Source organism: Adiantum capillus-veneris, chromosome 23 (assembly GCF_014529385.1).
Source record: "Adiantum capillus-veneris isolate H3 chromosome 23, ASM1452938v2, whole genome shotgun sequence".
Lineage (NCBI taxonomy): Eukaryota > Viridiplantae > Streptophyta > Polypodiopsida > Polypodiales > Pteridaceae > Adiantum > Adiantum capillus-veneris.
The window spans coordinates 70797293-70941471 of NC_140953.1; the positions used below are offsets into that span (position 1 = coordinate 70797293).

Below are 144179 nucleotides of genomic sequence, written 5' to 3' on the forward strand. Positions count from 1 at the left end.
TAATATTCTTTGTGGTCTAAGCGTCTTAGCTATTCTAGGCACTGCTGAAGCTGGAAGAGTCGAGCATATTTACGTTGTGTCGCTCATGTTCGTATTGGTGAGCAAAAGAGTCGAAGTCTAAGTACTTAAGTCTGGTGACGTGAAGGAGAAGGTCCAAAAGACACTCACGTACTGAGCACAGTGAGATACGAGTGGAGAAACTTCTACATCGACAACCCTTCTTGGAAAGGTGGAAGCTATTGAGACATCTTTTGATGTCACATGTGTTACATTTATTCCTCGAAACACCCATCATCTCCTTCTTTCACATTGCATGCTTTTGTTGACAAATTTTTCATATGCATATAGTGTCCCATAATTGGCACTTGCATCAGGCACTCTTTCCGTGTTTCACCCAAGCACTCACCTTTCATGAACATGTACTTCACGTTCAAGTGCTCAACTCCAATAAGAGCGTATACCAAAGGCATTTTTTTTCCCATCGGGTTTTTTTCCTTTGGTCATCCAGGTTTTAGACCCTAATCTAAAGACACCTATCACCATCCTCTTGTACATATTCCTTATACATCAACAATAAAAAAATGCTACTCAAATCAATTGACAAATGAATTGGAGCACCAATTTCAGATCATAGCATACTTCTCCTCAATGGCGAGTCGAAGAATGGCCTACAATGACAAAGCTGCAGACAACACTAACAACATGATTGCACAGGAACAAAGGAGTCTCCAATGAAGAAGAGCAGACATAAAAGTAATCAGAGGATCTCAAAAGATGAATGGTTATGATGATCGATGTCCGCTCTAATGGATCATAGTTCTTGTTGTGGTTCGACAAAGTTACAAGCAGTGCAACAGATGAAGCCAAAACGACAGCAAAGACCACATCGCCATCGAAAATCGGGTCATGTCGGGGATGATATGAACGCGGAAGGGGGGAGTGCTGACCGCTGGGTCAACAACACAACATAACTCAAGTTTCGTACCAAAGTCTTATCTTTTGCGAGTTATGAAATGCTGCGGATTATGGCTATAAACCTCATTTGTAATGAGTAGTTATTCTAGTTTCAGAAGCCGGGGTGCAATGGCACTTCCAGATTGTAAATACAAAGCCATTTGACCCTTTCAACCCCATTTTTGGTTAAACCTAAGGTAGCCTTAGTATATAAGGTACCTAGGCCATTTTGTAAAGGAGACTTTTAATCATAATCAAAACTTAGCGTTGTCGTCTACTGTGTGTGAGAGAGAAAGAGAGTGAGCGTGAGCTTTATCCTCTCGCTACGCCCGGCTCGCTCAACACATTGGAGATCTGATTGCACCATTGTTGTAGGCTCGAGGAGAGCTACGCGACAACGCCAAGCATTCCATGCGAGACGAAGTGCACACGTCGACGCATCTAGGAGCTATTTGTGGCCGTAAGTGTATCAAACGATGTCTGTTTTCTGCATGCTAGTAGTCTATAGAATCGTGGCGACATAAGCTACGCATAGGTACTCATAAATTTCAGTTTCGGGCACTTTCAAAATTCTGCTCTGTCATCCTACGCGTTTTCCGCAGATGGGTTTAGAGTGAGGGTTTTGAGTGTAGAAGCTTAGGGACAGGTGTATCCTAGTGAGAGGATGGTGTTCCTTAAGTTTCGTACGAATCTGGCATGATGAGTTACCTTCCATATGTGTGTATGTGGCTAGGTGGTGTAGTTGAGGGCAGTGAGGTTCTTGATTGTGGTTTAGTTGGCCTTCCAGAGTGTTGTATATGTAGGATGGTCTCAGCCTGACAAGCTAAAGAGATTTCCTCCGTGTGCCTATCGTGTCATCTGTGTCCTCGATTGACATTATGTTGATCTAGGTAGTGTTTGCATGCACTTCATGGGTGTGTGAGTCTCTCCTCCAATAGTAACATTGACGGAGTGAAGAACTCTCAACTCTCAATCCATCGCTGCCTTCCACTGCTCATCTACCTCTTGTGTAATCTTTTCTTTCAGTGCATCTTTTTCAGCCTTTGAGAGCTGGACCGTGGGCACTGTGTCTTCTTTTGTAATAGTTACCTGAAAATCTTCCTCTCCACTCAGCTCTACTGTGTACTGTGTCTCCATTTCAGCAAATGATACTGAGGGTATTTCTATTTGAGGCTGCTCCAAAGTGCCTGCCTCTTCTTGTATTTCCTACCTTCCCTCTCTCAGTAGCTGGTTGACTCTTTTGAGTTCAGCTATCTCCTTCAGCAGTTCATCTTCTCTTTGGACCCGCATCAAGGCCAGGTCTCTGCGCTGAGATTGCTCTAACTTCAGCTCCAGCTCGAGGTCTTTATTTTTCTTTTCTGGTTCCTTGTAGACCTTGTCTATGCCTTTGATCAAGGTGATGGCTGGATTTTCTCGTATTTGCCGTAAGAATATCGCTTGATCATTGATTTTTTGTTCTAAGTACTGTAGAGAAGCATTAGCTACATCTAACTGTACCTAGATTTTTTGAGCTAATAGGGTGGTAGTGAGAAGTTCATTTGTAACTTCCGTCAGAGCTGATCATCCTTGGCTTTGCATGTATCTGACAGTTTGGTAAGCACCTCACCCAGATCCTCCATTTCTTTTTGTTGCTTATCTCTAGCGAGCTGATGTTGTTCAGCTTCTGCTCTCAGCTCCTGCACTTGCCTTTGAAGATCGGTGATGACATTAAGTCTGTCGTCTAACTCCCCTTGGAGTGGGTCGATCACCATCTCTAACTCTTTGGCCCTTGTGCTACGACCAAGTGCTGCTGAAAGAAGTCTTTCAGTCATCTCCTGCATTTGCTTAGCATATTCTTTAACCTACAAGATGACTTCGTCATTCGATTGTTGCCAATCTTCATGTCGTGCCAACTGTGTTGATGTTTCCACAACTTCTTGTGTGTCTTTTGGTTGTGTCAGGACAGCTGGTTACTGATGTTCTTGTAGATGTGGTTGTTCTTTTTCCGTGGAGGTAGAGGGTGGTTCCTCTGCCTTTTTCTCCTTTGGCTACTCAAACTGTGTGGTGTCCTCTTTGGTTGCAGGACTTGCTGCCTTTTCGATCTCTCGCTCTTTCTCTGTTTGATTCTCTTGATTAGAGACATGTGCTTGTTGTGCTGTTTTCACTGCTTCTTGCTGTTCAGATTCTTGTGTAGGTTCAAATGCCTTTTGATGTTTAGGCTCTTGTGTACTTTCAATTGCTTTCTCCTATTCAGCTTCTGCTTCTTTCGTTGCCTCATTTATTGTGTCTTTAATTGCCGGTGATGGTGGTGGGCTCGGCATTGGTTGATCTTGGTGTTCAGAGACATGAGAAGAGATGCGGGTAGACACATCACCTTGGGTATGTTGTGCTTCTCCTTGTGCAGTGGTTTCCTCTGTTCTCTTTTGTTCTTCTTCCGCCTCTTTCGCTTTTCTCGCCGCTTCTTCGGTTTCTTTTAGCTTTAAAGCTTCCGCTTCTTGGTACATCTTTTCCAAGGATTCCGTTGGATCTTCAAATTGCTTCCTGGTATGATGCTTTGTTCTAGGCCCTTTAAGCTCAATAGGCACCCATTTTTCCGGGTCCTTTCCTTGTGCTTGTCGACTGCGTTGGTATGCATGTTTCTCTCTTTCAAATCAGGCTTTCTCTCTTCTTGGTGTGCTGCCACCTTTGGACTACTATTGTACACCCAGATATGAATTCCATGTGCGTTTTGACCCCCGTTTTAGAGTTAGAGTGTGTTCGCATGCAAAAACACTACGGTTTGGGATTCTGTAGATCTGCATATAGGTGGTGCAGAAAGATTTGGTTTGGTTGCAGTGTGCATAGATACTATTTAGTACAGTGAAACAAGTGTATGTACGTAGATAGTGGTTACAGGTGGTAACCGACTATTTTAGCAGTCTGCTTGAAGACTGTGTAAAGGGTTGAAAACATGTCGTCCAACAATGATGGGCTTAACCACGTTGTCAGTGAGAAGCTGGACAAGAAAAAATTCCATGCCTGGAAGTTCAGAATGACCAATTTCCTTATGGGAAAAGGTTATTGGGACTACATTGATGGAGAGCATGAGATAGCATCACTACTACTAGAGGAAGGTGCGAGTGTTTCACAAGTTAAGATATTTAAAGATTGAAACCAGGGAGATCAAAAGGTCATGTACTCGCTTTTTGTTAGGGTACATGATAGTATGATTGGGCATATATAGGATTCTCAATCTCCTAAGGAGGCTTGGGACACTTCGTTGTCATTGGATGTGACCAACACAAAGGCAAGGAAGTTGCAGTTGAAGACTGATCTAAATATTGTTCAGGAGAAAAGCTTGTCCATCAATGACTATTTGTTGAAAATAAAGAACATATGTGAGTCACTTGCATCGATTGGTGTTACAATCGATGATGATGATAAAGTAGAAGTTTGTCTGCGAGGTTTGGGTCATGAGTACAAACAGTTTAAATTGGAATCCATCTTCAAGAGCACATTCCTTCATTTGCATATTTGGTGTCCTTATTGATTATGGAAGAGAAGGAACTTGAGGAACATTCCTCTACGCAGGGTGGAAATAGTTTTGAATAGGTCCTTTTCAACAACAGAGGAAGAGGAAGAGGACGTGGTACAGGTCGACGTGGACGAGGCCAAGGAAGAGGTAACCACCAAGCACAACAACAGAACAACAATCATGGTCAAAACACAGGTGGTGGTCGAGGCAAATGTTGAGGCAGGGGGAGTCCAAGAGCTTGTGGAAATACGTGGCGCAATAATGCATGTCAGCACAAAAATGTAGTATGTTGTGGCTGTGAAATACATGGTCACTTTGAACATGACTGTCCACACAGAAGGCAACAAAACAATTATGCAACCACTAGCAATAATGTGGCGCAATAATGCAGGTCAACACAAAAATGTAGTATGTTGGGGCTGTGAAATACATGGTCACTTTGAACATGACTGTCCACACAGAAGGCAGCAAAACAATTATGCAACCACTAGCAGGAATGCAGATGAACCCGAGAGGCTATTTGTGGTGTAGCATATGCTGAATACTATGTTTGCAAATGTGGCAAAATCCAGTGATTAGGTCTCCCCAATCTCAGAAAAATAAAAATTCTTTCAAAACATATTAAGTGCATAAGTGAAGGGTGAGTTTAGGAAATGAAAAGACACATGAAGGTGGAAAGTCAAAAGACAAATGAAGATGGAAAGTCAAAAGACCTTTTGTGTCCATATAAATAGGTGTTTCTATGCTCTTTCATTTTTTAAAGCATTTTTTTCTGAGTTCTCTTTATCGTTTCTCTCTCTCTCTCTCTCTCTCTCTCTCTCTCTCTCTCTCTCTCTCTCTCTCTCTCAATGTTGTATTCATCTTTCTTAGGTAATATTGTTGAAAATCTATGTACTTTGTCATTGTCTGTCGTTACGTGCTATAGATTAACGCATCGTTTTTCTTGTTTTTGAGTGGAATGTTTGAATATAGAGCACCTTTTAATTTTTTTGAAGCCATTACAAATATTATGTAGAAACTGGGGATGATACTACACATCCTATTATGCATATAGGAAATGTGCCATTGTCTATGATGACAGATGGTAAAGTGAAGTACCTGGCTGAGGTACTACATGTACCCAACACTACAAAGAACCGAGATTTTGTTGGGAAAATGGTTGAACGGGGTTTACAGGTCAGGTTTAACTCCGATGGTCTCTTTTTCAAAGATCATAAGAAGGATGGAAGGTTGGTTACACAAGGAAAGGAAGTGGGAAAAATGTTTACTTTGGATGTAAATGTGTCGTAAGTGAATGCTGCCATGTTTGCACGAGGTACAAATGTTGTTCCAGATAAAGAGATTTGGCACAAACATATTGGTCATGTGAATTTGCAGCGTCTAAAAATAATGCAAACTAAAGAGATGGTTATAGATTTACCTACGTTTTGAGTTTTTGAAATGCAAAAAGTATGTGAATCTTGTCAATTTGGAAAGCAAGCAAAATAATCCTTTCCTCATGATAAGCATGGAAGCAGGAATGCATTGGATTTAGTGCATACAGATGTATGGGGTCCGACAAAGACTGCATCTATGGGTGGATGTAGATAATATGTGCGTTTCATTGACGACCATACAAGGAAGGTATGTGTCTACTTTATGAAGCAGAAAAGTGATGTGTTTATGCATTTTCAAAATTTGAAAGTTATGGTTGAAAAAAAGACTAGGAAACATGTAAAGTGCTTGAGGTCTAATGGAGGGGGAGAATACTTCTTCAATGAATTCAATGGTTTTCTGAAGAATCTTGGAATTCAGAGGCAAATTTCATGCAGGTATACTCCACAACAAAATGGTGTTGCTGAGCGAAAGAACATGTTCATAGTCAAAGTCCTCATTGGAGTGCTCTGTGTGTGCACGCGGACGGATGTGCACGTTGCGTGGAGGGCACCAATTTTGTGGAGTGGGCTTTTAGCCCAACGAAAGCTTTTGGAAGGGAGAAATATACATACATAGAAACTACATGCTATCTTATAAATACTTAAGTTATGTGAAGTTTACCTATATATATATATACATATATATACACACACACACACACACACACACACACACACACACACACACACATATATATATGAATATGACTACTTAAATCTATACAAATAAAGCTATTTACATCAATTCATTTATATCTATATTTATTACATTTATTACTATTTGAATGTATAGGTCAAATAATATTTTCAAATATTTGTTTATATCCATAATTATTCATTTATTGTCAATTTAATATTTAGAATTTAGTCAAAGGAATAAAAATAAAGAAATAATTATGCTAAATAGCAACTTTGTGCATGTTGTAGAGGAGTATAGCTGCCATGTTCATCCTTCCCCATCTTTGGTGCACCCTCCTTCTACTTTACTCACTTTCCCAGTAAATCTCCATACTAGTGAGCCTGACAAGGTTTGACATTAAAAAATGAGTTGTATCCAACTAAATGGGGATTGTGGCTCTCGATGTAGTACGTCTTTCTGGACTAGTGCTTGCACCTACCATAGTCTCTGAATGTTCTGTTGTGGTTGTTGAGGGACCACTACATATGTCTAACCATTTGCTTGTGAGGTTTAAATCCATGTGAATTAACCCTTGGGTGACCTCCACTCCTTGTATCTGCCCTATTAGTTTGGTAGTATTGTGGTTGATTTCCTTCGATCTCATCAACAACCCAAACGATTGATTATGGCAAGAGACAATTCACGCGAGTGCAACCACTGAAAATCAATCCTAGCCCACACATGAGGCCGAGTTGAGAGCACACATCGGGTCTCAGCAAGCTACACGCTAACAATCTAAGCCAAAAGACAAAGAGTTTCATGCAGGGAGACTCCCATTGAACTTAAACACATTGACATTGCTAACCATTTTGTTAGGAGGCAAGTTGAAGCCAAGAAGATTATACTAGTCTATAAGCCATACAAAGACAATGCTACAGTGTCACAACACTTTCAGTCTGCATAGAGTTTGAGAATGGAGTTTCTTGAATAGGTGAGTTCTTGTTTATGGGGGGTGTTGGTAATAAAAAAAAGTACTTGCATTATTATTGCTAGAAATTTTAAACTTTCTATAAATATAGAAAAGTAATGAACCAACCAAATGAAACCTTGCAACCTCTCCTATCAAAAGACACGAACCCCTTGTGATAAATGTTTGTGTCATACCTTCATAATACAAAATACACGCCTATAGTTTGTGCATACCTGATTCTTACCATTGCTTTTTTTTACTTGATGATAAGTGATGTTAACTTTAACTGTTCTTTATGAGGTTAGTCATCAAAAAATAGTCCTTTTTTGTTATTTTTCATCATTTTTATTGATAATGAGACTTAAAAATAGAGAAATCCAACCAAAAACAATAAAGCTATGTTTTTCAATGGATTTTCACTTTACTTTTTTAGAGCATTTTGTTATTTTCTTTGATTTTTTCAATAAACAGGTCAAAAATTAATAATAAATAGCAAGGAAGCTCAAATGGAAAAACGGAAGACACGATGGTGATCAGAAAGACAAGGTGGACAAGCATAAAAATTTTCAATGAGATTAGAAGATGGAAGTGGGAAGCCTAAATTAGGCGGCCAGACCTACTTTTGCAAAATTCTTGCAGAATGAGCTACAGGAATCCTATCAAGGAAATTTTTGAGTTTAACATAGCTTTCATGGCCTAGTAGGACTAACGAGGGAATCTGGGGGGTTCGAGAATTTCGGGTATAGATATCCAAGGTAGTCTAAAACCACCTCATTTCCACTTGTGGCCTTTGGAGAGAGAGCTTTTCGACCTCTTTCGCGCATCTTTTCCGGAGTCTACGATTGCCCGTTTTCAGCGCCGTCTCACACGAAACATGAGGGGTAAGCTCTTTAATCGTCAATGATCCATTTTGTACGGCCGGTAGCTAGTCTAAACCCCTAGAAAAAACCCTAAAAACCGAGCAGTGCACGAAGACCTACGACCAAAAACTGACCATAGCGGCCTGCCAGCTCGACCAAATCAGATGGGATTTGAATTGTGGCATGCCCTAACATAATAGAACCTTTCTATATCATCAGTTGACCATTCGGCAGGGGTCGAGGGGGTTCCCAGTAGAAAAGCTAGGTTTTTGGCAGATGCCAGAATTTGGATTTGACTCCACAGACAACTTGCCTATGAGGTTCATATACAATGTATATCATTGGTTTAGTGAAATCAATCAAGTAAAGCCCTCGAAAACAGAAAACGGTTCAAAGGATACAAAGCGTCGAATTCGACATACGGGGTCAAACTGACTCTTGATGAACCAGAATTGAATGAGTTGCTTCACGACTATGTTGCGGACAAGTCCAAAGCCTCAAAATTGACTGACCAACTCAATAGGCAGTATAGTGACAGAAATCAGATATTTCAGAGTCAACAAAGCACAAAGTGATGCCGGCAAGACCAAACTTGACCAAATTCAATTTAGGACTTGTTTTAGGTGTATAGAATGTGTTTAGGTTAAAATTTTTAAGTTTTGCAGAAAAATTGTGATTGCTGTAAATAATCGCAATTATTTACTTTTGCACTATTTTTTCTTGCAAATTGTATCATCACCTCACTTATCATGTGTACACACCTATTACATGCCAGAAAACAAGTATGAACAAAAATGAGCACCTATAACTTGGAAAATTGCTAGAAAATGCAAAGAAGCCTTTGCAAGCCAGTTTTTGGGTTATGGATCACATTCTTGATTCAAATCACCTCATATCTCATACACAGAGTCTATACAATGCCTAGAACCAATTTGTACAAAAGAATGTTGATTTTGGTAGTAATGTTAATAATCGCGATTATTCACTTTTTAGCCAAAATGGGGGAATTTTGATATATTTCCATCATACATCCAAAGTACATGATGTGTTAAGTCCACTAGCCAAGTTTGAACCAATTTTAAGCTCAAAATCTCAAATTTCTATTATATCTACTGTTTCAGAGACCTAAAATCTGGTACCATTTTCACCCTATGCATCCAAATGAGCCCATATTTCACTCAGAGTATGTATTTGGCATATATTTCAAGCTTGTGATGCCAAGTTTGTAAAATGTTGAAAAAAATACTCAACTGTAAATAATTGCAATTATTTACTTTGGTTGCAAAATTTTGTTCCTTGCATGTTTTTATGCATCTATGCTTGTTCAAAAATTGATTTGAAGCAAATTGGACCAAAATTGTCAGCATTTCAAACTAAAGGACATTTCAGAGAAAAATCTGTCAAATCTGCTAACTTTGACACTCCATTCACTGCACAGGAGCCCATGCAAGCAAAAAAGAGGGCCAAGAAGAAGCTCAACCAGAAAGAAAAGTTGCAGGAAAAGATCGGCCAAGAGATCCTACAAATCTGATGAAGAATTGGCTGAAAGCTCGCCAAAAAGGCATAGCATTGAAATCTCACATAATGAAGAAAAGAGAGCACGAAGGGAGGAAATGAAGAGAAAATCTGTAACTACATATAACCGTGAGACCCACAATGTCCAAAAGAAATCACTTCAATTGGATATCGTTGACGATGGTTCCCGGGAATATCGAAGCCGCTTTCTAGACTACTCTTGCTTATTGCTCCAAGCTCCTCAAACATAACCAGGCTCTAATACCATGTCAAGAGATAGAGAAGGAGAGATATTGAGCTCTTGTAGGTGCACACACACACACACACAAAGATGGAGGCAAAAGACTGTACTTCTCCTTCTTCACAAACGCAAGATAAGAGGTCTACAAAACATAAGGGAAAATACTACATAAAAGGGGAACTAGTACAATGGTCAAGTATGAATCACTAGTGAGTGAGGTGAGTAGATAAGTGTGCCATCACTCCAGTAGGTAGACCAACTCCATGTAGTCCAACTGTAGTATCACTAACGAAGATATGTGTATCCACCAAGGCGTGGCAATGATGATGACTCTCGATGGTAGTCATCCAGGAGTCGTACATATTGAGCTTGGCATCTCAACACTAGATAGGTGTTGCCTCTTGCACCAAGCATAGAGACTTCCATCATTGGTGAAGATAGTGTAGATTCCACCCAAAGTATGTTGGATCATTTCCCCCTTAAGTTAAAAATTGCAAAGTCTAGGAGGAAGATTGCTATCCAAAAGGGAAGAAGAAAAGTTTGGTTACTAGAGAGAATCTCTTCATCAAGGACCCACTCTTCTGGTCCCTTACTTTGGCATTAAATATGTGCTTGACCCTCAAGCCTGGCCCACATTCTCGTAGAGCATCTAAACAATAATAAAAAGAGTAGGGCCTATGATGAAGACATCATAAAAACAAAAGATTTAAATAAGAAGTAGAAGAGCTCTCAAAAAAGAAGCAAGAAGGCAACGTTTTAGAGGAGAATCACAAGAGTGCTAGGATAAAGAGGTTACATACAACACACAATTGTCTTGATTGTATCCAAGTTCCTCCAAAAACCAATGAAGCCACAAAATTTCTTTGCTAGCCTCTATAAGAGCTACATATTCTTTTTTTTGTGGTAGATAGCGAGATCACTTTCTATAGATTTGAAGCCGAACTTCCTACTATGCCTCCAATGGTGAATACATAACCTATAGTGCTTCTACAAGTATCTTTGTCACCTACCATATCTGCATTAGCATATCCTTGCAAACAAATTTCAGTGCCTCCAAAACATAAAGCATTTGTGGTTTTTCCAATTAGAGACCTAAGTATTCATATCCTGCCAATATTCTTTAGATGGATTCTCCATGAACCTACTCACAACCCCCACTCTATGTGAAATATCTGGTCTTATCCAAACCCTATCCAAGCCATAGTATACATTAGAAAACCTACTTTTGTAGCATATGGAAATTTAGACATATAGACTATCTCCTCTTGTGTATTTGGACACATATCTTTGTTTAGGTTTAAGTAACTAGCCAAAGGTTTAGAAATTGGTTTTGCCTTTTGCGTCACAAACATTTTTAGTACCTTCTTGATGTAATCCTCTTGAGATAGTGTTAATGTCTTTTGATGATTGATTTTTGGTTTTTTGGTGAATGATTTTTCTCATGCATAGTGGCTTCTCCTCATAACCAGGGCCTTACAAATGTGCTTTTATAAAATAAGAATTACAAGGGTAAATTAGGCTCCATACTTAACAAGGAATTTTCAAGTCCAAGATATAAGAAAGACTAGGCTACTGGCTAAGGCACTCACCCTCAAGCCTAAGATTTCCAACCAAGATCACTCCTTTAGAGTGTTTAAGGTCAAAATAACAAGAGATTCAATAACAATATTCAAGCACTAGAATGTCATCCAAGGCTAGAATGGTATGGCCACTACCATGCTATTCAAATCACACGCCAATTGGAAGGCTGCCCACAAGTGGCCAAGGATGCGAGAGCATAACTGCTTAGCAATGTGAAGAGAATTGTGTTTCTCAAGAAGGGGAAGCCTTGGAAAGGCCCATATTTGATGGTAAATGTTGGGCTACCTTGAAGGCAATGTGCAATGAATATTCCCCTAGGTGGGATGGATTGACAATAGAATTTCTCATAGAGTTTGGGAGGATCTCAAAATCATATTAACTCAAATGGTGAACAAGGCCCCTCTCTCTTAGAAAATTGGTGGCCTATCTCAATGATGATAGTAGCTTACAAGATTATTTCCAAGGTTATAGCACTTAGACTAGCTCCAATCCTAGAAAAAATGGTCACCCCCTATCAATATGGTTTCATAAAAGGAATCAATTTATGACAACAATGCTTGGCATCGAGTATGCAAACTTCACCAATCAGGAATGCATCCTCCTCTAGATCCACCTAGACAAGGCATATGATAGAATCTCATGGTTGTTCATCGAAGTTGTCATGAAGGCATTGGGTTTTGGACCCAAAATGTGTGCAATAGTTCAAACTCTTGGGGAGGGGAGATTTTCAAAACTCCTCTTCAACTATAGGGTGGTGGGATTGTTTGAAGTGAAGAGATCAATCAAGCAAGGTTTTCCACGTCCCATCTACTCTAGATGCTATTGCCTAAAATCTACTTGTGACATCACTCACAAAATGTGTTGCAAAAGGGGAGATTCAAGGACTCTCACTTCTAGGGAGCAAACAATTGCTAGAAAAATATCTTGTTGACAATTTTCTACTGTTTATAAGAGCCAACTCCTAGATGCTAAGAAGAAACGATCATCCAACTGTTTTGACAACTATGTTATGCTCTAAAGTAAAACATAGAAAACTCAAGATTGATGTCACTCACTAAAAAACGACATGTTTGACCCCATTGAATGGTCAGGGGATATTATCACTAGAGGAAACATATTCAGACACCTTGAGGTTCCACTAGGGGTGGACATTTTAGACAAAGATTTGATTGGGTGCTAATAAAAAATAATAGTAAGATGAGAAGGTGGTAATAAACTCCTCCCCTTCAACAAAATAGTGAATGTGATCAACTCTTTCACTCCTTACATATCCTTTGCCTTGCCTATTTTGAAAATGACCAAATGCAATTGAAGAGAAATATTGAAACCCATCAAACGGCTCTTGTGGAAAAACAACGCAAAAGACATGACTCCATGGCAATGGAAGAAGTAGGTGGCCTTGGGATCCTAGACCTAGCAACACACGTAAAAGGCATGAGCGCAAAGTTGGTAGTCTCATTAATAAATCAAAGGCAATTTTGAGCAATCATGGCTTGGGATATGATGGATAAAGTAGAGTTTTATTCACAAGGATGCCCATGGAAGGAGGTTGAAGTGCATGAAAAATTTCTTGCTCCAAGCTTGTGTTTATTGAAACTAGGGGGTTGCACTTTGAAAGTGAAAAAAAGCGGTATCATCATTGGAGTGGAGGGAAACTTTCGGATACATGAAGTGCTCCATCTTACATTGGTCCCCTTGGATCTCCAAGCTACAAGAAGGCTCCTTGAACACCTTTTGGAGGGAGGTTTCCAGAAAGGTGAATAACAAAGGAATGTTCAAGCTAACACATTTCTGTGATGACAATAAATCCTACTAGAAGGATGTGGATTAGTTGGTGGTGCAACATGAGAATATATTGATTAGTAGATTCTTCAAAGTTCTATGCAATAGCCCAATGCCTATTGCTAGGACTGAGCTCAATCGAAAAGCTTGACATTGGCCCAAAGACAAAAAAAAAACCTATAAAGCCAATTGGTTCACTTTGTGGAGGGTGAATTGTTCAGAAGAGAAGAGGTTGAAGTGTACAAAAAACATTGGGAAGCAAAATGGTGAATCTGAATGTAATGGAAATGGCCTATGAACTTAGAGAATAGCGGAATTAAGAGAATTAGAGTGAGCAACTTTGAGAGCATAGATGGTGAACTTAATTGGTAGTAGCAACTTAATCATAACACTTAACTAACTAGGCATGAGCAATACTTTTGCGAGAGAGAGAGAGAGAGAGAGAGAGAGAGAGAGAGTTTAGAGAAGTTGACAACAATTGAGGACCGGATTTATGTGGAGCCGGTCCCCCCTCCAAAAGGCATTTGTATTATAGATTCTCTCATTAAGAGAGACTTGGTACAATACAATCTTTGTGTTCCTTGAGACCTCTTTGGCAGTATGAAGGTGGAAGCTTCATAAACCAAGATTTTGCATAATATCAATAATCAATCTTAGCTTGTAAACAATCAAGAACTTGTGAACATCATTAGTCTTTGTGTTCCCTATCATTTGAGTGCATGAAGATGTATATTTTTATGCATCAACTTGTGCCTAAAGCAACAATTAATCTACCTTGCAATACAATTAATCTACTTGCATTAAGTAACTAATCTACTTGCAATAAACCATTAGCCTTCTTGCAATAAGAATAACATGCACTTTGTAGAAAGCATTAACTATCCCAAGCCTCAGTCCCAAGACCTCAAACACCTTTGAAGGTGGAGAGAGCTAGCAGGGAATGAGGGTAGGGAAGAGGAAGAAGAAGTATTCCATAGGAGAAAGACATAATTCCTCACTTATCATCACTCTTCTTGCTTAGCATACATAATAGCATAGTAATGAAGATGGAGAAGATGAAAAGCTTAAGCATTGAAGCATAGCTCTTGGTTGGATTTGCATTCCATAGCCAAGAGTGTTGGTGTAGGCTCTCAACTTCTCAAGGAGCTTGGAGAAGGAGATGGAGCTCTTGCACCTTGCCTAGCACACAATGAGAGTGTTTGTGAGTGTGTGTGGGTGAGTATACCCCCTAAGCATTGCCTTTGCCTTTGTATGCCATTCTTTGACTTGCCTTCGTTGTTCTTGAAGATAAGAGATGATCTTGACAAGCATGATTGAGACCTGCAACTTGTTGTTGTAATTCTTTGACGAATGATTTGGGTAGAAATTTTCTGATTGATGATGTTCAAGGAATATATACAAGAAGATAGTAATGAGTGTATCTAGATTAGGGTCTAAAACCTGGATGACCAAAGGAAAAAAAACCCAGTGGGAAAAAAGTGCCTTTGGTATACGCTCTTATTGGAGTTGAGTAGTTGGACTCGAAGTACTTGTTCATGCAAGGTGAGTGCTTGGGAGAAACAAAAGAAGAGTGTCTAATGCAAGTGTCCATTATGGGACATTCTATATGCATATGAGAAATTTGTCAAAAAAAGTATGCAGTGCAAAAGATGGAGTTGATGGGTTCTTCAAGGAAAAAATGTAGCACATGTCACATCAAAGGACGTTGCAATAGCTTCCACATTTCCAAGAAGAGTTTTTGGTGTAGAAGCTTCTCCACTCATACTTTATTGTGCTCAATGTGTGAGTGTATTTTGGACATCCTTCTTCACTTCACTAGACTTAAAATACATAGACTTCAACTCTTATGCTCACCTATACGAGCATGAGCAACACAACATAAATATGCTCAACTCTTCTAGCTTAAGGAGTACCTAGAATAACTAAGACACTTAGACCACATAGAATATTATGTGAATCTTTAAGACTAACGTCTCACTCATTTAGTGGCTTGGCTGTCCGATTCTGACTTTTATGCCATGTATTTTTAATGGCGACTTGGATGTACCTGTTCAAGTCCAAAAACCCAATTCCATTGGTTCTTGAGATTGAGGCCTCTTTTGTTGTTTTGGTCTTTAGATGGTAGCATTTTTTCCACTGCTCCTCTTGATTCACTTGTCGTAAGTTGATAATACTGCTTTGTGAAATAGGTCCTACAATTATAGTAGGGACTGATTTAGCCTTCACTTTATCTCTCATGAGAAGCGGTTGTAGCTATTTGTGGGTCCTCTGTGATTGAGTTTCCAATAACAATTTTGGAACCCAACTAGTCGTTTGTCTCTTCATGGTCATTGTTTGCATTTGCTCCTTTTGCTCAATGACTTGATGGGCACTAGGTTTTTGTATCCATATCTGGCTATTACCATTGTAAAAGCCTTGATTTTGTAGTTGAAGACGAGGTATCCATCTAGAGGTTGTAGCACCCTTAGTTGTGAATTGTGTCTATTGGCTCTTAATTGTGGATAGTTCTTTTGGGTGGAGCCTTGTGTTGCATGACTGATCTTCATTGTTCTAGGTTGAGTTGCTATTTTTGGTTACCATATTTGAGAGTTATGTGCATAAAATCCTTGCACTTTGAGTAGCTTGACCGGAATCATTTTTTGCTTCACTTGTCTTTGTTAGGTAGCTTGGTTGAAGTCCGACTTTGGTACCAAACTTGTTGCATTGCTTGTTTCTTTGAAGGTCTTGTATTTTTCCTTTTGCTATTGTTCTTTCTCCTGGTTGAGGTGTTTATCTTCCTTTGATAGCTCGGTTTTCTCCTTCTAGAACATTTGGCTTGAGGTGAGTAGGTCCATGCTATTACCATAGGCCTTTTGCCACAAACATTAGTGTTTCCTTGAAAGTAGCCTTCAACACTGATTGAATCATTGGATGCTACCTATCCTATTACCTTTGGCTATTGAGGTTGAACTTGTGATTCATGTATCCAAACTAGATCTTTGATTTTGATGTGCTCTTTGGACACTAACACATGGTTGATTCTCTTCATCTTCTGGAGGCTTTGTTGTGATGGAAACTTTGGTTGATGAACTTTTGGCTTTGGTTTCTACTGCATTGTCGATGGTTTGGATTTTGATGTAGAGTCTGCATTGGAAGTTTGAAGACTCGTTGAAGACATGTTGACTTGCAAGGTTGATCCACTTCAGCATTTGCTGTAGCCTTACATTTCTCCGCAATGGTTGGTCGTTGTTGTTCTTCATGGATTCAAGATGCTTCTGGGGATTTTGATGTTGTTGTCGAAGCTTTTTTTTTTTTGTCGAAGGAATATGTTCATCGAGATTTTTGTCACGATCAGACTCTCTTTGATGTGATGGAAGTCGATTATGTAGAAATTGTCTTTGAACTCCACAGTACTTAACTTGAGTACAACTTTTGTCACTTCAAAGCTAGGAATTTCTTTTTTGAACTTGTGTACACTATCTCCTCTAGCTCGGTGATTGGCGGCTTTCCCATCATTATCCACGTTCCATAAGACATTAGATTCTTTGTCACATCTAGATCTATCACAACTCGACATGTGATTTTAAGTCCAGTTTCTCCGCATACACTGAATTTGATCATTGTAAGAGACAATGGATCTTTTGCCATATTTGTATTCTTCTCGTGATCTTGAGTTTGTTGTGAATCTGATATGGAACTTGGTTCTTCGACTACTTTCGGCTTCTTTGAAGCACTTTTGTCAATTTTTCATGTATGTCAATGATGACATACTCTTGTGGTTTCTTTATTCCTTTGTCTATGCTTTTGCATCATGATTCATGACACAGTTGTTTGTCTCACCTATTCTACTTTCATACTCACAAGTTTTTTTTTCCTTCCTTCAACATCTTTATCATAAAACAGGGAGTTATGTCATAGCCATAGAAATTATTTTGTTTATGCACACATCTAGAGTAGCCAGTATCTATTCCCAACCAAAAGGTCCAAACAACTCCACAAAAAATGGCTCTTGCATGTAGCTCTTATCTTCTACCAATCTCTCTAGGATGCAATCCTCTTTCATCAAGCTTCCACTTTCAGATGCTCCACACATCCAAATATGTGCTTCGTTGTGCAATCGTGCAGGTATTTCCTTGTCATCGACCGTAGTTGAGTCAAAATCTTCCACAAGAGTGCAATACACATCTCTATAGCTATGATCCTTGATGTTGAACCTCATGGTAACACCCTTATACCGCAGTTAGATATGGTCATAGCCCCAATCTTGCACCATTTGAAGTTGTCTCATGAATGGGCGCCCAAAATGGCATCAAAGTTTTTTCTCTTTTCAAAATCCACTATCATCTTTTCCAAATTTCTTTTATAGCAATGGCCACTCCAGCCTGGCTATCAAGTATAGTAAGCATTTTCATTCCTTTATGTTCTAGCGGCAAGGTGGTGTTCCCTTATTCTCCTTCACACTAATCTCCCACCTTGTTTATAGGTATTCGTTTCACTTTTGGTTTCTCTGGTGGAGTTTTACCCATGTTTTCATCTAAGGGGATATCTCCAAGAGAGATTTTCAATCCCATCTTCTCTACATGTTTTCCCACTTCTCCCCATAGATGTGGTTTGATTTCTCAAAAACTCTAAGAGAGAAAGTGTACATTTTATAGGAGAAGACATCAATTCATGCAAGCTTTTGGTATCCATCATTTTTGGTGTGGATTTCCACTGAGAAGATATCACTCTAACCTCATATAAAAGATGGAAAAGTCTATGAGAGTGTGGTTTTCTCTCTTTAGATACTCTTGACATAGCATCTCCGTATAGAGATTGTATACTCCCAAGGTAGAACTCATGATCCATGTTGAATTTAGTGATAGGTGTTGATTGTAAAGTAGCACTACCATCTTTGTGGTTTTTGATTGTTTCCCACAAGGAGTGTGGCCATGGCTCGTCCACTTCAGGAATTGGTTGTATCTTTTGAGACTTGGCCTCATCCGTTGTGTCACAAACACCCTCATATCCAATGAATTTTCATTCCCTTGTTTTATTTTAGTGTGCTTTTGTCCTCTTTTTTAGGTACAGGCACTATTTATTCAAGGATGTTCAATATTTTTGGCTCCATTAGAGCTTGGGTTGTCTCTATGATCCATGTTCACATTTTCAACCATTTTGTCTCGTCTTCTTGATGTGGATATGTCAATCGTCTTTGTTCCAATGTTTGTCTGTTTTTCAGTCTTGCCTCATAGGCTTGCATCATAATATCCAAATGCTCATTAACTTTTTCTACTAAGACTGAACCACCCGATAAAGTTTTTGACACTCACACTCCCTCCAATTTTTCTTTGTTTTCTTGTTCGCACTTGAGTTGCTCCCTTGTTTGTTGCAGCTTGATTTCTAGGGTGGTTTTCTCTTTTAGACTTTTTGATTTTATTTTGTCTCATTTTGATTTCCAAGATTTTCTTCCTGTCCTTATTGGTATGCTTTCAATTTTCATTTGAATAGGGAATATGGGTTCCTCGATAGGTTTGCTTTTGGTAGCTTCTTAATCTTGAGCTCGAGTCATCACATTTATAGGAACTATGGGTTCTACCTCGGATCTACTTGAAAACGACATCACTCCTATAACGTTCATTGTTGCTCCCTTGTTGTTTGGGTGTTTTGAACAATTAGGAATGAGATGAGTAACAACACACTCTAAAAAATATCCAAATATCTCTACGTTCTTTGCCTGATGAGGACAATTTCTTGGCCAATGGTTGCCTCCATACTCATAGCATGGTCCTATTGTTGCGTAGCTGGTGGTGTAGCCAATGGATGTTTGTACTTGGTAAGAATGGTTGAGGTGTGCAAGGAGTCAGGACAAAGCGACTAACTTGTACAAAACATACAAGCTTGGTGAGAATCTGACAAAGTGTCAAACTGTAATTTATCGCAATGGATTGTTGGCTAAGTTGGTGGCATGTACGGTACCCTCACTTGAGGAAACACTTTGTTGGGGTAAACATTACCAAGCCATATTTTGGCTAAAGATCAGTATAGGTAGCATATATTGTCACTAAAAGAAACCTTGTTGTAGAAAGTAGATGATTGTCATTCATTCCTACAATGAACTTAGCATAAACGAAGCATAGGAGTTGGTTAGCAAGCAAGGGAAACAAAGAAATGTTGAGCCTGTATGATGCTTACGTGTCTGATCCATCAAACTCTTTGCTCCAAAGCATAAAAATTCTTGTTGTGGAGGACACATATCATGGGGCTAGACCATCTGCCAAAAAGTTGGCTCGTCGGGAAGAACAAGGACAAGCACCCACACTAGCCACTATTGCAAGAGAGATTGAGAATAAAATTGGAGGTACACCTCTCTTTCAATAACCATCAATTGAAGGAGATAATATTACAATATCTAGGAAGACGAAATAGATAGGCCATATCAACTATGAGGAAGAAAATGATTCGCATTGACCAGAGTTTATGACACAAAACATTTCACATAGTCAAGGAGGTGTCCAAGCAGATGGCAGGGTGGCCAATCAAGAAGGCGATGAACAAGAGGGTGTACTAGTGGTTGAGGAGAGGATATTGTCATCCACAAGACAATGTGGGCAACTTTTCGTATACCAACAGACAATAGAGTTCAATGCCAAGGGTGGTTAGGTTTTAGAGCTAGAAAATGCAAACAAAACATAAAAAACACCGATACAAACATTGTTGTACCATCCTTTTATGGTATCAAAACTTGGAAAAGTGGGACAAGTATTGCTCATGCTAAACGTTCAAAGGCCAAACCTACTTTCTAAGACCTTTCCGACGATATGTTGGTTGATAGGGTTTTGACAAAGTGTTTATATACTTCACCGGGTAGCCCACTTTGGACAAGAGAGGCAAAGTCAAACCTCCTTATAGGGTCCCTTTGAAAGTCCAAATTTTCCCTAATGGAGATGTGTTCCAAGTGATATAAGAAAAAGAAGGGAAGAGAGAGAGAGAGAGAAAGAGAGAGAGAGAGAGAGAGAGAGAGAGTTCAAATTTTCAACCAAAACTAATTATTGTATTGTTTCAGGCTCTCTTAAAATCAAATAATAACAAAATAAGCTTCCCCCTAAGAGCTCTCTCCAGTAGACTCTCAAGGAACATTTTCACAAAAGACTATTTTAAGGAAAGCCCTAAAAAATCTCTCTCTAAAGATCACTTTGTTCCCATCCAAGGAAGGTCATATTCAGAGTCTCAAAGAAATTGCATAGCAGTAACCATTTCTATAGTTTTCCTTAGGAACGCTTCAATGAGACTTATGGTCCTATCATTAAGTATAACCCACACCAGTTTCATCATCACCTTTGATGAGTATGAAAAGCCTAAGTGTGTTTGGGATTTTAACCAAGCATCTCCACTTCAGATAGCTCCTAACAACTATTTCTATGGAGAAGACCTCAATGAGAGACATGATGTTAGTTGCTAAGCTAACACATGTCATTAGAAGTGGAACCACATGCAACCAAAATAAGATTCACAACTATAATTATTATTTGTTACGATTGTACATGAGCTCTATTGATTACATCGGGGTTGATGACTTCCAGCTTGTAACTTATTTACCCAAGGCATTTAGTTTTCCAGTTTTATGAGATGTATTGGTCAGAGAACTTGATTTGGACAATTGGCAAAGTATAAAGGCCAATTCTTGTAATTTGAACCTAAGTTTTAAGAGATAATGAATTGAGTGCATGATGTAATGTGTATTTCTATCTACCTAAAGTATGAGATCTTCTTTGCTTGTATCTCCCTCACGTGAAGCCTGTTTTCAAATTTGGGTTCTAGGCATTAACTTAAGTCACTTGTTGTCTTTTTGTGTTTTAAGAGTGTCTCTTTGTGTAGCTCATGCTATTTTAAGTCATAACTTGTGATTTAAGTATTTGTTTAAGATTTTGAGAGTAGTTGTGGATAGAGCTAGACATTACAAAGATATATGATGTATTTGCTGCCAAAATTGACTTGCTAAATTTAGGCCTATTGTCTACTTCTGGCAAGTGTTTGATGGATTTGAGACCCTAGGGATGTCTTAGATGGTCTTGTATATCATTGTGGCCAATTTTGTTGTAATTGGACACCATTGGCTATGTGAAATGCATGAGTTAGACTAGAAAATTTATACTAGCTTTCAATGATTTGGGTTCACTTGAGATCAAGATATGATTATAGCAGGTTGTGACTAGGTTTTTCAAGAGTCTTGATACCCTCTCATAGCCTCCATGCACTAGTTGGTTCAGCTATATCTCTTTGATTGACAATTATATATGAGGTTCTCACTACTACTACAATAAGATTAGCAAAGTTGGAGAATCCCATAACAAGACCCAATGGTGGATGTAAAACAGGGAGACTTTGTGCTTGTTCGACCTTCAGACTCAATTTATCCAATATGGCTTGGAGTTGCACAAAGTGACATAGACATGGAAAAGTGTTCAAATAGCTTTAAAAAAATTCTTATACAATATTGGGCCCCAGTTTGTTCTCGTCAAAATGTAGCCGATGTGGATGTTTTCTCAAATTGTTGGGAGAAATACTGGATGTGTAATCTGAAGGATCATAAACGATGGGAAGCAATAGAAAGTATTGTCTTCTCTTGGATGCCAAGCAGGGGCATTCCCAAAAAAGTCAAAATTTCTGCAAAGGTTGTGACAAGGGCCAAAGAAAGTCTGAAAGATTCTTTTGGGTAAAGGACAAGGCATGGGATTCCAACAAATGAAATTAAGGTGTTTTTGAACACCACCTAAAGAACATTTTTATCAACTCTCTTATACCAACAATTCTTACAATCATCTCTTTAACTAATATAAACCATTCAATAGCTTGCAATCAAAGGTATTTTTCAATAATCTTAGTCCACTTTATGTACGAATCTCAATTCCAAATTAACGAAAATCTTAGACTTATGGGATTTGTATTGATTTCAAATTTCCAAAATGTTTCAAAAGTCTCATACTCTCTAATAAGGTGTTTTTGGCACCATTGCTGGCGACAAGGACAACCTAAACTAGAGAAAGCCATGTACTTAAATTCATTATCCAAAACTTTCTCTAGGTCACTCTAGAGTAATCACTTTATTTTCTTTTTAGCACATAGTTAGTAATTGGTTTTGCTAACTCTGCTAAGGGATTTAAGAGTATTGGGCAATTGTTGGAAGCCTCTTTAGTGTCCTTAATTTAGGCTCAGAAAATGGGATATGCTTTTCAGCTTTTGGGTGAGTTGTTGGAAACCTCTTTAGTGTCCTTAGATTAGACTCAAGCCAATGGGATATGCTTTTCAACTTTTGGGTGAGTTCGGAAGGTATTTATTGATTCATAGGTTGATTTCTTTTCTTTTGTTTGGTTTTCACAAGTGTTTATATTTTCAGCTTTCCGAGGATTGGGGTAAGAAGGATACATCACCGAAGGTGTGAACAAACCCATAGATCCATTCACAATCAATCTTGTACATTTCAAAGAAACATTCAAAAATGTAGTTGTAAAGTATGTTTTGAATGTTTTCTTGAAAATTTGATGTTGGACAAAGTTGGCAAATCACTATTTGGATAACTAGAAACCATTAAAACTTTGAAACCTAAAAATTGCCACTATTATTCAATATTGCAATATTAAACAATAGTGCTAAAAATTGATTTTATCTTTGCACTTGACTTATGCATATTGTATACATGTTTCACACCAAATTTTGGTCAATTTGGACATCGGAACTAAGATCAACAAGGCCAACCACTCAAAAAATGCAAACAAAGAAAAAACTAGTGAAATCTGCTTGATATCAATTCCAAATTGACCATAGGAGACATCATTGGACTCACCAAGCATAGGACTATCACTCAATACGTTTGAGAAAAATTTGGAACAAGAGTCCAGTATCGCCATAGTGGTGTTTTGGGCCATAACTTGACCTTAACCAAGAAGTGATTGACCTTAGTTAAGGATGCTCTCACAGGAATGATTCAGGAGGTCAAAGTAGCATACTTTGTCTCTAGACTTAAAAGTTCATTGAAGATTCAATGTCAAAGTAGCGACTTAGATATTTTACGAACTTTCTTGATGCAAATAAGGCGATTGATCTTGAAATATCCACTAGTAGTAAAAGGAAAGTGTAGCCTTTCCCAAATCATCTTGACGAAGAGAGGGTCAATCTAGATCTTTAAGCTTCTAAAGATGAGCGAACATGATATGCATGAAGGCTGGGAGGGATCACCTTTATTTAATTTATCTTCATTTTGATAATCCAAATGAAGATGACCTATTCCAAATAGAAACTTCAAGAATTTCTTTCCTTGACCTAGTACATCAGAGCAAACTCTTATTAGAATTAGAGACTGCCCCAAAACCAAGGAAATTTTAGACCACAGAATCCAAGTTCAAGTTTTGTAGGAATGTACCACCCAATATTAATGGAAACAACAATAGGCCACCTAGTCAAGGAGGAAAGGTGAAGCTCAAGCTAATAGAGCTCAAAATGCTCAAGAAGGAGAAAATCAACTCAATGCTTATGTTCATGTGAAATTGAACTTAGAGAGAAAGTGAATTTTGTTGAGGTAAAAGCACTCCGTCTTTAGCCCGTCCGGACGTCCAGTGTTCGGCCGCCTGTCCACATGTGTGTGTACCCTTATTCTTCATATACATGAGAATAAGGAGCATCTCACTCTTACTTGCTAGAGGTTGCTCCACCCACACACACACGGTCTCTTGCTTCTTCCCCTTCCCCGCATGCACCGCACCACGCACGCACGCATCCGTGCACACACGCACTCACAAGTGGTATCATTGTTGGGGTAAAGGCGCTCCGTCTTTAGTATCGTGGATCTAGAGAGAGTGAGTGAAAGCTATGAGAGAGAGAAAGAGAGAGAGAGAGAGAGAGAGAGAGAGAGAGTGTGTGTGTGTGTGTGTGTGTGTGTGTGTGAGCGAGCGAGCGAGTGAGAGATAGAGATAGAAAGCGAGTGAGCGAGTCAGAAGTAGAGATTGAGTCCGCCTCTTTTGGCGCGCGCTCACGCACATAGGCAAGCACGTGCACGTACCGGCGAGAAAGCCCGAACATCACACGGAATTGGGCCGACTTCAGCGATTTTTCCCCCTCTTCTTGACTTCGGATTTCGGTGACCCGACGTTGATTTTGACATCGATTTTGGCATTTTTTTCTAAGCGTCTCGGCGTTCCTCCTCTACGGCCTCAAGCATTGACGGCTCGGCTCGGCACATCAATTTCCACACCGATTTGCGGCTATTCGACTAGCGCACTTCCGTCTGGCGCGAAAGGTGACATCAAGCGTTTTCTCGACTTCAATAGCACATACCGCCATACGACTCCAACGGCCCATTCCACAGCCGGTTTTTCCTTGAGCGCACATAACTTTAGACGACATTTTTGGTCGACGTGTTTATCGATCGATGAGGTAGTAGTTGCCAGTTTTTCAGTGGTTTTGGTCACAGATTGCAGTAACAGCTTTTGTGACACACTAGAGAGCAGTTTTTGCACAGTCTTGTGCAGTTTCATGCTATGAATGCATTTTACGAATACAATTTAAGCTAGCCATAGCTCGCAAGTAGCAGGTTCGCAGGTTTACATGTGTTTTTTGGACAGGTATATGTCCATAGAGCCACTGGTCAGCAGGATTGAGTTGTTTTGTCAGGGTTTTGGCAGTGCTATGTTTACCATTTGTGGACTTTGCTACTAAGGCACTAAGTGTCTATTTCCATGCGTATTTGGTACGATTTTTGAGTTTTTTGCTCAGTTTCCAGAGAAAACTCTGTCGGATTTTTCCCTGGATTTCTTGCCATGGTTTATGTGTATCCGCAGTTAGCTCTTTGATGGTTTAGTGGTCGAGATAGACTTCCAGTTTGACAGTGATCGAGTGTTTACTTTCACTTTTGACAGATTTTGATAGGTTTTGTTAGTTTGGAAACAATTTGATGTTCTTGTACCCACTCTCGCAGGAGTGAGGATTTGCATATGCTTGTGTGGCTATAGGCAGGTAGTTACAGGTTTCATAAGTTTTTTGCATACATTTGCAGGAAGTTTTTTGTGGGATGCGTTTTGAGCTAGCGTGCTCTCTACTTGCATATATGGTTATGCGCTTTACGCTAGGTTGAGCAGTTTGTTCCAGTTTATCCTTGCAGAGTTTGCAGATTGTGGAGTTGGTTTTATGCATAAGTGAGCGTCAGTTTTGATACGATTGATCATGGTTTTGAGCATTGTGTAGTGGTCGAGTTATCTCCCACTTTGTTGTCATTTGGCATGATATATGGGTGAGATTGTACTTGAGGTTTTGCTCAATTTACAGGGGAGATTCTGCCAGATTTCTCCCATGTTTTCTTGTCATAGTTTCTTTATCATTCACTTATGGTTACAGATATCTGTGACAGTGTACAGTCCACTACGGTGACTTTTGAGAGACAACGGTCTCGTTCTTGCCGATACTTGCGTTGTTGGCATTGCGGTGACACAGGGCACATTAGACGTTGTTGTTTTAGACGTATGCAGCAGCAACAGAGATGTATGTGTATTGCAGATACGGCTTTGACACAGGTTAGAGAGGCAGTTCTAGTGGCAGTCTATGCTAGTGATGGTGATGTCATGCTTTCCTCGAGTGTACCTCTTGCAGATTTATCTATGGTTAGCACACTTTCTCCACAGTGGTTACTAGATAGTGATGCTGATTTTCATGTCACACCATGTCGTGAGTGGTTTAGCACATTTTCTAGTGGGAGACTTGGTTGTGTGCACTTGGCCAATGGTTCGGCGTTTGACATTGTAGGTGCAGGAGACATTTGTTTGTCTTTGCCTAGTGGTGCGTTATACGCGCTACGACATGTGCGCTACATTCCCCAGTTGAGACAGAGATTGATCTCAGTGTGACAGTTAGCAAATTTTGGTTGTCAGATACTGGTTAGAGAGGAGTCTTTCCAGATGCCTTGCGATTCACTAGTGATTGTCAGAGGAGCTTGCATCGGTCTGGTATATCCTATGCATGTGTCTGAGGTTCGAGACGGCGTAGTCTCGGTTTTGTTGCTAGCATGCTTTGAGCAAGAGACGAGATGTGTCTCTTTCGCCAGTGATCTCCATCATGCTCAGGAGACAGAGCATTTAGCTGTGTAGATCGTGCCAATAGATTATGTAGAGACAAAGATAGTACTCTAGTGAGACACAGCAGGTGTTGTCAAACTTTGTACAGGCAGAGGTAGAGCAGGTCTCCTCCCTAGAGACACAGACAGAGCTGACAGATATGGAGTTTTTTATATGCTCATGCTACAGGCTAATGAGTTGGTACCAAAACGCACAGTTTTGCCTATGGGTCACAAGGACGTAGCTTTCCCAGTATTGGCAGTGATACGTCCATACGCGGTGAGTAGTCCTGATAATGCAGTGATTGCAGATAGCACAATGGAGGCGAGTACAGCCTGGTTTGTGTAGATTTTGTCAGCGTTCAGGTGTCTCATGTTCGACTTGTTAGTGTCGAGGACCAATCTAGCAGCTGCAGTGGGAGCATTTGCAACAGGGACAGTGAGTCGTACGATGACTGACACTAGCATGATGCTTCGTGGAGCTTTGCAGACCATACAGAGTAGTCTGCGGGATTTACATGCAAACTCTGGCATGGGTACGCACACTAGCCTACCATCAGAGCCGATAGTAGTCTGCGGGATTTACATGCAAACTCTAGCATGGGTACGCACACTAGCCTACCATCAGAGCCGATAGTAGTCTGCGGGATTTACATGAAAACTCTAGCATGGGTACGCACACTAGCCTACCATCAGAGCCTATACGACTGCGTGTAGATCGACAGAGTGAGCCAGTGGGACGTAGTTTGAGAGAGTCTCTCATATGTTTTTTTTGTACATAATAGTAGTTTAGCTAGTAGGTCTCACTTGTCGTCGCATCGCCTTTAAGTGGGAGATTGCTAGGATAAAGGCGCTCCGTCTTTAGCCCACCCGAACGTCCAGTGTCCGACCGCTTATCCACATGTGTACATACCCTTATTCTTCATATACATGAGAATAAGGAGCACCTCACTCTTACTTGCTAGAGGGTGCTCCACCCACACACACGGTCTCTTGCTTCTTCACCTTCCCCGCAAGCACCGCACCGCGCACGCACGCATGCACACTCACAAATTTAGTGGAATATGAAGGTAAATATTTTACTTTATTGATTAATTCTAAAAATACACATTATTTCATCTCTTTGAGATAAATTAGAATTCTCAATCTGCTTGAACATCATGTTACTATAGAGCTAGATATGGGTAAGAAATTTAAATCTTCTACTTCAGTTGGTGATTTGAGTTTTCACTTAGATGGTTAGAAAACCTCAACACATTAGAGTATTGTTTGGAGGGGTCTATGATAAAATTTTAGGGATGGATTAGCTTAAGACAAATGATATGCACTTGCATTGTAAACAAGCTTTATTGACTTTTGTATATAAACACAATTCTAGAGTCACTATTTTTGGTAAGCAATAGAAACCTAACTTCAGTTTGTATATTTTACCAAGTTACTAAAAGGGTATAGAAAGAATGCAATGATCTATGCTATGAAGCTTAATTCTAATGAAAAGAAATCAAGAACACCATAATGAGAGTGGCTTATTGAATTTGATGATGTTTTCTTTGAAGCACTGCCAAGGCATGAAGTTCCTCATACAACTGAGCTTATTCTAAGAGCTCAACTAGTTGCTCATAGACCATATATCTTGCCTATATTAGAGTCTTCTGAACTCAAAGAGCAGCTTACTCAATTACTTGACCAAGGTTACATTTGACCTAATGTTTCTCCATGGAGTTCTTATGTCCCTTTCAACCGAAAGAAAGACAATATTGCAAAATTTTTAAGCAATTTAACAAAGATACATTAAAATAACAGGTTTTTATATTCAATTTTTGAAAAAAAAAATTATAAAATAAGAGATCATTTTATTCATTTAAACATGTTAAAAGAGAGTTTTTTAAAATATCTCGCGAACGCACATTATATAGGGGGGTATTGAACGGCGGACCCCTCGAGAAATGAAAGCTATCATCTACAAGCGATTTCACTTTCATGAGAAAAATCAAACTACCTAAGCCCAAGTTATGTTCACTATGCCTGTCAACACAGTGTAGCAAACAATCCATAGAGCCAAAGCACTAAGTGGTCACTCAATGGTCTTCAAACAGCTTTTGTTTGGAGATTTGAATAGCTAGATGCAAGCAAGTGATATACAATTTCATTATTTTCCATAGAACACATAGTGACGTGGGTGCCACACATTGTTGAACTCTCACTTGACATAGAGCGCATATCATCACAAAAGTTCTTTGTATACAAAATAGTTGACACTTAGGAGCATTGGCTCAAATTCCTAAGGTGCTTGATACCCCCAATGGAAAACAAAACTGAAAACAAAATGCAAGAGACCTAGCTTGGTCTTTCTCTAACTTATTGAGTGTGTTTCCTTACTTATTTCTTTGCAACTCTTTTTCCCCTTCTCAACCTGTGTTTTTAAATTGATCAAAATGTTAAAAAGGTGGCAAAATGTAAATTGTCCGTGGATCAAAGTTTGATTCATGGATTGCGAATTTTCATGCACAATTTTTTTCCCAAATATTCAACAGCTTAACAGATTTATAGAAAAAAATATTGAATCCTTTTGGGAGGGCAGGTCTAGAAACCATGGAATAGAGCAATGCTCTTGCCCAAATTGTTGGGGTAAAGGAACGTAGTAGCCATACACACTCACTCACTCATTATCTCCTTTTCATATATACAATAAGGAACCTAATACACATATTCCTTCCACCAGTGTGGTTCCATCCACCAATTCACAAGAAGATTTAGAAATTTTCTCATGTAGGAAAACAAAGTCTTTTCCAGTGTTTTTCATACAATGAATAACATCATGAGCTTCTGTTCGAGAGGCATTGCATGCCTAGCTAGGTACGATTGGGGGTAGGGGACCACCGGGCCAGCGGTCCCCTGCCCCCAATCGTACCTAGCTAGGCATGCAATGCCTCTCGAACAGAAGCTCATGATGTTGAGGTAAGTCACAATGTGGGAATTTGTCCAAAACTTCTTGTGAATCTCTCTCTCTCTCTCTCTCTCTCTCTCTCTCTCTCTCTCAACCTTTGTGTGGAGCCGAGTGCCAAAGTGGGAGATGTGTGTGTGTGTGTGTGTGTGTGTGTGTCTCAAGTGCACACACTCAGCTTCTCTTTCTTTCACAAGCAAATTTAGAAATTTTCCCATGTAGGAAAACGGAGTCTTTTTCAATGTTTTTCATACAATGTATAACATCAAGAGCTTCTGCTCGAGAGGCACCGCATACCTAGCTAGGTACGATTGGGGGCAAGGGACCACCGGCCCCCCCACCGGCCAGCGGTCCCCTACCCCCAATCGTACCTAGCTAGGTATGCGGTGCCTCCCTCACAGAAGCTCATGATGTTCAGGTAAGTCATAATGTGGGAATTATTGTGAGAATTTGTCCAAAACTTCTTGTGATTTCTGGCATCTTGCAAATTTGTTCACAAAGGCATTGCCTCATGAGAATTTTGAAACTTTCCACAAAGCTTTGGGATTGCTTCACATGCACTTGGCTCTCGACATCGATGAGCTTGGATTTTGAATTTGATTTTGGTTTTGGATTTGACATCAGCCTATCAAAGAGCGGCATCACCTCCTCGTATGGCATTGACATTGATGACATCGGCATTGATGATTTGACATCCCTCTTTGGCGTTCGCCATCCCTCCTCAGTCTTGGACCGGAGCACGAGAGAGAGCGGTCTTGGGATCTCCTCCGGTACTCGACGAGCGTTTTCTTCCAAGAGGCGGCACCTTCATCTGGCAATGAAGGCACGACATTGTCTTTGGATTGACACGACTACAGTTTTGGCATCGAGCGGTTCCCAAACAACCCCTACTTAGAGCTGTAGATCTTGCCATTAGCATTATGCGTTGGATCATTGGCCGAAGATATTTTTTCTGGCTGATCCGTAGTTTTTCAACGATAACACTTTATATGGAGCATTTACGCAGTGTTTTTCTATGGGTTTGACAGATTTGACATAAGTTCGGCATGTTTATGGTCATGTATACACTTGTGGCTACTTGGTGAGACTTGGTCTTCGATTCTCATGCATGCGGCCTAGTTGGCTAGTTAGAGATACAGGTTTCTTGTTGGATATAAGTGAATGCCTTTTGTAATGCTTGTGGAGCCATTTTTGCGCATTTTGAGAGTCTTCACCATTTCTAAGACTTGGTCAAAAGGGCATCCAAAGAAAGACTACCATGGCAAAGGGACAAGAAGAAGTCTCAAGACAACAAAAGGTATAACAATGATGGAAATTCCACATCTAAGATTAAAGAGCTCAATATGGTAGAGTCTCTTAAGACTACAGGGTCCTAGATCCCTCAAATGTTCTAGTCTTTATAGCACATCTTAGTTCGGATGCTCTTGTTGTAGATGACGCTGGCTTTGATCAAAATTGGGTCATAGATTTTGGAGCCAGCTTGCATGTGATACCTCACATAGAGTGGTTCTCTACTTATGCATATACATGTGGCATAGTGAAGCTCGGTGATGCTTATGAGCTTGAGATATAAGGTGCTGGAGACACTAAGATGGTTCTGCATAATGGCATGGAGTTCATGATCAAGAATGCCAGACATGTCCCCAAGTTAGCAAAGAGTTTGATATCTGCTAGTCAACTTGATGATGGGTTACATGAAAACCTTTGGAAATATCTCATGGATTATCAAAAAAAGGGAAACCTTTTCATTCTTAGAGGTTAAAAGAATGGAGCACTCTATTCTATGTATGGGCAATTAGGCCATATGAGGCAAAAGGTAATGAGAACATTGGCACATTTTGGTTACTTGTGCTAAGTTTTTTCAACTTTTCTATGTCTAAACACTACATCTATGGCAAAGAGACTAGGAATCTTCATTGCCATTGAATAAGAAGAGTTTGTAGCCACTAGAACTTGTTCATAGCAACATTTGTTGTCCTATGTCCTAGCTATTTTGTGATTTTTATATACGATTTCACTAGGAAGGTTTGGGTTCATCCTCTGTATCATAAAAATCAAATCTACTCTATTTTTTAGAAATTCTTCGCATTTGTAGAGAACCAGTCTGGCCGGAAGTTAAAAAGATTGAGGACTAATAGTGGCGGGGAGTACGTCTCCAAGGAGTTTGAGAATTTTTGTAGTTAGAGAAGCATTAAGGGGAAGCTCACTGCTCCTTCCACACTAAGTAGAACAAAGCTATAGAAAGGATGAATCGAACAATTTAGGTGTGAGTCACAACTATGCTTTCTATGGTGAATTTGACTCAAGCGTTTTTGGCAGAGGCAATACTAACAGAAGTACCTATTATGAATAGGTCACCTAGTACACCATTGGATTACCAAATCTAGAGGACTTGTGGTCCAGAAAGAAGCCACATTATGATCATTTGTGTGTCTTTGGATGTGAAGCATATGCACATGTGCCAAAGAAGCTTTAGAAAAAGCTATACTAATCACCATGGCTATCACTAGTGGAGAAGAAGACACACAGACACAAATCATGTTCTGGAAGATGATTGCTGCCAGAGAGTCTTACTATACACCGAGCGAACTTTACCGAGCGAATGGTAAAACTAAGCAAAACCCAGGACAAAGAATGAACACTAGTTTTATTCAAGAATTGGGATGCTTTTGTTGAAACTAGGAGGGTCCATATCTCTCTCTCTCTCTCTCTCTCTCTCTCTCTCTCTCTCTCTCTCTCTCTCTCTCTCTCTCTCTCTCTCTCAATGCCATCGTTTATTGCTTCCTGACACGTTCTTGCACAACATTCATTGTGCTATTATTTGTGATAGGATAGGAAGGTGACGGCTAGAGTGTATGCAAAAAACTCCTACTCTACATATTTGAGTCATCAACAAAGGTAAGCACTAAAGTCAAGTAGAAGAACTCCATCATCTCTTCCCATGACACAGAGTATAACACTCTAGTTTACCAAACTGCAGTTCGAAGAGAGCCAATCCCACTGCACTCTAAGAAGGGCCGCAAGAAAAAATCCTGACTTCAGATCAGTGCTCGATGAGTAGGAGCCCTCACTCAACTAGGGCACCTCCTTGATGAGCAGGATCTATTTGCCAATCTCATTTCTTATTGCTTGTATAATCCTCATATTCACCGACCCTCCTGAATGATCTGTCATCTTGGGGTGAAAGCATAGAATGGTGTCTAAATACTTGGTGTCCATGGACACCAAGTATGATGCTATGGATGGCACCATAGCTGGGCTTTTAAGTCAATAATTTTTAAAAGAATATAGGTAAGATAACTGACTTCACGACTCCACTACTCAGATTGAAAGACATGGAGCGGTTAGCACGCGTGGACCTCTCCCTCTCTCTCCCTTTCTCTCTCTCTCTCTCTCTCTCTCTCTCTCTCTCTCTCTCTCTCTCTCTCCTACTCTCCTGTTTAGAATATGGATGATGGAGACTCCCTTCCTCTCACTTTGGTTCCAGCTCATACCTCCTCACAAGCAGCAATGGAGCTTCTTGAACTCAACAATGCAGCACAAATGGATTTCAGTTCACTATTACAATCAGGAAGTTTTGTACGACTTCATTCATTTCAAACTACTGCAGACTGTTCCAGGATGGTGGACGACGGATTTTATGATGAGGCACATGGAATAGACACCAATCATACGCAGGTGCACTCCAAGAGAAAGGCTTGTCTAAATGAGGATGAAATTATTGCAGTGAGGAAGTATGAAGCATAGGCTAAACGTGAGTACAGAAAGCGATGTCGTGCAAGAAAGCAAGTACAACCAAGCGTCAACATTGGAGCGGAAGATTGTCATAGGAAAGATTGTTATAGGGAGGACGTCGATGTACACACAATGGAAGACAAGAAGAAACATACTATTCAGAATATTGTTCAGCACATTGTGAGACAGTTGCATAGTTACGGGAAAGAAGATAAGAATGCAATTCTTCAAGGTGTTTTCAATGATGATAGAATCTTGCCATTCTGTGAAGATTTGTATCTTCCTGTAAATGGCCTTATTTCTGCACTCAAGGTCTCCTTACAGGAATTAAAGATTCCAAAATCAACTGACGAGATGTTTTCAAAAGGAAGCACATTCAGCATGCTGTTGAATGGATTACTGCATGATAATGGGAGCCAAGGTAGAGATGTTACTCTACATAAAGTGGCAAAGCTATTAAATGTTCATCCAAGGAATTTATATTCAGCTTTGGGTAGACTTGACAGCGATCCTATGTCAAGTACGCTGAGGTTCGACTTATGCAAAAGGAAGTCTGGAAATGTTGGGTCCTTATCGGAGGAATTGAAGCAGCCAATTATTACATTTTGGATAGAGCACAGTAGGGTGTCTCCAAACAACAAAGATATTTGTCGAAAATGATTGGGCAGAAAACATTATCTAGAGCATCCCATACACTTACTTGATGAATCTTAGGTAAACATGTCTCATTCTTACAATGAATAACTCTCAAGTAAAACATCTGACTCTTATGAATAGCTACCCATTGGGTGTTATGGAGTTGTCTATATCCTACTATATGTGATATGTATCCAAGTAATGTGTCAAGATAGTCCATTGTCTCTACCTACGCTATTATGTGTGCTATATTGCACAAGTGTAGCCCAATGTCCCTCTCTATGCTATAAGTGTACCATGTAAAAGGACTCTATTGTAGTAAGATAACACATGTGTGCTATACATTAAGTGTGTGTAAGAATAGCACAATAATCTTGTCTATGATATGATGTGTGGTATGTGAAAGAGCTATATTACATATTGAGAGCACTATGTGTGCCATATAGCGTTAGTGTGTGTAATAAGAGGCCAATGTCCCTATCTATGCTATTATGTCATAGTATTTCTATGGGTGCTATATAGCATAACTATGTGTAATAATAACCCGATGGTCCTGTCTATGCTATTACGTGTGCCATGTAGCAGGACTCTATCAGAGTATGACAACATCATGTCTGCTATATAGCAGACATGTGTGTATAATAGCACAATATACCTATCTATGGTATTATGTGTGCTATCAGATTTTATAATATTATGAGAGCACTATGTGTGCTACATAGCAGATGTTAGTGTAATAGTAGCAGGGTATCCATGTCTATGCTATTATGTGTGCTATGCAGAGTGTGATATGTGTAATAATAGCACAATATCCCTGTCTAAGCTCTTTTGTGTGTTATTTAGAAGAACTGTGTTATAATACGAGAGCACTATGTGTGCTATATAGCAGATGTGTGTGATGTGTGTGTAATAACAGCTAAAAATCCCTATCTATGCTATTATGTGTTATATAACAAAATTGAGCATGTAATGAAAGTTGAGTTATCTATCTATGCTATTATCTGTGCTATGTAGCATAGCTATATGTATTTATACCAATGCATCTGTAGCTATGCTATTATGTGTGATATATAGCAAAATGTAATTCTAATGCATTTTTTTTTCAAGCGAACAGAGTATTTCTTGAAGTTTAAAGATAGCCACCCACATGTGACAATTGGGCAAAGGTCCTTTGAGAAGCTGAAGCCTTGGTTCGTGCGAGAGTTGAAAGATCGAAATGCTTGCTGTTGTGTTTATCATATCAAACTGATGTATCTCAAAGATGCATTTAATGTTATGCGCTCATCTGCTTTTGGTTTTCATGGGAGGTCATGTATATGTAAATGCAATGTTTGCAAATCAGATGGGGTAAATGCAGAATGTCTTGCTATTGAGCACTTGTTTTTAGGGATCACAAAGTTGTGGGAATCATGCGTATGTATAAAGGTTGAGGGGGATATGTTCCATAAACACACCTGCTTGATGGGCCAATGCAAAAACTGTGGTGTGGAAAAGCTCAGCCTTTGTCCACGAGAACTTGCAGAGATGACAAAGACAGTTCCACTGCAAGTCTTCGAGGACATTAAAGTTCAAACTAAGCATGGTCTAAGTAAGAGAAAGATTTTGTCACTCAAACAGGTGGCTTTAAGTGAGCTGACAGGGAGGATAAAAGACGACATCAGAATCTTCACGAGCACAATTTAACTTACAAATGGCAGGCACATCAATACAGAGAATGTTTGAAGATGTTTCCTTCGGATACCATTATATCTGTAGTAGACTTTGCTGAAAATTACTCGTTCAAAAAGCAAAATGAAGTACAATCCATGCATTGGCATACAGATCAATGCACCATCCTTGTTCACATAACGTACATGCATGACAAACGAAGATGACAGTATTATCAAGCATATGCATTTCTACATCTGCGATGATAGGCAACATGATACGCTATTTGTCCAGCATTGTTTTCTTCTTTGTGATCAGTGGCTTAAAGACCAGGGGCTGAATTTCAAGAAGCACTGGGTGTGGTCAGATGGTGCAGCCTCGCAATTCAAGGCTGCAAGGCCATTTTACTTTGTTGCTAGATATTACCAACTAATAGGTACAGAGATGACATGGAATTTTTTTTGGCTCTAGCCATGGCAAGGGAGAGCATGATGGCGCTGGCGCTGTGATAAAGAGATCCCTTACACATGAACAACTCAAGAGTAATGGAGTTGTTCTTAGGCAAGTTGCAGACGTGGTTGCATTTTTTACGAGAACAATGTCCAATGCTGCATGTAGCTCTTATGCACAATCCACTAAAGCAGATCCTACTATAAACAGGAAATTTTGGCTAGTAAAAGAGACAGAAGTGGACACGTCTAATCTATGGGGTTGTGAGAGAGTACCAGGATCTCGATCACTCCATTGCATTTCAGGCTTTTGTCGTCATAATCCAGGCGGCTTTCTTGTTTTTGTGATGTTTGCATGAAGGGCCATTGGAGGACTTGTTCCAGCAAATCATATGCAGGCAAGTGGACACATAAGGCATTGAAACCACTCTCTGAGGTAGCAGAAGAGACTGAGGTACCAGAACATGAAGCTGCAATGTTTGAGGGATCCCAGGATATGCTGAGTGAGTATATCATTGAAGGTGATAACTTTGCAAAGTCAATGCAGATGTTGGCAATGCAGAAGGTGTAGAGTTCTTTCTTTTGAGATGTACAAAGAGAAAATGGATGACAGATTGCATCTTAAGAGATAAGTGGAAAAACAAATGTGATAAAAACACTTATGTTGTCACAGGGTGTTATTATCAACAGCAAGAGGGGGACCCAAATCACTACACTCTACTTGATGATAGGGGAGTTACTAACCTGTACTCTCACCTTGTTCGGGCAATCAAGTTTGACATGCCTTTAGTAGATGCTACCTCAAAGACATATTATTTATCTCCGGAACTACATGAAACCATTTACAATGCCATGCCCTATGAAGCAGCATGATACCTATTTAACAGGCTTATATTATGTTCTATATAGCCTTCACTATTCAATACCTCCTTACACATGTCCATTGTGCTATGTATCACATAGCACACAACCACACAGAGCACATAGCATAGAATCACACACATTTCAGATAATGAGGTTACTATTGTGAACATGTTGCACCTTGAAAAAAGTTAGCCAAGATATTTGTCAGAAACGATTGGGAAGAAAACATTATCAAGAGCATCCCATTCACTTCTTGATGAATCTCAGGTAAACATGTCTCATTCTTACAATCATCTCACTCTTATGAATAGCTACCCATTGGGTGTTATGGAGTTGTGTACATGCTACTATATGTGATATGTAGCCAAGTAATGTGTCAAGATATTCCATTGTCTCTACCTAGTCTATTATGTGTGCTATATTGTACAAGTGTGTGTAATAATAGCCCAATGTCCCTGTCTATGCTATAAAAGGACTCTATTGTAGTAAGATAGCAACATGTGTGCTATACAGTAAAAGTGTGTGTATCACATAGCACAATGTTCCTGTCTATGATATGATGTGTGGTATGTGAAAGAGCTATATTACATTTTGAGAGCACTATGTGTGCCATATAGCGTAAGTGTGTGTAATAAGAGGCCAATCTCCCTATCCATGCTATTATGTCATAGTATTTCTTGCAGTATGAGTGCTATATAGCATAACTATGTGTAATAATAGCCCGATGGTCCTGTCTATGCTATTATGTGTGCCATGTAGCAGGACTCTATCGGAGTATGACAACATCATATCAGCAAAATAAAATTACATCATATCACCAAAATAAAATTACATCATTCAATCATTAAGTTTAGAGAACTTTGAACAGGTCAGATTTTTGTATAGTAATCGCAAGTACATTCAATGTGCAAAATGCTGTATACATGATTCCATAACCACAATCAACCTTCCCTACATACTTCTCGTTGACTTTTATAGTGGCTGATGACACGAGCAGACACTATGTCCGAAGGATTTTCAAAGTGGTTCATCTTTGCATAAGCATTAGGGCTGGGTGAGACTGTCCACTTGACTAACCAAGGGAACAATGTGCTAACCAGGTAAATTGGGGACTGACAAATATCTGCTGGATCAAATGAAGCAGGACAGACCCAAGTCCTGGGAGGGTTGAGCAGACACTTGTAGAGTGTGTCATCCCACCACCAGTGTATTATCAGAGTTGAACTTAGGATGGTGCTTCCAAAAGTCTTTCAAACACTTGAAAAATATGGGCTTCGCGTTATCTCTACATGGAGGGATCCCAGGAACTTCATTTAGATCGAAGCTCGCCTCTCTACACCCCTCTTGACCGATAATATCGAGGAAATGCTGTTTGTTCAGCCTAGGAAAGCATGCACTCAAAGCAAGTGCTAGATTTTCCTGGGTCATGCACCTCCATAGTGCAACTTGTGCTCTTTGCAGTAGTGCATGCGAAAAGATTGATGCATTGAGCCTGACCACATATTCAAATTTCATCTTTCCTGTAGCATTTGGCCCAGTGACTACCTGATACCTTGATCTTGCCCAATCAGGAATACTACTTCTCGCTATTCCTTTGTGGAAGGAGACCTTATACCTCTTTATGAGAAGCCCATTCACATCCAGTATGATGCATAAATTGTCCCTTCTCTTCTTGTCCTCAAAAGACGCACGAGGCAGTGCAACAATCTGTACTGGCATTACCACAAGACACGGCCTCTCTTGCCTCTCATATTCATGTCCATTTTTTGCCTCTTTATCAGCATTCTTTGTACCTGCCTCATTTGTATCTGTATAGCAGCCTCTCGACCCATAGGGACCTTTGGACTTTTACCTTTGGTATTCCCAACAGTGGGATCTATACAAGACTCATTTGTATCATGTGCAACTGCCTCTTTCATGTCCACAACAGCCATGAAATGTTCTCCCAATGCCTCTCCCGATTGAGTTACTCTGTCAGTGGGCACCTCTGTGCCTTTCCCTGCCTCATTGTTTCCCTCTATACATGCCTCAGTTGTATTATGTGTATTTGCCTCTTTCATGTCCGTAGCAGCCACGAGAACTTCACCCATTGTCTCTCCCGATTGAACTGCTATGTCGTATGTCTCAGCTGTGTCGGCAGAAGCCGCGACATCACCGTTACCCACTGCTGAGACTATTCCAGGTACTCTCTTAGTGAAGTCCTCCTCACCCAAGCCTCCCATATCTTCAACAGCGGCATCTGTACCCTTTGCCTCCTCTGCATCAACAATATCATCAGCTGCATCACTTGGACAGACCACCTTGGCTTGGGCTGTGACATCACTTGCACCCACTGCCTCACGTGTTCCAGCTTCTCTCTCAATGAGGACCTCCTCACCCATGCCTCTGGTATCCTCAACAGTGGCATATGTACCCATAGGCACAACTGCATCAAGAAGGGCATCCATGACAGCATGAACAATACTTTCTGTTCCACCATCATTAACATTGCCATCAACAGCATCATCTGAGCTAGCATCAACTTCCATAGCATCCACAATGTCATTTGTGCAGGCATCAACTATCGTAGCATCAGCAATGGCATCTGTGCAGGCATCAATTGTGGTAGCATCATCAATGGCATTTGTGTCAGATTCAACAGTGGCATCTGTACCCATAGACACAACTGCATCAAGAAGGGCATCTATGACAGCATGAACAATACTTTCTGTTCCACCATCATTAACATTGCCATCAGCAGCAGCATTTGTGCTAGCATCAACTTCCATAGCATCCACAATGTCATTTGTGCAGGCATCAACTACCGTAGCATCAACAATGGCATCTGTGCAGGCATCAACTGTGGTAGCATCATCAATGGCATCTATGCCAGATTCAACAGTGGCATCTGTACCCATAGCCACAACTGCATCAAGAAGGGCATCTATGAGAGCATGAACAATACTTTCTGTTCCACCATCATTAACATTGCCATCAGCAGCAGAATCTGTGCGAGCATCAACTTCCATAGTATCCACAATGTAATTTGTGCAGGCCTCAACTAGCGTAGCATCAGCAATGGCATCTGTGCAGGCATCAACTACCATAGCATCATCAATGGCATCTGTGCCAGATTCAACTGTGGTGGGGGTGGGTAATGTACCCTTTTCAAGTTTAGCACGGTCAACATCTGTATGCACATCATCATGCACAACCTGCACATCAGCTGCATTAGGCACATTTGGAACAAATTCAGCAGTACTAGTAGGTGTGCAGGGATCAACTGTATCAAAAGACTCGTTTTTTTTTTCCTGTAACCCCCCTGGAAGCTGTAGCACCCCCTCTTGGATTCTTCACAGGATAAGACTGAGCCAGTGAACCTACAGACCCCTCAACTGTATCAAAAGACACTTTTTTTTGCATGTAAACCCCTGGAAGCTGTAGCACCCCTTCTTGGATTCTTCACAGGATAAGACTGAGCCACTGAACCTACAGACCCCTCATCTAGAAATCCTGAAGAGCGAGTGCGTCTCATGCAAGTTCCTCTTTTTTCAGCTTTTTGATTATCTACGACAAGAGAAAGTAGAAACATATTACTAAACATGTACAGAAAATAAATCAAATAATTTGCAACTATTCGATGCAAAGAATAAGAGACATGTCACTAACAAATTCCAACACTTGATTCATCAATGAGCATGGATACAATAGGGGTGCAATGGATTTCACATGCCTTTTAAAGACATCTTCTAATTGCATGAAGTTACAACAAAAACACTCATTGCTTTGCATTTGGTTTCTTTCTCTTCCTAAATGAATCAAGAGGTATATCCATTGTGGGACTTCCACCTAAGTTCTTGGGAGTCGATTTCTTGCGCTTTGGTGTTGGCTTCTTCCCCGCTGGAGGGGGTGTTGCTTTCACCGCATCTGCAACTGCCTCATTTGATGCTTCATCTCTAGTGTCCACACTTGGTGATGCTTTGGCACTCAACGGAGAACGCAACAGCCTTCTTGGAGTTAGTTGTTTCCTAGGTGATTTGACTGCAGAAGACTTTGCCATCAAGATGTCTTCAACTACTCTACGTACTGCATCCCCTACGGCAGACTCCGCTTCAAGGGCTAGCTGCATCCCTCGGGTAGACTCCGCTTCAAGGCCTGGCTGCATCCCTGGGGTAATCAGGCCATTCTTCCTTGTGGAATGCATCGTCTTGTTGGAGCAAGCATGCGATGATTGTTCTACAAAGCAAGCTATTTACAAAGTCTCACTTGGAGTATCCCAAACTACACACATAAATACTGATTTTGGTACCTACCAGTGGCCTGCGTAGAGACTCTCTCTGTTTTTGTCCTCAATGATTCTTGTATACAGGTCTCTGCTGCGATGTCTGTACTACCTGCAAAAAATTTCATTAAATGCAAGAGTTTAAACTACCAATGGAAAGTGGGCCTGCAATAGTAGTAGTAAATATTTGACACAGTGACTACCTGCACTTAATTCTTTCATCTCACTCTTCACCTTCAGACCAATCATATGCTTAGCTCTAGGGGGAACAGACATGTTGCAATCTGGTGCAACACAATAGCCATAGTCCCTACATACATGCGCGAAGCATAGCATATGGTACACATGGGTGCAAGGCAGGGAGAATACATCCAAGCTTCTGGCATCGAACGGGAATCCACATCCTACACAATGGTAGAACCCATTAAGTGACACCTCGCTAATGCTCTGCTTAAAATCCACAGGAGGAAAAGGCTTCATCAAACTAACTACCACGTTATGTGAAGTCCTCTCCATGGTAACACAAAATTTAAAGTACTCTGATTCCTGTGCTATGTTGGTCTCTACTTCTGCAAGCAGTGCCTATGAAACAAAGAAGACAACACATCTAATTTAAGTCTCAATAACCCAACAAAAGCAGATTGCTGAAAAGAATATGCAGTGTGAATCTTATCCCTTATTTGCAATACCGCATATAAGACAAGCACTTACTCTATATGCTATAAACACAAGCTTGATGTGGTATATGATATGCATTGTGCTATATACAGTCCAAGTATAATGTGTTATAAGTGCTACATAAAGTATGCACTGTAGATCATAGCAGAGAGACTTTTTAAAATACCAGATATAGCCCAAACATTTTCTCTATATGCTATATAGCACAAGCTTGTTGGGTATATGATATGCAGTGGGCTATATGAGACATAGCACATAGCATATAGCACAAATATTGTGCTATGTAGCACATATCACAATTAGAGATGTGCTATGTAGCACATAGCAAAAATAGAGATTGTGCTATATAGCACAATTCACTATTCCACACACTCCATGGCTATATTGTGAACATATAACACACAAAATGTGCTATTTAGCACATAGCACATATAAAGATTGTGCTATGTAGCACATATCAATATTTAACACACACTTCAGGGCTATACTGTGAGCATATAGCATGCAGGTATGCTATATAGCACATATTACACATGTCCATTGTGCTATGTATCACATAGCACATAACCACACAAAGCACATAGCATAGAATCACACACATTCCAAATAGATGAGGGTACTATTGTGAACATGTTGCACCTAGATTGAACTATAAAGCACATAGCACATAACCACACATAGCATATAACCACCCACTCCATGAAGATGATGGCTATGTTGTGACCATATAGCACATAGCACATAGCATAAAACCACCCACTCCATGAAGATGATGGCTATGTTGTGACCATATAGCACATATTTTGTGCTATATAGCACATAGCAAAAATAGAATATGCTCATACAGTACATAACCATACAATCCATAACACTCTAACCACATAACCACATAGAAGTGAACCACATACTCCAAAAAAAAGTGAAGCACATGTAGGAGGGTATGCACCTTTGCTTTAGCCACATTGGCTTCTAATTCAGCAACGTTCTCTCTAGTAGTACTCGAGAACTGTCCAATCAAATCAATCAGGCGTTGTCGAGCTACAGGGTCTTGCACGCAATCAATCTTCGTTTGCAAATTTATGGCCAAAGTGTTTGAGCTTTGAGCACCCTCAGCCCTATGCAATTCTCTGACTTGATCCTCTAGCTGCTTCTTTACACCCTCAAGTCTTGACTTGCAATCTTGCAATCTTCCCTCTGCAATATTCTTCATTTCTGCAAGTGCCCTGCTATCCTCCTCTGCCAATTGTACCAGGCATCCTCCTGTAGGCACGCTTGACAATGGTACAGACGTACCTTCTGTTTTCAATGATGATCTGGTAGAGGCAGCAGTGGTTTTGGAACCTCTCCCTCTACCACTCATCTGCTCTTCCCACCTCTTGATCTTGTTTTGCAAGTTGTGTCTTTCTTCTGAGGCTCTCATTGCCCTCTCTGCAAAGATAGCCCAAGAAATTTGATGTTTGCCAGATTCACTGCAGTTTTCAATGCAAAGGCCTTTGCAAATTGAGTCCCTACTTCATACATGAAGGGACCCTCCTGGTAGACATCCCAATGTCTCCACACAAGCTTTTGTAAGAACTCCGACTGAGCATGGTATGCCTTCACTTTCTTCTGGCTACCCTGAAGAGGCTTTGGGCATATAAAGACAGCTTTCCAGTCCTCCTCAGAGATGTCATTGTTTCCTGTCAAGCTACGCGGATCAACTCCCTCCAATGGCAATCCACGCTCCATATGAAATTCCTCGGCAAGACGACAAAACTTCGTATGCAGAGGTGGTTCAATGTTCCTAACTAGACTGATGCTTGCTTGAATCGGATGCTTTGAGGAAGGTGCCATGATGCAGTCTCAAGTGATATACCTGCACATCATCCAATGAACTCATGAGACGTGGTGTGCCCTCGCTTATCATCCTTGCTAAAAAGAAACAAGAACTTCATGGGCCTGCTCTTGTAAGCAGGGCATTCAAGGTGATGTGCTATGGGATTTTCCCCAAGATTGCATGCAGCTTGTGGACTAGCAAATTACCTCGGGAGTCTATGTCCTCTCATGCAGCCAGCAAAAGCAGCATTAGGTTTTGCTCGCCTCTAGTTGCAAATGAGCAAGGTGTGGCACTCATGCAGCTCCAAATGCAACTTAATGTAGCTAAATGATCCCAGGTGGGGCGCGCGTGCTCAAGCAGTATAGAGTGTACATGTTCAATGGGAGAGACATACCTCGAAGAGAAGAGGGCGGTTACTGCAATCGTCCTTGAAGCAGCCAAGCTTGCATAGTAGAAGCTCTAAGCACAGTAGACCTTGAGCACACGCGAGAGAGAGAGAGAGAGGTGGGGGGGGGGGGGGGGGGGGGGCACGGTGTTTGAAATTGCCAACTACTCATGAAACAAAGTGGGTGTGTGAAGGCTGAATTTTTCAGTATAACATTTTTTAGAATATAAATTTGGACGTCTGAAATATGGCACCAGTGACCACACCCCCAATGTCATGCTATGCTATTTAATTATATCACATATATAGCTTTCCATCTATTCATGCTTTCACCCCTTGAGTACTCACTCGTGTAAGCGTTACAAACAAGCCTATCTCGCAAAAAATACGGGTGATTTCCGACAGCAATCCAACTCTATCAGATGTGCCAATGAAGGCATGATGCAGGAAAAGGATGGAGGCAGGGTAGTATTGAGGCATGACAGACCAAGAGGGCAGGGTAGTATTGAGGCATGACAGACCAAGAGGGCATCGTAATGCAAAGCAGGACAAAGGCAAGGTAGTGTTGAGGTGGGACAGAGCAAGGGTGTGACGGGACAGAGCAGAGGGTGACAAGAGGGGCGTCACAATGCTGAGCAAGGCGAGTGTTGAAATGACACGAGGCAGGGCATCACACGAGAGGACGGATGTTGAAATGTGCAGCGCGAGGTAGGGTCAGGGCAAAGCGAGGTTGAGATAAGGCAGTAAGGGGGAGGGGCAGTGTGAGAGTCTGTGCAACAAGTTCATCTCTCTCTCTCTCTCTCTCTCTCTCTCTCTCTCTCTCTCTCTCTCTCTCTCTCTCTCTCTCTCTCTTTTATGAATCAAGATTTCAAATTAACCTTACGAGAATGTATTTTCCATCTTACATTCTTATGAAGGTCACTTTTTCTCATCACATGGTTTTTGCTTGATTGGACATTTTCCAACACCTCTGATTTTGAGAAGCCCTTCAAAAGTCTGTACTTCCGTGAGTCCAACCGAGTTTCAGAATCCAATATCCTTGTATCTAAAAATCCTCTTCGCATGTTTCTTCTGCATAGCTGGCACATTTACTCGGGCTGATGCCAAGCAATTTTGCATCTCCCATTCCTCACTTCCTCCTTATTCCACGCATCGTTCTGCAATTTTGACCTCGCATTCGTTCCAAGCAGTGAGCCAAGAATGTTCGTCCTAAAAAGCAAGCTCAAATGGTCCTTTGGAAGGGTCGTCCTCTTGGCTTGCAAGCAATGATACACGAAGGATGGGAATGGGAGGGTTGAAGCTCACAGTAGTGGCATCTCTCGAAAGCCTTCCTTGCTCATTGCTAGCCATGGAGAGATGCTCAGGGACACCGTGCAATCATCGCTAGCCATGGAGAGATGGTCAGGGACACCATGCAATCAAGGGCCTCTAGTCATGCCTCAGGCGCTTCAGTGAGCTGGCACTGTAAACGTTGCCATGGTGGTCGTCTTCGACTCCCAGACAGTCCCACTCCTCTCTCTCTCTCTCTCTCTCTCTCTCTCTCTCTCTCTCTCTCTCTCTCTCTCTCTCTCTCTCTCTCTCTCTCTCTCTCTCTCTCTCTCTCTCTCTCTCTCTCTCTTTTTGTGTGTGTGTGTGTGTGTGTGTGTGCGCGCGCGCGCGCGCAAGGTGCCACCACAAGGTGGAGAATATGCCAATGAGGGCCACCTGCAGAACGAGAGCAGCGCTCTCTCTATCACGCGCGTGCAGCAAGCCCCAATTTGATTATTTTCAAAAGGATGACGACAAAGCCGTTTTTTTAATACAAATAATCCCTACCTGGTGTGGTGCTGTAACCAATCCGCGCCAACTCAGAATGGTTCCAGCAACAGACCAAGGAGGGGTACGGAGTTGAAGTTGCACAAGCTGCCCGAGAGGGGTAGGGAGTTGAAGTGCAAGTTAAGGCTCTAGTAGGGAGTTGAAGTGGCTACAGCCAAGTGGCTACAGCCAAGCCGGTTGCTGGTTGGAGTTTTAACTATTTGGGGTCTATTGGGCACACAAGCTACGTTCTACTATCGAGGTGAAGGGCCGAAGCCTGAGGTCCACAAGGGCACGTGCCCGAGGAAGGGGAAGGGGCTCGAGCAGCTCGACTCTCGAGGGAAGTTGTCCTTGCGAGCTCATGCACGACAGTGGCATCCATTGGCAAGCGTAGGGTGTGCCAGCCTCCATGTCCACGCATCCTGCAAGGGTAATGATCTAGACGAGGAGGGACTAGGGGAAGATAGGTAGAGGTTTTTGTTGTATGTATTAAAGGTCTCACACTATGGGCACCATTGAGGCACAATTTGCTGCCGCAGTGAAGACCAAAGTAATATGTTTCATTAAAAAAAATCAGCCTATCCGCATGACCCTACCCCTCCCTGGTCTTCTGCTTCAACCATTCCGTGCCGGCGCGGACTGGTTGCAACAGAAGACCAGGGAGGGGTAGGGTCATGCGGGTAGGCTGATTTCTTTATTAAAAAAAAGTCAAGCAAATGAATGATGCTCTCTCTCTCTCTCTCTCTCTCTCTCTCTCTCTCTCTCTCTCTCTCTCTCTCTCTCTCTTCCCCCCCCCCTTCACGCAATACTCTGTGTATGGACTTCATGGCACCATCACCCTAACCTTCAGCAAGTGAACCATAGTGGCTTTCTAAAACAATACATTGCCTTGATGTGCATTAGCTAGTTGCCCACATACGCAAAGCCTTGCCCTTTCCCACACGGTATTTCACAACATACCCTCTCAAACACAACCTTGTCGATCTGCGGACTTGGACTCGAGGTTGAACTCGATATGCAAGACGGGCGAGGTGCATACCATACAGGACATGTAGGTGTAGAGTCTACACTAACACTGAAGGCAATTTTCTACATCAATGTTCGACTTCGTGCGATCATCTGTGAAAAGATTTGGAGAGCAAAGTAGGTGTCGACTAGATCATGTCAGCATTAGAAAAGGGGATTGGCAATAGCCACAGTATGTGTCCTTCAATGCAGTTGGCGACATTGCATTCCCAAATTGCACATAGCACTGATCTCTTCTAATCCCTGCGTTATCGTGGTGCCCATCATTCCTCACGACAAAAATAAGTTGTCAGGCTATCAAACCTCGAGCACAAGTTGGCCTGCAATACTTTTCCACCCTTCACAAGCGACGTAATATCCCAGGAGATTCTTGACAAAAGGCCACCCTGCAAGGATCAAAATTTTAAATTAATGCGTTAAACATGCATGGATATTGATTATTAGCAGTTAATTAGCACTACGTGGTAGGTGAACTCGAAGGAGACTCAAAGCCATGCCTTCTTTCAGATGACGACGTCCTCCTACTGAAGAGTGGTAGCTTATAGCTGCGCTGCAAATTAAAATTAACGTAGTTAATTTTCATGAGATCAAGGAGGAACGACACATAATATAAATATATTACATCAGGTAGAGAAAGTGACACCACACACAGATAATTCAACTGCATGCCTCTAATTGGTGAAACGATGGCAAGGCATTATGATGTTGAGGTATTGACGATGGATGACAGTATAGAGACACCTTGCAATGTGATGGCGAGAAATGCGAGGCCTTTTTTTTTCCATGACTGAAGGGACCGGGGCATTGGATTCAAGCCACAAACACTTGTGTGTAGAAGAAACAACTCTGCTCCTACCATGATTGCTCTTGTTTACGTGTTGCTGCAAAGATCCTAGCAGGATTTGGAAGCTTTAAATCGCCATTATGTGAGTTAGGTAGGCCTGGATATCCTAGGACCTTGGGTGTTTTCAGAAGTGAGAGCACTCACGATATAGGATCTTTTAAGGAATTGTTGCTTCATGAATTTACCTCTACAACCAGGAGGAAAATGCACCTGAGACTTGGGCCTTTCTTATGCAGAAGAAGTTGCATTAGGCTTTGGGTTAGATCGCTTATGTTTAATGATCATCACAATAGACTTGTTAGGCAAGACATTATCTTCACAAAAAGTGGTTATAGAAGCAAAATGATTAGATCAAGTACCCTTTTGGAGGTCCCTGCAAGGCACCTCTTCAAGCTTTATTGTATCCTTAAATCTGCAATTAGGAGGTCTCAAAGAATTACGAGGTACCTTAGAAGCGAATATTGCAAAGCTTCCCAGGAACTTAAGCGAGATTAGAACTTTTGGTAATTAGTAAATTGGAGCTTTCCACAACCCTTTTACTACCTCTTATCAAAATACCTTGCCGCTTCGCTTTTGTCTTGGACTCCTCTCCTAAAACATTGTCTAAGATCTCATGCATGTCAACAGCTACGTTCACAAATTCAAAAGACAACAAACAAATCTGTGAAAGCTAGACATGTTAACCTCTCAATCAATTTAACTTGCTTGTACAAGCACCTGCTAAAGTTCTCTAAAATGAACTCCGTTTCACTCAAATTTTCCATCATAACTATGACTCTATCAATTTCTCTCTCAAGCAGAGATACCAAGTTTTCTTCATAAGTATTACCTTCCAAAGGACCACTCTCAATGTGATGCAACCATTTTGAAAAGAGATGATAACCTTCTATGCTCCATTGTTGATTTTTTCCCTTTCATGGTCTTGTCCATCCAGACAAACCCCAATTTGCACTTGCAAGCTTCCATTAAAGAATGTCACTATCTGTAAATCTATTTGAGTAAAAGAAACTTTAGGAATCCGCTTTTGTCACGACTGAGTGAATCAACAACTAAACATCTACCTGTTTCACATGAGCCTCGTAGAATGGGCCCTTCTCTTATGTTCTTAGCATATCTTAACATGGATTAAGTGTTAGTCAAGTTTGGCAAAAAGTAGTAGACAAATCAAACCTCAAGAATCTCGTTGAGATGGTCATGAGGCAGTTGGGTATGCTTGAGTTCATCATGCATGCATTGGGCACATCACTTCATCGTTGCCACTACATACACCATCAATGTAGTTACAACTGGTGCATCCCCACAACTTGCTACACTCATTTCCTCCACCATTTTAGTGCCGATTGGACAAGGGGAAAGGGAGGGTAGCTCAAGGGTACTACAATGCAAAGCTCTGTGTGTGTGTGTGTGTGTGTGTGTGTGTGTGTGTGTGTGTGTGTGTGTGTGTGTGTGTGTGTGTGTGTGAGAGAGAGAGAGAGAGAGAGAGAGATTGTCCTTGCTTAATGTTTTAGGCACTTGTTTTTGCTTTCTTACAAAGGCAGAGTTGTTTCATGCTTTAGGAGGTTCTCGGATAGTATTGTAGGCTTACAAGGTTGTGTGTTGACTTTTTTGCAAAATCTATGTGCCAAAATTTTGGTTGTCTATATTTATGTTTTGAGTATGAAGAGATTGCTTGTGTCTCGAGTTTTCAATCTTCATAATGGTTCTAAAATCTCATTTTTTGCTTGAATTTATCTTCGCTCGGTTTTTTTTGCTCGGTGATTAGAAACCCCCCTGCCAGATAACATGTTACCATATACATGTGGTAGTGATGTGTGTGAACACACTTAGGACTGCCGGGACATTTTTTCCCTCGATAGGAGGTTTTTTCCTTGTGCATTGTATATACGCCCATCATTCTAGGGCTATCTATCTTTCCATTGCACACTAAGTAATATACTCTCTGTTGTGTGCCTTGAGCTTCCTTCGTCTTCTCCAAGCTATGTGTGTTTGCCTGCAACCCTAATTCCAACAACTGGTATCAGAGCAAGTTGCGTCCTCTCGGGCTTAGTCACCTGTAGCTCCAACATACGCCTGCTCACTTTCCTTGATTTTTGTGAGCTTTGGCGAGCGTTTGCAGGTCGACAAATATTCTAGGAATGCTCGAAGAGCTTAGTTTGCTCAAATTTCTAATTCAAGCTCATTTCGGCCTCTCTTTTCACTATAGGCATTTTTGCGCAGGCTATTTCGTCATTTTGTGCAAAAATTTTGTCAGTGTCGTTTTCTGCATAATAGGTCCCGTACAGTCTACTACGGTTTGTGCTATATAGTACGTGTTTTTTCCACTCTGTTTCTCCTCTTTTCGGGTAGTTCTCACATCAGGTGCAACATTCGCCATGGCTGACAACAACACATCTGTGTTCAAGATGTTTGTTGTTGAGCATAGGTTGGATGGGGATAATTACCCTATGTGGGCTTATATGATGCAACATGTTTTGTGTCAAATGGCGTTTGGAACATTGTGTAGGGCATTGATGTACGTCTTGGTTCTGAGGATACAAGCAATGTTGAGGATGTTGCAGGTCTTGCTGCAAGGATTGCTGTTGTTAAGAGTTATTTTGCCTACAACTAAACAAGCTTGGGATGTAAAAGATGTGTAGGCTCATTCATTGATTGCATTGTCTATGAAGCGCACTATTACTCCCCACATTCGTTCAACAAAATCTCAAATGTTGATGCAGAATAGGCTTTTAGTACAGAGTGTACCTGTAATCCTGCTGTCCATGATGCATGCATGTCAGTAGCTACAGATTCACACGTGTGGTATTTTGACAGTGGTGATACAAAGCACATTACCTCACGTTGTGATTTGTTCACCTCTCTTGAGTCTTTCTCTCATGGGAATTCAATTACTTGTGCCAATAATGCCTCCTATTCAGTTCAGGGAGTTGGAAAGATTGTGCATACTGCTGCAAATGGCAGTTCTTTCACACTTTTTGATGCACTTTATGTTCCTGGGATCAAGAAGAATCTTTTTTCAGTATCCATACTTTCTAGACTTGGTATTGTAGTCAAGTTTGTGGATGACAGATGTACAGTACATGATCTCAGTTTCGGTGATGAAATTGTTGCATCTAACATTTTATGTCGTGGGCTGTATAATCTAACTTTGTATGACAAGTGTGGGCAAAATTTTACAAACACAGTTGTGGATTCTAAGGCTATTTTAGATGCAAAACTTTGGCATACACGTTTTTGGACATCTGAATTTTGCCAGTTTGCTGCATTTGCAAAAATCTGACATGGTTGCTTCTTTGCCGCCTCTTGAAGCACCTGTCAAATATGTTTGTGAACGTTGTATTTTGGGTAAGATGCAGCGTTCAAAGTTTCCAAAGGATGGTTCAGTTAGGGCCACATGCAGGTTGCAACTTATGCATAGTGATGTTTGTGGGCCTATGCAAACTCCGTCCTTGGGCAATTACCTGTACTTTGTGACTTTCATTGATGATTACTCCAAACATGCATGGGTATATCCGCTTAAAGCTAAGACCGAAGTGTTTATGTGCTTCAAACAATTTCTGGCTATGGCTGAAAATGTCTCGAAATGTACTATGGACATCCTTCGTTCCGATCGAGGGGGGGAGTATACGTCTCGTGAATTTAATGCATTTCTGGCTAGTCGTGGGATAAAACACCAATGTAAAGTGCCCTATACGCCTCAGCAAAATGGTGTTGCTAAGAGGAAAAACAAGTCACTTACAAAAATGGCACGATGTATGGTCAAGAGTCAAGCTTTACCGCATTCGTTTTGGCTTGAGGCCATCATGTGTGCCACTTATGTACTAAACACGTGTCCTACAAAAGCTTTGCAATCTATGACTCCATATGAAGCATGGCATGATAGAAAGCCTTCTATTGAGCACATGCGTGTTTTTGGTTGTTTGGCATATGCTTTGGTGCCACAAACTCAGAGCAGGAAATTGGATGATAAAGTTGTCAAATGTATTTTTGTTGGTTATAGTGCTGAAAGCAAAGGTTACAGGTTGTATCATCCGCAAACAAAGCGTATCTTGGTCTCACAGGATGTTGTGTTTGTGGAAGATTTTGTTCAGCCCTTGTTATCATGTACTAGAGACAGTAATGTAAGCTCACTTTATTGCCTCTTTTCAGTGGTGGAAGTTCAAATGTAAATTCCAATAAGGCAAATATACAGTTTATGGGGGTTTCTGAAAATGTTACAGATCAGCCTAATACTGATGCAGATGTACATGATGTACTTGATGAGGAAAGGGGCTGAGAATGAGCAGGCTAGATGTATACCAAAATGGCTGGTGCATACTTTGTGTGACAGTAAATTGGATGCACCTTTGTCTGGCCGTACTTGTTCAGGTTCTCGCCATGCATCTTACGCATCAGATTGTTATGCTTTGGCTGTGTCTAGCTTGCATGATGTTGAGGTACCTCTATCTTTGATGAAGCACAAAATTCAAAAAATTGGATGACTGTCATGCAATCAAAATATGATGCACTTCTAGAAAATGACACATGGACTTTATGTGATTTGCCTCCTGGCAAAATGGCCATTGGTACTAAGTGGGTTTACAAGTTGGAACGCAAGCCAGATGGTGAGATTGATCGCTATAAGGCTTGACTTGTTGCAAAAGGTTATGCACAACAAAAAGGCATAGATTATGAAAAGACTTTTGCTCCCACTTGTCGTATGACTACTATGAATTTTCTATGTGCATTGGCAGATCATTTTGGTTGGGATTTACATCAGTCAGACATTGTTACTGCTTTCTTGAATGGTGACATATTTGAGGAAGTTTATGTAACATAGCCTCGCGGTTTTGTCAAGAAAGGACAAGAGGATAAAGTGTGCAGATGTAAGAAAGATTTGTATGGGTTGAAGCAATCTCCTCGTGCTTGGTATGAGAAAGCTGACACTCATTTGGTCAAACGAGGCTTTCGTAACAGTTCAACAGAAAGCATATTGTATGTAAAGCGTGAGGGTGATCCTTGTCAACCAATATAGCGTGCAGCCGAAAGGATGGACCAATCAACTGACCTCGGGGACGATGATATTTATGAAACCCCGCCTAAATTGAAAACGACATTTAGGTGGAGGTTTCGTGAGAGCGCACTATTGCCAGGTTCAATGACAGCAGAGAAGTTGTCTAGAGTCAACGATGACTTAATGTATGAGAAGGTATAGGTGATGATCAAGGTGGAGCTGAGCCTTTTGAGGGGTGACACTGAAAAAGAGATGTATGCAAATGCGGAGACTTACAAAAAAGCTATGTATGCAGATATGAGGAAAGAGTTGGACAAAGAGATGCTTAGTAAGCGTAACGAGATTTACACGTCATTGAAGGCCAAAATGCAGACGATTGTGAAGGCAGAAGTGAATGTAATGGAATGTGTGATGCAAAAAAGATTAGAGGATGCAAAAATAAGGGAGACCTCGCAGTTTGCAAAAATACCCTTGCAAAGGAGGGAGAAAATCAACCCTCAATGATAAAGGAGCTCGAAAGCATTAAGGAGCAAGTGAAAATTGTACGGGAAGAGGAAGAGTAGAAGGCGTGAACAACCTCTTCATGGGCGGAGCACCTATTCAAAACATAGGAGAAGGTTGATAAAGCTCAAAAGTGGATCGAAGACGCAAAGAAAGGAAAAGATAAGATGCCTGAAGCCACAACGACATCCACTATCATCAATATGACAATTGAGGAGGAGCAAAAGAGAAAGACTAGAACCCTTCATGTGCGTGTCACTGATCTCAAAGACACAGAAGAAGTGGTGCAAGAGCTCTTGAAGCGCATAGGTATTTAGTTCGCAAAGGGAAGTGATGAGAAATGAAGGCCCAAGGAAAAAGCACTCATTACACATTTCCCTAAGGAAGGAATTCCTAAAAAAGAGACCAGCACTCTAAGAAAACTAGGATATTTTTGGGTGATGACCTCACTCTAGCACAGGTAGCACACATGCAAGAGCTGATGCCACAGATCAAGGCGGCGAGGGTGAAAGGGAAAATTGCTTTCTACTGGGGAGGGAGAGTGGTGGTGTTGGAAAAGCGCAGCGCATGACGATGCGAGACCTATGGGACCAACCTTAAAATGGCAACATGGAATTGTAATGGATCAATGAAGCTAGATATAGGTGCATTTGAGGACAGCTTTAATGGAAGAGACATTATTTTTACTCGGAAACGCATTAGACTCCTGGCGGCACATTACCTAGAGTGACAGGATACCATTGGGAGACTACTTGTAGGCAGGATGTGAGATCACCGCATAGAGGACGGGAGTGATGAGGTGTGGCAGTCCTATTCATGGAGGAGCTTCAATCCCTCATTCGTATTGTTCGAAGAGATGAACAGGCCATATATATGTGGGTCAGAGTGAGAGCGGAGACAAGGAGGCTACTCTACATTGCAATATGCTATTTTGCCCCTGCACCTCTCATTATGCATCGCCCAAGGGGCAGTCACCCTACATGATATTGGATAAGGACATCTGGGAGTTCTCTAACGCTGGAGCTGTCATTCTTTTGGACTTTAATGCCAGGACGGGCCAGTCTCAGACAGCTTTCTACGATACTTCAGAGGAGATGTTGAGATGTCAGTGAAATGGGATTGGCCAGGTGTTCTGTTACAAGACGGGTACCACGTCCCAATAGAAAAGAACAGATTGAACAGACTTTTAGCACTTCAATAACAACTCAACTGAGAGAGAGAGAGAGAGAGAGAGAGAGAGAGACGACACGCGACACGGAGTGGCGAAATTCAACCCCAGAGCATATTGGCTGGCATCTATAAGTTGACTCCCATTCTTCAGGGCTTTGACACGTCAGCAGTTTGTGACATCTCCCCTTCTTGAAAGAGAGTAATCGTCCGCGATTACAGCATATCTGCAAAACAACTCAAGTTAGCTTTAAAATTTCTGAGGGTCATTTCGAGGGACAATCAATCTGCTCTTTTTGTTAAGGAGTTAGCTTCTCCTTTCGGCTCTTTTGATCAAGGAGTTGGCTTCTCCTCTTGGCTCTTTTGGTCAGGGAGTTGGCTTCTCCTTTCGTCTAGATCGAAAGTCTTGATATTCCAGCATAGTAAAATTAGCCATCACACCCAAACCGAACTGATCTTCCACGGGTGTCTTGATGCACTAAAATTACATACCCAGGCAATCTCATCCAATTAAGAATAATAAGTGGTTGGCACATCACAATGCAACACAAATGCTCACATATGCATGTTACAAGACATAGCAACATAAAGCCGCCGATGAACACTCCTCCCGCATAACCTAACAAGGTCCCCGGCTGGGAGATATTCAACGACTCCCTCATCACTCCTCCCGCATAACCTAAAAAGGTCCGGGCCGGGAGATATAGAGGCCTTTTACAAGTGAACGCCCCCCAAACCGCAACCTGCGTCGTTTGGAGGTGCTGAGAGTAACCACTACTCAGACTTCTTAATACTCCTCCTGCATAACCATCCAGGTCCGGGCCGGGAGTCACAACAACAATTATTTTACAAGCATACAACCAAACGCTCCCCAGGCATCGGCCTGCGTCGATCGGGGGTTTTTTAGCATACAACGGAACGCTCCCCAGGCATCGGCCTGCATCGTTCCAAGGTTCAAACAATACCAAAACAGTATTTCTCACTTCTCCACCAGGAGTAAAATCAGCAATCATTGAAACCAATATTAAAACCAGAGTCAAACAATTCAAATCGGCACCAGGACAAGTTCAAAACAGATATCATCCATTTCAAACAAATTTTGAAACAATATTTTCTAGCTGTAAAGAAAAACAAGTAGAGAGTTCATTCGAGGTTTTGTTCGGACAACCGAACTTTGAGGACGACTAGCTTGTCCTTCTACATCACGGTGATGGTTCGGTTCCAAACCTGGAGAGTCGCATCATTCTTGTCGTGCCAAGGCATGCCCAAGAGAACGTCGCAATTGCCCAACTTCATGATGTGGAAATCAACTTTTCCATGATAATCTTGAATAGTGACAGGAAGAGCACCAATGAGCAGTACCACTTTCTGAGTTTGCCCCGTGGCTAGCTCAGCTTCGATTTCTTCACCCTCTGCATCATAATCAAAGAGCATCTGCTTTAAGGATTTTGGATGGATGAAGTTCTTTGTAGCCATAATCACAGGGAATGCCCTTTTTCGGGCTTCCCGTCCCCACTTGCCGTCCCGTCCTCTTTTTTACACTAAAAATCCATTTGAGCCTCGTCCCCCGCCCCCGCTCCCCGTCTCGGAATGCGTCCCTTGTGACTATGTCTGTAGCTCCGGGGTCAAAGAAAATAAGAGCTTTGAAGCCATTGACTTTGCCATATGCTCGACACAATTTATTTGTACTCTCAAGGCGTATGCCATAAATATCAGAAACTAGTCCAATAGCGGGTCTAGCTCTCTTAGCAGGAGGTAGCGATGGGGTTCTGTCGACCGTTGGTGCTGGCGTCAACTCCTCCGGTCTATCAGTGCGTTTGGGACAACTAGAATGATTATGCCCTGTTTGAAAGCATCGGCCTTCTTGTAGTAAGGTGTCTCGTTGTTGAGGCATCAAACGAGGCCTTTGCGGTTGATTTTCACGAGACTCTCGAGAATTTGTTCATTGTTGCCGAGAGTTGTGGTTAGTGGCCAGAGATTCTTCTGTGGTAAACTCTAGCTTTCCCTTCATCAGTTTGTAGTCGTCCGCGGCATGGTCCATAAGTTCTTGCATGGTAGAGACTTGCTTGGATAGACAATATTCCTGCAATGGTGATGGTAGTCCAATGGTGTATCGCTCGCATTGGGCCTCCAAGGAAACAGATCTAAAGAAGGACACCGGAAGGTACACGTCGAGAAACCTTTGGTTATATTCGTCCATGGTTTCGGTGGCAAGCATTTTCAAGTTGCCCCACTCTGCCAAAATTCGTACTTCAAACATAGAAGTCATGTAACTACGTGCAAAAACTGTCTTGAAAGCTTCCCAGGTCCTTGGAGCATGTGGTTGTGTCGCAATTGAACTCCACCATTGCATAGCATTATCTTTAAGAAATCCCGCTACTTGAGAAATCTTGGATTCTTCTGTATAGTTCCCCAAAGCATGGATGTTGTCGAATTGCTGTAGAAACTGCAATGCTTTCTTGCGATCTCACTCCGAAAAAAGTGAAAAATTTGATTGTCGTGCCACCATCCGCCATCTTTCAAATCTTCGGGTTGGTTAGGCACATATCCCGGGTATGGATAATAAGGGTATCCATATGGGCTCCAACCATTGTGGCCTGGTGGCGGTGGTGGTGGTGGACGTGGGGACAATGGCGGTGGCAAAGCAGTTGCACTCGATCAGGGTCAGATGAATGCACCATATTCCTGAAAACTCCCCCGATCGGAAAAGACGGCTGAAAAGGTTGCCAGTTGGAAGCTCTCGTACTTTCTGATGCCAGAGGAGGAGGTACCACTTGGGGCATTGGAGGGAGTAACATGTAGTTCAAAAATTGTTGAAAACTTTGCAGCATCGAAAGATTTTGTTATGGATGCCGCGAAAGAATGTCGTGGAGTTCATTGAACAGAAACTGCAAATATTCTGTTGAATCCATGTCTTGGGTTCTGTATGGCTTATGCCCTGTGAGACAGAGCGATGAAGACGGGAGCGCGCCCGATGCGCAATGAAGTAAGGGTGAGAGTGGCTAATAAGTGCAGGGTCAGAGATCGAAAATACCTCAAATAAATTCCAATAGCTCTGTCTACTCTTTTGTAGGACCGGTATGCTTTCAGAAAAGCACACGCCTGATGCTCTGATACCACTATCACAAGACGAGTACCACGTGCCAATAGAAAAGAACAGATTGAACAGACTTTTAGCACTTCAATAACAACTCAACTGAGAGTGAGAGAGAGAGAGAGAGAGAGAGAGAGAGACGACACGCGACACGGAGTGGAGGAATTCCACCCCAAAGAGTATTGGCTCCAAACCTTGGCGCCCCTTTCGGTATTTCTTTGTATTGCATCAACACAGTACAAGTCGAAACTCCACGCTCTGCACCTTCTCCAGGAAGCATGCCAGAGAATGAGCCCTTAGCACATATTTAAAGGCCCTTGGCCTATGAAAAGCAGTTCACATCATAAAAAGCCTTCAAACTCAAAAGCTTTTGGTCCAAAAGCAATGCCAAAAAGCTGCCAGCGTAAATCACAGAATTCCGTACAACTGCCAACGCAAAAGCAAAAATCCGTACGGCCTGCCATGTCAACACTGTCAGCGTGATTTCAGGAACTGCCACGTCATCAGCTGCGGGCCCTGCTTTATTTTAGTCCTTTATGTCACTTGGGGCCCCATCAGACGGGGTCCCCATAAGTTGGTAGAACTTCTTCTTCTGTTACTTGTTCTTCTTAGGGTTTAGGCGCCTCGGCCGGCATCTATAAGTTGGCTCCATTCTTCAGGGCTTTGACACGTCAGCAGTTTGTGACATGTTCGCACTTCGCAGGATAAAGAGCACACTAGATATGGGGGACATCTGACAAATTTGGGGACTGCACATGGACTGGCCATCTTGAATGGCCTCCAAAACTTCCAGCGTTAAGTGGGTTCACTTGTTTTCCTCATAGACATGGGGCTAGCACAGTGGATTATGTTTTGGATCAGCCCAGTTTCATACCCTCTATACAGGACTTTACAGTCGGGCCAGGCTTATTCAGGTAGCAATAGATCATGCTCTCCTCACGTTTACCGTCTCATTCCAGTTCAGCACAGCTAGACTGACACAGACATCTACACATACCCGATACACTCTTACTTCGGAGACCGATTCTCTCTATATAGATGGTATCTACATAGGCTTATGCCCAGAGGATCCGCGGAGACCTCTAGGAGAGCTCACTTATACATTGACAGAGACACTACAAGATGCAACAGCAGAGGCATACCCACACACTGAGCCTGGGCAGCGACGACATTCTAGGAGCACACCCCAAAATAGCTTGTATGATGAGGAATGCAGAGAGACTAGAGCCCGACTTCAGAGGGAGGTACTTCGAGTGAAAGACCTTCTTGAAAAGAGTCTCATTCAGCCTAATACTTCACCTTACTGTTCTCTAGTTTTATTGGTACTAAAGAAAGACGGACCGGCCACCTTACCGTGTTAGCCAAGCTCAGAATGAAGAAATCATGAACCGAGTGAAAGACCTTCTTGAAAAGAGTCTCATTCAGCCTAGTACTTCACCTTACTGTTCTTTGGTTTTATTGGTACTAAAGAAAGACGGATCTTGGAGAATGTGCATTGACTATAGAGCATGTGGACGCAGAGTCTGAGAGTTGAGGACCCGCGGGAGTTGTACTTTACTCAAGATTTAATAAAATAAAGAAATACCGAAAGGGATCTCAGACTCTGCGTTCAGATGCTTTGAGAAGTGAGGCCCTTGGGTTCTTTTTATTCTTACAAAGGGATGCCAAAAGCAAAGCCCCAAAAGCAGTAAACTCAAAAGCAATGAGTTCCAAAAGCTTCTAACTCAAAAACAATGTAATCCCAAAAGAAACAGGTCAGAAAGCTGCCTCTAAAAATGATCAGCGCAAATTACGAAATTCCGTACAATCTGCCACGCCAGCAACGCAATTTACGAGTGTCCGTACAATCAACACTTTTTACGGAATCTGCCATGTTATCAGCTTGTCAACGCACTTTGCGGGCAGTCCATATTGTTTTGCCACGTCATCATTTTGTGACATACCCCCCTCTTGAAAGAATTGTAATCACCCTCGATTACGCCTGCAAAACAGACAGAGGCCATAAACCAATTCAGTAGACCCTGACTCTAAGTACCGACGCACTAGACAACACACATCCAGTACTTGTACAAAGACGACAGTCACATCACATCAGATCACATTCACATTCACATTCACATCACATAGAATCTAGGACTATGATTCCTAGCGATGTATTTAGCAATTGCATCTAGATCCGCACCGGATCTCACGGATGTCGATTTAACTAATCCCATATCGCGATCATGTCCATAGATTCTGAGACCGAAATGCTGCAGTCATTTCGTCAATCATTCCACTCAAGCACCGGCGTGTGCGAGTAATCATCTCCGGGGATCCCATATCAAAGTACTTCTCTCATAAAGTCATTAAGTAGAATACTGTCAGCACATCAGTATCCCTGAAACCCAAAGGGAAATCAATGACTCTATTCCGTCCAGGTAATCTGTGAAAAAGGAGCGAAGTAACTCCCCTCTTGTGTAGTCCCGCCTGCACCCGATTCAACCCGTTAATCTGTGTAAACTCTTGGAATAGCCACAACTAGACCAAAAGCGTCGAGGTAAAGTTCCAAATCTGAGGAGTATCTGCTCGGTCCTCCTCCTCCATCCATTTCGCATTCAAGGCCGGATGGTTCTTGACTAAGAACCACTGTTCACTTTACCTTTCTCTTTCCTATCTTGGAAAGCCAGTATCTGTTTCAGAACGAGTATCCTCTCGCTCTCTTTCATTTCAGGTTCATCCGGGAGCTATCACTGCACCAAAGCCATCATCATCTCATTCATAATCGTGTTATATGCTTACAAATAACAGGTTCTTCCATACAAAATTGGTTTCATTCAAAATCTTCTTCCAAAAAGTCTTATTTCATAAATTCATACAACAAAATAATGCTAATTCATCCATAATGTTCTATCTAAAATCTGTTCTGGAACGAGTATCTCCTCGTCCCGCTGTATTCCTATTCTGTCAGTCATCCTTATTCTTGTGCCTTGTTGGGGCATTGTGCAACGATATGCCCTTGTTTTCCACATTCAAAACACTTTCCTGCTTTGAAATATTCATCTTTTTGGTCTTCTGTCAGTCGAAATCGTGTATCTCTCTACTCTTCTGTCAGTCGAGCTCGTATATCTATCTGCCGTCTGTTTCCGTTCTGACTTGTCGAAGGTTCATCTGGTGGGTGGTCAAGTTACCCGAATGCATAGCGAATCTCCGCTTAGCATGTCCCATCAATTGTTGAATGGACTCTGACTTCTTCTCAAGACAGTAGTCTCGAATTTCTTTGGGAAGTTTACAACAAAACTGCTCAATCTACTCCTTAAAACTGATCTTCTTGAAAGAAGAGGTCGGAAAGAAAGTATCCAAAAATCTTTCACAGTAATCATCCAAAGCATCACCCCTCATCATCCGAAGGTGGTTCCAATTGATTCTCACATCTCATTCGTACTTCTTGAGTGAGCCATGAAGAAATAAAAAGTTTCTTGAATTTTAGCAACTCTGTCGGTGCTTCTTTTCTAAATAAAAAAGGTTGGACCACCATGTCCGAGCATTGCCTTCAAAAAGGATAATCTTTGAGTGCTTTGTATAGCGGCCTCCAGAAAATGCTATATCAAACTGTTGGATAAAGGCTAAAGCCTTAGGAGTATCTCAAAAACCTGAAAGGTTTCAAACTTTACTACATGTCCACCCTCTTTGAATTCCTTAGCCTTCTTGCCCTTGTCGTTGAGAAAATCATATTGATTGGCTCTGTAAAAGTGCTTTACTTTTTTTAATAGAACATATAGTCCGCTCGCCGTTTCTTGCCCTTTCTGTGCTCATCACTCGAGTCAGAAAAGGATGAACTATCCGAGCTGTCAGAAGAAGATGAGGGCGAACTAGACAATGCTTCGAAGCGTACACGCTTTTTCTATTTTCTTGCTTTGTCAAAAGAGGATTTTTCACCCAAGTAACCAGTGAAGTCAATTCCCTTGTTACGTTTCTTCAGTTGCTTCTCCTTTGACCCAAATAGTTGGTTGGCTCGTTTTTCGACAATGTCCTCGATTTCATCTTCAGTAAACATCCTTGAAGTAGGAGGTTTCTTGATTGCCGGTTTTATTGGTGATTCAATGGCTTTTTGCCAATGAGTATGCACTTCATCCATCGGGTGCTAGGTCAAAAATTTGGCATACTGTGGATCCTTGGCAAACTGGAGCATCTGCTGTGCTAATCCACTTGAATTTTTCGTACCGCCTCTCGTTATCGAGGTGGCAGGGGGAGGCGTCTGATTCTTTTTTTTTTTCCCGAGAAAAAGATCCTTCTATTAGTTAATGAAAACTGCCCATAGGGCTACAACCACCTCTGCAAGAGAGGGCTACAACAAACATGATGGGGAGACTCTCCCAATGAAAAAACAACATATATACAATGAGGCTAAATCAAGAGATGGGAGGAGGGAAGAGCCACACAGGTGGACGGTAGTGCCATCTGAGCACACCCTGGACAATGGTGTAGAAAGGCCCAGGGCGCCAGAGTCGAAGGAAAGCCTCGTGGCGCTCCCGCATGTGGTCGGAGCTGCCCTGTAGTCCCTCAAGCAGTCCTCTGAGAGTATGGATCACAGCTCTAGCCAAAAGTCACGAACAGTCTCTGCTGGTGGCACAGGGCGAGCCTCAAAGATGCGGAAACAGCGGGCCCGCCAAATGAACCAAAGTGTCAAGCCACTGATGAGCTCCCAACACTCCTCTCTCTCACTGCACCACTCTTGTGGAGTAAGCTCTGTAGCAGGCTGGAGTGTAGGTCGCCCCCCCTGCATCACTATCATCCTGCTGGTGGAAGATAGCTCAAACTGAAGTGTCGGGCCCGTGACAGTGGACCAAGCCGCTGCCCCCCAAGTGTATTGTCGAGCCGTGGAGAGAGTAGGCATCAGCCGAAGAACTCGTAGCCACACCTGCTGGGCCGAGGGACAGTCCCAACGACAGTGACGCTGACTCTCCACCAAATGGTCACAACCTGCACAGGCGGCCGAGAGACCACTATGCACTAGCCAGCTCCCTACTGCTGTAGCTCTGTGTGCGACCAGCCACTGAAACAAGGTGACGCGCCTCGACTGTCTGGAGTCCCACAACCTCTCCCAAAAGGCTGCCAAGAACTCGACTGTGAGACCCTCCTCCTACCAATGACGTGTTGCAGCGGGGAGGGCCTCTCTCTGTGCTCCTAGTATATGACGTCCCAGCCGAAACAGTGTACTGAAAGAAAGGGACTCCTGGGTGGTCTGCAAAAGAGAAGGGGTCCCTCCATAGCCACTCACCAGGATCCCACTATACTCGTGCCAGTGGACAACACTCCCAAGCCCATAGCCTCCAATGTCCAGTCTCAAGAGTTGCCGGGTCAGGGTCTATGACGCAAGTCCTTCCACAGATGCCCACTACTCGGATCCTCTGAAAACAGCACTCTGCTACCTGCGGGGCCTCTACTGCAACTCGCTGTAGTCGTCCCCCACCCTGAAGCTCGAAGAACTGGGCTGGGACAGTCTCTGAGCAGGCCCTGACTGAGATGAGAACCTCCAGTCGTGTGAAGGCTCCCATCCACCGGGGTGCTACTGGCTCGAGAGGCGTGAGCCACTCAGCTGGAACTGACTCTGAGATGTCCTGATACATGCTCTACACCCCTCTCATGCCATGTAGCTGGAACCCCTGCACCTCCTCTGACAAACTTGTGAACTCTAGCCAGTCACCTAGAGAGCGCGCAAGACCTGCTGCCATGGGACCCCAGGAAACATAAGGCCGACTACCAACCAAGTGGCCTCTCTGAGTGTTAACCATGGGGTTCCAGACGAGGGGCTGTCGTAGGCGCTCCTCCATGCACGTCGGCTGTCTCTGCTCCAAGCCACGCCGTAAGAGCTCCCAAGATCGAAGCAAACTCACAGCGAAGCGGTCCTCCAGTCTCCTGCTCAAACCAATTCTGCGCATCTCTGTAAAGATCCATCTGGTCGAAGGTTGCCAAGGGCCTCCTGACTGAGGCACCCTGGCACGAAGCCTCTGCAGCAAGAACTCCTTCCAGGGCTCCTCACCTGGAAGAAGTCCTCTGACTATGAACTTCCCAAGAAGGGCTCTGCTCTGCTGTGCTGGATCAATGATCCCAAGCCCTCCCTGAGAACAAGGAAGCGTGATGACCTACCAAGCCACCTTGGCTCGGGCTATCTGAGTGTCACATCTTGACCAAAGGAAGTTCCTGATCAGCCTCTCTACCTAGCTGAGACAAGAACTTGAGAAGATCCAGCAGGAAGTGATGTACCACATAGTCGCCAACAACACCTGGTTGGCAACTACTACTCTGCCAGCCAGAGAAAGTCGTGTTGAGATCCAATGTAACAACTTTCTCCTGATAGACAGGAGAAGGGGAGCAATTTGCTGCTCGGGAGACAAGTCCAAACCAACCTGACAACCCAAGTACCGAACTGCAGTCCCTGGGGAAATCCACCTGAAACCCTCTCCTAGCATCCAATTTGGCACAGGAGCACTACAACCTGAGAAAGCCGCTGTCTTTCTCCAGTTGATCAGTGCGCCCGATGCACAACAGAAGGTCTCTAAAGCTTGCTCACATCTGTGAAGATTGGCCTCCTGGCCATCTAAGTACAAGGCTGAGTCATCAGCAAACTCAGCGTCCAGTAGCTCATCTCCCCGAATAGGGAGTGCTAAGCCCCGTAGACCAACCTGCTGTGACACCAAAAATCTGCTCATCGCCTCCGCATAGAACAAAAAGAGAAAGGGGGCAAGAGGACAGCCCTATCTAACCGAGCATGTAAGCATGAAGCGATCACCTCTACCTCCTACCAAATGTACCTGACTGTGAGTCTGTCTGTACAAGGCTGACACCCCTCTGATCCAAGCATCTGAGAAGCCCATCCTGCGTAGAGTGCCCTCTAGAAAGTCCCAGTCAACTCTGTCGTATGCCTTCTCAAAATCAAGAAGAAGAATCACGAGGTCCTCACCACGGAGCCGTGCCAAGGCAGAAGCCTCCCAGAAAGTAAAGATGTTGTCAAGGATACTGCGTTCCTTGACAAAACCTGTCTGAGTCCCATGTATAAGGCTCTCTAAAAGTGGCTGAATCCTCAAACTCAGAGCCTTGGCAAGAATTTTGTAGGCTGAGTTGAGGATGGTGATGGTGCGCCACTGTCGAATCTCATCCAAGGAGCCACCCTCTTTGGGAATGAGGTAGATCAGGCCCTCACTCATGTTGTCAAGCATCACTCCTGTGTGCAAAATGTACTGAAAAGCACTACAGAGATATGGGCCAAGCAGGTCCCAGTACTCCAAGAAAAAGATGGGAGTCAACCCATCCTCACCTGGACAGCTACCACGGGGGAGGGCCCTAAGAGCCGTGTGTAGCTCCTCAAGCTGAAGTGGCATCTCTAGCCTCTGACGCATCTCCTCAGTCACAAGACATGGCATCTGTGCCCAAACCTGCTCCCTGCATGCATCCTGGCGCTCTGACTAGGGCTCAGCAGACAATAACTCACGGTAGAAGTCAGTAGCAACTGCACGCATATCCTCGGGCTCACAAGCAACTGACCCATCGGGCCTCCTAAACTGACTGACCTTGGCATGTGAGTGCCAAGGTCCCACTGTCTCAAAGAAAGCACCAGTCACTCTGTCACCCACCTGAGTCCACTGAGATGCCTGTCGGTGGAAAGCAAACTCGTGTCGCCTCTCCTCTGTGCTAGCAAGCTCCTGTCGAGCCTGCTGTAACTGCTCCTCCAACCAAGGACTGTCTGGATGCTGCTCTTGCATCCTCTGTAGTGAAGCAATGCCCTGTCTGAGACGCTGCTCCGCCTCTCTCGCTGCAGCCCGACGAGCCAGAGACTCCTGAAGAAAAAAATGGCTAATCTGAGCTAGGCCTGAGGCCACTCTGTCAGCAGGAGAATCCTATTTGTCCATGCCCTCTGTCCAGAGAGCCTCGACCCTCTCTCTGAGTGCTGAGTCCAACAAGACACTCTCTGGGATGCGGAGCATCGTGCTCCCACTCCTGTGCCTGTCTGCCACCACTATGAGGATCACTGGTGCATGGTCCGAGAAGGAGGTCCCTGCCAGGATGCCCACTGATCCTCCCAAGTCACTGAAGTGGTCACTAGTGTAGAAGCGATCTATCCGCGATAGATTCACTCCTCCCACTCTCCGGTCCGATCTAGAGAAGGCAAGACTGTCTGGGGGCCTCACAAAACCAGAGTGCTGCCATGTATCCGAGACCCTCAAAGTCATACACAACCTCTCCCAAGCTGCCAACTCGACTCCATGCACAGTAGCATGGCTGCCACCAATCCTGTCAGAAGGGTCCTCCAACATGTTGAAGTCCCCTCTTGTGCACCAATGATCTGTCTGCGGCAGAGACTCAACAATCTGTGACCAAAACTCTCGCGCATAGATGTTCAGGAAACCCACAAGGCCACCCTGAACCTGCATAGTAATCCACTGAGCCCTGTCTGGCACAATAATCCCTCTGCCCACAATGGCCTGCTGCAATGAGTCTACAATAGTCATACATACCCCACCCTGGATGCCTCCAGGTCCAAAAGCAGCTGACCAAAAGGTATCATATCGTCCACGCAAAAGTTGACCACACCGCCGAATGCAACTCTCACACAGATGGTGCTCCTGAAGCATAAGGAGATCAATCTCTCCTCCCACAAGGCAACGCTCAATCTCCTGACGCAATCGGCCCCGCTGATGCTGAAACTGGGGCCCACCTAGTCCCTGCACGTTCCATGAGACGATCCTCATGGGGAGCGAGAGAGAACAGATGCTGCCACAGCAGCTAGACGGGCTATCTTCGAGGCTGGCTTGGATGGGGAGTAATCCGCATCCGAGCGTCCTCTAGATAGGCGCGACTGCAGTGAGTGCCTAGCCCAAGCCCAAGCAGAGCGAGCCGTGCGTAAAGCAACCTCCTCTGTCCAGGAGTCCTCATGAATGTATACATACACTGCGTATCAGCAAAGAAGTACACCACAATGTGTCTACATCCTGCTGAGTCTGGGGGTGTCACCGCAAACTTGGCCAATGGCCACAAAGTCTGCAGCATGTCTGTAACTCCAAGTTCTCCCATGTGGTGAGAGAACTCTAGGATCTGTGTATGCAACCATCCCAACACTGAGTCGAGGGTCCACTTTGTCTCGGCCCTGCCGCGCAGAGGGGGACGGAGAAACCAACAGAGCATGGACCCTGAAGCAGGCTGCCTCATGGTTTGCAGAGGGATCGCCAAGAAAACGAGTGAAGCCGTAGTCGAAGAAGTCCCAGCGGCGCCGGATGTCAATGCTCGTCAGACCACAAGGGATAGCTGCAAGGGAAGATGTCTGTATCTGCAGAGGGGGCCGTAAGAAAGGCTGACCCTCTCTCGCTAGGCGACTCGTGGCAAAGGCGCTGCCAAGAGATCTCCTAGCCGCCGGAGAAGGCCCTGCCCCCGGGTCGACTGTGGAACTGGAGCAGGAGGGGGGGGAGAAGGATCTGGGGGAAGCGGTGGAGAAGAGGGGCGGGAGGGGGCGACAGAGGTAGAGGGGCGAGGTGGAGAGGCGAAGGGAGCAAAAGGTGGGAGGGAGGATGAGGAAGAGGGGGGAAACTTTGGGGGGGGAGAGGCTGTCGAGGGTGAAGCTGGGGTGGGGGCTGGAGCAAGGACCTCCTCCTGCTCAAGAGGACCAAAGCGGTTCCCCGTGGGAACCCACTGCTGCTGAGTAGGCGCCTGAGGGCCACTCTGAGTGCCAATCTGACCCTGTGGCCCCTGTCGTTGTCTACCACGGGCCTGCTGCCACCCCTCCTCCGTTGGAGCCCCAGGCTCGAAGGGTGGCTCTGCATGTGTGCGTTGTATCGCTGTCTCTGGCTACGGGCCAACCCTGGCAGGCTGGGGCTGAGGCTGTGGTGCAGGTCAAGGCCTCCTCCATGGACAGGCCTTCGCTAGATGGCCCATCTGTCAACAAATGAAGCACTGGTTCGGGAGGCCCGAGTACTCCACACTCTGTCTAAACCAACCCCCACTCACCCGAGGCAAAAGGATAACCTTCGGGAGTGTGTAGGTGTCTCTGACCAAAACTCGAACTAAGGGAATGCCAGCCGCCTTGGCAGCTACTGATGCTGCCGTACGAGGTGTCTCCAGGACAGTCCCAATGGCTGAGCCGATCCTGGATAGAAGTGGTAAGTACTCCCTCCGTAAACCCGGAAAGCAGACCGAGATGGAGATGTCTGCCTCCTCTACTAGAACATCCGAAGCCGGGTCAAAAACATGTCTCCACTGTTGAAAGTGGGCACGTGCTGCTTGGATGGTCAGTGGACTCATGGCTATGACCTTGGACGCCATCTCGGAGGTCTCAAACTCGATTTGATAGTAACCCCGTCCGAGAATCTGTACATCCAAGATCTTGCCCACCTCTGCGAGAAGGCGGGCCTGGAGAAGGTCACGCAGCTCTCCTCTGCTAGGTCGGGTGCTGAGAATCTTGCAGATGACCGAAGTCACCTGCAATCACTCTACCTCTGCGGCAAGGCTCGCTTGCTCTGTCGGCGAAAGAGCAAGTCGAATAGTGGGCTCAGCAGGGTCGGGCGAGGAGGCTTCGGGCGAGTCCCTCTGTGGCGAAGCTGGAGCCTCCATCTGTGTCTACTGCTGTGGCGTAAGAAGAGGGCGGCGGGAGGACTCTGCAAATAGGCGCGCAGAGCACTGCCCCAGAGGAGACTCAATGCTGAAGGAGCCGACTTGCAGGGAACTAAAGGGATGAAAGAGAGCGGACGGGAGGGGGGTAGCGGGTAGGGGCGGCTAAGACGGGAGCGTTGGCAGCAGCGGGTGGGGACGGCTGGGGCGGTAGGGGCGGCAGTGGTGGGCGTGGGCGACAGCAACGAGCGGGGGCAACGAGGGCAGGCAAGGCAACGGGGATAGGCAACGCGGGCAGGCAGGGCAGCGGGGGCTGGCGGGCAGCGCTTGGGGGGGGGGGGGGGGGGGGGGGGGGGGGGGGGGGGGGGGAGCGATGGTGCAACGAGGGGGAACAGCAACAGCGAGCGCGCGATTTCCAGCTCATCTGAACAGTTAGAGGATTATCATCTTTTGGAGGCGTCTGATTCTTGCTTGAATCCATGTGTGTCGCGAGAAGAAGGATCGGATTTCTCGGTAGAAGAGAAATCGGCCGTGCTCTGATACCTCTCACAAACTTGGGTACCCCAAGTCAGAAATAGGCACGACACACGAGAGAATCACTTCAAATACTTCAAAACTTTATCTCAATTTCACAATTGAGTCGACACGGTCCGGCGTAGTTCCGTGCCAGAGGTACTGGCCCCAAAGACTGCGGCCCCTTTCGGTATTTATTTTTATATTAATACTTGATCAAAGTTACAACTGCCTGCGAGTCCTCTGCTCTCAGACTCTGCATCCGGATGCTCGGAGAAGTGAGGCCCTTGGGCTCTTTTTATTCTTACGAAGGGATGCCAAAAGTAGAGCCCCAAAAGCAGTAAACTCAAAAGCAATGAGTTCTAAAAGCTTCTAACTCAAAAACAATGTAGTCAAAAATCTACCTCTAAAAAGTATTAGCGCAAATTACGGAATTCCGTACAATTTGCCACGCCAATAGGGCAATTTACGAGCGTCCGTACAGTTAACGTTTTTTTACGGAATCTGCCACGTCATCAGCTTGTCGGCACACTTTGTAGGTAGTCCGTACTGTTTTGCCATGTCACCATCTGATATGTGCGTGTCCAGGCAGTTCTACCACGTCATCATTTTGTGACATACACAATAGAGATTCACTTAAAATAATCACAATTACTGAGTCAACACGGCTCGGCATAGTTCCGTGCCAAGAGAGATTGGCCCCGAAGATTGGCGTCGCTTTCGGTATTTCTTTTTATATTAATCTTTGAGCAAAGTACAACTCCCACGGGTGCTCACTCTCAGACTCTGCGTCACAGATGCTATGAGAAGTGAGGCAAAGCCTTCGATACAGTGCCCAGAGCTAGATTGATGCATAGACTGCAAGAGATGGGGGTACCCAAAGAGTTGATTTGGGGGATCATGGCTCTATACAAGTCAGTTGCATGTACGCACTCAAAAGAGGATTTTTTATTTGGTTCACTTCACTATTGGGGTGAAACACAGTTGCCTGCTATCTCCTACACTATGTGGTATGTATGTGGATAAGGTTGTTGACTACATCGAGAGGGATGGTGATAGAGGAGCACAGTTGGCAGAGACTTGGATCCCACTATTGTTATATGCTGATGATATTGTGTGGATTTTGACTCCCAAGAGGGGATGCAGCGTGATTTAGATGCTTTGTACACATTTGCCCACGATAGTGGATTTTCTGTTAACCTGGGAAAAACCAAGGTCATGGTGTTTAACACCACACCACAGTGGGTACAGATGCATACACCTATTTTGGGGTAGTCTTCAGTGGACTGGCGTTTTCATTGAGGAGAGCAGCAGAGACTAGATTGACGAGAGCTATGCAGCCTTGGGAGGTTTGGAGAAAATGTCTTCACAGGTTCAGTTTCAGGAACCTCTAACAAAGCTGTGTGTAGCGCGGATAATGTGTCGTGCTCTCTACAGTGTGGGTGTCCCCAGTGCAATGTGCGTGACAATCTCACTCAACAAACAGAAACTCTCTCAACAGAATGAAATACAAGAAACAATGGATAACAACAGAGATACAACAGTGAACCAGAACATGTGGACTCGACTAGCTCAAAGAACCATGTACAGACTCTGGCGTGGCAGCACACTCAGCTCCAGCCCAGAACTCACAGGTACAAGAGGGGTGTCGAGGCTCAGATGTGCAGGGATGGTGAAGCAGTGAACTCACAGGTACAAGAGGGGTGTCGAGGCTCAGATGTGCAGGGATGGTGAAGCAGTGCCCTGTGTAAGACTCGCTACCTCGATGACGCCAGACCAAAGGCGAAGAAGATAATCCGATGACCAACCGCTACCACTCCTATGTACCACCATAAAGAGCCACCAACGGCTCATAAATGTCAGCCATGTGGTGACCTGGCCACAAGGTCCACTAGACCACCGTCGGTACCCTGCCACGTGTCACTCCTAGGCTAGAGGGTCCAGAGGGTCCGTCCAGTGTGAACCAGCCTGGACCAACTGTACTAACTGTGTCCTGTGAAAGTGACACTGTAGCCCGGCTACAGGTTGCCCGCCACAAGACCGCTCACCGTCTCGGTGAGGAATACTGAAAAAACTGTGAAGGAAAACCACTAGAAGGAAAACCACTAGGTACTGCATCCGTACATCTTTCTGAAGCAGGTGTTAGGCCCATGACCTTACAGACTTCAAAAGTGGAGTTAAAAACACTGCACTGCTTGCAATCGCCTTAAGCCTCTAACTAGGCAGGAACCGAGTATGTATGATTGTAAAGCCTGGGCCATGCTTGTAGTTGCAGATGACCCTTGCCACTCTTTTTGCAACAACACTCTTCTCGAAAAGAGGGATGACCATAAACCCGAGTAACACCGCAAATAGGGTTAAGCTCCATGATGATGACAGAATGAAAGCTCAACTTCAGAGGGCTAGATAGGGTTTAGGGGGAGTGAGGGGTGCGTAGTGGTGAGAGGGGAAGTGAGGGGGTATGGGCGAGGGGAACTAGGTAGGGGCGAGAGGGGTAGGTTGCTAGATAGGGGCGAGAGGGAATGAGGGGGTGGGTAGGGGCGAGAGGGGGCGAGAGGGGGAGGGTAGGGGCGAGTGGGGTGGGTAGGGGGAGGGTAGGGGCGAGAGGGAAGGTGGGGGTGGGTAGGGGCAAGAGGGGAAGGGTAGGGGCGAATGGGGTGGGTAGGGGGAGGGTAGGGGCGAGAGGGGTGAGGGGGAGGGGGTAGGGGCGAGAGGGAGAGAGGGGGAGGGTAGGGGCGAGTGGAAGAGGGTATGGGCGAGAGGTAGAGAGGGGGAGGGTAGGGGCGAGAGGGGGAGGGAGAGGGTGGGTAGGGGCGAGTGGGAGAGGGTAGGTAGGGGCGAGAGGGGGAGGGTAGGGGCGAGAGGGGAAGGGAGAGGGTGGGTAGGGGCGAGAGGGAGAGGGTAGGTAGGGGCGAGAGAGGGAGGGTAGGGGCGAGTGGGAGAGAGTAGGTAGGGGCGAGAGGGGGAGGGAGAGGGTGGGTATGGACGAGGGTGTGTTGGTAAGGGCGAGGAAGGTCAGAGCATTATGAAAGTGCAGGTTAAGGACAGAACCAACTATTCTCAGCAAGACTACGAGCAGGAGTAGGGAATTCATCCAGCACATCAAGCGGGACATGCTCTGTGAAGGGAGTTGGCTAGACACAGAGGTTAGCTTCGTTCTGGTTGGAGAAGCAGACACCAATGGGGCTGATGTCTGAAGGGGGTTGGACTCCTGTAGGGGAGATTTCTTTTTGCTTATATACTTTTTCCTCGGCTTTCCAAATTCAACGGCTTTTATCAAGAGGGCTTTCACCGAGAGCGCATCAGGAGTATCTTCTGTGACCTTCAACTCTTGAGCTAGCTCATGTGGCTCATAAGGTTTAGTTACCTTGGAAACATTGGAAGAGGGTGTACTTTCAAGCAAAGAGTGAATAGAGACTCCATAACAAGGCATAGATTTGGTAGCCTCCAGCCACTCCAGCAGATCTTCGTTTGACCCTTCAGGTGTAGTAGGCTGTTCTTGTTCAGGGTTGGTTTCCATTGACACGGAAACTTTCTGCACCACTGGATCCATGCCTCCTTCTAAGAGGATGGGTTGCATCGGGGAGCCAGAAGTATGTATCCACATTGCATCGTTTCCCCAATCGTGGAGTGCTTTAGTGTGTCGCAGCCATGGTCTTCCAATAAGCAAGGGAAATCCGCCCTCAACCTGGGGAAGACGAACCACCACAAAATCCAAGTTAAAAGTAAAGTCTTGTACCTGCAGAGGCACATTATTCACTATGCCCACTGGGTAGACTGTCCGCTGGTCAGCCAATGTAACTGTGAAGGGAGCAGGGCGAGTAGGCTGTAGACCTAGAGCTAGCATAGTGAACTCGGGCATCAGGTTGATGCCAGATCCACCATCCACTATCACTCCTGAGAATTGCCGACCTAAAACGGACACTGTCAGGCGAGGGCTTCTATAATCAGTGAGTGGAGCAGCAGGATTGGATATCATATAGGACTCTGACTGTCGCACTGGGAGGTGCCCGCCACTAGGACCTGCTCCAGGGTAAAGTGACTGAATAACTGCAAGGGTGTCACTTCTGAAACTCGCATCTAGTCGAAGCATGTCATAGAGGGACACTTGTTGGAAAGTGTTCTTCAAGACTGTCTCTGCTGTATGCTTCTCTTTTTCTACCTGTTGTTGTTCCTCTGGTACTTTGATCTTTTGTAAGTCAGCAACTGCTTCTAAGAAAGCCCCATCAATATCGGAGAGCATAGTAAAAGATCCTTTCTTAGCACTAGGGGATGGCATGTCAGCTGCTGGAGGAGGTGTAGGCATTGGGGAGGAAAGGGCTGTACCTGCTGGAAAGATTGAGGCCGAGGGCTGCCCTCTGAGCTCGTGTGAGGACACCAGCTGGCTCCTCTACCAGCTGCAACTTGTCTTGAGAGGCAATCATATGGGCAAAAAGGGGTGGCTTGGGGTTGGTACTAACTGCTATCAAATTGATCTTGGGAAAGGTGAATTCAGGTTGGCTCTGACTTGGGCTCGCAGAGGTAGAGGCGCGTTGTTTTGGACAATCCTTAGTGTAGTGATCCTGAGCCTCAGGGCAAAGTTGGCACGGAGAAGAGCCTTCTGGCAGAGGGCATTTGCTCTGATAATGCCCATACTCTCCGCATCTGTAGCAGAGTACGGGCCGATTGGAAGGACGAAACGGGGGACGAGGTGGTTGCTGCATGGAGTTGGAGGCTGAAGTGTAGAAGCTCTGAGGGGTTGAGGTGGCATTAGCATTATAAAAACTTTGAGTCGGGAAAGTACTTGACATACCTTGGACAGCAGGGGTATTGAGCAAAGGTGGCATGTAGTTGGGATGGCCGTAGTGGGAAACCATGTTGGATGATGGTGCTAACCCTTGTTGGAGAGAAGGACCAAGACTTTGCTGTATTTTGTGCAATCCCTTTAGGTAGTAACAATCCTTGTCCTCATGTCCAGATTTTTCACAGAAGTGGCAGTAAACCCGAAGGGGGCATTCCTACGGAGGGTGGCCTGGAGAGCGGCATGAGCTACACCAAACCGTAGCCTTAGTCTCTTGCTGACACTTGAGCTCTTCTAGCTCGCGCTTAATCTGTTCCAATGCCTCATGATTTGGAGGCTTCTCTTGTCTAAGAGAGAAGGACCTCTCCTCTTGAAGAGCTCGCTGTAACTTTAGGGCTTCCAATTCCCTGCGTAAAGAAGTTAAAGGATCAGCAGGACTACCTTCCGAGAACACAAAGGGAGTTTCTATGTGAGGAGAGTTGTTGAACAGCTTCCTAGCCCCCTCTATCCTAGTAGCAGCTGCGATGAACTCCTCGAGAGTGGCGTCGGGTCGGAGACTCTCTCGGAGTTTTTGTTGAGAAGTTTTGGGAAGCGCCTTCTCCACCCACTTTTTAACCATGAATTCACCGGGTTGTTGGGGGAGCTTGGCCACCAGCGACTTAGTTTTAGTCATAAGCTCTGCAAAAGTCTCCTCAGGCTTGAGCACCATGTTGGCCAACTCATCCAACACCTTCTCCTGGTAGTCACCCGGCCTGAAAGCTGCACAGAACTGTTGTCTTAAGGCTGCCCAAGTTGCAAAATGGTTCTCTGCAAATTGACTGTACCATTTATCTGCTAGGCCATCCAGGGTGGATGGAAATAGTACCAAATAAGCATCTTCTCTGTTCAGACCACGTCCCCTACAGAGAGATACAAATCTTCTTGCATGGTCGTCAGCATCTTCTGAAGAAAGCCCTTTGAAGGTAGGGAACTTGATGTTTACCTTGGCCAAAACACTAGCTAGTGGCTCCATGATTCCTTGCTGAGCCTGTTGCTCTATAGCTTGCTGTATCAGAATAGAAGAGAGCTTTACTGGAGAAGGTGATCGGGAAGATGGGGAACCTGATGAAGGAATGGGTGATGTGGTATGTGGAGGTATAGGTGATGAGGTTGAAGGATTTCTACAAGGTGTCAAAGGTCGTCTTCTATGATAGTACTTCAGAGGGCTCAGTAGTGCGTTTTGACGCTCTACTGACCTCCTTGTATGTGTCATGCAGTGACCACCAGTCCAACCAAGCTTGGGGCAAGAAAACTTGTGACGGGTCTAGACTCCACCAGACCAGACCAGGTAAGTGACTAGACCCGGCTGGACCAGGCACGAGGAGGACTAGACCAGGGTCGAGGAGGTCTAGACCAGGGACGAGGACAGGTTGGACCAGGGCGGGAGAGGACTAGACCAGTTGGACCAGGCGAGAGGGGACTAGACCAGTTGGACTAGGCGAGAGGAGAACAGTGCAAGGCAAGGTTGGCGAAGGTAGGCGAAGCTAGATAAACCTAACTAGCTTCAAGATTTGCACCTCACAGAGTGAGATTTCAGTTGAGGTCCCACCGTGATCGCCAAAATGAGAGCACCTGTAGCGCGGATAATGTGTCGTGCTCTCTACAGTGTGGGTGTCCCCAGTGCAATGTGCGTGACAATCTCACTCAACAAACAGAAACTCTCTCAACAGAATGAAATACAAGAAACAATGGATAACAACAGAGATACAACAGTGAACCAGAACATGTGGACTCGACTAGCTCAAAGAACCATGTACAGACTCTGGCGTGGCAGCACACTCAGCTCCAGCCCAGAACTCACAGGTACAAGAGGGGTGTCGAGGCTCAGATGTGCAGGGATGGTGAAGCAGTGAACTCACAGGTACAAGAAGGGTGTCGAGGCTCAGATGTGCAGGGATGGTGAAGCAGTGCCCTGTGTAAGACTCGCTACCTCGATGACGCCGGACCAAAGGCGAAGAAGATAATCCGATGACCAACCGCTACCACTCCTATGTACCACCATAAAGAGCCACCAACGGCTCATAAATGTCAGCCATGTGGTGACCTGGCCACGAGGTCCACTAGACCACCGTCGGTACCCTGCCACGTGTCACTCCTAGGCCAGAGGGTCCAGAGGGTCCGTCCATTGTGAACCAGCCTGGACCAACTGTACTAACTGTGTCCTGTGAAAGTGACACTGTAGCCCGGCTACACTGTGGCTTTTTGACACTAGTGTGGCTTCAGCTATGCTCTATGGGGTTTAGATTTGGGCGCCCTCAGTGGACCACCAGGGCAGATCTGGTAGCAGAGATGGATGGAGATGTATGGAGAGGCCTCTGGTCTCTATGATCTCTCGGATGATTTGGGCTAAGGCCTCAGTGCCACATGAGATTATTCGAGCAGAGCTAGCTGCCCCCCCTCTCGTAGTTGAGGCCCTTACTAGATCAGTTTCTTTCAGGCATAATTTATGGGACCTTCCCAGAGACAGATATGCTCAGCTAGCCCTTGAGTCATCCCTACAGCTAGAGCTACTAGGGGAAACAGCATGTAGATGACTTCATGGTTTCAGTCACATAGCTTCAGCATGAATAGACTGCCTCCATTCGAGTACTCCTTGGATGCACCCTCCCTTTCTCTCACACGGACAGAGACCACTCGACTTACACGTCAGAACTAGATACCAAAAGCACATGGATACAGCCGGTACAAGAGTTGGGCACGAAGATGGCTTTCTATAGAGAGCATCTCCTCCAACTAACAGAGGAAGGATATGTGATCAGACCGGCCTATATGGACACTCATTTATCCTATGGGATACGATGTGCTATTGGTTACACCATTGCATCAGCTAGAGATTGAGACAGGCAGAGTACTAGGAGAAGCTAGGATGTGCCACTTGTGTCATATAGAACCAGAGATAAGAGTTACATCACATTTGTAATTGTCCGGTATACTATGAGATACGAGGCCACTTTCACTGTCTATTCAGAGAGGGCTTTGGACCATTGGCTAGAATCAGGAGATATCAAGAGCAAAGATGTCTCGGGTTGTTTTTTTGCTAGAGCTGCTAGACACAAGGAGAGTCTCTTGAGGAGACCAGGTAGTGGGATACATTCACAGAGGGAGATCAACTGACTTCTTTAGAGCAAGGACTCAGCAGCCGGATGAGCATGCTTCACAACAGACTTCAGAGCCCACTACTACCAGAGGTATATTAGTGGACAGAGCCACTAAGCTTGGGAGAGCTAGACGCCCACGTCTATGGGGGCGACCAAGACATCGATAGAGGCTCCACCAGAGAATCAGGACTATTCTAGCACGACATGGGAGACGCCCAGTATGACTATTTACAGAGGCAGACATTGATGAAGCTCTTCAGCGACCGATGCAATACTTTCTCTGACAACGCCCGATGTCAGGCATCCTCGCGCGTGGATCATGATGAGATGATGATTTTCAGTTTGACTTTTTAGTCTTTTAGTTTTAGTCTTTCACTTTACTTCATTTCATTTTATTTTTGTACCTAGACATTGGACTAGGTCCACAAGGATTGTATCAGTTTGGTCTCATGGGTCATTTTGGCCTTTTGAAGACGTTTAATATAACATTTCATTTCTCTCTTGAATAACAGGTCTTGAAATCAACTCTCCTCATCGGAGAGATTTTTAAGGTCTCTTGGGATAGTTTCCTACGACATTAAAATACTCTTCTTCTCTCTCTCTCTCTCTCTCTCTCTCTCTCTCTCTCTCTCTCTCTCTCTCTCTCTCTCTCTCTCTCTCTCTCTCTCTCTCTCTCTCTCTCTCTCTCTTTCCTCATCACACTTACACGTGTTAAAACCCACAAAGTTTTTGTTAAAGACAAAAAGACGTACTTTAACGTATTGTACTTTGAGAAAAGCCAAAATACTATTTACTACGGTATTTTATCGTATCGTCTCATATTGTACTTTTTGTACTTGTCAACTATGCTTGGTCAGACAGGAGAGCATTACATATCCTGCTGCACTGCTTGTTAAGAGATCCAAGGACGATTCTATTCTCTCTAAAGAGGGGTTTGGACCACTTTCTCACATCATGAACTACATAATCCAGAGATTCTTGGGGCTCTTTCTTCTAGAGATACGCCAGTTCAAAAAGACAAACTTGAGGTGTAGAAAGTTGACACACAAAGCGCTAGCCCAGAGAGAGCTTAGGGATTTCTTCACTAGCACCACTCAGTAAGTACCATATAACCCCCTCAACAGGGTATATTGCTTGATCGAGCAGTCCAGATTGGTTGTTTGAGACACACACAAAGCCCTGAAGATCTATGTATAGGTGGTGCGCACAGCTAAGGATATAGGGTATGATCGCTCGAGACAGGGTCTCCCTGATTTTGCACCATGGAGGAGATTGATGCTATGCCGCAATAGCCTATGCGAGAGTTTATGGATGACTCGTCACTTTTGTCCACATATTAGTGTGTCCTCCTCATTACCATACCTCCATTCTACAATTTGTAATGTGAGTTTGTATCACATTTACCTACCAGCTTCACTACCTTTCCTTTTTAGAATAATCTTAGGATCTAGGATGTTTCCTTTTGTGATTTATCTTAATGATTGTAATTTTCAGTCTCATAGGTCATTTTGGCCTTTTGAAGACGTTAATATAACATTTCATTTCATTTAATTTCTAACAATGTAACTGAAGCAAGGGTGCCGACACTTGTTACTCCGGAACATGTTACATTGACCGATACTCCGCCGATTCATCCCCCTTGTGCACCTGATCATATGTTTCTTTGTTTGGCTGCACGCCAAGAAAAAACCTCCCCTATTCCAAAGCCACTTGATGAAGTTCCATCTGTTAACGAGGCTCTCCAAGGAGCTCATGCTGATAAGTGGCGTGTGCTGGCGATAAGCAAAAGTACTTGCCTTATTATTATTAGAGATCTTAAACTTACAATAAATATAGGAAAGTAACAAACTAACCCTTTGAAACTTGAAACGCTTTGACCTCTCCTACCAAGCAAGGCGTAGCCCTTGTAATAAATCTACGTGTTATCTCTCAATAATACAACAAAAAAAGAAGATTACACGCCTAGAGTCTGTGCAAATCTAATTCTTACCTTTGTCTCTATTTCTACATGATGATAGGTGCTGTTAACTTTTACTGTTCAAATTGCAAATACATTACCTTTTGCATACGATATAGTAGTTGTCTACATGGTACTAATCGTTAACGACTACCACAAGAAGTTTTGGATAGATTCTCACAATAATTCTCACATTGTGACTTAGCTCAACATCGTGAGCTTCTGCGAGGGAGGCACCGCATACCTAGCTAGGTACGATTGGGGATAGGGGACCGCCGGCCCGGTGGGGGGGCCGGGGGTCCCCTGCCCCCAATCGTACCTAGCTAGGTATGTGGTGCCCCTCGAGCAGAAGCTCATGATGTTATGCATTGTATGAAAAACACTGAAAAAGACTGCATTTTCCTACATGAGAAAATTTCTAAATCTTCTTGTGTACTGACCCTTTTGTTTGATAGCCCTCTCACTGCCAAGACACTAATCAACATAGAAATCTCGTCTCTCATGTCTTTTTACACAAGCACTTGAATGATATCCAGATGGTTAAATATTCTACTACAGAGGCCTTCTTGAAGCCTGGCTATCCACAAACGACTACTTATTGCAGGATTACACCTACCTGATGAGGTCCAAGTAAATATACTTCTTGTGGCTTTACCTGAAACATGGCAGTCCTTTGTTTCTCAGCATTCTAATAAACCTATCTTGGCATTAACTACTTTAATTGCTAATATAAGGGTGGAAGATCAGATACGCAACAAGGGAAAGAGTCCCTACATCGTCAAGCAATTCTCCGTCTGTTCCTCTTGTGATGCTTGCTGGAGGTTTGTGGTCCCTTCCCCGTTTCTGCTCCAAGCAATTCAGTTCATGCCAATCTCAGCTTCTCAACTCACATCCTACGCAATCTCGCCCATCCTTCTTTTCACGGAAATCGCAAACTTTGATGCAGCCTATCCTTAATGCCTCTCGTTTTCACAATCCTATGCAAGCTTCCACGTCCAATAATTCTGTTCCAGCATGTACTTATTGCCGTCATAGAGGTTGTACTGAGCAACAATGTCACACTAAGCAGCGTCAAACTCGTAACTTCCAAAGTCCGCAACCAGCGGCCAACATTGCGTACTCTGCTGATGATTTGAGCGACAATGCTACTACTATGCATCTTCTTTTTTTCCACAAAAAGATCCTTCCATTAGTTAACGAGCATCCGTGTAGGATATGATGTGCAAGAGGCTATGATGCTTCCATTAGTTAAGTAGCATCAGTGTAGGATATGTACAAGAGGCTGAGATAGACTCTCTCCAGCACTGGGTGAGTGTAGCAAAGTACTCATGCAAGGGCTATCTCATACAATAGGTGGGGGAAGAGCTACACTTATGGGGCTTAGGACAAGCTAGGAACAAATCTGGAACCTTTGTGAGCCTGTTCGCAGGACGTGCATGTACAAACGCGCGCCTGCGACCATCATAAATTAGTATACCATGTGGGGCACATGACCCCCAAGTCTCACGCCCAACAAGGCAAGCATCAGGCATGTTGGGGCCTCCAAATTGGAAATAATTATGTCAAACTGTTCACATTCTCATTTTAATCACTTGTTACTCAAGTGGCTTTATAAGGTTAAAACTCCAAGGTATTAACTTCTCGTCAGAAGATTAGTATAAAGAGACCCTTGGGATCTTATTTGCATACGATCAGACATAGAGAAGGCTCTCCAACATTTTCCCATGCCCATTCAGCCTCTACCTGCGTTTTCAGCCTCACTCTGCGATTGGGAGCAGCACCCCTTGCATTTTGCAGCAGTCCAGCATTGTGCAAGCAGTTCCAGCCCATCGCTTGGTGTGCAGTAGTCTTCAGCCTGCGTTTTGCGGATCCTCAGCAGTGTACTCAACCAGCCTTGCATTTTTTCTGAGTCTACCCTTGCCAGCCATTGCTTGGCCTTCAGCACCTCAGTACCTTCAGTACCACAGCAATCAGCCAGGAGTACCCTAAGTACCCACAGTATTCAGCAGTATTCAACCGTTCAAACTTCTGTACCGCAGTACCTCAACACATATAGCATCTACCCTCAGTTCCAAATGATTTCATCGGCGAAGAACTATTCAGTAAGTCTATGTTCATTTCAATATCGCATCAGTATTCAACCTTAGCACTCATTGTCTCAGCATTCGTGAAATCTAAAGTAAATACCAATCCAATAACAGAGTGCGGGGGGGCCCTTGGAGGGTTTGGGACCCCATCTGCGCTCTCTCTCTCTCTCTCTCTCTCTCTCTCTCTCTCTCTCTCTCTCTCTCTCTCTCTCGCAGCCTCCCTCCAGCCTCCCCCTCACGCAGCCCCTCCCTCGCAGCCCCCCTCCAGCCTCCCCCTCACGCAGCCCCTCCCTCCCCCTCACGCAGCCCCTCCTCGCTCCCCATCACGCAGCCATCTCTCTCTCTCTCTCTCTCACGCAGCCTCTCTCTCTCTCTCTCTCTCTCTCTCTCTCTCTCTCTCTCACACGGATACATACCCACACACACACTACACACATACACGCATACACACACGTACTCCCTCTCTTCCCCTTCTCCCCTCTTCTTCACAATATGAAGAGAGGGTAGTTACGAAGACAACCATGTCTTCCCCCATCATCAAGACGCCGACATCGACAATGAAGACAACCTTCATGCTCACGAACAAGAGGCTTGCACAATTGGAGAAGGACATGAAAGAATGGTGGATGGAGAGAGAGATATGGAGGGAGGAGAAAGCCACCTTCATCAAGCTATGGAACGAAGAGGAGGAGGACATGAGAGCGGAAATCCAAAATCTCAAAGAGGAGAAGGAGAGAAGGGAACGGGAGAACGAGAAGGAGAGGGAGAGATGGAGGAAAGAGCAAGAAGAGATGAAGGCACAAATCGATCTCCTTCATGCTTCCATCACATCCCTCACCCCCGAGGAAGGAGAGATTAAAGAGGAGGCTAAGGAAGCCCTCAAGGAGGAGATCACCAAAGCCCTCACCGCAAGCATTGAGGACAAATTAGAGGCCACCAAAGAAGGATGGGTCGAAGTGGTCAAAAAGAATATCAAGAAGGTAGCAAGAGAGGAAGCCCAAAAAGATGAGGTACTCATCGTACACACAACCATCGAGGAGGAGAAGATGCGACAAGCTCGCCGTCTCAATGTGCGAGTGACCGGCATCAAAGAAGAAGAAGGGTCTACACCCGAGAGCGATGGGAAAGCTTTATGCAAGAAAGTGGGATACAAGGAAGAAGAGATCCCTTTCTCCAAAGTTTGGAGAGCCGGAAAAGATCCAAAGAAGAGAGCTCTCATCCTCCAATTCGCCTCCGAGGAGTCTCGAACTTCTTTCCTCCGAAAGAGGGTCATCTTGAGAGGGCTAGAAGGCCCCCCAATTTATCTTGATGATGACCTCACAAAGATGCAACAAGATCACCGTCGCGCGTGCATGCCTAGAGTCCACCAAGCCCGCAAAGAAGGGAAGAAGGCAGTATATCGAGATGGTAGGGTTATCATTGATGGCAAGACCATCGCATAGGGACTCGCGGCCTGTGGGACACACGAGGAGATTCATGTCACGGTTTGGAATTGCAATGGAGACCTATGGACACACCCAGAGAGACTTGAGGAGGTGATGAGAGGTCGAGACATCATTCTACTTACAGAGACACACGAGAGCCCCGAGAGAGGGTTACCACGGATACATGGATTCCAGTGGGAGTCTCTACATCGGGGATGTATGCGCCAGCACACCACTCGCGGCTCAGGAGGAGTGGCCATACTCTTTAGACACGGGCTTCACAGCAGACTACATATTGTTGCCCGGGACCCACAGGCCCGCTACATGTGGATTCGCCTCGAGCTCTCACGAGACAGGATCGTCTACATTGCCCTTTGCTACTTTGCTCCCACAGGCTCCAGATTCGCCCCTATTGAGCAGGAGTCACCGTACGCATGCCTCACGGAGGAGATTATGGAGTACTCCACACTGGGTGAAGTCTTCCTTATGGGAGACTTCAATGCTCGTACGCGCAGTGAGCAGTGTGAGGCATATGACCACGAGGACCCAGAGGCACTACACACTCTAGATGAGGAGGCTACTATGAGAGATACAACAGACAGAGCTCCAGTCACTGCCTACGGACGACATCTACTTCGACTTGGCTCCCAGCACCGTCTCGTTATTTATAACGGGATGGTCCAGTGGCCCACCTCAGGGGGCCTGACTTGTATGCCACATGGAGTTGCAGAGGGAGGGGGGAGTACAGTCGACTATATTCTGGGACCCAGGGAGGCTACACACCTTATCACATCCTTCACCATTCCACCCATACCCATCGGAGCCGACCACACATACCTCTCTTTCTCCATCACCGGAGATACCATCCCACACAGCTCCACAGCACACACTCCACACACCACCATCCATTTCACACATGAGCTAGCCTCTCTTTACTCGGCCGAGGTCGAGCATGGCCTATGCCTCCTCCACCCATCCACACCACTCTCAGTTCTCACATCACATATCTCTTCCGTTCTCCACACTTCAGCTATTAGCTCTTTTCCACACACCACTCACACAGGACGCACTCCCCCCCCCCGAGACTATGCCTCAGAACCGCTGGTATGATGATGAGTGCAGAGAGCTATACCGACGCCTCCGTGCACGGTGAGCCTTAGGAGAGATCACAGAGAGAGAGGCCAGACGGCATATGAAGACGCTGACACGCCAAAAGCGGCGAGCATTCGAAGAGGCACAGGAGCTTGAGCTATACCGCCTATTCATGAGCATGGATAGCGCGACGGCATGGCGCACCCTGCGCGAGCCACGTCCGACTACAGCTATTGAGGAGCCACAGGTATGGCATGATTATGCAGAGCGACTTTATGAGTTGCCAGGGCAGCCTCCTATCCCACAGCCACACGAGCCACGCCCCACGTGCTCCTCCTTCTTTATAGCAGAGATGGTAGAGAGGGCCATACGCCGCATGCAGCACAGACGATCAGCTGACCATACTGGATTACAGAGTGAGCACATCATTTATGCGGCCTCCACTATAGCCCCGTTGATTGCACATGTCTTCAACCTGGCTATAGGGGAGGGCTTCCCAGAGGAGTGGACACAGCACACCATAGTGCCTATCCACAAATCTGGCGACACCCTGGACCCAGGGAACTACAGGACTATCATGATTGGCCACACGATGGCCAAGCTATATGGAGCAGTACTTGAGGCACAGCTCAGCTGCTACGCAGAGATCGAGGGTTTACGAGCTCCAGGCCAGGCAGGTTTCAGACGAGCTTTCTCCACCACTGATCACATCTTCGTTCTGCGCTGCCTCATTGATGGGGCAAAGGCGCGGAAGAAGAGGCTTTACTGCCGCTTTGTGGATTTCCGCAAGGCCTTTGACACAGTCCCACGCGAGAGACTCTTCCAGCGCCTTCACAGCATTGGGGTACCAACAGAGATGATTTGGGCCATATATGCTCTCTACGAGAGGGTGACGGGTCGAGTTCGTTGCCCAGGCGGTTTTTCAGAGACCATTGCTAGCACCATTGGTGTTAAGCAAGGATGCCCACTCTCCCCGACACTCTTTGGGCTCTACATCGACGAGATCTCCGACTACATACTGCGAGCAGGAGGAGAGGGGAGCGACTTGGCAGGTACTCCGGTCCACATCATGTTATATGCTGATGATATTGTGTTGATTTCAGAGTCACCCGAGGGCTTGCAACGCCATCTTGAGGCCTTGGACGAATTCAGCACACACAGGGGGTTGACTGTGAACCTTGGCAAAACCAAGGTTATGATCTTTCACACATCCAGTGCAGTGAGGAGCGCTGCCACCTTCACAGCAGCAGGAGGACAGGTTGATGTAGTCACCTCCTATGTCTACCTTGGCATCACATTCACCAGCCTACCAGGACCCTTCACTATGAGGCAGGCTGCTGCTGACAGGCTCACCCGAGGATATGCAGCTCTGACCATGCTAGAGCGGAGATGCCACCAGGCACACTTTCAGGAGCCCCCCACGAAGGGGTGGCTTTTCGACACCTTAGTCACCCCGGCCTTGATGTACTCGGCGGCAGTATGGGCACCAGGATTGACAGCTGACCAGTGGACACAGCTTGAGAGGCCACAGGTATGTATGATCTCACGCTTGCTCCGCAGCAAGAGGACAGTGCCACATGACATTATTAGAGCCGAGCTCGCCACACCACCTATGGTTGTAGAGGCACTATTCCAGACAGTCTGCTTCATCCAGAGGATGAGAGAGCTACCTCCTGACAGACTTACTCGTAGAGCATTTGAGGCAGCTATACAGCTATCAGAGAGTGGGCATGAGAGAGCATGGTACTCACAGGTCAGAGCATGGTTTGAGGGACACGGTCTTGACATGGAGAGCCTACCACCATTCCAGTACGACCCCCACTCACCATATGTTCACCTCTCTCGCAGTGAGAGGAACTTGGTATTGAGACAGGATCTGTGGCAGCTATACACTAGGAGAGTCTGGGAGTCACCTGGCTTGGGGACGAGGATGTCAGATTACAGAGACCAGTTTCTCACTATATTGTCTGGGGGGTTCATACAGAGACCACACTACATGGACACATATATGCCACCTAGCTCACGGGTGGCGATTGGTCAGCTGAGAGTGGCTTCACACAGGTTAGAGATTGAGATCGGGAGACATACTGGTGTTCCCAGGGAGGAGCGAGTCTACAGAGCCTGCACAGAGGAGGTGGAGAGTGAGGAGCACTTTGTATGTAGATGCAGAGCATACACTGAGATCAGAGGCACGTATGAGGCCTTATTCAGAGGACAGCCCACTCTCCGAGAGATCATGGACTCTCGAGATCAGAGACAGCTCGGACGTTTCTTACTAGAGATACAGAGCCATCGGGACACACTACTACAGCCACACACAGCTACACAGACAGAGGGGAGACAGTCGCAGCTCACAGACTTCTTTCAAAGGATTGCCGCCCCTCCCTCACCAGACACTCAGAGGGGAGTGACACTCCCACAGGCGGAGGTGAGCCGAGCTAGACGACGACCACGAGTCACAGGCTACAGAGGCGCGAGCTCCCACCACCGACAGATCGAGGAGATCCGAGCCCGGGAGCGCCGTGCCACTGAGGAGCGAGTGGCTCAGCTGAGGGCCGACCCGACAGCTTTCATCCGGGTAGCCTTGGCACCAGACCCGCCCATGTACCACATCTTACATCCCCCCATTAGTACAGGATGGAGCTAGATAGCTTGATGCATTCTCATGATTGTACTACCTTGAGCATATAGACATGCATATACCCCTAGAGATAGAGCTCCATCCCTCCTCAGATACTCCACTACCTACATTCAGTTCAGTTTTGTATCAGTTTTGTTTCATTTGTCTTTCCGATAGACGGATGACATACACACCATGTACATTTGATTTGTCTCATAGGCCGATTTCGGCCTGACATAGACGTTAAAAATCTTTCTTTCTTTCTTTCTTTTCTCTCTCTCTCTCTCTCTCTCTCTCTCTCTCTCTCTCTCTCTCTCTCTCTCTCTCTCTCTCTCTCTCTCTCTCTCTCTCTCTCTCTCTCTCTCTCTCACTCATAGCAGAATCACCAGATGGAATGCAGAGGCAGTTAGATGCATTACATAAATTCACCGAGGACAGCGGACTGTCGGTGAATTTGGGTAAAACCAAAGTTATGGTGTTTAACACCACACCGCAGTGGGTTAGGAGGTCGGCACCTACATTTGCATATGGCCAGGATACAGTAGAGTACACACATGCATACACATACCTTGGTGTGGTATTTGCAGGACCTAAGTTTACTCTTAAGAAAGCAGCAGAGGCTAGATTGTCCGGAGCCTCTGCGGCCTTGGGAGGGTTGGAGAGGATGTGTTCACAAGTGCAATTTCAGGAACCACGAACAAAACTTTGGCTCTTTGATACTGTGGTGGCTTCGGCTATGCTTTATGGGGTCCATATTTGGGGACCATCTGTGGATCAGGATAGTTGGAAGCCAATGGAGAGACCTTTGGTATCTATGATTTCCCGAATGATTAGAGCCAAGGCCTCCGTACCACACGCGATTATCCGAGCGGAACTAGCTGCCCCTCCGATAGAAATTGAAGTTCTTACCAGATCAGTGTCCTTTATACATGATTTGTGGGATACAAATAATTGCCGCTATACTAGATTGGCCCTCGAATCCTCTCGACAGTTAGCAATGAAAGGGGATACATCATGCTGGTATGCGCAACTGTCTTCATGGTTTCAGAGGCACGGGTTCAGTATGGAAAGATTACCCCCCTACCAATACTCTCTTGAGGCTCCATCACTGGCAATTACACGAACGGAGATTAATAAAATCATCCGTCAGGATCTTATACAGCTGGATACTAAGAGGACATGGGTAGACCCTACACAAGAATTGGGCACGAAGATGGCCGACTACAAAGAAAACTTCCTACAGCTATCTGAAGATGGATTTGTGACTCGCCCGAGCTACATGGATACCCACCTGTCTCATGGTTTGAGATGTGCTATTGGTCAGATTCGTACATCCTCACACCAGCTGGAAATTGAACTTGGCAGATTTAGGGGAATCCCACCTGAGAGCAGAATTTGCAAGTTATGCGGAATGGAGCCGGAGACAGAATTACACTACATATGCCATTGCACCGTATACTATGAGATACGTGGGCGTTTCCATTGCCTATTTAAAGAAGGCTTTGGACCTCTACAATACCAAGATCAAAGATGCTTAGGCTTGTACCTACTAGAAATACATCGGCACAAGGATAATCTAATGAGAAGACAAAGAGCACTACAGCCTCAGAGGCAGATCACAGATTTCTTCGGATCGAGAGAAGCAGGAGGGGAAGGAGAAGCAAGAGACCAGCAGTTAGCACAAAGGAGTACCCACATCCATACCAAAGGCACCCTCATTGACAGGGCGATTGAGCTTAGGAAATCGAGACGACCACGACCGAGATGCAGAAGCGCACTTCACCGGAGGAGACTACAACAAAGGATTAGAAGCATTCTAGCCAGACACCCAGAATGCTCCTAAGAAGTTTATTTAATACTTTGTATTTAGTTCACATTTATTTTCACACTTTCACACTTTTCACACTTAGTACTTTGGTACTAAGGTACCCAGACTTTGTAACAGATTCACCACTTTTGTATCAGTTTGGTCTCATAGGTCATTCTGGCCTTTTTGAAGACGTTAATATAACATTTCATTTCATTTCTCTCTCACCGTCATCAACATGACATTTGAGGAGGAACAACGAAGACGTATGAGGGCCTTACATGTGAGGGTTACCGGCCTCAACGATCGGGACAAAACTAATGAGGAAGTACAGGAGCTCATGGTACTAATGGGGATGCAAAAAGCGACACACACAAGAGCATGGAGAGTCGGTAAGAAAAGTGGAGGCATGGGGGAAACATCGAGAGGAAGAGCTCTCATACTGCGCTTCCCTTCTATTGAGGAGAAGGACTTTTTGAGAAGGAGGCCCACTCTCAAAAAGACTGGTATCTTCCTTGGTGACATGCAGGAAGTCATGCCAGAGATTAGGGCCGCAAGAGAAAAAGGGAAGACAGCTTTCTACAGAGAAGGAAGAGTGGTCATTATGGAGAAACGCCCCACATGACGGTGCGAGACCTACGGGACCACACTCAGGATGGAGGTTTGGAACTATAATGGTTCGTATAGACTTGATGTGGGGGCCTTTGAGGACAGCTTCAGAGACAGAGACATTATTTTCTACTCAGAGACTCATCAGGCTCCAGGACAGTTGATGCCGCATATATCAGGATACAGATGGGAGACAGCTTGCTGGACATGCACCAGATCTGAGCATGGGACCAGAGGATCAGGAGGTGTAGCAGTTCTTTACAAAGAGGAGCTCCAGCCACTACTGCACATAGTTTGGAGAGATGATCAGGCCAGATACATGTGGGTGAGGCTAAGGGCAGAGACTGGACGTTTCTTGTACATAGCCATATGCTATTTTCCTCCCAACACTTCAGTATATGCTTCACCAAGAGGACAGTCTCATTACTCTGTACTTGATGATGGTATTTGGGAGTTCTCCAGGGATGGAGACATCATACTATTGGGGGATTTCAATGCCCGTCCGTACAGGCAGTCCACAGACGGTTTTCTATGACACCTCAGAGGAGATGCTCAAAGAGCTAGAGCAAGAGGAGATGGGGCTTGAGAGATGCTCACACGACAGAGAGCATACAGAGTATGGGAGATACCTCACGGACATGACGACTACTCACAATTTAGCCATACTAAATGGCTTACCGACATTCCCATCATCTACAGGTTTTACTTGTTTTCCACACAGACATGGGGCTAGTACTGTAGACTATGTTCTGACATCCGAGCTTTATTTCTCACGTTCAGGATTTTACAGTGGGGCAAACGCCTGTTGGGATAGCAGTAGATCATGCACTTTTGACATTATCAGTCTCCTTTGAGTACAATACATCTCAAGCCTCACGGGTGGTAGACATCCACGCTATACTTTTACACCAGAGACTGACTCGGTCTATACGTAGACTTTTATGCACATCAGAGCCAGTGTACACAGTGGAGGAGATCACATCTATGCTGACAGTGACATTACATGGGGCAACGACAGAGGCATACCCACACACTCAGCCTGGTCAGAGACGTCGTTCTGGGCACATGCCTCTGAACAGCTGGTATGATGAGGAGTGTCGACAGAGGAGAGCTCAGATCCAGCAGGAACTTGCATTGGGAGTGATCACCTATAAGCAGTCTCTTATTGCTAAACGACGACTAGTACGACGGAAGAAGCGAGCTTTCTTGGTCCAGATGGAGCAGGATTTATATCAGCTCTTCCTTAGTAGAGATTCAGGAGAGGCTTGGCGTCTATTCCATGAGCAGTCTCCCCCACCAGTGATTACTTCTACGGAGATATGGGGGTAGTATGCAGCATCATTATACATTGTACCTGAACAATCACCACTACCAGATCCACCACAGCCATGTCCGGCTACGAGCACCTTCTTTACCACTCAGATGGTAAAGGAGGCCATTGACAGGATGAAGACCAGACAGGCACAGGATCATGAGGGTTTGGTAGCAGAGCACATTATACATGCTGGGAACTTGTTGGCAGAGATGCTTGCACGGTTGTTCAACCGTGTCATGTACAAGGGCTTTCCTGAGTCTTGGAGATTGTCTGCTATTGTATCTATCTTTAAGACAGGAGACCCCACAGTGCCGGGGAATTACCATACTATCATGGTAGGACACACATTGGCACGGTTGTATGCGTCCATCCTTGAGCATAGGCTGAGCAGTTGGGCAGAGATTATGGGCATACGGGCACCTGGACAAGCTGGTTTCAGGAGGGGTTTCTCCACACTGGATCATGTCTTTACACTCAGAGCTATCATTGAGGAGGGCCGAGCACATGGTAGACGGATATATTGCAGCTTTGTGGACTTCCGCAAAGATTTTGACACAGTACAGAGGGCCAGATTGATGCGCCGACTTATGGAATTGGGGGTACCCACAGAAGTGATATGGGGGATTATGGCATTGTACAGTTTAGTGATGGGTCATGTACGCACACCAGAGGGGATATCTGACATAGTTCACTCCACTATCGGAGTGAAACAGGGATGCCCATTGTCCTCTACTTTATTTGGTATGTATGTTGATGAGGTCTCTAATTATATTGACAAAGGAGGAGATAGAGGTGCTCAGCTTGTAGGGACATGGATCCCTCTTTTATTGTATGCTGACGATATCGTGTTGATATCAGACTCATCGGTATGCAAAGACATTTGGACGCATTGCATAGTTTTGCAGGGGATAGTGGATTGTCTGTCAACCTTGGTAAAACCAAGGTCATGGTAATACCACACCACAGTGGGTCAGGAGATCAGCACCTACATTCACGTATGGTCAGGACAGTATGGAGTACCCTGATGCATACACATATCTTGGGGTGGTCTTTAGTGGACCGAGGTTCACACTGAAAGTGGCAGCAAACACTAGATTGACTCGTGCCTATGCAGCCCTAGGCGGTTTAGAGAGGATTTGTTCGCAGGTTCAGTTCCAGTAACCTCGAACAAAGCTCTGGCTCTTCGACACTTTGGTCGCTTCAGTTATGCACTATGGGATTCAGGTTTGGGGACCATCTGTTGACAGTGCTGGATGGAGTAATATGGAGAGGCCCTTGGTATCTATGATTTCTAGGCTGATTAGAGCCAAGACCTCAGTTCCAACATCATACGAGCGGAGCTTGCTGCCCCACCTATGGAGATTAAGGCACTTACCAGATCAGTATCATTTGTACACAGCTTATGGGACACCACCAGGGATAGATATGCTAGGCTTGCTCTTGAGTCATCCAGACAGCTGGCATTACAAGGAGATACATCATGTTGGTATGCACAGATGAGCTCATGGTTTCAAAGGCATGGTTTCAGCATGGACAGGCTGCCCCCTTTCCAGTATTCTCTTGATGCACCATCTTTGGCTCTTACACGGATGGAGATTACTAGACTCATTCGGTAGGATCTTATCCAGCTTGATACCAGGAGGACATGGATAGAACCATCACAGGAGTTGGGTACGAAGAGGGCTTTCTATAGAGAGCATCTTCTCCAACTCACGACAGACGGTTTTGTCACACGGCCCAGCTACATGGACACACATCTATCTCATGGGTTACAATGTGCCATAGGCCAGATACGCACATCTTCACACCAGCTTGGGATTGAGATAGGTAGATTCAGAGGCATACCAGCAGACAGGAGGATATGTCAGTTATGCCATGCAGAGCCAGAGACAGAGTTTCACTTCATATGTCACTGCACAGTCTACTATGAGATTCGGGGACGCTTTCACTGTTTATTCAGAGATGGTTTTGACTCGTAGATAGAGTCATGAGATATCAGGATCAGAGATGTCTCGGATTATTTCTACTTGAGATACAAAGACATAGAGACTCTCTATTGAGAGTGCATAGAGACAAAGACAGTCCCAGAGACGCATCTCAGATTTCTTCAGTCCGAGTACCACAGAGGTAGAGGGGCCACCACCACCACAGAGCTCGGTTCCCACCCATACACACACCAGTGGTACTCTCATTGACCGAGCTATAGAGTTGGGGAGATCGAGATGACCACGACTAAGGAGGGGAGCCACGCAACACCGACGGAGATTGCGACAGAGGATCCACAAGATTCTAGCACGACACCCAGAGTGTCGATCAGGATAGGCTTCATGCTACTGCTATATTGTATCATGGTGACACTTATCCCCACTTTGTACCTTTGTGGCATTATACCATTGCTCAGCCTACCAGCCACCCATAGGAGTTGGTAGCACTCCTATCTCAGTTAGTTTGTAGTTCTTTTTGTTTGTACCCAGACTTGGTACTAGACTCACCATTGTAATCAGTTTGGTCTCATAGGTCATTTTGGCCTTTTGTAGACGTTAATATATCATTTCATTTCATTTCTGTGTGTGTGTGTGTGTGTGCAAGGAAAGGACTCTCTCTCAGAGAGTGGGCATGAGAGAGCATGGTACTCACAGGTCAGAGCATGGTTTGAGGGACACGGTCTTGACATGGAGAGCCTACCACCATTCCAGTACGACCCCCACTCACCATATGTTCACCTCTCTCGCAGTGAGAGGAACTTGGTATTGAGACAGGATCTGTGGCAGCTATACACTAGGAGAGTCTGGGAGTCACCTAGCTTGGGGACGAGGATGTCAGATTACAGAGACCAGTTTCTCACCATATTGTCTGGGGGGTTCATACAGAGACCACGCTACATGGACACATATATGCCACATAGCTCACGGGTGGCAATTGGTCAGCTGAGAGTGGCTTCACACAGGTTAGAGATTGAGATCGGGAGACATACTGGTGTTCCCAGGGAGGAGCGAGTCTACAGAGCCTGCACAGAGGAGGTGGAGAGTGAGGAGCACTTTGTATGTAGATGCAGAGCATACACTGAGATCAGAGGCAGGTATGAGGCCTTATTCAGAGGACAGCCCACTCTCCGAGAGATCATGGACTCTCGAGATCAGAGACAGCTCGGACGTTTCTTACTAGAGATACAGAGCCATCGGGACACACTACTACAGCCACACACAGCTACACAGACAGAGGGGAGACAGTCGCAGCTCACAGACTTCTTTCAAAGGATTGCCGCCCCTCCCTCACCAGACACTCAGAGGGGAGTGACACTCCCACAGGCGGAGGTGAGCCGAGCTAGACGACGACCACGAGTCACATGCTACAGAGGCGCGAGCTCCCACCACCGACAGATCGAGGAGATCCGAGCCCGGGAGCGCCGTGCCACTGAGGAACGAGTGGCTCAGCTGAGGGCCGACCCGACAGCTTTCATACGGGTAGCCTTGGCACCAGACCCGTCCATGTACCACATCTTACATCCCCCCATTAGTACAGGATGGAGCTAGATAGCTTGATGCATTCTCATGATTGTACTACCTTGAGCATATAGACATGCATATACCCCTAGAGATAGAGCTCCATCCCTCCTCAGATACTCCACTACCTACATTCAGTTCAGTTTTGTATCAGTTTTGTTTCATTTGTCTTTCCGATAGACGGATGACATACACACCATGTACATTTGATTTGTCTCATAGGCCGATTTCGGCCTGACATAGACGTTAAAAATCTTTCTTTCTCTCTCTCTCTCTCTCTCTCTCTCTCTCTCTCTCTCTCTCTCTCTCTCTTTGTGCAAGGAAAGGAGGCTGATTCTATTGTCAAAACGCCCAAATGTTGCCTATTCTGAGAGCAAGTACATCACTGTTTGCATAGCAGACCCGTAGGCAGCAAACGGAAAAACTGTGAAACTAGATACAGCTAGGCACACAACCAAACTGAAAAAGACTGACCGCCAGGGTAGAAAACCCCTCCTAAAGAGAGTAAAAAGTGCCCTAGCAAGCAAAGTGGAGATAGGATGTCAGTAGCCTCTCGAAGATATGCACTTCGGTCAAAAGCCCATTCAACAACTGTAAATCAAGAACCCGAGCCATCACCAGCGGTGAAGATGACAATGAGCAGCTAGGAGAAGCCCGACGTCTGGCAGCTACCTGCCGCCAACTGGTAAAATCTGATAGCAAGAGGTAACGGAGGAACAGAAGGTAAAGAGTAGTTGGTAGCGAAGATCAGGGTGAAGAGGCAACTAACATCACCAAGATACTCCGAACAGAAGGTTGTTCTAAAGACGTCAAGGCTCGCTAAGCTAAGGACATGTAGTGAACGTATGCCCTGTTTGAAGCATCGGCCTTCTTGTAAAAGGGTTTCTCATTGATGTTGTGTCAAACGAGGCCTTTGAGGTTGGTCACGAGACTCCCAAGAACTTGTTCGTTGGTGCCAAGAGTTGTGGTTAGTGGCCGGAGTTGCTTCATCAGTTTGTAGCCGACTGCAGCATGGGCCATAAGCTCTTGCATGGTTGAGACTTGCTTGGACAGACAACATTCCTGCAATTGTGATGCTAGTCCGATGGTGTATTTCTCGCACTGGTCCTCCAAGGGAATGAACTTGAAGAAGGACACCGGGAGGTAGACGTCAAGAAACCTTTGGTTATAGTCATCCATGGTCTCTGTGGCAAGCATTTTCAAGTTGCCCCCTTCTGACAAGATCTGGACTTCAAAGAGAGAAGTCATATAGCTGCATGCAAATATTGTCTTGAAAGCTTGCCAGGTCCTTGGAGCATGCGGTTGTGTCGCAATTGATTGCATAGCATTATCTTTAAGAAATCCCGCTGCTCGAGAAATCTTGGATTCTTCTGTATAGTTCCCCAAAGCATAGATGTTGTCGAATTGTTGTAGGAACTGCAATGCTTTCTTCTGATCTTTCATCCTGGAAAAGGTGAAAATTTGATTGTCGCCTCGCCAGCCTTGAATCTTTCGGTTGGTTAGGCGTGTATCCAGGGTACAAATAATAAGGGTATCCATACGAGCTCCAACCATTGTAGCCTGGTAGTGGTGGTGGTGGGGGAGGTGGGGGCAATGGCGGTGGCAAAGACCATATTCCTGAAGACTCCCCCGATCGGAACATACGACTGGGAAGGTTGCCGGTTGGAAGCTCTCATACTTTCGGGTGCCGGAGGAGGAGGTACCACCTGGGTCATGAGAGGAGGTAAAATGTAATTCAGAAACTGTTGAAAAATTTGCAGCGTTGGATGGTTTTGTTGAGGATGTCGCGAAGCTCGTCGAGGAGAAACTACAGGTACTCTGTCGAATCCATGGACGTCATGTGGTCTTGGGTTCTTCATGGCTTATGCCCCGACAGAGCGATGAGAACGGGAGCGCGCCCAATGCGCGATGGACTAAGGGTGGGAGTGGCTAATAAGTCCGGGGTCGGGACATGAAGATTCTTTCATAAAATTTCGTGTAAACTTTGGAAGTGCCAACTTGCTTTCTCTAGTATGCTTTCAGAAAAGCACACGCTTGAAGCTCTGATACCACTGTAACGGGACGGGCACCACATGCCAATGGAAAAGAACAAACTGAACAACTTTAAGCACTTCAAATAAGAAACAGATACACAACACACGAGCCGGGGAGCGGCGGAGTTTCACCCCAAGAGAGCATTGGCCCCTAGCGCTCGTTTCGATATTTCTTTATAATGCTTCGACTTAGTACAATCCGGTACTCTGTCCTCTGCACTCCCACGTGGAGAAGTGTCAGAGACTGAGCCCATGGCACATATTTAAAGGCCCTTGGCCATGAAAAGCTTCAGGTTCTAAAAGCATCTGGCCCAAAAGATGACGTTGAAATTAACCAGCTAAAAATATGGAAATCCGTAAGCCACGTCATCAATTGAATTTGCAAGAGCATTGTGTGTGTGTCCTGCTTCGCTTTAATGACTTTAGGTCACTTGGGCCCCATCGGTGGGAACTCCTCTTTAAAAATAGGCCACTCAGCAAGACTTTGCAAGTTGGTAAAACTTCTTCTGTTACTTCTTCTAGGGTTTAGGGCCCTCAGCTAGGATCTACAAGTCGGCTCAAGTCTTCAGTGGCTTGACATGTTAGCAGTTTGCCAATTACCGTATATCTCCAAAACAACTCAAGTTAGCTCAAAAATATCCGAGGGTCATTCCGAGGGACATTTCGAGAGACAATCAATTTTCTCATTCCAAATTGGAGCTCTTGATATCCTCGGTTGTTGGCTTCCCAAAAAATTCTCATCCAATAAGGAATATATTCTCATTCCAGATTGGAGCTCTTGATATTCCGACGTAGCAAAATTAGCCATCACACCTAGACTGCATTGATATCTAACGGGTGTCTCGATGCACTAAAATTACATACCTAAACAATCTCATCCAATTAGGAATATTCAATGGTTGGCACATCACAATGCAACACAAATGCTCACATATGCATGTTACAAGACACAACGAACAGCGCCGGTAAGCACTCTTCCGAGACGGACGATCTGCGGTATGAAGCTACTCAACGACTACCTCGTCACTCCCGGAAAATAACCTAAAAAGGTTCGGGCCATGAACTCAGAGGACTGATTCAACCAAACGCTCCCCGGTCTTGCTTTGCTTTGATGTCTTTATGTCACTTGGGCCCCATCAGACGAGGTCCCATAAGTTGGTGGGAACTCCTCTTTAAAAATAGGCCACTCGGCAGACTTTGCAAGTTGGTAACACTGCTTCTGCTTCTCTACTTCTTCTAGGGTTTAGGCCCCTCGGATGGGATCTGCAAGTCGGCTCAGATCTTCACTGGCTTGACACATCAGCAGTTTGTGACAGAAAGGTTAACAACACCAAAGCTCTTATCTTCTTTGATCCGGGAGCTTCAGAGAATTTCCTTTCTCAAGACTTTGCCAAGCGTCTAGACATCAATTTCACTACCCATGGATTTATTGACGCTCAATTAGCTACTGGAGATTTGACACTTGCCACTCCACTTCTTGGTGCTTTACCTCTTCAGATTCAAGGATTTTCTGGATCAGTCAACTTCCTCATCATGAAGTTACCGGCTTCTGATTTTCTACTTGGCATGCCTTGGTTTTACACAACTAGAGCTATTTTTTGGATGCACAAAACAAAAGGATTTCTTTATCTCATCGTGGAAAGAAACTTACCTTGGATGTTAAGCTGAAAGATGATTCTTTCTCAGTGTCTTAACCACTCCTTCAACATTATTTTTCCAGTTGTTATCTTGCAACTCAATTGTTATCCATCACATTTCTTTTCTCTAATAAAATTTTGATTTCTAACTTCTCTTTGTAACCATGCAGGGAATATAACCTAATGAATCTTCTTGCTCAGAAACAACATTCTTGCAACTGTTATCATGCAACCCAATGTTATCTCACACTCGTTTCTTTAAGGAATCATGCTCTCTCCCTTCTCTCTCTCAACTTGCGTGCTGTATTCTGATCTCTGACTTCTCTTCTTCTTCTCTCTCTCTCATCGTGCATGGTGTGCTTCTCTAAGGAATTTTCATCTCTCACCGTGCTGGTGTGCTTCTCTAATGACTTCTGCTCTCTACCTTCTCTTTCTCCGCGTGCGTGCTGTGTATTGACTTCTAACTTCTCTTTCTCACTGTGCGCAGTGTCGATTTGCACAACTAAAGATGACTGCAAGTCTTTAGTGATTACTGCATATCAACTGGGAATGACTGCAAGTTTCCAGAACGATATAACTCTGTTTATAATAGTTGAGGTCAATTGTTTATAAGTCGGGGGATGTTGTAAACTTAGGGTTTCTTTTGTAACCCACTTTGCTTATGCAAAGTAAAGATAGAAGTGCAAGCACACAAAGGAAGATGGCTCCAAGACCTTGAGAGACTGATGTGTCTCAAGGAGAACATGCATTGCATGATTAGCTGTATTTTTGTTTGTGAATGCTTCTGGGGACGCCTGGACATGTCTGTTAGTGAGCATGCTGAATTGTATGTTGTTTGCAGGTTGAAACCAACACTTGGTGTGTTGAGAGGTCTCAGGAAAGATGAACAATGATCTCTCTACCTGTACATCAGGATCCAATGATTGACATAGATTTGGAACCCTTATGCAGAGAACTTCCATCGGATACCCAAATGTGGGGTGGTTACAGTCTCTCTCTAGAAAAGTATCATGGACACCCTCTCTAAAACTGGAAAATGACGATTATTCTCTCTCTAGATCCAAAAGCAAGAGTACAACCTCTTTCTAGCTTTTCACCATCAGAAAAGCTTATCTGAGTTGTTTTAAAAGCAAAACCCTAAAACTTAAAGTTAAAAAGTACGAAAAAGTAGAACCACTAAAAAACAATTGAAGATCAATAAAGCAAAGACCACATAGTTTCTATAAAGAGGATCAGAGACCAGTTGCGTGGACAGAACATCCAGCAAAGAATATTGCACTGACACAACTCCCTAGCAGAAGAGATTGCATAGGTACAAGAAGACAAAGACAGTGAGAGAATTACAAATTCACATCCTGGAGGTCAAGGCAAAGAAAGTGTTGTGCAGAAGTTACAGGGAAACGGAGAGTTAGCCATCGTGCGTGAAGTGTTCTGAGCAAATTGAAGTCTTATTGGAATTCAGAGGGACAAAGAGTATCATTGGTCTGTTATACAGGAGAGAGAGATCACAGATCGTTGATGTTCTCTTTGTAGAGAATTGATCTGAGATACAGGAGTAGACGAGAAGTGTTGATACCTTGTCTGCATTTGTGTGCTTGTGTAGAATTACCTGAATAAAGATACTTTGAAAAGGGGGGACTGGCCCATCTTCCAGACCCACTGCTGCGTCGACTCTTTCTCTCACTCACTCTCAATTATTTCAGTATATTTCACTTGTGGTGTGTAAATAAAGACAGTACGACTCCGAGTTTGTGACACACTCTTGACTCAATCGGTCAGCCAACTGCCTAATGCCAATGCTGAGAGTCGAACCTTGGACGAGGTGACTGAGAGTGTTAAGCTTCGGCTTAGTAAGGCTCCGAAATCTTATTCTCAACAGGCTAACAAGCATTGTACAGATGTCACTATCAAAGAAGGGGGATTAAGGACGCGCTCGCTGAAAGCTGCCCGCACCTGTGTACTTCGCCCTCGCCATCTCCCCTATCCTCCTCGCGGCAGCCCCCCCCCCCCCCCCCCCCCTCCTCCCCTCGCGTCAGCCCCTCCTCCCTCATCCTCGCGCCAGCCCTCCTCCTCCTCACTTCGCCCCTCCTCCCTCACCCTCACCCGCCCGCTCCTCGGAGATTTTTCACGCTTCACCGACTCGCCCCTCCCTTCTACCACTCTCGGCCTTCTTCACCAGCATTGGCCTAGCACTTGACGACGTCCACCCCGCCCCCCTCTATTGCAGCTTCAGACTCTGATGGAGGTTCCTCCCGCCCCACCAGAGGGACTCACTTGCAGCCCCCTTGCCCGCTCCCGAGGACCCCCCCATCAAGCTTTCTCTCTCACTGGAAGAGGAAGCGAGCCTCATTGCAGAGGTGGAGCGCCTTCAGGTGCACTCCACCATCTGCCGGATTGTCGGCACCCATCCCAGTAGAGGGGACCACAGAGATCTTCTTCAAGTCCGCCTTCTTGTCGATGTGGGCAAGATCCTGGACATACAGCTCCTTGGCTGCGGCCACTATCAGATTGAGCTCAAGACAGCCCAGAGCACGGCCCAGGTCATTGCGATGAGCCCCCTAGAAATTCGAGGGGCTCGCACGTTCTTCAATCACTGGCAGCATGGCTTTGATCCAGCCGAGGCTGCAGAGCGGGGAGAGCGTCTATTCCACATCTCGGTATGTAGCAAGGAAAAGGTGTCGTGCTCTCTAGAGTGGATGCTCCTCAGTGCAGTATGCATGAAACCTCACTCCAATAGAAGAAACATCACACAGGAACATGACTCAAACACAAAAGTGAAATATGACTCAAAACACGATACGACTCAAAACACAACTGCTGACTCAACTCAATGGAACTCGACAAGCTCAAAGAACCATACAACTTTTGCTGGCAGCAAACACAGCTCCAAGCTCAGGACTCAAGGTACAAAGGGGTTGCCGAGGCTCCAGTGTGCAGGGAGAGTGCAAGTGGCGTGCAGAACTCTCGGCTCCCGACTAAGGACTCGAGACTCGACGCTAAACCATACAAAGTGGATGATGATGCGTACCACGACTGGAACCAACCACTCATATGTATCTCCTAAAGAGCCACCAACAGCTGGCAGATATCCCAATCCAGCTAAACCTATCTCCTAACTGAGGTGCTAATGATCTGCCCACGGTGTCCATTGGACCACCACCCGTAACACTTGCCACGTGTCACTGCCCAGGCGAGAGTCCGTCCAATGTGAACTCCTGACTAACTGTGACCAACTGAACTAACTCTCTGTCCAGCACCAGTGACGCTGTAACTCCTGACTAACTGTGACCAACTGAACTAACTCTCTATCCAGCACTAGTGACACTGTAGGTTGCCCGCCACAAGACCACTCACCATCCCGGTGAGAGAGAACATTGAAACTAGAGAGAACAGTGAAACAAGTAGAAAACACGTAGAACACTTTGACTGAAAAAGGTGATGTTTGGAGACGATTTTGAGTTCCTAAAAGGAAGGTATCAATGAAGCAATGTAGATATTTGCAAGATATGCTGAAGAAGCAATAACATCGCCTCAATGTGGTAAGTTGTCCAGAAGGTAGAAACTGAAGACTGACCAAGATGAACCAAGTCACGACGCTAGTGTAACCGTAGCCAAAAGAGCGAGTAATTGACTTGAATCCGCTTGTAGCAGCTGCTTCGAACATGGATGGTTAAGGGAAGGGTTGAGGGGGTGGATAGTGTGAATAGGGTGAGGGGAGAGAGAAGGGGTGGTGGGGGAAGGGTAGGTATGGACGAGGGGGAAGAGGGGATGGGTAGGGGCGAGGGGGTTTGGGTAGGGGCTAGGGCACTAGGTAAGGGCGAGAGCACTAGGGGTGGAGAGGGACGAGGAGGGAGGGAGGGGATGTGTAGGGGCGAGGGTAGGGGGTGGTTAGGGGCAAGGGAGAGTTGAGGGGGTGGGTTGGGGCTATGGGGCCTGGGTAGGGGCGAGGATAGAGTTAGGGGCGACGGAGAGTTGAGGGGGTGGGTAGGGGCGAGGGGGCCTGGGTAGGGGCGAGGGTAGAGTTAGGGGTGGGTAGGGGCGAGGAGGGAGGTAGGGGCGAGGGTAGGGGTGGGTAGGGGTGAGGGGGTGAGGGGATAGGGCCGAGAGGTGTCTAGAGAGGGGCCTGGGGAGGGAGTGGGTAGGGGCGAGGAGGGAGGGAGGGGTAGTGAGGGGTGAGTAGGGGGTAGTGAGGGGTGAGGAGAGGGGGAGGGGGTGGTAGGGACGAGGAGGGAGAGAGGGGGGTAGTGAGGGGGGCGAGGGTAGATGGGTGTAGCAGGAGATGGCACTCCAAAAGTATTATCAAGGAGCAGAGAGATATCATGAGCGGGGAATTCATAAGCTTGGAATCAACACATTTTTTTTTTTGTATGCCGTCTTGAGGAAGCTTTGTGAAGGGGAGTTCGCTAGACACAGAGGAGAGCTTTGTTGTGAAGTACTTTAGTGTGTCACAGCCATGGTCTACCGATGAGCAAGGTAAACCCGCCCTCAACCTGGGCGAAGACGAACCACAACAAAATACAAGTTAAAAGTAAAGTCTTGTACCTGCAGAGGCACATTGTCCAGTATGCCCACTAGGTAGACTGTCCGCTGGTCGGCCAATGTAACTGTGAAGGGAGCAAGGCGAGTAGGCTGTAGACCTATAGTGAACTCGGGCATTAGGTTGATGCCAGATCCACCATCCACTATCACTCCTGAGAAGTGCCGCCCCAAGACGGACACGGTGAGACGAGGGCTTCTATAATCAATGAGGGGAGCAACGGAATGGGATATCATATAGGACTCTGATGGTTGCACAGGGAGGTGCCCGCCACTAGGACCTGCTCCGGGGTAAAGGGATTGAATAATTGCAAGGGTGTCACTTCTAAAACTCGCATCTAGCCACAGCATGTCATAGAGGGACACTTGTTGGAAGGTGTTCTTCAAGACTGTCTCTGTTGTAAGCTTTTCTTGTTCTACCAGTGGTTTCTCTGGTACCTTGATCTTCTGTAGATCTGAAACTGCTTCCAAAAAGGTTTCATAAATATCGGAGAGCAAAGACTTGGATTCTTGCTTGTCACTGGGTGATGATTTGTCAACAGCTGAAGGCAAGGTATCCACTGTTGTGAGAATGTGTGGGGGAGTTGAACGTGTTGGAATGCTAAGACCGAGAGCGGCTCTCTGGGCCCGAGTGAGGATGCCCACTGGCTCCTCTACCAACTGCAGCTTATCTTGAGGGGTAACAACATGGGCAGAAGGGGGCGGCTGAGGAATGGTGCTAATTGCTATCAAATTTGGCTTGGGAAAGGTAAACTCGTTTTGGCTTTGACTTGGGTTCAAAGCCGTGGATGCACAAAGTTTAGGGCAATCCTTACTGTAGTGATCCTTCGTTTCAGGGCAATGACGGCAAGGAGGGGACCCTTCTGGCAGGGGGAATTTGCTTTCGTAATGACCATATTCCCCGCATCCGTAGCACAAAATGGGCCGATTCAATGGGAGAGTCGAAGGGCGAGGTGGTCCTTGTTCCTGGTGCATGGAGTTGGAGTTGGAGGTGGAGGCATAGAAGCTTTGAGGGGCTGAGGGAGCATGGGCATGATAAAAGCTTTGAGAGGGAAAAGTACTTTGCATACCTTGCATAGGAGGGGCTGTCAATAAAGGTGGCATGTGGTGCGGATGGCCACAGGGAGAAACCATGTTGAATGCATGTGTTGTCCCTCGTTGAAGAGTAGGACCAAGACTTTACTGTATTTGTCGCAATCCCTTGAGGTAGTAGCACTCCTTGTCCTCATGTCCTGACTTTTAACATAAGTGGCAGTAAACCCGAAGGGGGCATTCATGTGGAGGGTGCCCTGGAGAGCGCCATGAGCTACACCAAACCATAGCCTTAGTCTCTTGCTGAGACTTGAGCTCTTCTAGCTCCCGCTTGATTTGTTCCAATGCCTCGTGATGTGGAGGCTTCTTGTCACAAAGTGATGACGTGGCGGACAGCAGAAACCCTAATTTCTGCCAGAAACCCTAAAATTCCTGCAAACCCTAATTTCTACAAGAAACCCTAATTTCCAGAAATCGCGGAGGCTATATAAAAAATAAAATTAAAAATTAAAAAAATGAAAATGATGAGCGACGCGAATTTTGCTTTTTTTTTATAAAAAAAAGAGAAAAGACTCTCTAAGAGAGAGAGAGAGAACTGATGCTTTTTATTTTAAAAGCTTTTGGGGCTTTGCTTTTGGGCATCCCTTGTACCTTTAAATTAGTGGTGAGGGCCTCACTTCTCAGAGCATCTGGACGCAGAGTCTGAGAGTGAAACCCTAACCACTCTTTTGTACTTTGATTTGATTAATATAAAAAGAAATACCGAAAGGGGCGCCAGTCTTTGGGGCCAATATCTCCAGGCACGGAACTCCGCCGGGCCAGTGTACATCTATTGTGATCTGTGACTTGTTTTGAAGTGGTTATTTGGTGCTGTCGCGGTTGATTCTTGACTTGGAGTGTCCATGTTTGTTACGCTTCTCTTGTCTAAGAGAGAAGGACCTCTCCTATGGAAGAGCTCGCTGTAACTTTAGGGCTTCCAGTTCCCTGCGTAAAGAAGTTAACGGATCAGAAGTACTTTCCAAAAACACTGAGAGGAGTTGGTGAACAACTTCCTAGCTCCCTCTACCCTAGTAGCAGCCGCGACAAACTCCTCCAGAGTGGTGTCAGGTCGGAGACTCTCTCGGAGTTTTTGCTGGGAAGTTTTGGGAAGAGCCTTCTCCACCCACTTCTTAACCATAAATTCACCCGATTGCTGAGTAAGCTTGGCCACCAGAGACTTTGTTCCGGTCATGAGCTCTGCAAAAGTCTCATTTGGCTGGAGCATCAGGTTTGCCAACTCATCCAGGACCTTCTCCTGGAAGTCCCTTGGTCTAAAAGCTTCACAAAACTGTTGTCGTGAAGTGGATCAAGTTGCAAAGTGATTCTCTGCAAACTGACTGTACCACTTGTTTGCTAAGCCATCCAAGGTAGATGGAAAGAGTAATAAGTAGGCATCTTCTCGGTTGAGGCCGCGACCTCTACAGAGAGAAACAAACCTCCTGGCATGATCGTCAGCACCCTCTGTGGAGAGCCCCTTGAAAGTCTGAAACTTAATATTCACCTTAGCTAGAACGCTCGTGAGCTCCGCCATGGCTGTATGTCCAGGAACTATTTGCAATGGAGCTTGTTGTAACACAGGGGATGAGAAGTTTATTGATGGGGGTGACTGGGGAGGTGTAGAACTGGTTGAAGGACCGGAGGTAGCTGCAGGGGAAGGTAGGGGTAATGGTGTTGGTGGACTTCTACTTGGCACGAAAGGTTGACGCGTCCTACAATAATACTTCAAAGGAATTAATAATGGGCTTTGTCGCTCTTTTGACTGCCTTGTATGTGTCATGCAGTAACCAAAAGCCCACCCAAGCTTTGGACACGAAGACCTTTAACTTGCTGAAAATTGGTCCAATCGCCACTAGACCAAGGCGAGGGAGACTCGACCACTTGGATGGACTTGGACGAGAGAGACTAGACCAAGGGCGAGTGACTGGACCACTTGGCTGGACCTCGACCAGAGAGACTAGACCAAGACGAGAGACTAGACCAACAAGTCTAGAACTAAGACTAAGCTGACTCAGTCGAACCCAATAGAGCAAGACACGCAGAGAGCTAAACCCAGCAGCTCCTCAACTTGACTCTGCTCTCTACACGGAGTGAGATTTCCGTTGAGGTCCCACCGGGCGTGCCCAAAATGAGAGCACCTGTAGTGAGGAAAAGGTGTCGTGCTCTCTAGAGTGGGTGCTCCTCAGTGCAGTATGCATGAAACCTCACTCCAACAGAAGAAACATCACACAGGAACATGACTCAAACACAAAAGTGAAATATGACTCAAAACACAACTGCTGACTCAACTCAATGGAACTCGACAAGCTCAAAGAACCATACAACTTTGGCTAGTAGAGCACACAGCTCCAAGCTCAGGACTCAAGGTACAAAGGGGTTGTCGAGGCTCCAGTGTGCAGGGAGAGTGCAAGTGGCATGCAGAACTCTCGACTCCCGACTCAGGACTCGAGACTCAATGCTAAACCATACAGAGTGGATGATGATGCGTACCATGACTAGAACCAACACTCATATGTATCTCCTAAAGAACCACCAACAGCTAGCAAATATCCCAATCCAGCTAAGCCTATCTCCTAACTGAGGTGGTAATGATCTGCCCACGGTGTCCACTGGACCACCACACGTAACACTTGCCACGTGTCACTGCCAAGGCGAGAGTCCGTCCAATGTGAACTCCTGACTAACTATGACCAACTGAACTAACTCTCTGTCCTGCACCAGTGACACTGTGAACTCCTGACTAACTGTAACGAACTGAACTAACTATCTCTCCTGCACCAGTGACAATGTCGCCCTGCTACACAGTATGCTTCCCGGACTGCGACGTGAGTACCTTCCTCTGCTATCACGGATTGGCTCCCTTGTGGGGTCAATATTGGAGGCTGAGCAGACTGCCGCCACAGTAGTAGCTAGAGCAGCTGGACTACCTTCGGTCAAAGTGTTGGTTGCAAACGTCTCCTCCTTGCCTAAGGTCATCCAGCTACCTAAGGTTGGGGGGGGGATGGATAGAGCAAAGAGTTGAGTACTCGGAGCTCCCGAACCAGTGCTTCATCTGCAAATAGGTTGACCATCTGGCCAAGGCCTGTCCTCGTAGGAGACCTCGACCTCCATCCCAACAGCCTGGGCCTTCTACAGCAGCACCGGCCCAGCGCTGCCTGCGCTGGGTGCACCTACTCAGCCTGCTGATCCCTCTGGGTGGCAGCCCGGGCAGGGACGCCGCAGAGGCCAACAGCAAAGACAGGCCCATGGGCAGCCACAGTAGCAGTATGTTCCCGTGAGGAACAGCTTTGAGCCTTTGCGGCCTCATACTACAGATCCTGCAAAGGACCAGGAGATGTCATCACCTTCCCCCGCCCCTCCGCCTCCTCTACCCCCCCCCCCCCCCTCCCCCGCCGCCTTCTTCCCCTACTCCAACCCCTCCCGTCCCGCCGTCTCCTTCCCCTTCTGCCTCCCCTCCCCCTTCCCTCCCCCTCCCTTTCCCTTCCCCTCTCTCTGGTGCAACTATCTCCTGGCACTCGCCAACAGTGAGGCGTTCGCTGAGCTGCCACAGCCCTTGCTCATGGCTCAGTGGCGTGGACGTCCATGCCGATTCGAGCTTCCCGGATTTCTTCGCTTCCTAGTCGGCTGGTCAGCTTTGAAATTCGACAGTGCTCTACGGCCTTCGACTACTCGTACACTCGACTTTTTGGAGTAGAGGGCCTCCACGAGTCTACACCTATCAAGGTGCATGTTGTGGTACTCCCGGCACGGGGTGAGGAGGCACTAGATTCAGCAGTGGCCTTCTCTTTTCCTCTATGTGACTCTAGTGCCCGGGCGTGGACTATGGATACTGCACTTGATCATCTGCACACGTAGGTGGTAGAGTTCTCACACCATGTGAGTAACTTGGAGCTTACAGATATGGTTGCCCGCTGTTGGGAACAGGCAACTTTTTTTGTCACAAGGAGTGAGGATGATGCAGGGGTTCGTCACATGGTGATTCGCATGGTGGCAAACCTCTCTAGAGGCCCTGGTTATGTATGTATACATGAGGATTCCCTGTCAGAGGGAGAGGCATTATCGATGGGACACAGCCATTGGCGCCTTGTTCGAGGTACTTGTGGTGTTCAGGGTGGAAAGAGTCGGAGTTGCTCGGATGGGGACTACTCCCCCTCCAAGCCTCTGGCGAAGGCCCACCATATGGCTGAGACAGCCTCGACTTCAGCAGGGTATCCATGAGGGTCATCTCATGGAATGTACAGGGCCTTGGTGGCTGACACTATATGCGTTACAGAGGCCGTTTGAGGCAGGAGCTTCAGCGTTGTCTGGTTTGGTGGCAGCATTGATGTGCTGATGCTTCAGGAGCACCAATTGAGTGAGAGTCGGATACGTCGTTATGGCTCTTTGATGCCTGGGCAATGGGATACTTTTTGGTCTGCTGGTTTTGGCCCTATGAGTGGGCAAGGTGGGGTATGTATGGCTATAGAGGAGTCTTGGCGGCAGGCCATTGTGGATCGTGGGATTGTGGTGCCTGGCAGAGCACAGTATGTTACTTTGTGGATGCATGGTGAACTCATTGGTTTCTTGAATGTGTATGCGCCTAACCATGCCAGTGCCAGAGCTGACTTTTGGAATTGCATTGCTGATGCTTTACCTGATGTGGATCATTGGTGCGTTGGGGGTGACGGGCAGTCATGTGACGGTGCACGGTACGGAGTTGGCAGCTTGGGAGAGACTATGTATGACTGCGGCTTTCTGATGTATGGCAGCATGAGGCTTTTCCCCATGCTCAGGGTAGTCTTAGCTTCTCCCGGTCGGTTCGGCGACAAGGAGGCTAATTTTTCACGGATCGATCGCTTTTACATAGGAGACTACCTTGGAGATCGTGGGGGATCCATTGAGATCCTTGCAGCCACTTCCTTTTCAGACCATGCGCCTATCATTATGACTTAGGAGGAGCAGGCACGCGAGTCCTGCTAGCAGCTGCAGATACCAGAGCGGCTTCTTTCAGATGCCAGCCTTTCGGAGGACATAGAGCGCATTTAGCGGGCTAGTCAGAGTACAGATCTTGATGCTGCAGCACAGTGTGCACATGGCATTGCGAAGATCAGCTCCTTTTTGCACGAGACTGCTGTGACATGGTTGGGCGAGATTCGAGAGAGGGAGCGGGGGCTGCATCGGAGCCTTGCTTCTCTTCAGCGCATGCAAGAGCAACGACCTACTTGTGACTGGATTGAGACTCAGCTGAGCCAGGCCAGACAGGAGGTTAGAGAGACAGAGGAGAGGCGGCATGAGTTCTATTATCACCGGCAAGCCTCGAAGTGGACCCAGTTAGGGGACAGAGTGACAGGAGAGTACTTTGAGATTACTAGCACTCGCCACTCGCGGGCAGGCATTAGACAGCTCAGGAGACAGGATGGTACGATAGCCACAGAGCCAGATGAATTGCGCTCTATTGCCACTGAGTTTTATAGAGACTTACTGTCAGCGGAGCCGCCCACAGACGCTCGGGATGCTTGCAGAGAGACGGTATGGGCCCATGTACAGAGACGGGCCACTGACCGTATGCGTACTGCTCTGGCTTTGCCCTTGTCAAATGAGGAGCTCATAGAGGCTCTTAGAGTTCTACCATGGCACAGCTGCCCTGGGGAGGATGGGTTGACCCCTGCTTTTTTCATGCGATACTGGGCCATTATGGGGCCAGGCCTTCGTAGGGACTTCCAGCATATTTTGGACACAGGTGTGATGCTTGAGGGCTTTTCAGAGGGGCTTATCTTTCTTATCCCCAAGGGGGAAGGAGTGTCAGATGATATTCGGCAGTGGAGGCTTATTACGATTCTCAATACTGTTTACAAGGTCCTAGCCAAGGCCTTGAGTTTGAGGATCCAGCCTCTCCTTGGGGATTTGATTCATGCTACTCAGACTGGGTTTGTCAAGGAACGCAGCATCCTTGACAACGTATTCACTTTTTGGGAGGCGATGGCTCTAGCGAGACTCCTTGGTGAGAACTTGGTTGTTCTCCTTCTCGATTTTGAGAAGGCTTATGACAGAGTGGATTGGAGTTTTCTTGAGGGGACTATGTTGTGCATGGGCTTTGAGGCTGGCTGGATTCGGGGTGTTGCTGCTTTATACTCCCAGCTCATAGCCAGGTGTTGATGGCTGGAGGCAGGGGGCCCAGATTTGAGCTTTCTCGTTCTGTCAGGTAGGGGTGCCCGCTCCCTTTCTTTTCCTGTTCTTTGCAGAGGCTATGAGTATGTACTTGACAGCAGTAGAGGTAGGATTGAGGGGCTTCAGCTTCCTATTCGAGGGGAGGAGCTTCTTGACTCAGAGTTTGCGGATGACACTGGAGTATATTTGCATGGCCAAGAGGCCAATTTGCAGCGAGCTGAGCAGTCCTGCAGACTTTCTATATAGCATCGGGTGCGTTAATCAATTGGCGCAAGACAGTGGCCTTTTGGGTTAGCAGATCTCCCACTCTGGATTGGAGCCCAGATCCTGGATTTAGATGGATACCCCCCGGCACCGTTGTACGCTATTTGGGGTGCCAGGTTGGACTTGATTTGTCACCGAAGCAGCAGATTGCCCCCCTTCTTCTGAGCATTCTGAAGAAGCTTCTTTTTTGGAGTACAGTTAGGCTCTCCTTGGCAAGGAGAGTGGTGGTGACAAATCAGGTCTTGCTAGCTACTATGTGGTGCATCACTTCATGCTGGATTTTTTTTAGTTCTTGTATCGGCTGATCAGGAACTTTCTTTGGTCCGGACGGGATGGGGATCCAGCACCAGAGCTCCCCCAGCAGGAGGCACTTGGGCGCCATAGATACAATGGATCTTCACAGAGATGAGGAGGACTGGTTTTAGCAGAGGATGGGAGGATCGTTTTGCTTTGAGTATCTTGAGAGCCTGGGAGTTGCTCCACCCTGGACTATCTCAGCACCCTCCCACTTGCGCAGAGGAGCGGGCTAGGCAGCCTATTATATGGAGCCCTGCGATCCGTACTGAGAATAGACATATGCTTGGTTCATGTCCCCGGCTTGCATGGGGTCCACTGGCAGCTGGCCCAGCACTCAGCTTTGGAGAGTAGCAGTTGTTTTGCAGCCTACCAGAGGCGGTACAGCGAGAGCGTCTGAGTCTCTTCAGGGGAGGCCAGACTATGTATGATGATATTTAGGCAGCACTCTCTGAGGAGTGGCAGATACCTTTCGAGCCGGTGGCCCCCCGCTGGATGGGAGCTTTCACGCAGTTGGAGATTCTGATTGCAGTCCGAGCGTGCACTGATGAGGGCAGATGTTTGTACTTTGAGGTTCAGGAGGAGGGACGACTTCTGAGAGTGGAGGAGTCGTCCCCTCTTGTGGCAGGATGTATCTTCCAAAGAGTTAGGATTGTGGCCGCTGCTTCGCGGAAGTGGCACATTGATCCGGACCCAGCAGAGATTGATACAGATTGGCGCATCTCGGTGTATGGGGCTAGATATTTATTCAGGCTGTACAGTGGGATCCAGGGGAGTATCTGTGGCACGACCCCTTTGAGCCTGCAGATGCCCCCAGATCTAGTTTTTTTCAGTACACAGTTCGACTGGGACGCCACATTCTGACAGCCAGGAGAGCAGTTACACCAGCAGCAGCAGAGCACTGGCTACTCCAGGGACTATCTCAGGATTTTCTAGCAGATTTCTGGACCAAGTTGCGGGCTAGCAGACAGGCCTACAGAATTTCGACCATCCAGTGGTTGGTAGCTCACAAGAGTGCGGCAGTGGGCAGCTGGATTGTCTATAGCGGTTTACCTCCAACCTGTGTGCCTGTTGCAACCACCATCTTGAGACACAACGACACTGCTTATGGGATTGCCCACGAGCACAGCAGACATGGCTGCGTATCCTACGCATCACCTCTCACCAGAGGGGATCTACACTTGGGGAGCAGCCGCATGGTCCACCACCTCCGGGCCAGCCATGGGATATGAGGCAGAGGCGACCAGCTTGGCCATCCACTTCACCAAAGGACAGCCGTGCTCTTTCAAGTTTCCCCTCTCCGGACTTCTCTACAGCACCTTGGACACAGGAGAGAGACTTGCGCTGGGAGCTTCTGAGTAGCCTCACCTTATGGTTTATCTGGAGGGCTCGTTGCTTTCAAGCTTTTGAGGGACGTCTTGAGCCTTCAGCAGAGACAGTCCGGGCTATTTGACAGGAGCTGATACACACTTTACGAGGCCAGTACGATCGCATCCGTGGCAACTCTGACCGGCCAGCACTCGCCGGCAGACCTTCCATGATACTTGGAGACGGGGACCTTTCTACTCTCTTCGGGTGGGAGTCCTTCTTTGGCATTACAGGCCACCTGTATGGCTTCCCCCCCCTCCCCCCACCCATTATATGATGTAGCTCTACTTCAGCTGTTGTATATCCCCGCATCCAGGGAGAGTCTCCCTGGCTGCCCCTCACTCCCTACCCCAGGAGAGACTGTAGCCCCACAGGCCCTTTTTTCAGATAACTAATGGAAGGATCTTCTTGTGGGGGGGAAAAAAAAAGAAGGGGGATTGGGTATATTTGTGAATCATGAAGTGGAGACTTAAGCAAGTAGGAAAGAAGTGTCCCAAGTTGTCAGTTAAAATGTATGGTCCTTTTCCAGTCATAAAACAAGTAAATGATGTGTCTATGAAAGTGCGGTTGCTTGATTCATGGTCTCTGTGCAACGTTTTCCATGTTTCTTAGTTGAAGTTGTTTCAGGGAGATCCCCTAAAGGAGATTCTTGAAGAGGTCGAACCCGAGATCGTAGACGAAGCAGAAATTATGAAGCCAGAGCAAGTGCTCTTGCATCGGTTCTAGCATGGATCTAAGAAGAAGTCTCCACAATATTTTTTGAAGTTCAAGGATCATGGAACCCACGAAGCATTATGGATAGACGAAGACTTTTTCAAAGATTACCCGGAGTGTTGGCGGACTACAAGGAGACCATGCAGCTCGGTATCACTACCTCACTTTAAACGGGAGGGGATGTCACGTGCACAACTAGCCCTATGTACATGTGAACAAGCTACTTATGTATTTTGGGGCTTAGGACAACCTAGAAACTAATCTGGCACCTTTGTGCGCATGTTCGCAACAGGTGCATGTCTAGATAATTTAGTTAGTTATGCATACCCTGTGATTTCCCGAGGCAAAATTAGGCATTATTACACGGTTGTGGGATCTGAGACCGTCATAAATGAGATAAATGAGTATACCATGTGGAGCACAAGACCCCCAAGTCTCATACCCGACAGGGCAAGCATCAAGCATGTTGGGGCCTCCAAATTGGCCACAATTATGCCAAATTGTTCACGTTCTCATTTATTAAGTCACTTATTAATTAAGTGACTTCATAAGGTTAAAAACTCCAAGGTACTAACTTCTAGACAGCAGATTAGTATAAAAGAGACTCTTCAGGTCTCATTTGCATACGATCAAACACAGAGGAGGCTCTCCCATTCAGCCTCTACCTGCGATTGGGAGCAGCACCCCTTGCGTTTTGCAGAAGTTCAACATTGCGCAAGCAGTTCCATCCCATCATGTTAGGTGCAGCGGAATGAATGTTTGCGCTTTCCTCAAGATGAGTGCTCCGAACTATGCTCAAGGTTCCTTTTGTTCTTATGGAAGGTAGAGCCTTCCGTTCTTAATGAGAGAATGCTATGATCACAAACAAAGTGAATGGACACTGTGCGTGCAAGTGTATAAGATTGAGAGATAGAGAGAGAAGAGAGATACAACACCAGAGACGACGTAAAACCCTCCTCTGAAGGCCCCACTCTTGTCGGCGAGAGTGGTCTACTATTGATTGCACAAAGTGGTACAATGACGATGCATGGAACTGATGCAACTTGGGACTATGCCGGTAACGACGACAGGGATGGCGAAAACGACTTAAGGGCTGAAATTTGCGACCTTCTGTTTGCTGTCCATAAAAACGCTATGGCTGAAAATCTGGGACTGTTTTGGGACTGCTGAAAACACTGGTTTTGGCAGCGTTTTTGAAGGTCGAAAATGACGATCTTCTACAATGTCTAGGGCTGAATCTGCTACTGTTCATGAATGCTGAAAACGCTAACTATCTGCTGTAGAAATGGGCTGAAAATAGAAAACGCTAGCTGGCTGCTAGGGGCTGATTTTGTGGTCCAAACAGACTATCAAACAATGCGATAATTTCTCACACAAACGAAGATTTTTGAGAAACACATGCAATGGGCAAACATCTTGTCAATGTTCCATTTTCAAATTGTACATGTGCAAGGGAAAAAGAACATGGTGGTTGATGCGTTGTCATGAAAGCCCCAAATTTCAGCAGTGTCAAATCCGTATCATTGTGAACTAGACAAAATGAATACACAATATGTTGAAGATTTAGATTTTGTAAGGATCTATGATCAGCATCTTGATGGGCAACATCATGAGGACTATATGCTTAAGAATGACTTTCTCATGATGCATGGAAAGTTATGCGTTACTAAATAGTTAAGGCCAAAGGTTTTGATGGAAAGTCATGCTCCACCATATGCTGGGCATCATGGAATTAATGCGACACTGAAAGGGGTTGAGGCATTTTTCTATTGGCCAGCTTTACCTCAAGATGTTGACACATTTGTAAGATCATGCTTAGTATGCCAAAAAGTCAAATTTTCAAAAGCAACAGGGATTGTTGCAGCCATTGCCAATCCCTGATAGGCCATGGGAAAGCATAGATATCGACTTTATCTTTGATCTTCCAAGAACGCAAACAGGCAATGATGGGATTTGGACTATCATTTGTAGTTTCAGTAAGCAGACCCATTTCATTCCTGTTAGGAAGAAGATAAAGCCAGAACACATGGTCAAGATATTCATGAGCAATAGTCTTGGGTATTCAGATACAGTATTATAACCACAACCAAGGGTCGTCTTGCGCCTCAGTCAAAAGCGTTATACTGAACTATTGTTGTTGCGTTTTCAAATGGAGTCCTCTCGTGGCATAGAAACTCCATTGCCAGTCAATATTACACGACCTGAGTCAATTTCTATCACGGTTTATGTAACATCCAGCTCTAGCGTATTGACAACAAGTGAAGCGACTTCTACACTATATCAATCACACCAAAGACTTAAGCTTGGTGTATACGAAGACAACCAGCATCCAACCCCCTTTCCTTGGCTGGTCCCATGTTGATTGGGAGTGATGTTGACACCAAGCGTTCCACAACTGGCTATGCCTTCACACTATCAGGCAATGCCATTTCCTGGGAAAGTAATCTACAAAAATCGGTAGCTCAATCTTCTACAGAGTATATGGCTCTATCTTGACCTGCAAAAGAAAGCATTTGGATTTGACGTTTCCTTCAAGAAACAAGACTTTGTAGTCAACTTTCACACTTCTATGTAAAAACAAGTCAGCAATTATGATGACCCGACAACAAAAGCAAAGCAACAGGACACATCCCATTGACTTCAAATTATATTTATTCGAGACCTTGTAGATGAAAAGACATGTGAAGTTACATATCACCAACACAGGAACAATGAGCAGATTTCCAGACAAAGCAAACCTCAAAGAAGAACCAGTGGAGATGCTGCAAGCATCTAGGACTATGTTGATGCCTTCCTAAGAGAATAAGCTTAGGGGGCACGTGTTAAAGGTCTACAGAGATTGAACCATAAATATAACCTTACATACTTAAGCACTTAGGCAAATCAATCAAATACAATGTTGTGTTAAAGGTTTTACAGAGATTGAACCATAAATATAACCTTACGCACTTAGGCCAATTAATCAAATACAATGTTGAAACCGAAAGGTCGCGTGAAAAGACACTTACCTCTGTATAGATGTCCGATCGAGCCACAACCAAATACACAAATTGACAGTCAGACCTGCACCCTCTGTATCTCTTTGTCCCTGTGTTTCTGCTTCTACTTTAATGTGTGTGTGCACAATTCAACAAAACTCAGCTTGTCAACCATAGCCAACAAACACTACTTTCCATTCAACCAAACAATCCACCAACACCCACTTCAGCTTGGCGAAGCTCTCGCTTTCTTAGTTCAGCAAGAGGATCAATACTACTTGACCTCCTTTCTCCATCACTCCTAGACAAATAAGTGGGCATCAGCTTCTTCATTTTGGGAAACGGAAACTCCTTGAACCATTTATGTTGTAAAGCTTTCTCAGCTGTTATTCGCTTTTTGGGATCATATGTTAAAAGTCTACTCAACAAATCGAAACCTTCTTCAGACAAAGGTGTCTTTGCTACAAACGCTGTAGGTGGAAATTTTTCTCTGAGTTTGTTGAAGGGTTGCTTTGCGAACTTAATCCTGACACCGGGTAGTTTTGGAAAATCAGGCCAGATTGTTCTGTTGGGAGTCCCCAACACTTTGAAGATCTTGTCTAGCTGATCAAGCTCATTTACTCCATTAAACAAGGGTTCTCTTGTCAAAATCTCAGCCATAATGCATCCCAATGACCACATGTCTACAGCTGTGGAATACTGCTTACATCCCAGAAGTAACTCAGGGGCCCTCTACCAAAGAGTAACAACCATGTTTGTGTAGGTTTTAAGTGGGCTCCCATATTGCCTTGCCAAGCCAAAATCACATATCTTGAGTTCACCCCTATTGTTGTATAGCAGATTTGATGTCTTCAAGTCCCTATGTATAACCCAGTTGTCATGCAAGTGCATAACTCCTTGAAAAAGTTGAAGCATCAAACATTTCACTTCACTCTGACTAAAAGGATACCTTATGGTTTCCATAAGACCCTTCAAATCATGCTCCATGTGCTCCATGACCATAAAAACATTGTTGAAGCTACTATCAACCACAATCTCTTTTACATCCACAACACAAGGGTGATGGACAGAAAGCAGCACATTAATTTCCCTCAATGAGGTCATTGGAAAACCTTCCCTTTCCTTCTCCAATTTCACTTTCTTCAATGCTACAATTTCTCCCGTTTTTTTGTCCCTAGCTCTATAAACCACACCATAGGCACCTTCATTGATCTTGTTTAATCTTTCAAACTCATCTACACTTCTACAACCTTGCAACATGTTTATGGTGCGCACAAGCGGTGCAGCTTGTACAAGAACTATTTCTTCCTCCTCAAAATCAACATCACAATACTTCTCCTCATCAATATCTTTGTCAAGAAACATGTGCTCCCCGATATTCAAATCGCTTTCATCTCGGGCGTCTTCATTCTCTTTCAATGCATCAAAGACATAAGATGTTTCAGTTGTAGTTTCAAGTTTCTCTTTGATGTACATGTTGCAGTGCGTACAGCTGCTTTGGAGAAAGGCGGAGAGTCTCTCTCTGTGGCCGCACGCGCGTTGCGCAGGCGATTGATTTTTTTTTGTAAACGAGCAAAAACTTTCGCAACCAATAACACTTCATGAATCTATAAACGAGTGTTGCTTTTCGGTGCTGCAGATAGCGCAAGTAATGCGAAGCTTTTCATGGCGCTGCTTTTCAGTGTTGCAGCGTCGCTGTTTTTTTTTAAAAAAAATTTGCGTTTTAATCGTGTCACGTGGTGGGCTGTGGCTGCAGATAGGGGAAAAAGAACCTTTGGCTCACCAAGTAACTAGCTCGAAGCAAGAGACAATTTGGAGGTTTGTCTTTGCACCAACAATTTTTTTGCTGCATTGGGATGAGAGTGAGAGAGAGAAAGAGAGAGAGAGAGAGGTTGAGAAAAACCAGAGACCCTGCCCTGCTCATTGCCCTTAGCAAACCCTCCCAACAACGTAAAGTTTGTTCACTCTCTCTGAATACTGCTCATTGCCCTTTGCACAAGAAAAGTACTCTTCAATCTCTCTGAATGTTTCTCATTGCCCTCAGCCTAAGAAAATCAAAAGACTTGTGTTACCCATTGCGCAATACAAAAGAAAAACCAACATATTGTTACTTGTATTAATTTGTAAACAAAGTAAATATTTAGTCTTTTTTTTCGACACACCAGAGGGCCCACAGGGGGAGGTGCTTATCCCTTCCAAATATTAGCCATGTTACATGGTCGGGCAAGGGCCGCGTACCATCGGGCAAGAGCCACGCGTAGGCATCACCATGGCCACCTAATTGATGCACCACATGCTGGGAACGACGGAGAGAACTCGTAGCAACCAGCTACGAACCTCCTCCTCGGGTGACCCACCCCAGGAGGAGGATGCACTCGAGTGTCCAAGGGCAAGAGCCCTAGCAACGTGAACACCAGGTGAGCACAAGGTGTCCCTCTAGAGTGTGACCCAACAGGGGATTTGAACCCACAACCCGTAGGTTGAGAGGCCAAAGCCTTACCGTTAGACCAACTCTTTGGGGACGTAAATATTTAGTCTTCCTTCTTTAGTCAAAGTAAACAAATGCTAAGCTTCTAAGTTTTTAAAAAACAAGAACTTACCTCAAAGGTCTACACATAATGTCCAATTTTTTTTTTAAAAAGGAACAAGAAAGTTGAGTTCAAGGCCAGGAGGTGATGCATCATGCAAAGGTCAATGTTTGCAAATGCGATGTCATTGAAAAAGTAGTGTGGCATGTACGAGTGCAAAAGGATGAAAGCGCAGACGGCCAACCTCTATTGGAAACCCCATTGCATCAATCCTCGGTGTTGACACGGAGCCCTACGTCATCTCGCTATTTGTTATCTCATCATCTCAACCCAAGTTCTTCACAACCACAGAGGTCTTTTCTCTCATGTGCTAAAACTTTATTAGATTGAGACTGCTTTCAGTGTTGTTTTTTGGAGCAAACAATTATGTCTTGAGTAAACTGGCACCTAAGGCCCATCAACAACACTACCGAGGTGCACTTCACGATGCAATTTTCATCTAATTGGCCGAACTCAAAACACCAGTTCTCATGCAACCTTACATAGGGAAAGCAACAGGCGAGCGTATTGTCCGACCGATGCAAGCTTGCTTGAATCTGACCTTGGAAAGAGAGCTCCATGTTGCGGCCCCAGGCGAGCAATCCGGCCGGTCCCATGAACAGAACCCTGCGTTTGGAAAGACTCTTAGAGTTCCTAAGAACAGACCCTACGTGTGATAGCATGATATTGCATCGCTGACGAGTTGCATAAGTGAGGAGAGGCCCTGCTTGGTCTACAAGGAGAGGTGCACTACAAATAGGAAGCTAGCTACACCATAAGGTAGGAGAAGGAATTGACGGCAAGACGAGAGGGAGATAGTGCAATTGTAACAAGGAAAAATCTACCGAAAAGCACCCATAACTCTTTATGTACCGGACCTTCGACATAGAACATAAAATAAGATCTGCTTCTCTTTCAGTTTAGCCAATATGCCACATCTCTTGCATTTGTCTTTATGCGTGTTTTTTGTGTCTGGTAGAGAGGACATCTACTCACAACACTGGACGTTTCCATTGCACAAGCGTGAATCCAACTCAACAACACTGCAAGGTTCGTTTTCTGTATCCAATTTCCCATGTCTATGCGTTTGCTTGGCGCAACACATAAACGCTACGGGGTAGGGCACGGCTTCCATTTCTTATAATTTTTGGAGAGACCATAGTGCCAGCTCTCCACCATACTTTTGTATGGCACTTCTGCATGATGTGCACGATATACCTTGCAATTTCAATCTATGACGAAAGATTTAATGTTTAACTATTCACATTGCTTGTTTGTAGCTTGACTCAAATATCGGCATGTACATTGAACAATTGAAAAACACCAATACAACATTCCAGGTCAGTAAAGCACTTCAATTATTGTTGCAGTTCATTAATGCTTTATCAATTTGCTTGTTTGAGAATTACACATTGCTTCCTTTGGTTCATTTTACTGCAACGTTGTTTTCAGACCATACATTCAATATCGATCAAGATCTGCACATATTAATTGCACACAGTTGTTAGTCAATGCATGTGGTCTAATATCAATCTCTATTATTTGATGCACATAACTTTGTATCCTCCCGTAATAAACATAATAAGAGCTTTAAAATCTGTCTGCTTCTCTTCGAAACTCTCTCAAGTAACCTCTATTAATTGATACACTTAACTTTCTCTATTGCCATAAACATAATAGCATTTTTTAAATGTATGTCTCTTTCACGCAGTGCCACCATTGCAAAATTACTCGTGTCTTGTTTTCTTTAGCGCTAGATGCTAAATGTCAATTTCCACATGTCGTTATATTCTATAGATGTTATATAGCAAGGCCCACCAAGCAAGACTAGTTTTGCTTTTTCAAAAATATGTTTATTTGTAGGACTTCGTATGCGTGGTTTGTTAACTAATATGTGCTACGATTTCAGAATATGTACTATTCAATCGAATCTTGAGAAATCCCAGGCTTCCAAATTGCATAGATGTAGATGTGTTCACAAATCTTTCTTGTCGACTTGTAAACAAACGCACCACTTTCGCTCACTTTGCATGCAACGGTCTCTATCACGTGGCGATAGAGCTTAAATGTATGTGGGATTGTGCAAAGCAGGCTCTTCGTAGTTGGAGTCGAGTCGCCTCTCTCTCTCTCTCTCTCTCTCTCTCTCTCTCTCTCTCTCTCTCTCTCTCTCTCTCTCTCTCTCTCTCTCTCTCTCTCTCTCTCTCTCTCTCTCTCTCTCAGCATCTAGGTGGATGCAGGACACAAGCATTGTTAACCCGCGTGCTTCATTGCCATGGGAAGCAAGGTTGTGTGCTCGCTTGTTCCCCGACTGGAGCTGAGCAGCTCGCGGTCTGCACGCATAGGGTTCGAAGGGAGGAAGAGTCGTGCACCTGGGAAAGGGAGGTCGGCGTAGGGAGACAAGGTCGGGCAAGAAGGTGTCGTGCAACCTGTAGGAGGAGGTGAGGGCTGGGAGAGTGGAGGGTTGTTGAGGAAGATTCCAACGAATCTTTGCAAAAATTAATTTTTTTTCCACGAGCGAGTAGTAGTAGTATAAGCTATGTCTAAATGATTTACGAAAATCATTTAAGAAAAGGGAATCTAGAGATAATTTCGTTTGGAGTGAAGGCCAAAGGTTTGGCGGGGAGGCAAGTGGGAGGGTAGAGTTTGGGACGGGTGGTGCAAATGAGCGAAAACCGCCCATTAGCAGATATCTCTCTCTCTCGAAACCTCTGAAGGGCGGTGGTGGGCGACAGCTGTCGTAGGCTTGAAAGCCACAAGCGAGGAGTTGATGAGCACTGCTCTCTCTCTCTCTCTCTCTCTCTCTCTCTCTCTCTCTCTCTCTCTCTCTCTCTCTCTCTCTCTCTCTCTCTCTCTCTCTCTCTCTCTCAAGAAGACGTGCACACAGGGATTCAGAGAGGACATAGTAGGGAGGGTCGGAGCAGGCAATGGTGCAGTGAGGGAGGAGGAGGGGTCAACCAGCAGTCCTTGTTCAGTTTTGCAGAGGGGAGCATTGGGATTAGACATGCATGCAAGGGAGGAAGCAGTTGCCGAATTGGAGACATGGGTGGGGGGGGGGGGAAGGGGAAGGTGGAGGAAAAGGCAAGGGGCTCTGTGCGCGGAACCTTTCGAGGGGCGAGTCTACGGGGAGCAGGAGTCGTGACTCGTTAGGGCGAGGAGAAGGGGATGGGAGCAACGCACGTGCATTTTGAGAGAGAGAGAGAGAGAGAGAGAGAGAGAGAGAGAGAGAGAGAGAGAGAGAGAGAGAGAGAGAGGAGGGGGCGAGAATATTCGTAGAGCATCTAGTTTCTTTTTGGGTTTTTATTAAGTATGAGCCAGTGAGTATTATAAGTATTCTTTATCTATCTACATTTATTACTATTCATTATTACTTTATTGAATAGAAATATGCCAATTAAATACCTATAAATATATGATTACTTACTTATTTATTTGAAGAAACGCAAGAATTACTTTATTATTTTTTTAAATCATCACACTAGAGGGCCCACAAGGTGAGGTGCTTAATTCTTCCAAATATTAGCCATGTTACATGGTTAGGCAAGGGCCGCCTACCATCAAGCAAGAGCCACGGGTAGGCATCACCATGGCCACCTAATTGATGCACCACGTGCTGGGAACAACGGAGAGAATTCCTAGCAACCAACTAGGAACCTCCTCCTCAAGTGACCCACCCTAAGAGGAGGATGCACTCGAGTGTCCAAGGGCAAGATCCTGGCAGCGTGAACACCATGTGAGCACAAGGTGTCCCTCTAGAGTGTGACCAAACGGGGGATTTGAACCCACAACCCATAGGTTGAGAGGCCAGAGCCTTACCGTTATACCAACTGTTTGGGAACAAATAGTTCCTTCATTAAGTATGAATAATTACTTAAGTATAGTATAGCATATACATAATTAATAATATATATATAATTAATTGCATAAATTTATACAAAGTTATCCATCTCGATTCCTTTATATTTATATTTATCACCGTTTATTACTATTTCAATGTATAAGTCAAATAATATTTTCAAATATCTATTTATATTCATACTCATTCATTTATTGTTAATTGAATATTTTAGAAATTAATCAAAGGAAAACAGATAAAGAAGTAATAATTATGCTAGATAGAAACTTTGTGCATGTTGTAGAGGAGCACGGCTACCATGTTCATCTTGCCCATCTTTGGTACACCCTCCTTGTACTATACTCATTTTCCAAGTTAATCTCCATAACAGTGAATTTGGAAAGGTTTGACTCGACATTAAAAATGAGTCACATCCAACTAGATGGGTGATAGCGGTTCTCGATGTAGTGAGTCTTTCTAGACTAGTGCTTACACCTGCCATAGTCTTTGAATGTTCTATTGTGGTTGTTGAGGGACCACTACTAATGTCTAACACCTCCCTTGTCAGGTTACAAGTCATGTGGATCAACCCTTGGGCGATCTCCACTCTTTCTGTCTGCCCTCTAAGGCTGGTTATAGTTTTGTGGTTGATTTTCTCCGAGTATATCAACAACCCCAAGGATTGATGATGGCGAGAGGCGATTCGTGTGTGAGCGCAAGCCACTAACAGATCAAGCCTATCCCATACGTGAGGCCGAGCTGAGAGCACACATCTAGTCTCAGCAAGCCACATGGTAACAATCGAAGCCAAAAGAAGAGCGGTTCATGTAGAGAGACTCCCACTAGCCACACGAACCAAGTGGATTTGAGCTAGAAAGTGGGAGATGAGGTTCCCATGCATTCATACACACCTAGGGGGATTGACTTATACTTAAGGGGGGATGTCACCCGTGTGCAACCATATGGGAAAAACCCTCTCTCTACGACCCCATGGCACTAGCACAAAACTAACACATTGTCCTTAATAATGATGTACATAATACACTAAAGGTAGTTTTTTGTTAGCATTGGGCAACACGAGGGTAGAGTGTTCACACCTTAGAATGGAGCATTTACTTCTAGCAAGCAAAATTCCATCTTCCATTGGGCAATTGCAAAAATTATGGCCTAGCGAGATGATTGCAAAATGGAAGATAAGAGATATTTTTTTAAAATTCGAATAGCTCCAAAGAATTTTGGAAGTATCGGATAACATTTGCCAAACATCAGAGGTCTTTAGTCCCTATTTATTAGCCTTTTAAGATTTGAGGGTCCCCCCCCCCCTCTAAATATAAAAAATAAGTGGGGGTTACCCCTATTGTATACGCTTATGGTACCTCTACTAAAAACCCCTCTTCCTTACACTCACGTGATACCATGCGGAATTGCATAGTGAATCCCTCGGGATACATGAAAACACACACCTGGGGTGCCTGCTCAATGCTTAAGGTTCATTCATAGGCATACCTACAAGGGAGTTCCGGTGAAGGTGAAAACTAAGCCCACAACAATCATGGAGAAAGTGAGTGCCACCTATGGCCTTAGAGGGACATGAAGAGGGGCTTTGCATGGGACTACTCTTGCAAGAAAAAACCCACACTTAATTGAGCTAGCTAGGGAAAAGAGAGTGTTCCCACTTACAATGGTGCTCACCCTCATGCAAATGAAGGCACAAAAAATAAGCACAAGAAGAGTTTCCCATAAAAACAAGATGTCTCATGTGTGCATCGAATGCACCGTTTTCACCCAAATATTTGGGACCGTGGTTTGTAAAATGCACCTTTCCTCCCTTAGATGACCCCACTCTTGTAGAATCATGTGGTACCATATACTAAAAATTATTGAATCTATTCCCAAACAGGGATAGAGCCTACTTGGTTTCCTCAAAATGTATCTTTGTGAAGAGGCCACATGCTTTGTGTTGGGTAGTCTATGAGCATGTCAAGTTCATCTCTATAATGACACACACTCGGTACTAGATGGGCATTATGCTCATCCATCTTGGCATCATCCTTGAAGCACTTTTGCACATGCTACCTCACTTTGAGCTAGAAGGGGGTTGCGGTTGTAGTGGATCAAGAACTTCTTCTTGATTCGGACTTTGGCTTCTCCGCCTAAGTGGCACTTGTCAAGGAGCCACATTAATATTGGATATCGAGTTAGCGTGTGGTTAAATGCTTTTGAGGATTTTAAAAGTTTGAAAAATTTGGACAAATTTTCCCCACAAAGGAGCACTTAAGAGGTCTTTCACAAGGTCCACCCACATTGCTCTTCCTCTAAACTCTTGCCATTCTAGTGTGTTAGTGATGAGGTTAGGAGGTAGTTCTATAGTTTTTGTGATTCATTAGTGCGCGCGTTATGCAGACATATACATGTGGGGAAGGTAGGAGCAATCACCTTAATGTGTGGATATCACAAGAGTATGAGGAGGTGATGGATGTGATGAATGTATGTACAGTGGCATGTGCTACATGGAAGGCACACGGGTTGGGTAGCCCTCACTTTCTCACACAAAGAAAATGAGAGTCACACTCTCAATCACTCTCTCAAGCTCTCTCGAACATTGGTAGAGTGAAAATGATAGAAAAAACATAACTGCATAAGTAAGCAAATAGAATTTTCCAAATGGAACCACTAGCATTATACTACTCGCCGAACTGTTCTGCTTTTAACGGATTTCCTTCACAGCCAATAAACTTATAAGAAAAATTTTAATTCTAGTGGCCAATTTATCAAACTATCCCACCTAATCACCGTTATCTTTTGGATGATTATGCACACATGTGTACACACATATTGATATGAGTACATCTAATTATAAAGAAGCCAAATAAATCTTTGAGTCCCTCATCCCAAGAGTGTTTGTGGGCTTTGTCAGTTGTCAGCAACTTTCCTACCACCATGGGTAACTCCCCCACCCGCCATCCCATCTCTACCTGGCTCTCTCGCTCTATCTGTCTCTATCTCTTGTAGGCAACTTTCACGGGAGCCATTATCATGATTATGTGGGGAAGATGATTTTGTTGTGGGTCATTTTAAGTGGGATGGTGAATGGTAACTAAAAGTGTGGTAACCCTCTATCTTCGTATTTTACTGTCTCTCTCATTCTCTCTATCTAACTTTTTCTCTTTCCCATTAAAATATGTTCTCTTCCTCTTTGTTTAACTTTTTCTCTTTCCCATTAACCCTATTCACTTCCTCTCTATTCCCCCCCCCCCCCCCCCCCCCCCCCCCCCCCCCCCTCTCTCTCTCTCTCTCTCTCTCTCTCTCTCTCTCTCTCTCTCTCTCTCTCTCTTTGTGCCATTCAATTTTTTATTGTATGATCTTCTATTTTCGAACAACGAATCTTCATGCATGTCCAGACTTCCTACTTTTCCAAAGACACTCTCTTCTCAAGTTGGCGAATTGCATCTCTTGTTGAGCATGAACATGCTCCACCTCTAGCTTATGCTCTCTTTGCATCCTTCAAAACAATGTACCCCGAGTATCATACCCTAGGTAATATATGATCAATGGCAACTATTGTCAAAGAAAACATGGGCTCTCTCTCTCTCTCTCTCTCTCTCTCTCTCTCTCTCTCTCTCTCTCTCTCTCTCTCTCTCTCTCTCTCTCTCTCTCTCTCTCTGAGCCGTTTTTTGACCTAGTAGACAGCAGTTCACTCTTTTGACCACAACTCGCTCATTTGAACTCCGATTTAGGTGATCTATAGCCTCAATCAAAGAGCACAAAGCCCTCTATGCATTGATGTAAAGACAGAATTTTTCTGTGTGATGCAAGGCTTTGCTGTAACAGCATCTCAGAACTGAAAAAATTATCAAAACTTTTCGCTTTTATTTCTGACTTGAAGGCAATGTCAGATAAAACTCGCAAGGGTGGAAAATCCACACTCGCCATGGAGAATGATGCAAAATCTCCAAGGAATTTGGATGTTAATCCAACCACATCGTCTACAACAATGGAAGCAATGATCATGGCTTACTTGATCTCATTACAAGAAACCGTCAACAAGCAAGGTGAAGAGTTGCGCGCACTTGCAATGGAGGATGGCACTTTAAGAGTTCTCGTTGTAAAGAATGAGCACCTCAAGAAGGTTCTTGAAATGCAAACAACACGCTTGATGCATCTTGAGAATGAAGTTCAAGAATGGAAACGCTCTCTTGTTGACATGAATGTATTGAAAGAGCGCCTGAGCGAAGTTGAGAGTGATCATGTATTGAAAGAGGAAACCATAGATACAATACGACATGATGTATGTGAGATGAGAAATGCATTCAAATCATGGGTTGATATATGTAAGGATAATGTGGTTTCTACATCTCCTAACATGCAAGTCGTTATCCAAGCAAAGAATGTAGAGAATGTGGACACTCAAGAATTGCAAAAATGACAAGAACGCTCAAAGAACATCGCCATTCGTGGAATCAAGGAGGAAAGCATGGAAACACCCCAATCTCTTGTGGTTGCTATTGAAGAGTTTTTTGCTACACACTTTGGCATGTCAAGAATCATGGCTTATGGTGCACATTGAGTTGAAAAACAAGGAGTCCCTCGCTTGGGAGAAAGACCTATTATATGTACCATAGCTGATGAGGTAAAAAGAAAGATCATCCTTGACAATAGTTGGATCTACCTCAAAGGAACGGGTTGTAATGTATATGAGGATCACACTCTTATGCAACAAAATGTACGTCGCAAATCATATGAGAAAAGAAGCAAGAAGGTGAAGGTGTCACCTCAAAAAGAAAAGCCACTTGAGGAGGATGCAAGTCCACCCAAAAAATAGGGACACGTGATCTATGAGACCAACTCACGCTTGCGAATAAGCTTTTGGAATTGTAACGGATATCCATGGAATGCGGGAATTGGCATTGATAAGCTTAAATGACTCTGATGTGATACTTCTTGTCGAAACATGGGAGCATGATGTGCAAGGAATTCTTGGATCTGACAAATACGATGTGCCTTCTTTGATGTGGGCCAAAAATGCAAAGCAACGAAGAGGCCAAGGAGGCGTGGCATGTATGACCAAAAAGGGTTTGAAAGATGTTTCCATCGTCAAAGAAGATAAGTATCAACGCTACTTATGGCTGAAAATCAGCCCACCAAATGGTCAAGCCATGTTTGTGGCTGGTTGCTACATTCCTCACTATGACTCCAACTTTGATGCTCGCTTGGATATAGATAGAGATCAGCCTTTGTTGAACTAGAGGAAGACATTGCTTATTCAAAGGATCAAGGTGAAGACATTGTTTTTAGAGACATGAAATGCTCACACAAATACGTTACAACACGACACACAACAAGTCGACATGCCGCATGTCTCAAGAAGAATGGATCACTCATACATGTATAATCGAAGTTCTATTGATGCAAAAGAATTGGATCACTATTGGAAGTCACTTCTACATATGTGCAATAGTACCGGAATGCTCATTGCAAGTGGTGTATCTCTATGGCAAGGCACCAATGACTTTACATGTAGAAAGCACAATGGTGATAGTGTGATTGACTATATGTTGTTCTCGGAAGCCACTTTAGAATGCATACAAAGCTTTACACTTGGTGAATGGAATCCGGAATCGGATCATAGGATGTTATGTATTGACCTCAAGTGTGGTAAACAGCCCGAGCATGTAGCCTCTATTCGTGATGTGAATCATTTGTACCTACATCTAGACTTCAAACGAGCACTTATATATGGTGATATGGTGGACCAAATGTTAAGCATGATAGAGCATCAGGAGAGCCCAACATTAGAATGCAATTGGAAAGTTTTCAAAGAAGTAATTTGCTCTTGTGCGAAGGAATGCTTTTCAGTGAAACACATGTCTTGCAAAAGGTCTAAGAAGGGTAGCACCAAGAAGAAATGGTTTGACATGGAATGTAGTCAAGCCCGAAAACACTTGCTAAGATTGGATGCAAGCAAAGACAAAGAAGTTTACTTGGAATGTTCACACACATACAAAGCACTTGTTCAAAAGAAGAGGAGAAGGTGGGAAGTCAAAAAACAACTTCTTTTAGCGCAAGAGAAAGCACATGCATGTGGCAAGTTTTGGTAAAATCTAAAAGGCAAGCGCGTTGAGAGCTTTGGTGACTTGACTCTTGAGGATATGTATATGCATTGCAAGAACCTCTATGAGCAACCCAATGTTGATAAGATGGAGTGTTGTAGCTCCCTTCCGTTTATGTCTCCTTTCTTTACATTGAAGATGTATGCCACGCGCTTGAGAAACTTGCTACTTGCAAGGCAGGGGACCTTCAAGGTGTCAAGGTTGAAATGATTAAATGGACAAGCAAGAAAACATGATATTGGATATGCGATATGTTTAACCTTGCACTTCAGCATGGCATGCCTCATGATTGGAGTGCAAATTGGATCAAACCTTTGCACAAAGGAGGAGATGTAAACAATGTGAACAAATATCGCACTATAATGGTTGGTTCTTTGATGGCAAAGTTATTTGGATGTATCATGGAGATGAAGATAAGTGAATAGGCTGAAAACAATGGCAAACGTGCGCTTGGCCAAGCAGGTTTTCGAAAGCATCATAGCACTATTGATCACCTTGTCACTCTTCAAGTTCTTATGGAAGCGTCTCGATTGAAAGAAAAAAATTTGTAATGTTGCTTTGTGGATTTTAAGAAAGCTTTTGACATGGTACCGCGAGGAATTCTTTGGAGGTGTATGCAAAGCCTTCAAGTACCGAGAGAATTTAGGCATGCAGACTTTCGCATCTACCAAAAAGTGATATGTCGATTACGTAAAGGAGATGGAATTTCAGAATTTTTTGCAAGCACCATTGGTGTCAAACAAGGATGTCCACTTTCCCCAACCCTCTTTGGGCTACTCATTGTTGAATTGGAATGCATGGTTATTGATTTTATGCAGCAAGAAGGCATAGAAGAGGTTAAGATCGGAAATGCGGTGATCATGCTTTTGCTTTATGCCGATGATCTAGTGCTCTTGGCACATACCTTAGAAGATGCACAAAAGCTTATGAGTGTCTTGGAACACTTTTGCCTACATAGCGGGCTGATCGTGAATGGATCCAAAACCAAGGTTATGCTTGTAAAGACCCTTAATGACAAAAATCCATGCATTGTATACAACAATGAGCAACTTGAAGTGGTAGATCACTTCAAGTACCTTGGCCTTGAGGTTCCATCCGATCATAAATGGAAGGATTGTGCAATGCGTCGCTTGGAAGCCGGAAAGAGGGATTATTATGCATTTGAGAACATGTACAATGCTGGAGAGATCAAGTGTTGGGCTCTTAAAAAGTACCTCTTTGACACATTGGTGACACTGGTGCTTCTTTATGGAGTGGAGGTGTGGGGTGGAAGCATTGGGAAGTCTACTTGGAAAGAGTTTGAGAATGTCCAAAAGCGTTTTTTCACCAACTTTCTCCAAGTCAAGACACAAACACCCTACATGCTCTTACTTCTTGAGTTCGGATTGCTTCCCATTGAGGTCTTGGGCATGCAAAGGGTTGTGGAGTACATGCTTAAGACACAACGTAGCCCTTTGCATCGACTTCCTAGAATCGCATATGAAGCAAGTCAAAAGCTCCAAAAGACACGCAAGAGCAAAATACTAAGTTCAGGGTGGATGCTTGACATCAAGAAATGGTTGGGAAGATAGGATGCATGGTACTTGGTCAAGGATGCGTTAGATCGACTCCCAAGTAAATGAGGCCTTCTTACAACGCCAATACATCACGGCTTGGGAGAAATCCGGAGGTTCTCGCTTTAGCCATTACAACACACACGTTTCCCCAAACTACAAATTTCTCTTCTTCCCTGAACGAGGTAACCAAACTCGTCCCTACATCCTTGAGCCCATCCCGTTGAGTACGATCTGCACCATTGCCTCCATTCGTCTTAGCTCCCATTCTCTACGCTACAAGACAGGACATTGGGGCACTAGCGAGGAGTCTCATCGACTTTGCACCTTATGCCCTCGTCAAGTGCGAGAGAGTGAGTACCACACACTACTTGAGTGCTCAGCTTTTGATCACATTAGGCCCTCTTTTTCCCATATATTCAGCCATGAGCTCTCCCTACATACCTTCCTCTCCCAACCACGATGTGGACTCTCTATTTTGACGCTCCTTTCATCCATTTTTGAGCATCGAGAGACACTTATGACCTCCACTCACACCACGTGACATGTTCCGAGGACGATAATAGAACACTCTCTCTCTCTCTCTCTCTCTCTCTCTCTCTCTCTCTCTCTCTCTCTCTCTCTCTCTCTCTCTCTCTCTCTCTCTTTCTCTCTCTCTCATGATTAGCTGCATTGCCTATGCCAAAACGATTAGTGAGAGAGATTGGGTGGTCTATAACACAAAAAATAGCTCAAAAGGATCACCGAACAGTTGCATGTCAAAGTCACAATCCACTAACATAATATGGCGCTCATGAGACTCTTGGCACGTGTTGATAGCTCCGACTTAAAGGCGAATGGCAAAAAAAAAAAGAGCTGGCAAGAAAGAGCACATGCTCACACTAAAAGCGCCTTCAAATGAGTACGATGAAGCTTGGTGGAGGCTGTGCTAGGCTTTCAAGTACATAGTTTCCTGGTGACGGTCAAATTTCAAATTCCTTGCAAGATAATATTTCTTGCTTCGGAGTGCCAATGCTCCGTGAAGTACAATCGAGAGAGAGAGAGAGAGAGAGAGAGAGAGAGAGAGAGAGAGAGAGAGAGAGCACGTTGAAGAAGAAGACACGGAGAGAGAGAGAGAGACGCTTCGACAATTTTTGCTCATACAGTGTACGTATGCTCTCTACACGCATGCACATAGTAGGTATGCTCTACATTTTGTTGTTGATGGAGCATAGTTGGGGTGTTCTCCATTGGGCATCACCATAGTAGGTCTGCTCCCACCACGAACCTGTCGTCGACCACCCACCCTCGCTTATTGTCGCACCTCGCTTACTGTCGCGCTCGACCACCCACCCTCGCTTACTGCCACGCCCAACTGAACCACCCGTGGTATGATGCTCGCTTACTGTCGCGCCCAACTGAACCACACGTGGTATGATGCATCAACTTCCCTGCAAGCTCGGTGTTTTCTTAGCCTAGACCATACAGCCAATGTGCCCAGCTCCCCCAACCGCCTGCATCAACCAGCTCCTCCAATCCTCTGCATTAACCAGCTCCTCCAACTCTACTCCCACCACTGACGTGTCGCACTCCCGCATCCTTTCCCGTCACTATCGTGCTTGGGCCGTCAAACACCCACCCTTGCTCATTGTGCACCCTCTCTCCCTCCCAAAAAGCGTGTGTCTCCCCGAGTAGCAAGATGGACTTAGAAAAAGAAAGGGTTAAAGAGTTAAAAGGGGGAAAAATATAAGAAGCTTGGGGCATGAGCACCTTGGAGTTTGCATGGAAGAACCAGCATTCGATTCAATATTCACTTAACATTCTATAATTTTATTGTAGGCAAGAAGTGTGCAAGCCAAGACGAGTGGAGTTGAGGTGCGTGTGAGGCAGCTCAACCAGGTAACTTTTTAACTCAGTTTAATTATTAGATTTGTTTATTCACAGAGAGAGAGAGAGAGAGAGAGAGAGAGATGACAATGACATGAAATGTTTTGGTTAACTTTTTAATTCAGTTTAATTATTTGGTTTGTTTATTCATATATATATATATATATATATATATATATATATATAAAGAGAGAGAGAGAGAGAGAGAGAGAGAGAGAGATAAAGAAATGACTATGACATGAAATGTTTTAATCAACTTTTTAATTCAATTTCACACACACACACAGTGGACAAGGACCAAAGGGGAAAAAATTTGGGGAGAGAGAGAAAGAGAGAGATGACAATGAAATGAAATGTCAGGGTAATGTGACCATAGAGAGGAAAAAAAATTGGGGAGAGAGAGAAAGAGAGAGATGACAATGAAATCAAATGTTATGGTGATGTGACCATAGACATGATAAAAAATAAGAGAGAGAGAGAGAGAGAGAGAGAGAGAGACTTAAATGTGAGTCAATTGGTATGTTGACTTCCTCAAAAGGGTCAAATGGCCTATCAGTCTAGAAGGGGGGGGGGGGAGAGAGAGAGAGAGAGAGAGAGAGAGAGAGAGAGAGAGAGAGAGAGAGAGAGAGTTAAATGTGAGTCAATTGGTATGTTGACTTCGTCAAAAGGGTCAAATGGCCTATCAGTCTAGAAGGGGAGAGAGAGAGAGAGAGAGAGAGAGAGAGAGAGAGAGAGAGAGAGAGAGAGAGATGAAAGTGAATTGAAATGGTATTAACATTCTCAAAATAGTGAAATGGCTTATGAGACTATAAGATTGCTTCAATGCCTGTTCACACACACACACACAGGGGTCCAAAGAGAGACAAAAAGAGAGAGAAACACAAAATTGACCAGAAGGCCTCACACACTTAGAAATAAAACACACACACACACACACACATGCACAAACACACATAGAGAGACAGAGAGATGAAAATCAACTGAATTTGAAGGGTACTTATACACATACACACATGCATACTACACACACACACAAAGAGGGAGAGAGACAGAGAGAAGAAAAAGACCAAAGAGAATAAAAATAATTGGTGGGAGAGAGAAAGAGAGAGATGACAAAGAAATGAAATGTTATGGTAATGTGCTCAAAAGAGTACATCCATGTGACACTGACAGGATAAAAGATAAGAGGGAGAGAGAGAGAGAGAGAGGGAGAGTTAAATGTGAGTGAGATAAGATAAAAAATAGGGGCAAGACAGAGTCCTAGGAATCCACAAGGTTATAACCATGTATGGCCACCGAGAAAAAATATCACAAAAAGAGAGAGAGAGAGAGAGAGAGAGAGAAGGATAGACAAATAAAGTTTAAAAATGGAGATAAAAATGAATTATTTAAAGATGACTTAGGAATCCACACGGTTATAGCCATGTATGGCCACTGAGAGAAAACACACACACACACACAAGGATAGACAAAGAAAAAAACCAATCAAGTTAAAAATGAACTATATGAAGATGACCTAGGAATCCACAAGGTTGTAGCCATGTATGGCCACTGAGGAAAAAAAACAGAGAGAGAGAGAGAGAGAGAGAGAGAGAGAGAGATAACTTAAAATAAAATGTTATATGAACTTTCCAAAAATTTGGGCTAAATTGCCTATGAGAGTAGACTTTATGAGTGCACTTAGGGTGTTCGAGTCCTCACACAATTCCGTCTAAAGATTTAGGTTTTAGTGTCATAGAGAGGGTTTCCAAAGATCTCGGGCTTGATGTAAATGCCTATAGCAGTCCCATTAGACCTTAGAATTCTCGAGTAGTCTTGAAAATCAAGGCACGATACTCAAAAGGCAATTCTAAGAGAGCATGATACTGAACCAAGAGGCCTTGTACATCTATTGTATGGGCCTTGAACTCAATATTTTTATCAAGATGATACTCAAATATCCAAGATAGTAGTACAATCTACTACAAGTGATGGGAGTAATTCAAGAAACCCAAGATGGGATTTTTGTCTTCTCCTAATAAGGAACGGGTTTTTGAGCTTCCTGTTTATAGAAGTATTGAAAGATCTATCTAATGATAGGGCTCCAAATCCAGCTATGCTATTCAAGTGACAATTAACATAACCAATTTGCCACACATACACACTCACTTGGACATGAGAAGATATGGTTGTCACTCTCATACGGTGTCGGGGGATATGTGCTCGAAACGTCGGCCGGGGCTGCTAGCTGTGGGAGAAGAGGGAAAGCCAAGAGTTGCCGCGCCGCACGAAACAGTAGTTATTAGTTAGTTGGAAATGCTACCGATGCACAAGTTTTGCTTGGTAACTGGAAACACCGATAAAATTAATGCACAATTATGAAGTGATGTTGTTAACGACACCGTTAATTAATTCAAGCGATGATCTAGGAGTTTAAGCTCCCTTTACAATTTTTCCCGAGCTGTTAACGACTCCATGATTCATCAAGAAGATTAATTTAACCTAAGCTGTCGTCGATGAACAAAATCTTTATGTGTCGGTTTCCCAAAATCGATTGTCTTTCGCTTCAAGTCTTCAGTTATCATCATCGATTCCTTCCTTTTGTTACTTGTTGAGCTCGACTCCCTTCCTGCTTGTAAGCTCCCTTGAATCTTCTATGCAACTTTCTCCTTGTTTACTCGAGAGCGAGTCTCCTTCAAGTTACTCAAAGGCAAGAGACATAGAGCGAGAGAGAAAACCCTTTACTTTGCCTCTCCTGAGAGAGAGAGAGAGAGAGAGAGAGAGAGAGAGAGGGAGAGAGAGAGAGAGAGAGACCCCGCTTTGGTTCTCAAGCCGAGAGAGAGAAAGAGCGAGCTTTGCTTGCCAAGGGCATTTCCTTCCTCCTTGAGCCCTAAAACTCTCCTGCTCGTCCCACTTGCCTTCTTCATTTCCTCGTTTCCTTGCTTGCTAACCTAAAAACTTCACGTTCTTCAACTCCCTATAAATAAGCCCCTCCCCCACGTAGTCATGGCGCAGTGACTGACATGGCATGGGAGTGGGTCCTATGATGTGGCAGGCCAATCAGTGAACTTTTCCAAAAGCGCCACAACCGGCCCCAAACTTGATTGCCTTTGCATGCCGAGCATTTTTTCCTTCAAGCTTGTCCTTGTCTGAGCCCCACAGAAGCGGCTGTGAGTCCTTTCTCTCCCCCTTGCGCCCTCACTTGCTGCCGCTCGCCATCTCCCTTCTTCTTTTCTTCTTTTTCACACTAAAACCCCTATTTTTTTAGCAAGTGGGTGGCCCTTCTCCTTTTTAAACCTCTTCTGTGGCCCTCCTCTTAAGGTTATGGGCATGCGACCCTTTGACCCTTCATTCATAAGGGTGCCACATTTGGCATGCGAATTAACCAAGGCACCTGCACTCAATGCACTCCATGAGACTTCATTTTGGATAATAAGCGCATAAAGATCTTTTTGTGCTTTTGTAACGGCACCACGTTTGGTATTTGGGCGGACCTTTGGGCCCTTGGGCACCACATTGAACATGCATAATGGTCAAGGCATTGCTAAGCACGACATTTTAATGCTTCTCGAGCTTAATCCACTTAGCATATTTATCATCCAAGGTACTGTTAAGCACATCAGTAGTATCTTCATTAGTTGGTCATGAAATACAATTCAATTGAAGCACCAGTTAACAGTGCACTACAAGAGATGAAATTTCAAGCAAGATTCTAGTTCCCAAAACCTGGCTGAAGCTCAAAATTTCCTAGATGGCACTGCGGACGAGTTGACCAGACTAGTACGGAATCGGCCCCCGGTGAATCTTTAACGACCAATATCTTGGCAACCAAAACTCTGATCCGTTGATCTGAAAAGACCGACACACTCCACAAAGTGAGCACTACATTTCCGTGCATTCACTTCATTTTTATCCCCTCAGATGCAGTTGCCCAATTCGGTACAGATCTGCATCAACTTCAACCTCAACCTGCCATAACTTTTGCACCATAGCTCCAATCGCCGAGCCGTAAAGACAAGCTAGTAGAGCACTTCAAGCACTGTAGTTCTAGATCATAAACTCCTATTTATGCTCACTTTAAGCATACTCTTTTTTAGCATCACCAAGGCATCAGTTGGCCTTTTAAACCGCATCTGACATACATCAAGCATTAAACTTGGCTTGTTACCAAGCCCTGAACACTATTCATTATTCAAGTAAGCTTCAAATAAGCTTGACCTGAATTTTTCTGGTATCTTTCTTGGCATGGAAGCAGAGTTGCACGACAACAATAGTTTCACGAGATCTCAAGGATATAAGTGCCATGACGCTAGCATTTATTCTATCAGCATGAAGGCATGATACTCAAGAAGGAATTTGAATGATCAACATCTTATTCTTAACAATAAGATAGAACACCTGGGTATTCTATACATCATGCCACTTGGGGTTGAAACAATCCAATCCAACAAATCTAAAAGTTGTATTGGGTTTGATAATCTCTCGAGGAGATGATGTTACCATCATAGCAATAAACACATTTCTATTTTTTGAGTCTTGAACTCAAGGTGTTATTCTAAAGTGTTTTGACTATGGAACATGTCCAAAAGGGACAAGGACTGGGTTGTTTTTCATATGATGCAAAGTGAGGGAATCTCTCCATATGCAATTACATATGCATTATAGTTCAAAAATAAACCACAAGGTGACCACATGGATAGAGAATCACATAAAATCAAGACAGATTTCAAAAAGGGTTAGATAGAGAGAATAACACATGTGATTGAAAGATCAAGTGTTGCTTTTGAACCCTACAAATCAGTTTGATCACCAAATGGTGACCACATGGATAGAGAATCAGTTTGATCACCAAATGGTGACCACATGGATAGAGAATCACATAAAACCAAGACACATTTCAAAAAGGGTTAGACAAAGAGAATAACACATGTGATTGAAAGATTAAGTGTTGCTTTCAAACCCTACAAATTTTAGATACAGAGTGAGAGAGAGAGAGAGAGGGAGAGGGAGAGGGAGAGGGAGAGGGAGAGAGAGCTAGAAATTTATAATGCTTTGAGCACTTATCTAAAGAGACATATTGTAAAGTTAAGTTTTGTGGACTAAGTCCTAGAGCAACTACACTTACATTGTCTCTTATTTTATTCCATTAGGAACTTTATGGAACCTAGGGTATCTGCTGAATGTTTTGGTCATGGATTGGAAGCAATGGAGATAGTATTGGATCATATAATGATTCACTACTCTCCGGAAAAGAAAGTGACTTCTTCAAAGCATTGTTTGAGGTTTCTTTCTGGGTGTTACTATAGAAGAAGCTTGGAGAACCTACAATCGCACTTCCATGACTCAAGATAGGGTACCCTTTCACCAAGTGTTTGTCAGAATCTAGAATGATCCCAGTCAATGGTTTTACAACCTACACCTTTTGCAAATTCGAGTAAAGTTGGGATACTCAAATGCCCTCTACCTTGATTCTGAGTTAGATAGTTGTTCTATATCTAAATCTTATAGAAAAATTAATTCTTTAGAGAGCATTGTAGGACTTGATAAGATAGAGAATCATAAGGAGCCTGTTTTCAAGCATCCCAACACTAAACGCTCTTTTCCCATTTTCAAATGTAGATGGGGTTGATCATGTATTGAGAAAAACTTTTATCTACGGACAAAAATGATTGATGAGCATTTTGGGTTTTTTTTTTCCACTTCTCATGCAATCCTTTGTTATTTCTCACATCTAGATAAAGACGATGTATTTATTTGTTTCTAAAAAAGAAAGCACTTCAAAAGTGAATATTGTAGGAGGGTTGTTTTTTAATTTACGAGCATTCAAACTTTTCTCTTTGGTTGTCACATTTCTCTTTGCAACCACTGTAGTTTTTTGTGTACAGTAAAATGAAGATTAGTCATGTCATTCCACTCGCTATTGAAACCAATGGCTTGATATCTTCTCGAATAGCTACAAGTGCATCAATGAATGAAGAGGAGATACTGTCATCTCTTCCTATTCACAATGTGCGTGCGACAAAGAGAGTAGGTCAAAATGTTGGGAGGAATAGTGCATCAGCTAATGAAGAGGAGATATTGTCATCTCTTCCTATTCGCAATGTGCGTGCGGCAAAGAGAGCACCTCAAAATATCGAGATGAATTCTAAAAAGCCAATTATTGAAACTCTGCTAGAGATGAAAGCCTCCTACAATAGGATGGAGACAATACAAACCAATGTCTCTGATGTCATTGAAACTTTAAGCTCTGCATTGGACATTGAAAGTGGGATACTGTGGAAATTGCGAGAAGAGACAAAAGCAACAAACTTGCAGAGATTAGAGAGTGAGGCATACTTGAGAGAGAAACTTTCTAAAGTTGAGGATTCTCAAAAGATGACATTGGCATCTATTGAGAATCTTCAAAAAGAGGTTTCAAGGAGTCAACACAAATCAAAAGTACAAATTCAAGACAATACTCTATGACACATCGTGCCAGGATTGAGAAGTAATGTCAACAACCTGGGTGCTTTGACAAAGGTTCAAGGTTCAAAACTTTCAGATATCCGAGCTACCTCAAATAAATTAAGTGCTTTGGCTAGATTAGTTTGACCAAAGCAACAGCAAGTTTCTCAACGATCTAATCCTACTAATGGATGAAATATGTAATAATGTGTTGTATCTTCACCTTTTTTGAGTCACTATCATGGTGTTAATTGTATTCAGTTTAGAGGATATAATTTGATGTTCCAATTTGTATTGATTTTTTATTATGCATAAGAATGTCCTTTTAATTAGACTGATCAAAATTATAGCAAGTAACTTACATGAGATCTATTTGCACGTGATTTCATAGATGGTATGTAATGGAAATGGCCTATGAACTTTGAGAGTAGAGGAATTAGGAATTTAGATAAAGCACTTTTGTGAGATTACGTTGTGCGCATAGCGGGTGAACTAATTGATGGTAGCAACATGAACATTGTACTTAGTTAACTTGGCATCAAAAACACTTTTGCAAGAGAGAGAGTTTAGAGAACATAACAACAATTGAGGACCAGATTCATACGGAGCCGGTCCCCCCCCCCCCCAATAGGCTTTTGTATTATAGTTTCTCCCATCAAGAGAGACTTGGTACAATACAATCTTTGTGTTCCTTGTGACCTTGGTGATGCAATGAATATGGAAAGCTTCATGCATCACAAGCATAACATAACCTTTGTAGAAAGAATTAACTATCCTAAGCCTCAGTTCCAAGGCCTCAAACACCTTGGAAGGTGGAGAAAGCTAGCGGGAATGAGGATAGGAAAGAGGAAGAAGAAACATTCCATACAAGAAAGAAATAGTTCCTTACTTATCATCACTCTTCTTGCTAGCATACATAATAGCATAGTAATGAAGATGGAAAAGATGGTAAGCTTAAGCATTGAAGCATGGCTCTTGGTTGGATTTGCATTCCATAGCCAAGAGTGTTGGTGTAGGCTCTCACTTCTCACAAGCTTGGAGAAGGAGGTGGAGTTCCTCAACTTTCACAAAGTGAAAATGATCCACAAAATGAGTGTGTGTGTGGTGTATATCCCCCCAATACCCCCCTTGATTTCTTGGGGTGAGTTGTAGCTTTTACACATGTTTCAAGCTCATTGGACCCCCCCCCCCCCCCCCCCCCCCCCCCCCCCCCCCTCCCTAGCCAATCACATGCAGCATGCATTCAAGTACATGAGTAGTCTTTAGACAAGTGTCCTCCTTACCAGAGAGAGAGAGAGCTTGAAAATATCTAGATATTTGTTGGATGGAACTAGAAGCTCATTGGACCCCTCTTCCCAACCAATAGCATTCAAGCACACCATGTGGTTAAGCTTAGGGAGAGTCTGATATGTGTCCCATGTGCCCTTTGAGTGAGTGGAAGGTTAAGTCAAAGATTCCCCTAACTTTGGGACTTTCATGCACAGGACGCTTCTCAAGAACCTTCCTCATTAAGTTTGTAGGGTCTCTTTTTTACTCAAGCACCTTATCCCCCAAGCATGGGAAGCTTCTCAAGCGCCTTCCTCATTAAGTTTGTAGCACCTCAAGTACCTTATTCATCACGTATGACAAGCACCTCAAGCACCTTAGTCATCAAGCACGACAAGCACCTCAAGCTTAGGCCGGGTTCCCACCTCAAGCTCAGCCCTAGCTTGCCTAAGGTCGAAGGACTTTTAACACTAACCATTGGAGGTTTTTAATGAAGCTAACCCTAAGGTCTTTTAAGTTCCATTAGACGCACATTGGTCTTTGATAGACTACCTCCTTTTGGATCCTTATTGAGATGTAACCATCTCTCCTCTTGGTCCCTTGCTGAGATAAGTCTAGAAGCACTTATTGCACATTGCTCTTTGATAGACCATCTCCTTTTGGACCCCTATTGAGATGCAGTCATCTCTCCTTTTGGTCCCGTATTGAAATAGGTCTAGAAGCACATGTCTCTATTCTAACTCTTGTTCCTGTTTATTCTCCCACATTAAATGAGCAGTTTAATATGAGAAAATCATTTGGTAAAGTAAGATATTACATTTTACGACATTACCTCTCTTTTAAAATCATAGTCGTCCTCGACTATGAGGTAGAGAAGATAAAGCTTAGTCAATAGTCCATGTTACTTAGCGGGTAGAGGATCCCTTTTTACCCTTCGACATCATTCCAGGATGGATGACTAATCCATTTGGTGCTTGGGAGACATAGCTGCCGGCCGCAAGCATGCTTGCTCTTTAGTCCATATCATACTTCCAAAGTAGAGTGACAAGTTCTACTTGGTGTTTGGGAGACGTCGTCACCACAAACATGATTCTAAGCATGCATACTACTTAAATTTGTGCACAATAAAAAGAGAACTAGTTTTATAAGACAAAACATTTTTAATTTAAAATGCATTTTCATATGCTTATTGTAGTGCAACATTATAAGCATTGACAAGGTTCATAGTATCCTTAAGCTAGGTTCCTTGCATCCATTTAGCATCTTTAAAAGGATAATTCTTTAACTTAATAAGATATCGTCAGATAATCTTACCATTTCTTAATACCTTGTCTTCATGTCATAGGATGGACTCATATTGAAGTACTTGATCTCTGATTTTTGGAGGGTCTCCAACTATTGCTTCTTTTGATGGCACTCCTTTGTAAGGCTTACGTAGGCTCTCATGGAAAACATGGTGCGTGAGCCCATGGTTGGGGCAACTTTAATTGATAAGACATCTCATTGATTGTCTTAAGAATTTAAAAAGGAACATAGTATCTTTTTGCTAGATTAGCATAATACTCTTGGTGGCCCATAGGATTCTTGCCCATAGTATGCCTTGGACAAGCCTTGAGAAACTTTAACAAGACCCAATCATGTTTCTTAAAGGCTAAGGATCTTCTATGCTTATTAGCAGTAGCCCTTTTTGCCTTTTCTTTGAGATGGATATAACCTCTTTAATCTTTGGAAAAGATTCTTGTGATTCTCGGCTATATTCATCACCAGTGAAGATCTTCCCATGTACTTTAAGTAGTAAGGGACTTTTGGATCTTCCTTCTTTAACCTCAAAAGGTACTTTCGCCATAGAATTATGTACAATATCATTGTACGCATACTCTATAAGAGGTAGGTGCTTCTATCATTGAGAACATTGATCTACTTCCATGACATAGGCTTTTAGTATATCAAGAATCTTTAGATTAGCTATTTCACTTTGGTCATCCGTTTATGGATGATAAGCTGAAAGAGAAATTAAATCTACTTCCTAGATTCTCAAAGAGACTCTTCTAGAAATTACTGGTCATTCTAGGATCTTTGTCCAACACTATGGGTGTTGGAAATCCACGATGCTTGAAATTTTGAGATCTAGAGAGGGTTTCCGTTTGATATGCCTTAATAGTTTTTTTGACAGGCATAGAGTGTGTTTTCTTGTTAAGCATGTCGAGTGAAACAATCCAAGTTGCTTCCCTTGATCAAATCTCAACTTTTGGTATACCTCGCATTTTGCAACATACTCTTGTATGTTTACTTTTCGACCAACAGAAATACATTTCTACTCCTTGAAGAGTATATTATGGATTCCCTTTTTGCCCTGCATAAGGAGAAGTATGGGATTCATACATGACTTTCTTATTGTATGGGTGAGTAACACATAGCCTATTGTCGTTTGGAAGATAACCATCCTTCAAGGTGAATGGTTTTTTTATTCTTCCCTAATGCAAAGGCTGTAATTACATACTTAAAGTTTTGGTCAGTAGCGTACTCATTTATCATAAAAGATAGATCATTGTGAGTTGCTATAGACACCACATTTACCGTTGGTCGTTGTGAAAGTGCATCGACTACTTGATTGTGCTTGCCAACAATGTAAGCAATATGAAATTTAAATTGCAAAAGAAAATTTGCCCAACTCATTTTTTTGTCGGAGAGCGTGCTTTGCGTCATGAAGTTCTTGAGGCTTTGTGATCCATTCGTAGGATGAATGGAGTCCCCAAGAGATGTGTTTCCACGTGTTTAGGGCATATAGAATAGCTAGTAGCTGGTTTTCATATTTGCCCAATATTCACTTATCGAAGTTGAGTCTTTAACTCTCATATGCTATGGCATGCCCTTCTTGAAGCAAAATAGCTCCAAGGCAATTACCATAAGCATTACATTGGACCTCAAATGGATTTGAGAGATCTAGTAGTGTGAGCACACGTTGAGAAATAAGATTCTCCTTAAGCTTCTTCAAAAGCTTCTTGCACTTTTGCAATCCATGAATACTTAACATTCTTTTTTGTTAAGTCATGTAATGGGCACACATACTTACAAAGCTTCGTACCTCTTGTAGATTCCTTGGATTATTACCTCTAACATTGTTGTATCCATACGGGTTCCATCTTTAGAGATAATGTGACCTAAGTATTGAATCTCTTGTAGGAAAAATACACTTTTCTTTTGATTAATGAAAAGCTTATTATCTCTCACAACTTGAAAGATTACCTGGAGTTGTTGCTTGTACTCCTCAAGAGAATTTGAATGGCCTGAAGATTTTTGTCCATCATGAGTTTCAATGCATTTGGAGCATTTGTCAAGCCAAAACTTGTAAATTCTCAAATAGATCTTCTATCCACGGCATGGGAAATCTATTTTTGATTGTGATCTTATTTAGTGCTCTATAGTCAACACACATGTGATATGTGTCTTCTTTCTTTTGCACTAAAAGAAAGGGTGAACAAAATGGAAAGGAGCTAGACTAGAAAATCATTTGGTAAAGTTAGATATTATATTTTATGACATGGTATCTAGACCATGTATATTATCACTTGGTCATGCATGACGTAGCCGACTATGTGATGAATCACTAAAGGCAAAACACCAAATAGCACGAGAGAGAACGAGGCATTCACTACAAAGTACTATTGGAACTTTATTGAAGTGCAATGAAAAACAGTGCATGCATGATATACATGAAGGAAACTCTGAAGCCACGGATGTTGGGACGACAATGAACATAGCATTGCAATGTAACCAAGAGACTATAGAGCATGTTGTTATCCTTGAAGAGGGAAACTATTCTAAAGTAGAAAAACATTGTTTCTCCATCCGCTTTGAATACAGAACTTCTCTCCTTTTACATCACAAGTCTATGGCACATGTTCTATCCAAAAAGTGTGTGTTGCACAAATTCGAAAGCTTAGATTTTGTTTGCTCCAAATGTGGAGCAAAGGCCTGGAAGGACGAAGGAAAGATTGTCCAAACATTTGTGGGTAAATATTGTTGCTCTGATGGAAGAGTTGGATTGCTTCCTTTGAATGAGCCATCAAATGAATTGAAAGATTTGATGAGCTCATCCACAACAAGAGGTAGACAGTTCTCACAAAACATTCGGGGATATAATAATGCATTGGCATTTGTGTCTCTTGGTGCCCATATCGATGAGACTATTAATTATGGTGGGAATGGTGTACACTTTTAAGGTACATGGATTTGTTTATCATAGCATTGGTTCTTTAGCGCCAGTTGAAGGATAGAATGAAGTTCCACGCTTTGCACAATTATATTTTTTGATACCGAACATGAGTTGGGCAACAGATTGCATCATGTTTCAAATTTAGATCGTAGTATTCTAGAGTGTTTACAATTGATGATGCATAGAGTAAATCCCTATGAAAATGCTCTACGATTTGTTGCTTCTTTGTCTGGAGATGCTATTGTACCCAATATGAGGATGGTTATTGTGGAGCATTGTTGTGATGGTTGGCAATATCTTGCTCCAAGGGTTTTGAATTTGCTGCAATTATGCCAGGACAAGGGGATGATAGAAATATTGTCTATCGCGACATTGTACTGAATTTTTGACACGGGGGCTTGAAAAGAATCTCTAGCATGCATCGAGCTTACATGTCCTTATTGTATGTTTTATTATTTCCAGGTGGAGAGGATGGGTGGCATCTTTATTTATAGACTAGCGATGGAAAAAAGTTGAGTCAAAAGAGATCATGTATTTCGCTTACAAATAAGCGATTATACAGTGGAGTGTCTTCTTTGAGGGGTAGGCTACTACTACAATATGTCGTGGATTCTTATAGTACTATAGAAGAGTCACGGCTATTTTGGATACGAATTAACCAAAGAACACTTTGTGGTGAAGTGTACCAAGGATTGGTTGACATGATTGAGACTAGAGATGGATTAGAGAGGGCTCAAGGTCAAAATGTTGGCCGTAGAATTGTTTTGCCTTCGTCTTTTGTTGGAGGTCAAAGATATATGTGCTAACTATTTCAAGATGCAATGGAAATTTTTTGTAGTAGGGGTAAACCAAATCTCTTCATCACATTTACATGTAATCCACGATGGAAGAAAATAGATGATGCATCACTACCTGGACAAAGTGTTGTTGATCGTCCTGATGTGACTACACATGTGTTTTATCAAAAGTTCCAAGATTTGATGTATTTACTTATCAAGCAAGCTATATTTGGGGAGGTGATTGGACATGTTTCAATGATTGAGTTTCAAAAGAGAGGTCTTACTCATGCTCATATATTGTTGATACTTTCATCTGAATATAAGCCCATAGAAACATTCCACTATGACAAGTTGGTGTACAGAGCTCCCTGACAAGAATGTGTTTTTAGAATTATTTGATGTAGTGAGCCGTACAATTTAGATCATCATTGGGTTGTTCCTTACAACCCTCTCTTATCACACTAAGATACAAAGACCATATTAATGTGGAGATCTTATCAACTATCACTGTCGTTAAATATCTTTATAAGTATGTCTACAAGGGACATGATCGAGCCACTGTTGTTCTTCAAGATTGTGAAGGAGCTACTGGTGAGATCAAGAGTTATCTCAATGCACGTTATGTTTCTGGCTCTGAAGCTATGTGGAGAATATTTGGCTTTGACATGCATAGTGAAAGGCTAACAATTCAATGATTGCAGGTACACCTTCCATTGTAGAATATGGTTACATTTCAAGATGGTGATGATGTATCGCATTTGCTAGATAATGAGAAAAATACAAAAACTACCTTGACAGAATGGTTTGTTGCAAATCAAAACTATCCAAAAGCAAATAGCTTCACATATATTGACTTTCCAAGTGGTTGGATATGGAATAAAAGTCGAAAGGCATGGTCTTCACAACAACATGGTGTTTCTATTGGAAGAATGTATAATATTGTCCCTACTGTTGGTGAGGTTATTACCTAAGAATGCTACTCAATATTGCAAGGGATGTAAATCTTTTCAAGACTTGTGGATGTATGATGGTCACATTTATGATACATACAAGGAGGCATGTATAGCTAGAGGATTATTGCAAAAGGATGAAAAATGGTCACTTTACCTCCAAGAGGCATCTTTTTTTCAAAATGGAATGCAATTGAGACAACTGTTTGCAATCATATTAGTTTTTTGTGAGCCACTTCATTCGGCTGCTCTTTGGGACAGGTTTTGTACCGAATTTTGTGAGGACTATGTTTATGCCCTAAGGATGTGTATTTCATATGCAAGTGTACAATTTCATGTGACAAAAAATCAAGCTTTGCTTCATATAGAATGCTTTTTGCAACAATATGGTAAGAGGCTTTGCGATTATATGTTGCCTACAATAGACTCAACAATGGTGCTATGGCTGAAGAAACAATGTTTAATGTTGATGAGCAGCGTAATATAGCAGATCATATGGAGACTTCCTTAAATGAGGATCATCGAGATGCTTACCACCAGGTGCTGCAAGCTGTTGACACACACTCATGGAAGGTATTTTTCTTAGATGGTCCCCGGTGGCTCAGGAAAAACTAATGCACTTCTTTCACGAGTGCAAGGAAGTTGTAGAGTTGCTCTTGAATGTGCATCCTCGGGTATTGCAGCTTTGCTTTTGAGTAATGGAATAATTGCTCATTCTAGGTTTAAGGTACCTTTGGAGCTTCACTCTGAAGCAACTTGCAATATAAAGGTAAATAGTAACTTGCAGAACTTCTAAGGAATGCAACTTTACTTATATGGGATGAAGCTCCCATGAAAG

At 44.3% G+C, this 144179-nt stretch overlaps 2 protein-coding genes and 1 pseudogene across 9 annotated transcripts in view; 1 reads left to right on the forward strand and 2 right to left on the reverse strand.

Annotated features, from left to right (window-relative positions):
* Positions 1 to 40427: 40427 nt before the first annotated feature.
* On the reverse strand, positions 40428 to 114514 carry LOC147427946 (cyclin-dependent kinase G-2 pseudogene; annotated as a pseudogene). Of its 7 annotated transcripts, none has more exons than XR_015186042.1 (3): positions 113810 to 113982; positions 41055 to 41135; positions 40428 to 40977 (listed from the first exon to the last, which is right to left on the reverse strand). The product of XR_015186042.1 is annotated as a cyclin-dependent kinase G-2 pseudogene, transcript variant X7 (transcript). The 7 variants fall into 7 exon arrangements; XR_015186040.1 differs by having other exon boundaries at positions 40849 to 40989; positions 113810 to 114514; XR_015186041.1 differs by lacking the exons at positions 40428 to 40977; positions 41055 to 41135 and adding exons at positions 46552 to 47108; positions 47220 to 47267 and having other exon boundaries at positions 113810 to 114514.
* LOC147427947 (cyclin-dependent kinase G-2-like) lies at positions 114512 to 115255 on the reverse strand. The gene has a single exon (XM_086497322.1). The coding sequence runs from the start codon at positions 115253 to 115255 to the stop codon at positions 114512 to 114514; it is 744 nt and encodes a 247-aa protein (XP_086353448.1).
* A 28527-nt stretch (positions 115256 to 143782) lies between these two features.
* LOC147427948 (uncharacterized) overlaps positions 143783 to 144179 on the forward strand; it is a 1160-nt gene continuing 763 nt past the window's right edge. Inside the window, exons 1-3 of the mRNA XM_086496786.1 lie at positions 143783 to 143881; positions 143928 to 144015; positions 144129 to 144179. The exon at positions 144129 to 144179 is cut by the window's right edge and continues 126 nt beyond it. Coding sequence (XP_086352912.1) covers positions 143783 to 143881; positions 143928 to 144015; positions 144129 to 144179 — 238 coding nt within the window. The remainder of the gene's footprint in view (positions 143882 to 143927; positions 144016 to 144128) is intronic.

What these genes read in the sequence shown, in the direction of transcription:
- LOC147427947 (XM_086497322.1), bottom strand. Translation starts at nt 115,255, where the DNA reads ATGTACATCAAAGAGAAACTTGAAACTACAACTGAAACATCTTATGTC.